At 42.3% G+C, this 142,762-nt stretch overlaps 5 protein-coding genes across 7 annotated transcripts; 2 read left to right on the top strand and 3 right to left on the bottom strand.

Moving 5' to 3' along the window:
• Window positions 1-5,055: 5,055 nt before the first annotated feature.
• Dync1li2 (dynein cytoplasmic 1 light intermediate chain 2) lies at window positions 5,056-29,571 on the bottom strand. The gene is made up of 13 exons (XM_042700702.1): window positions 29,382-29,571; window positions 29,185-29,258; window positions 26,163-26,279; window positions 22,493-22,723; window positions 17,996-18,165; window positions 15,986-16,079; window positions 14,825-14,960; window positions 12,486-12,597; window positions 11,439-11,498; window positions 10,721-10,762; window positions 10,239-10,356; window positions 9,338-9,454; window positions 5,056-7,969 (listed from the first exon to the last, which is right to left on the bottom strand). Exons 1-13 carry the CDS (start codon window positions 29,486-29,488, stop codon window positions 7,869-7,871), a joined length of 1,479 nt encoding a protein of 492 aa, XP_042556636.1. The 5' UTR covers window positions 29,489-29,571; the 3' UTR covers window positions 5,056-7,868.
• A 6,158-nt stretch (window positions 29,572-35,729) lies between these two features.
• On the bottom strand, window positions 35,730-65,366 carry Terb1 (telomere repeat binding bouquet formation protein 1). 3 transcript variants are annotated; one of them, XM_042700755.1, is made up of 16 exons: window positions 65,328-65,366; window positions 61,934-62,044; window positions 61,633-61,761; window positions 59,334-59,465; window positions 57,545-57,605; window positions 57,339-57,454; window positions 56,979-57,101; window positions 54,063-54,215; window positions 51,065-51,196; window positions 50,028-50,153; window positions 48,453-48,613; window positions 44,673-44,995; window positions 41,620-41,684; window positions 40,975-41,070; window positions 37,080-37,229; window positions 35,730-36,502 (listed from the first exon to the last, which is right to left on the bottom strand). In XM_042700755.1, the coding sequence occupies exons 1-16, from the start codon at window positions 65,356-65,358 to the stop codon at window positions 36,423-36,425; spliced, it is 1,989 nt and encodes a 662-aa protein (XP_042556689.1). In that variant the 5' UTR covers window positions 65,359-65,366; the 3' UTR covers window positions 35,730-36,422. The 3 variants fall into 3 exon arrangements, with proteins under 3 accessions (XP_042556689.1, XP_042556690.1, XP_042556691.1); XM_042700756.1 differs by lacking the exon at window positions 40,975-41,070; XM_042700757.1 differs by lacking the exons at window positions 35,730-36,502; window positions 40,975-41,070; window positions 41,620-41,684 and having other exon boundaries at window positions 37,116-37,229.
• Window positions 65,367-69,828: 4,462 nt separating this feature from the next.
• Nae1 (NEDD8 activating enzyme E1 subunit 1) lies at window positions 69,829-99,088 on the bottom strand. The gene is made up of 20 exons (XM_042700758.1): window positions 98,996-99,088; window positions 93,790-93,893; window positions 93,605-93,665; window positions 91,383-91,413; window positions 89,238-89,309; window positions 88,941-89,020; window positions 87,892-88,001; window positions 85,893-86,002; window positions 83,755-83,817; window positions 83,323-83,386; window positions 82,923-83,014; window positions 81,005-81,064; window positions 80,778-80,911; window positions 78,792-78,867; window positions 78,272-78,311; window positions 75,450-75,536; window positions 75,030-75,122; window positions 73,188-73,302; window positions 73,048-73,097; window positions 69,829-70,068 (listed from the first exon to the last, which is right to left on the bottom strand). The coding sequence occupies exons 1-20, from the start codon at window positions 99,046-99,048 to the stop codon at window positions 69,959-69,961; spliced, it is 1,605 nt and encodes a 534-aa protein (XP_042556692.1). The 5' UTR covers window positions 99,049-99,088; the 3' UTR covers window positions 69,829-69,958.
• Window positions 99,089-105,839: 6,751 nt separating this feature from the next.
• On the top strand, window positions 105,840-114,798 carry Ca7 (carbonic anhydrase 7). Its single transcript, XM_042700759.1, has 7 exons — window positions 105,840-105,948; window positions 108,623-108,820; window positions 111,574-111,692; window positions 112,307-112,402; window positions 112,506-112,568; window positions 113,069-113,224; window positions 114,088-114,798. Exons 1-7 carry the CDS (start codon window positions 105,909-105,911, stop codon window positions 114,208-114,210), a joined length of 795 nt encoding a protein of 264 aa, XP_042556693.1. The 5' UTR covers window positions 105,840-105,908; the 3' UTR covers window positions 114,211-114,798.
• A 13,670-nt stretch (window positions 114,799-128,468) lies between these two features.
• Window positions 128,469-134,964, top strand: Pdp2 (pyruvate dehyrogenase phosphatase catalytic subunit 2). Its single transcript, XM_042700760.1, has 2 exons — window positions 128,469-128,592; window positions 131,682-134,964. Exon 2 carries the CDS (start codon window positions 131,729-131,731, stop codon window positions 133,313-133,315), a length of 1,587 nt encoding a protein of 528 aa, XP_042556694.1. The 5' UTR covers window positions 128,469-128,592; window positions 131,682-131,728; the 3' UTR covers window positions 133,316-134,964.
• Window positions 134,965-142,762: the final 7,798 nt, after the last annotated feature.

Genomic DNA, 142,762 nt, shown 5'->3' with positions numbered 1-142,762 from the left:
CAAGGTTGTGGCTATATGTTAGTTTTCCTTTCCTGTCAGAGCAAATGCAAGCTCAGTTGAGTTTCTGAAATAACTTTTGGTTCCAAGTGCAGGGAGATAGGTGGAAGCATGGCTCAGCAGTAAAGCACCAGCCCAACAAATGAAGCCTTGACTTCAAATGCTAGTACCACCAAAAGAACCTACCAAGTGCTGGAGGAACCCCCTGGCAGATCAGCTAGATTGATGCTGGTTTGGCGAGGTTTCCCATGAGGCCCCAATGTTGGCTTTAGTGTTTGCTTCTCTTTCCTCTGTGCCTAGAAGGGTGCTACCCATCCAGCATGATGGCAGAAAACTGCCCTTTTCAGACAAAAACTACAGAGATGTCCAGTCATATCCAATTTACTGACTTAAGAGATGGTCTAAAGCAATGGCAGTCAAGAGGGAGATGATGGAAGAGGAAGTATGGCTCGAGTGGTAGAGCCCAAGCCCTGAGTGAAAAAAGCCAAGGGAGAGCATGAGGCCCTGAATTCAAGCCTTGGAACTTGAGACTTTGTGTGTGTGTGTGTATGTGTGTTACACAAAATTACTTAAAAATATAAAAAGCTTAAAAATAAAAAGGGAAAGGTCATGGGGCAGGAGAGAATGGTCACAAGTTACTTTCACTAGAGTCCAAATTCTGAGAAGAGAAACAGACCTTTTTGGAGCTGCAGAAGCCTGCACACAAAATGTTTTCAAAGGCGTTCTGTGAAATCTAAAGATGTCCACAGCCAGCCAAAACTAGATGGAAACCCTTACACTTGGGGCTGCTGAAGAGTAACACCAAGTTACCCATGGAACAACAAAAAATAAGTACTTTAACCCTTTAACCTTGAGTGCTGTGAACAGGTTCCTCCCAGAAGACACCTAGTTGTGACTTTTACAAATGGGTAGAGGGCTGTCAAAGGCAAGGCTGTCACTTGGGGGAGCCTATGCCATGAGATTTTGTTCCTGTATCCTCTCAGGGCCCGTTGAGAGAGAAGACACTCTCAAAGCAGAACCACCTCCTCAACTAGAACCTTTGAAATAGCTTTGCAACATGCCTGTTTCTGTACCCAAAATACAATACTGTTTAGGGCCCTAGACAGACTCAAGTTTAATTCCAGGCTAGCATTGGTTAGAAGAATCTCAGTAAGTCCAAAATGGATTCACCATAAAATGGTGCCAACTATTTCAAATATCAAGGACAGATGTTACATGACACAGGCGTAACATGACACAGGCTGCTGACAGATGCACCAAAGCCTCCCATCCTTTAAAATAAATTACTGCCTTAGAAAGGAAGAGTTTTAAATTGTTGAATTCTTCCCAAAACAAAAACTTAACATGCGTCACAATGTGTTTGCTTTTTCTAGAACTTGAGACCTTTATAGATGCCGATAGAGTGGGTGACAAGGGGAGGCTGGCAGAATGTTGGAAGAGCCTGATGACTTCTTTAGGCTCCTGCATTATATAGGTTCCATGAACTGTTACAGAAAACTCTGCACAGGACATCTTACTGTCTGTGTCACTTACCTTGATAAAACCTACCAAGACGGAACACAAAGTTAAATACTGACAGTACTGGAAAAAACTATAACTACTCACATAGGCATTTCTTACCCAAGGTGAGAAACATTCAGTCAAGCTCCTGTGTGACCTGTCTGCCTAAGCATGTGTGCCCAACACACAGCCCCAAGTCTCCACTGCTCTGTACTTCCCAATTCCTGGTCTTGCAAACCTTTGCTATCTCAGCAAAGCTTGCCTCTTTCTCCTTCAAGGCCTGAGATTCACCCATCGGAGCATGGGGAAACATCTGGCCCTGGTGTGCAGTGAGTCAGGGTGGTACACTTGGTCATCCTTAGCGGGTACATGTGGGAGGGAGGCCGTGTGGGTGGGGGGAGGGGTAGCTTCTTCCTTCTGATCTCAGTACCACTGTTGAAGGCTTGTTACTTCAGTCTGAATACACCACTTGTGCCTCCCTGGCAGCCAGAGCTTCGAGACAGACTGCACTTTGTATCCTGCTGGCTAGCTGCAGCCGTTGAAGGAATGCAATACCTATATGTTCTGCTTCCAGAACCCAGTGCTCTGTGGTGGCATCCTGTAGAAAATGTACCAAGAACCACCATGGTGATCATTCATAAGACAGCCATCCCCCTCAACTCTTTTCCTTAGAGGTGAAATATTTAAACTACAACCTGAAATTACACATACTCCCACACACATCAGGATAGGGAGGGCTTGGGGTTGCTTAGGAATTGTTTTCAGGAACAATCACACCATATGCCTAGCACATGTATACCTCTTCTAATGTTTGTGACAGAAATTTCATTCCCACCTTACAAGGATGGGGAGAGCAGGCCTAAGATGGGTAAAGTTGCCCAGCTTTGTCTCGTTTTGTTTCTTGCTCAATTTCTCATGTGTATGAATTGTACTTGCTTATTGGAAAGTAGTGAAAAAATGCACCAGGATTGGAATCCATTAGAACTCATGTCCTCCCAACATTAAGCCGCCTCCTTCCAAACCAGGACTCTAGCAGTGAGTGAGCGAGCACAGGGCCCCTAAAGCAGATGAACAGGCAGACCCAGGCCTCCAGCCTGCACACACCAAGGGATAGTTGTAGTGGTCAAGGTCTGTGTCAAGGCTCTGTATGCCATGTAAGAGGAAGTTCTATGTAGAAGCAGCAAGCATCTCAGCTTACTGTTCCCAAAGTAAAGTGACTATAATTCTTCCTCTTCATATAGGCCCATTGGAAATACTTTACACTCCCTGCCTTTTTGTTGTCTGTGTAGCAGGTGTGGAGCATCCACTCATGTCAACCAGGGGAAGAGGTAGAACATGTGGCTGTGGGACCACAGATGAGAAAGCTTTCAGTAACTGCATTTCACCATCAACTGAGCACAGGCCATAGCAGAACACGGTGATAGACAATGGCCACACCTTGGACCAGGCTGCCAACTGCCCCTGTTCTCATCTAGAAACTAATACAGAGAGCAGTACTCGTGTAGAGTTGTGGGGGAAAAAGTGTATGAAATGTTTGGAATGATCGGTATGCAACAACTATTTACTATTACAATGTTACTATTGGGTTATTGATATCATCATCAAATCAAATAGTTCTCTAAGGCAGATTGCTAGAGATCACAGGAATACCAACTCAATCAAGGAATTAATCCAACCCCAATATGGAGAACAACCCAATGTGATTGGAATGCCGACTATCTCACAGAATGTAGCATTCTTCTCTACCCCTAAAAAATTGTCTTAACCAGAATCAAATTATGGAGACACTAACAAAATTCCAGAACATGGAGCTTTCTATACAATAACTCCCCTGGAATTGGATACATTTAGGGGTGTTTTACTTATGTTTTGGTGGTGGTGCTAGAGATTGAACTCGGTCCTGTCCTTGTCTAAAACTTATTTTAAATTATTTAAGGGAAAGTCTGTATGTATGAGTATCTATTGAGACAGGCAGAAAAAGGGAAGAGATGAAAGCATAAAGCATATGTAACAAAAAGAAATTGATAGATCTAAGATGTAAAGAGCTACGAGTGGTTCAATACATTCCATTTAGGCTTACAATTTTTCAAATAACAAGTTGAAAAAATTTCCATGAGTGCAATAGTCAGAAATGAAATTCAAGCCGAGCGCTGGTGGCTCACAGGCACAATCTCCGGAGGCTGAGGATTGCAGTTCAAAGCCAGCCCAGGCAGGAACATCCATGAGACTCTTATCTCCAATTAACCTTCAGAAGACTGGAAGTGGCGCTGTGGCTTAAGCCTTGAGCTGAAGAAGTCAGGAGCAGTGCCCAGGCCCAGAGTTCAAGCCCCACAACCCACAAAAAAGGAAATTCATGTTGGGTGCCAGTTGCTCATGCCTGTAATCCTAACTACTCAGGAGGCTGAGATCTGGGCAGGACACATCTCCGATTAACAGCAAAATAACAAACTGGAAATACGGCTCAAGTAGTGACATGTCAGCTGTGATCAAAAAGCAAGAGAGCATGAGGCAGTGAGTTCAAGCGCTAATACTCATAACACACACACACAGAAAAGGCTTTTTTTTTTTTTTTGGTCCGTCGTGGGGCTTGGCCACTATCCCTCGGCTCCACTTCCAGAAAAGGCAGTTTTCTTTAACAGGTTTTACATAGTACATCCTAAGTGAATAAAGCTGAGTATGGTGATGTATTATCTGTAATCCCAGCAGTCACAAGGTTGAGACAAGAGGATCAAGAGTTTCATGTTAGCCTGGGCTTATGTCTTGTATGAAAAAAGTTAAAAATAAAAATAAACAATAAGCAAGTAAAAAGTATTATATTGTTCTGAAATTTCTTTTTTTTTGGGGGGGGGGAGGGGTCCGATTGTGAGGCCTGAACTCTGGATCTGGGTGTTGTCCCTCAGCTCTTCAGCTCAAGGCTAGCACTCTACCACTTGAGCCACAGTGCCATTTCCGGCTTTTTTTTTTTTTTTTTTGCTTATGTGGTGCTGAGGAATCGAACCCAGGGCCTCATGGGTGCAAAGCAAGAGCTCTACCACTGAGCCACCTTCCCAGCCCATTGTTCTGAAATTTCTCCAGGTGAGACTCACTCAGCTCAACTCAGACAGTGAAAACTTTGTCCAAAAAACAAGGAAACACAGGCAAACGCACAAACTCAATAGCATTCTACACACAGCCTGAATTAAGTGCAGCTTTAAAACTGGAGAGAGAGGCTAGGAGAAAAAAGGAATGGAAGACTACTAGTCATAATAGAGAATGTACATATGTGAAAAAGGAAATAGGCAACTTGATGACTGGTAAGGGGAGGGCTAGGTAGGAGGGAAAGAGGGACAGGAGTGACCAACCACGAGTCATTGTGCACATGAGTGGACATGTTAGATTGCAACTCCCTTGTACAATTATTTGAAGGCAAAAATAAATAATAATAAATGTGTTCCTTTATCAGACTCCAATCATTTCAAGTAAGAGGTATACATTTTTAGTACATGACCAGATACTCCCTATGATCAACAGACAATGAATATCCAGAGGGACAATTTATCAAAATGAAAGTCACCAAAATTTGTAAGCAGTCTGGATTCATGTTTATTGAAGCCAGTAATTAGAGACATCTTTTTTGTTTTTTTTTCCAGCACTAGAAAGCAATTCCACATGACTGCATACTATGCCCGAGAGAGCCACACCCCTTGGACTAAGGCTGGTGGGGAATCATCTGCAGTCCTAATTTCAAGTTAAAAACACCAATGAACTTAGCATAGAGACAACAGTGAACTTCACTTACAGAATCAACATTGTTAAGGTCATGATGTACAGAGCAGTCACCTTCAACTTCATTAAACTAATAAAACACAATGTCTTTAGTTTAAATACTGACTTTCAAATGCCAATCAAACAAGTGCAAACAAAAACAAAATAACTTAGCAGCAAAACTGTTGCATTTTTAGGAGAGACCAATTCATGGCCCTTACTTGGGCCACTTCTTCAAGGCTGGGCTTATTTTCTTTTGATTTTTCTATTTTAAAGACAAACAGCAGATGTAACCACTATAATGTGGATAAATAGTAACAAAATTTTCTTTAACAGTCTACCATACAAATGTATTCTGCAAATAAAACAAATTTTACTTAAAAAAGTAAAGGCTGTTCATTATTTGGCCTTTGGTTCCAATGCTTGAAAGTCTCTAAAATAACAAAAATTATTTCCCCTTCTCCCTCCCCCTCACCCCAAAAAAGAACCTGGAAGTTCCCAAAGGCTGGTTGACTTTGGCAACCACTGAGCACATGACATTATGTGTCAGTTTCTTCTGACACCAGAAGCATCTACCTGTCATGAGAATAAAAGTAATCTCCAAGAAACCTCCCTTTGTAAGACTGTGTCTTAGCACTTCATCAGTTCTAGTACATTTTATATTGACACAAAAAGTGCTTATCAGTACGAAGGATAAAAAACAAAATTTTGCATTAAAATTTTAAACCATACTGTATTGCCTTAGGTATGTGACTTTCCAAGAATCCCTTCTTTGTGAGTTCATTCATTTTGCTCCTGGTTCAATGAAAGGATTAAGTGATCCCACCTACTGTATTAGACACAAACCATCTGGCATCCACTGGCCACATCACCACAACTTCACTCCGCAGTTTACTGTCACCATTACCTAAGTAACCCAGTAACTGAAAGTTCAACACATTTTGAGAAAAAAATAACTGAAAAAGGAAAAAAAAAATAATGTATTTCAACAATAAATCTGGCACAAGAAACATTTTTTTTTGTTGTTAGAAAGGTAAATAAATACTCAGCTTTCTCATTAACAGTGTTCAGACCTTTATAGAAGCAATGCAAGCAAGACAGTTTAGGAGTCTTGTTATATAACATGTAAGTTATGCCCAGTACTAAATTAGTGGTCATTGGGATCTGGTATGCAGAAGGAAGGACACTAGGGAGGTTATGCTGGGACGTGGTACAACAAACAGTCATATAAAAAAGTAAACTCCACATAACTGAACTGTGGTTTTTTTCCCCTTGGTTTGACAACGTATGTTTTATACATTAAATTCAGGGTAGTGTTTGCATTTACATGCTCTGTGTCATGTATATAAAAGTGCCATTTTGAATCCACAGAAGTCATTCCCAGAGTGGTGGTGTGACATGACATGAATATGCCCTAAATGGGAGATGCCTGAAACTCATTTCCCTAAGGAAAAAAAAGCTGTATCTTAGGAAAACATAGAAGAAGTCTATCACTTTCATTTTCAATATAAACCATCACACTTACTTGTCTACCTGACAGCACTGATCAGACCAGGGAGCTAGGACACAACCCTTTTGCATCGGTGGAACTCCTTGAGGGTTTCCACAGACTGTAAGGCAGGGATTGGTACAAGCCAATTAACCAGAATGTAATGACGCCAACTTTCTGTAGCACATTGCACCATGGTAAAATGAGAGGTTCATTACGCATTTTCTATCAGTAGGCCAGCCTGTGGTCATAATAATAATAATAATAATAATAGTAATAAAAATTTAACTTAAAAAAACAAAGCAGGAGCTATTTAGACAACACAAAGCAAACTAATTTTGTATCTGTTGACGTTGAACATAGCCCACAGCAACTGCCTGCCCCAGACTGCACACCTGTGGGCCAGCCTCTCCCCAAGGACGTGGCCTGGGCCAAGTAGGGGTGTCTCAGCAGCCATCTTCCCCATTCAGGTTGGCTCCGCTTGACTCAGGCATCCCATTAATACACTCTCCAAAAGTTAGGCTTGCATTCAGAACAAGTCTAAATCCCATTTTGCTTAGTGCTTAGTTTGGAAATGCTTCTAATTTTGTCTTAACAATGATTATTCAACTTCTATCGAAGACAGTACTTCTTAACATCCCGCCCATCTCCTCTTTCCTCACCTGCCTCAACGTTCAGCTTCCCTACCATCACCTCTCTCACTCTTCCTCAAAAATCTTCTCTTGCCTGGACTTTCTGCTACATAATCTGCTTCCCAAGAACAAGGGAATTTACTAACCGGCAACCTGGTCAAACCACTATCCGATCAATGATTTTCCTGGTTTGTTTGCTCCACCCTCAGAGAAATTGGGCCCCTTTCTCTGCTCTGCTTAAGAAGCCCAGCTGAGCTTGCTTCTCATGAGAGCCACATGCCCAAGAGTACAAGGGTCATCCTTAACAAAGGGTCTGACATGTGCCCTTCCTAAATGTGCATTTCACAGTTGGACAAGCCAATGAAGTTTTTGTTTTGTTTTTTAAAATTCATCTCCCCTACCCCAAAAAACTGATAGCATGTGCCATATCAGAAAAATTCTGGTCTTAGCAGATCAATATACATAGTTATTTGGTCATTTGACATTTTTTTTTTTTTTAAGGAGGATCAAGCTTCATTTTCTGTTGAAGAGTTTGTTACCATGGAGTCTGGTTTTCGAGTCATTCTATCCAGTTCTTCCTGAACATTTGACAACACAGTCTTTTGTCCTTAAAAAAAAAAGGGGGAGGGGGAGGGAGCAAAGCAGCAATGTGAGAGAAGAATTAAAAAAGAAATAGTTAAAACCATAGGCTTCTGTAATCATCTATAATGATAGTAATCTAAAAAATAAAAAGTTTTTTTTTTTTCCTCCTAGGATCTCAAGATAGATCCCGACTTAGTCCTTCTCACTGCAAATGTCATAGGTCTGTGCTTCCTCAACTACACAACTATCTTGGTAGGGCACGGGGATGCCTTTGTGCCAAACAAAAGGGCCTGTCTGCAAACCCTCTCATTCTCCTCATCCTCCAGTCCCAGCCCTATGCACTCTCACCATCTCCCTGGAGGTGTTCATGAGTTTCAGACATGCAGCAAACACTTTCTCTGGCTGAAACAGACAGGTGTTCAGGTTTTGTTTCTAATTACAACTTCAGACTGACTCGTAGAAATAACGTTTTCAGTAAGAGGAGACCAAAGCCAGATCATTAGGTCCTGCACAGAGTTGGGAATCCTATTTCTCTGTTGGCAAACACTAACAGGAAGTAGAAAATGACTCCTATTTCTAGTAAGAGAATAATACTAGGACACCACCAGGCGATCAAATCAGACTTTATGTCTTTAAGAATGTGGTTGCTACTAGAGCTCAAGTTGTCTTGTAAGGTGATTTCCTAAGAGCCTCATCTACTCAAGAAATAGCAATTAGGGAAAACACTGTATTACCATACCTTATAGCCAATGGAACACTAAAAACAAAGCTACTGCTTACCTAGCATGCACAGGGCCATGGGTTTGGTCCCTAGCACTATAAAAATAAAACTTCTTCCAGCTTCCTAAGAAAATGTGCAATTCCTAAGGAACTTGTTCCTTTTGTTTCAGAGGCTTCCACAACAGACTTGGCCCACCAGCCACCATGGAAGGACAGGTGGGTGAACTGCCATAGAGTGTAACAAGCAAGGAGTTCATGGAGGAGGAGAGAATGCTCTCCAATGACAGTACAAAATCCCTTTAAAGCATCACATAAAATTAAGTAGGATAAATAAAATGTCAATGGTATACTCTAGACCATGACTTCTAGTGGAGAGAGTTTCCAAACCATTACCACATGTATGACTTCAGCCATACCTTGACTTACCCAAAAGCCTGAATGTACATTAAGTCCCACTTTAAATGTGCCAAGGAAAACCTGCATGGTTATAAGGCAACCCCACGGAAAGCGCAGTACACTGCTCAGTCTAAAGTGCAGATCTGCTTCCTTTCGTAGTTGTTCAGAACACTGAGCGTCTGCAGGTCAGATGAAGGCACGCACTCCTGTCTGCCTCCCCATTTTCTTAGCACTGCTCAGTCATGAGGGTCCTAAGTCTCTGAAGGCCCCTCTGTACCTGACTTCTTGGCTGTGCTCTGCACCCCACCAGCACCAGGGCTTCCAGGAGAGCCTGTTTTCTTACTCAACAGACTATTGAAGAAGCTGGCCAACACTCCTTCACTTGCTGCATTATCTAAGGAAACAGTAAGGAAAAAAAAGACATCATCCAAACTGGACTACTTAAAACAAGTACTTCTCATCCTGGAATTAGCTGTTTGTGGCTTTCACCTTTCTAGGTTACCCATTACAACACTCATTTACTATGATTCCTTCCACATCACCATGCTGAGGCTTGTGAATGTAGTGACACTATTAGTTGGAAACACATTTACAACATTTCCCACCTAACAAGGCATAAATAATCAGTACTCCACACTGCCTCCAAGTATTTGGGGCAAGGTTTTTCAAAGCTGTACAAGCCCTCCACACTCACAGCCCATATGAAAAGCTCATCTGCTAAGATGAAGATGCTCAAATTTTGTTTTGATGATGTTACTGCAGCCAGTATTCTTGATAATCCAATACGGTGCTGGTATAACCACTGCTTAAATAATTTAGCTTAATAAGAGCTATGGCAGAGAAAAATGTTCTCCTAATTTGTAAATAGTAATAATATAAACTAAAGAGTCAAGATACACATTTTAAGATAACTTTCTATTTCATATTCTTTTCTCAAGAATCTGAACTTCTATACCAAGTAAGTACATGGGCCACCAATTCCAATGTAGTAACGGGCTCTGGTGTGGTCTCTGCCAGCAGAATCTCTTCCTCTGGGAAAAGGTAGTTAGTAAGCAGTCCATTCCTTTTCTTTGGGAAAGGGAATAGACCCAGCTTTTCTAGATCTCCACTGAAAGACCCAGCCGCTCCTGAAGGGCTCAGGCCTAGGACTAAATTCTGCCCCTGAACAACATACATACTTTTGATGTTTGGGTCCGGCTTCTTTACTGACGTGCCTGGGGAGGCACTGGGGACACTGGCTGGCCCACCCCGGCCCTGTGTTCTCGGAGAGCCAGAGGGTCCTCTTGCAGGGGATTCCTAAGTCCAAAACCAGCCCAGGTCACACAAACACACATAAAAAATAACAGAAATAAAAATTCAAAAAATGAAGACATACTAATGCAAGATATATTCCAAGTCTAGGGTACAAGATTGGGAACATGCTATTAGCTCAGTTCCTTTCTAGACCTCAGTTTCTCCTAAAAGAAGAACTGACAAGGGAACAAAGCAGCTTATTTTATGCAGATGTAGTCTTTCATCAAACATTTCTTGAGATTCTATTAGGTTCCTGGCCATGGGCCTTCAGGGAAACCAACTACCTTTGAAATAGGAAAGCCCACACAAATATAGGCTAAAACAAGTGATGGCATACGTTTGACCCTGTTTGACGTATGGTACTCACGGAGGCTCTCGTGGGTGTGGCAGGCTGCTTGGCAAGGAGTGACTGCAAAGAGAGGGACAAACTGACCATTAACCAAGGCCTGCAGAGATCTGAGTTCTGGAAAAAGAATCTTACTCCTAATACTCCACTAGAGGGTGCCATTAACAACCAAGCTTCATTTTATACTATAAATGCAAAATATTCTTACTCTAGTAGTTTGATATATGGTGAAAAAGATACTCCATGTTTAAAGCTAAGGAAACAAACAGGGCACAGAAAGGAGGAAGAGTTGGGGAGGGGAGGGAACTGTCAAAACTTCCCATAATGAGTCTATAAACTCATGACATAAATAGTCTGGAAGAGAGAAATTTTAAGACTGGGTTTGTATTGAGAAGTGACAGCTTGGGAAAGATACTCTCCTCACTGACAAAACAAGTACTACCTGCTTACATGCACTGGACTATGTGAAATTACAGCAGTGAGGCCAGGTCATCAGAAACCTGAAATTTCTAGTGTAAGGGCACTTAAAAAGATCCGAAGTCTATCCTTGAAGGAACATGGGCAAAGTAGACAGGCAAGTATCTAAAGAGAGGCAGGTGCTTTAATCCTACCAGTTCTAGGAAAAGCTTGTAAAGCTTCAAGCTCTCTGAGTCCCCACATGCAGACAGCCCCAACCCCACTGGGAACTGGCATTCCATGCATGAGGAGGCTTCTGTTTCAATCCCACTGGTCATCTTACCTGTTGCTTCATTAGGAACACCTGCTCATCTTCTGCTGCCAACTCTTTGTCATGGACCAGCTGTGAAGTAACACACACACACTTGTGGCCACAGTCCAAGAAGACTCCCAAGCTACTATATGCTCCAAGGAGATTCTTTGGGCCTGCATACAGTTCTAGGGACTTGTTCTTGAGAGTGTGGTTATATTTTTCTAGCCTAGCGCAGACCATCTCCCAAAACTTATTATGGCATGCAGCCAACTGAAACTTTAAAATCTGACAGGTCCTCAATAACATCTCTCAGATCAATCTGCAGGAGATCCTAGAGAGAGGGGATCTAACAAATCCAAAAATGATGACAGCACTGTAGACTATGGTAGATGCTACATGGCTCCATGTAAGAATGCCAGAACTCATACTCCTCACCCTGTGCTAGACGTCACTTAAAGTCTAAAAAAAAAAAAGACCCTTGGATAATTTTTTTTTCAAAGTAAATAATGTAAGATCTAGTATAAGCAAACAAGTTTAAGGCCCTGAGTTCAGACCCTACCACTAAAGTGAAAGACCTAGTTCTTTACAGGTTTCCATTAGGGGAAAACAAACAAACAAACAAACAACACCTAAAGTAGGTGGCACTATAAGCTACATGGGAAGCCAAGAATGGGAGGACTACAGGGTTTAAGAGGCCAGCCTGGGTAGAAAATTCTTGAACTCTATGCTTTTCAACCAAGAGCTAGTGTGGTGGCATGCACCTGTCATTCTAAATTATGTGGGAGGCTGAGATTGGGAGGCTCAAGGTTCCAGGCCAGCCAGAGCAGAAAGCTCACAAGACATCAACTCAACAGAAAGAAGGTAGGTATGATGGTGAGTGCCTGTCATCCCAGCTACATACAAAGGGAAGCCTAAAGTAGGCTGTTCACAGTGCAGAGGCACCTACTCAGGAAGCAAGACTAAATCTCAAAAATAATCTGCACAAAAAAAGAGCTGAGAGCCTGGCTCAAAAGGTAGAGCCATGAGGCAAGCATGAGGCCTTGTACTCCTCCCAGTATTACTCCTCACCCAATATACCTTTCTCACTGGAGGTTTCACAATGAAGTCTTCATATGTATCTTCTGGCTTCACAGTTGTGAAGTTTTCATGCAAAATAGCTATTTTCTTTTCATTGTCCCAGCCTGCAGGTCTAAAGGCAAAAAAGGAGATTAACTTGCTTTTTCTGAGACTAACCTTCCAATACACTTAGTCTACTTCAGATTGGAAAGGATTCCTGGGTCAGGTTCTTTCTCAGAGATCTAGTATGTATCTGTTGGAATGGATCACCACTTTGGCACATAAGCAAATGCTAGCTCCATTTATTAGCATAATAAGTCTTATTTCATATAGAGCTCAGGGACTTCTAGGGCCCTAAGGAGTCAGTATGAGACTATATGCTGCCCTGTTGGAAGTGTTCAGTTTCCTCGCACAACTCCACTTACAAAAGCCAGAGCACAATGGAGTTCTGTTTTGAGAGGAACAAGAAGAACAACACCAAGGACAGAACTTGGGAGGGGCCTGCTACTGTTTGGCCTTGGCCTGGGGGTTCCCTTCTTGTGGACTGTCTCTGAGAACTCTTCAAACAACAGTTATCTTATGTATTGGTTCATTAATTCTTTTAGCGTGGGAGAAAGATGTGTCCTGGAGTGAAGGGCACACCATAGATACAAGGAGGCCTATAGGCTCCTATAGGGGTGCTTGAGGATTCAACATCTACTAATGTTCAGCTAGTGTTCAACTTGATTCCCTTAAAGCTAGCAATTGTACACAATTGTGGCACACTTTTGAACTCAAGATCCTTAGAAAGATAGTAACTGACTGTTGTCACAAGTCTTTCACATACAACTTCCAGTCCACAGCTCCAAAGACAATAGGGTAGCTAGGCGCCAGTGGCTCCCACCTGTAATCCTAGCTACTCAGGAGGCTGAGATCTGAGGATCAAGGTTCAAAGTCAGCCCGTGCAGGAAAGTCCATGAGACTCTATCTCCAATTAACCGTCAGAAAACTGGAAGTGGTACTGTGGCTCAAGTGGTAGAGTGCTCACCTTGAGCTGAGGAGCTCAGGGACAAAGCATAGGCCCAGAGTTCAAGCCTCACGACTGACAAAAAACAAACAAACAAACAAAAACCCCAAAACACAAAAACCACAAGTGGTACTGTGGCTCAAAAGGCTCAGCGACAGTAGCCTGGAGTTCAAGCCCCACAACAACAAAAAAAGAAAACAGGGTGTACAACCAGCATGCTTCCCCCAAATGGCCTGATGTATCATCCTCATGTAGGCAACTACTAAAAGACCCAAAGGTACAAAGGACAGGGCATCACTGAGATACTGCCATAAGTCTTGATGCCCTCAGAATCCCAAAGATGCTTTTCCATTCCAGATAAGCCTTAAATTCAACCAGGTGCTCTGCTCCTTCTGCTCTTCAAAATCCCACTGATGTGAGCAGTAAATGATTTCAAAAGCACAGTACTCACTGAGCTTGTGCACCTGGCTGCTTGCTTGCCTGCCCTGGGTGATTCTCCAAAGCAGGTATGAGTTGCCTGAGGGAAGCTCTTCTCTAATCTGCCAAAGGTAACCTATTCTGTTTCAGTGGGGGGTGGAGGGGTCTCATATTTCTAACTTCTCAGACTTCCCCATCTCACTCTTTAGGTCTGCCTGAGATCCAAGCATCTTTCAGTATCACATTCTTTGTCGTTTCTATTGCTTTTACTCTTTTTGCTCTCTGGGTCTCTGTAGCAGAGACCACATCTCATTCAGTTCTGTGTTCCCAACAGAATACCTGAGTACCTCAGGTGAGCTGAGTATGGCTTGCTGAATAGAGAAATGTAATGGTGAAGTACTCTCCCAGACCAGCGTCATCACTTATTTATGCATTCAGCAACATGATTCTCTAGAAAGAGAAACCAATGCGAGAAAACAGGTATCCAAAGTCTCTGACAGGACAATCAACTGAAGTGGCTTCCTAAATGTGAAATGCCACTAATAAAAGTATTTAGAACAGCCAAAACCCATATTGACTGGAATGGCAGGAGGATGCTTGGCATCATTGTGTAGAGCGGCCAGAAGAAACACAAGATCCCCAAAATGAAATCTGTTGTACTTCAAAACTCTCCCAGCCAGTACTTCACCAGTTGCTATTAAGTGCCCAACAGCTTGCTACTATTTTAAAACTTGCTCTCAATGACCATGCCACCCATTCTGACAGGCAGAATATTCTTCAATCCAGAAGCAGAGAGAAAGCTGTGTTATCTCCTCTGAGGTCCAGCTGAGCTGAGCCCCATGGGAGCAGGAGAACTGACAGCACAAAGCAGACAGAAGGTTCACTGGGAAGGGCAAGACACAAATAGTAAATGTACTTTGTAAAAAGAAGAACTCACATAAAAACGGCATCCTTCTCCACAACTAAGGCCGGTGTGGTAAAGTGGAAACCATATGTTTTATGAACAATGTACTTATACAACAAGTCGAGGTTTTTCTCTTCCTTCACTGAGGTGTAAATCAAGGCAGCTCCATCTAATCGATCTGTTTAAGGAAAACCAATCAACTGCCAAAGACAAAATCAATCCATCATATACAAGTACCATTCTTAAATATTATTAAGAGGTCAATATAATTTTTAATGAATATGAGTAACAAAGTATCAAAAATTTAAAAACTAAAGCTAGGCACAGATGGCTGGCTCATGCCTGGAATCCTAGCTACTCAGGAGGCTGAGATCTGATGATCCAAGTCGAAAGCCAACACAGACAGGAAAGTCTATGAGACTCTTATTTCCAGTGAACTACCAAAGAGCCAGAAGTAGACTCAGTTTGCAGAGCATCACCCTTGTGAAAGAAGCTAAGAGGCAGTCTCCAGGCTTGAGTCCAAGCCCCAGTACCAGCACACCTAAAAACTTAAAAAGGCAATGAACCAAGTCAAAAAAGCATAGAAGTATACTGTTAGTAGGCCATACAGTTGTTGGCTTATTAACACATAAACTATGGTCCTGATCCCTTAGGCTCTTCCTAAGAAGCAACATTAGTGGTTCTGGAGAAAGCTGGGAAGTATTCTCAGCCTATCAGGGCTGAGGAGTCTTTCCCAGCCTCACAGTGAACAGGTTTGTGCCAAGTAAAGGGCCTATCTCCTACTATGTTGTGGAAATATGGTACCAACTGCTGTTGGATTTAAAAAAAAAAACAAGATTGAAGAGACTATTGACACAGTATCTCTCTCATGGGTAGCACAAAGGGGAGGGGGACATCTATAGCACTAAACCAAGAGTCAAATTGGTAACTAAACCTTTCTGAATAAAAGTGAAGGCTAAAAAGATTTCTGAGCATGATAAAACTGGCAATAAAATTATGTCACCACTTTTTAGTATAAACACTTCTTAGTATACGTAGACATATACTAAATAGTGACCAAAGATAAAGGTAAGTTAATAAGCCTTAAGTTCCAGCAAACAATTTCTCCCTGGAAGACTATACTCTGGGTTTGAAGGGACTTTGAAGAGGCCTCATTTGGAGCGAAGCCATGCCCCTACGCCCAACAATGGATACACTGGAGGCAGAACCTCCGTAGGTGCGACTGGATGAAGTCCAAGTGCTCATCCCGATAATCATGCTCCTTCTCCAGGATACTCACTGCATCACACTGCAGAGACAAAACAGAGAGCAGTCATCTTTCTATTTCTCTGCCTGCTTCAGAAATAAAAGTAACTCCAAAGAAGAAAGCCATTGGCAAAGTTGCAAATATTAGAGAAAAATAAAACATGTATTTCTTTCATCCCACCCCTCAATTTCTTTATTATAAAGTGCAGATATAAAATGCCTGATCACCTAAGTTGTTGTGTCCAACAAGGTTGCATTGGATTAGTCCACTGTACACGGCTGTGCATGGCACTCAAGTGCTTGTCAAGAATAGGACGAGAGCCGGGCCCTGGTGGCTTGTGCCTGTAATCCTAGCTACTCAGGAGGCTGAGATCTGAGGATCACGGTTCAAAGCCAGCCCGGGCAGGAAAGTCCGTGAGACTCTTATCTCCAATAAAGCACTCAAAAACCTGAAGTGGCGCTGTGGCTCAAGCAGTAGAGCGCTGGCCTTGAGCTGAAGAGCACAGGGACAGCGCCCAGGCCCAGAGTTCAAGCCCCACGACTGACCAAAAAAAAAAAGAATAGGACAAGAGATGGCATTGCCCATAATTAGGTTAGGTAATAGGGTGACTCTCAATAGGAAAGAGTACTTTTGAAGCCCAATGTTGTTTTGATTTTTGTGCCAGTCCTCAGAGACTGGGCACTAACTCTAAGCTTTTTTGCTTAAGGTTAGTGCTCTGCACTTAATTAGGAATAAGAGTCTCATGGACCTTCCTGCCAGAAGTGGCTTTTGAATTGCTATCTTTAGATCTCAGCCTCTTGAGTAGTTGGGATCACAGGCAGGAGTCGCCAGCACCAGGTGCCCAATATGTTTGTTTTTTTGCTAGTCCTGGGGCTTGAACTTAGGGCCTGGTTGCTGTCCCTGAGCTTTTTCACTCAAGGCTAGCACTCTAATACTTTGAGCCACAGCATCATTTCCAGTTTTTCAGCAGTTAACTGGAAGTAAGAGTTGTATGGACTTTTTTGCCAGGCTGGCTTTGAACTGTGATTATAAAATCTCAGCTTCCTGAGTAGGATTACAGGTATGAGTTACCAATGCCAGCTCCAGTGTGTTTTGTTTTGTTCACCTAAGTTGCTGTGTCCAACAAGGTTGCATTGGATTAGTCCACTGTACATGGCTGTGCATGGCACTCAAGCGCTTGCCAAGAACAGGACGGTCATAGGCTTGAACTAAGGGCCTGGGCGCTATCTCTGAGCTTTTTCACTCAAAGCTAATGCTCTACCACTTTAAGCCTCAGTGCCAGTTCTGGTTTTCTGATGGTTAACTGGAGGTAAGTCTCACAAACTTTCCTACCCAGGCTGGCTTCGAATCATGATCCTCAGATCTCAGCCTCCTGAGTAGCTAGAATTACAGGCATGAGCCACCAGTGCCTGGCTTTCCAAAAAAATTTTTTTTGCCAGTCCTGGGGATTGAACTCAGGGCCTGAATACTGTCCCTGAGCTTCTTTTGCTCAAGACTAACACTCTACCCCTTGAGCCACAGTACCACTTTCAATTGAACCCAGGGCTCATGCTTGCTAGGCAAGCACTCTACCACTAAGCCACCTTCTCAGCCCATCCAAAATGTTTTTAAAGCTCCTTTTTTCCTTATGTAAGATACACACTTAATTGTTCAATTCTGACTATTTTTTCACCACTGGTTTAGACCAGATGAAGTGACTGAAGAAAACTGCTTTTAGTTGAGTTTGTCAAGTCAAAGGTACACCACAGAGATCAACCCAGGTTACAAATGAACCAACATCACGTTTCCAACAGTAGTAGCAAGAAACAATTTGGTCTATCATGAACTTACTCACTCTACTTTAGTAAATACCAAATAAGACCAATCCTCCCTTGGGAGGAAACCTTATCTCAGATATTCTTTCAGATGGTGATTGTTCACTACCAAACCCAGCCAAACTTACAATTCCTTGGACACACCTTTGTGCACACCACCAACACTGGGATCCCCAGGTTATGAGTCAGCACATTGTCACCCAGAGGCAAGGCAACATTTTCTTCTTCCGAGCCTGAGTTCAGAGGCCCTCTTCTCTGTGGGGAACCCTGACAACCTTCTTCAGGCTCAATGTAGTCTTGAAAGTCTTTCATAACTACCGGGAAAAGAAAAAAATATATACACATATAAATAAAAATACATATTAGCTTCAAAAAACTGAAAAAGGTACCAAACAAGCACAAAACATAAGCAGTCTTGTGTGACAAGCTTCCTAGTCACCGATGACTGTAGTTAGGGATCTGGGGAAGGTGGTACTGCAGAGGTTTAGCCCAACTGTGCTCCCTTAGCATTAGAGCAGTAAGTATTAGAAAGAGGTCCCAAGCTGTCTACCTTGCTGCTGCTGTTTATCTTTTCCTCCCACCTCACCAACCATCCACTGGATCCACAGTCCTAAGACTCCACAGGCTCCTATAAACCAAAGAAGCCCTAGACATGAATCAGGCAAGCCTAATCTCCAAATAAGTATCACTTTCTGGCAGCCCTAGCGGTTGCTCTCCCTCTCACTCAGATAGTTCCTGCAGCCAAAGAGCTATCATATCCTGGACCACTGAGAAATCTAACTTAGAAAGGCTGGCCAAGGACTAGCTTTCCAAATTCAGCAGGCTAGAGTCTAGTTAGATAATGACCCTTCACTTAAGAGTCTATTAATCTGGAAACCAGGAGTCCCCTGAGGAAGACAGTCAACTACTTTATTGAAAGTAGCCTACACCAGCACCAACAAAGGAACTCCTTCAACAGACAAGCACAAGACTACCATTCCAAACATCTCAGACAAAGGATGGTAAAAGCAGAGGCCCCCAGAAGGGTAACCTGAGTCAAGAAATACAGACATGTTTCAAGCATTTGCTTGAGGTTCTCCAACGTTTTCTCTTGTCTTCCTCATCCTATTTGAACAGAACCCTACTAAAAAAATACAGCCACACAGACTAAAGACTACATTTCCCATCCTCCTTAAGAGACAGCTGGCATTGTACCCTTCAACGCTTACTTCCTCTTTATCATCCTGCAGCCTAGAACTTAGATGTAAGGCTACAGCTCTGTTGCTGCTGTAAGAGAACCACACCCAACAAATGACAGAGCAATAAACACAAAGGAGCCACAGTCTCTGAGATGCCTTCCCAGTTTCAAACTAACTACCTATAGATTTCATTTTCAGGAGAAATGAAACTCAGATTCATTTAAGACACCTCTGTCTTTGATTTTGTGTTGCATGCAGCAGAATCTAGTCCTAAGTGACACAGATATCAGTGACTAAGATTACAAAATAAATTCAGTATCTCATGTCATAAGCTGCCCAAGAGCAGCTTGACATGAGATGTTGAATTTGTGCTGTATGCTATATCCCCAATAGTTAGAACAGTTCGAGAACTTCTGGTGTATGTGTTTGTGTGCATGCGTGCATGCATGTATATACACACACACTGGTCCTGGTGCTTGAAACTCAGGGCCTGGGTGCTGTCCCTGAGGCTTTTGTGCTCAAGGCTACCACTTGAGTCACAGCTCACTTCTGGCTTTTTTACTTGAAGGTAGGGCTGGCTTCAAACAACAATCCTCAAATCTCAGTTCCTCAGTAGCTAGAATTACAGGCATGAGCCACCAGCATCTGGCTCAATTTTGCTCTTTTCAATACTTTAACAATCTTTCCAAGGCTATCACTCTAAGTACAAACAGAGATAAAGTCTCCAGTGTATTAGCTCACTAGTCTGGACATGAAACTATGTGTAGCTCAGAACTATTCTGAGTCCTCTTTAAGGTCTCTATTTCAGAGGAAAAAGAAGTATTATGTAGAAAGGTCAGTGGTTGAACAAAGATGAGGTGAACTGCATAACAATCACTGTAGCTCACAAGAGAGACTCAGGAACCACATAGGCCATAACCTAAACAATGAGATGTTAAATGCCCTGTTTTAGCTCATGTGGGACAGACCTGTATAGGACAGAAAGACATAACAGTAGGTCATTTAATTTGAAAAGCATATCAAAATTTCAGAACCCTTCTGCCAGTAAGTGTGCCATGCCCCAGAACCCTCAGCAGTTCACTAAAGGGGGTGAGGTCATCCTATGGAACTAAGCCAGAACCCGCCCAGCCTGGCCTGGCCAAGATGATTGCTGCTTATACTGCTGCTCTATTCCCTATCCCTCCCATTTTCTTGGCAAAGGGACAGAAGCTGATGTAACTTCACAGAAGCAAGGGAAAGGAAAAACAAGCTTCTGAATCACAGTAAAAAAAAAACCAACAATAACAACAAACCACTTCCAAGAAAACTTCCTTTGACAATTGTTTCCAAAAGGACTAAGATTATCTTTAGTCTTAATATAGCTTCTCACCGAATAACCTATTCCCCCAAGTGGCCTTCCTATTTCTGACTATAATCATATTTGCTGGACTCCAAAATGAAGGAAGGAGCTGAAAGCTTCACCTTTTTTCTTTAAACACCATCTGTCTGAGGGTTTGAACTCAGGGCCTTGCACTTGCTCATATGCTTGTTCAAGTGGTACTCTACCAACTTCAGCCACTCCTCCAGCTGGGCTTTCTGATGTACTTGGAGTCTTTTAGACTTTTCTGCCTGGGCTGACTATGAACTCTGATCCTCCAATTCTCAGACTGATTAGCCAGGATTTTAGGTATAAGTCACTGATAGCTGGCAAGAGCCATCTTTTTGAGGATTTCCATTAAACCTGCCAATGGTGAAAGTGGAGGAGGTGTAATTCAGGAGGTAGAGCACCAGCTTTGAGTGAGAAAACAAAAAATAAGCCATGTGAGAGCAGAGGACCAAGCTCAAGCCCGATTACTAGTACAATAAATAAATGAACTAATGAACTAGTGCTTTAAAAAAAAATTTCCAACACGAGGAGACATGAGGCCTTCATGGAATTCTGGGGATTATAAAATGCTCCCAAAGATGGGTGCTGGTCCCCAGCTGGTAGCACTATTGAGAAGTGAGTGGATTTTGAGGGTGCTAACCTCATCAATGAACTAATCCACCAGCCTGCTCTTACCTGAATGGCTATTAGGAGGTCAGACCTACCTGAAAGAAGCAAGTCACTCGGGGGGGGGGGGGGGGACATGCCTTTAAGGGATGAATCATCTTCAGATGCTGCCTACTCTCTTGCTACTTCCTGGTTGCCATGAGTGGAGCAGCTTTCTTCTACCATGCCCTTCTACCAAGATGCAATAACTCACCCAAGGTCCAAAACCTAACAAGTGGGCACAGCCTGAAACTAAGCAAAAATAAACTTTTCCTATTTTTTTTTTTTTTGTCAGTCATGGGGCTTGAACTCTGGTCCTGAACACTGACTCCGCTCTTTGGCTCAAGGCTAGTGCTCTACCACTTAAGCCACTGCCATCACTTCCGTTTCTTGAGTGGTTTATTGGAGATAAGAGTCTCACACTTTCCTGCCTGGGCTGGCTTTGAACCCTGATCCTCAGATCTCAGCCTCCTGAGTAGCTAGGATGACAGGCAGGAGCCACCGGTACCCGGCTACTTTTTTTTTTTCCAATGATATTGGAGACTGAGCTCAGGGTCTCACACTTGCTAGGCAGGCGCTCTACCACTTGAGCCAACCTGTCAGCCTTTTTGCATAGGCTAATTTCAAGATACGGTCTCACTTTATGCCTGGGCAGACATAAACTGAACCTCCTACTTGCACTTTCCCAAATTACTGGGAACAACAGGCACTTCTCACTATGCCCAGCCAGTGTGTTGCTCCTGAAGCTGGATAAGTACACACTTTGCTCAGCAAAGTTGAAATGGGGGGGGGGGGATCTCATGAATTATTTTTGCCTCAATTCTTGATCCCCTCATCTCTGACTCCACAGTGCCTTTCTACCTTTAAATTGTTTCTCTCAGGTATTTTGTCACAACAATAACAAGCTGCAGAGACTACAACAAACCCCTACATCCTGATGCTAACTAACTCAGCAGACAGAAAATGACAGAAAAGTCTGGAGACTCACAGAACAGATCACCTCTTAGGAAGTGAGAGACCTTTCACATTAAAACAGAACTAATGAGAATAAAGAGTATTGATTAATTTTCAATAACTATGAAACCTGAGATAACACTGCTTTGAAAACTTTTTGCAACTCTGAAATACTGAAAAATAAATTACAAACTCTATACAAAGGGAAGCCTCTTTTTTTTGTTTTTGGTCAGTTGTGGGGCCTGAACTCTGGGCCTGGGCGCTATCCCTCAGCTCTTCAGCTCAAGGCTAGCACTTTGAGCAACAGCACCACTTCCAGGTTTTTCTACTTATGTGGTGCTAAAGAATTGAACCCAGGGCCTCATGCATGCAAAGCAAGCACTCTACCACTGAGCCACCTTCCCAGCCCAAGAGAAGCCTCTTGACTAAAAAGGAAGGAAGCTCCAACTCTCCAGAGAGATTAGTGAACTTTCCAATTAAAAAAACTGTTTCACTCACACTTCCTTTCCAGCTCCCTCATTTCTTCTGGTGGAATTTTCATTTTATCAATGTGCTCACGTAAAACACTAGCCCACTTCTGTAAAGATTCCATCACAGTCCAAGGCCTAGACATGTCTGCAACAAAAATAACCAGCGTCTCCGGCAAAGATTCAGCAGAAACTGCAAACTTCAGCAGGCCTTTGTGGTATAGATCGCCATCCAAAATCCACACATTGCAGCGTGTATGATCTGAGAAAAGAAATGAATCTCTGTTACCACCCAACAATGGCCACTAGAACAGCCACCAGAACAGCAATAGGAACATTATGGATTCCACACAGTATGTATGTACAAATCGTAGCCCAAAAGACCCAAATGGTCACTAGACAGCAATCCTAGGTCCTGGTGCCTGATGAACTCCTCTAGATCTAAAAGTTTTAACTACTATAATACAAGAAGCTTCTACAACTAAGTTTTAAGCAGTATCTAAGGAACAGAGTAACACTTTAAATAAACCATTGGTCTTACATGCCAACAATCTATGAAGCAGTGAGCAGTGCTAAAATGCCTGTGGGTAACTAAGACCTTATTGTGTCACACACCATGAAGGAGCCCAAGGAACAGGAACCTTTGTATTTAAATGTCAAGATAAAATCATTACTTACATAAATTGAGATACTAATTGCTGGTTGCCTGGTATTAGGATTATAGTTATGCTTATTACAATAACATGGTTTTATGTTCTAGTCATGTTCTAGTCTTTCAGTCATACTCATGGAAAGACTCATAGATGAAATGATTGAATGTCTAAAATTTGCTTCAAAATAATCCAGTGTGAAGTAAAGGAAAAGGGTGAAAATGTAGTTGAAATAAAATAGACCAAGAGATAGGCACAGTGGAGGATGCCTATAATCCCAGCACTTGGGTGGGTGAAATAGGAGAATGGAGAGTTTGAAGCCAGCCTGGGCTATGTAGTAACACCTTGACTTTAAAGAAAAAAAGGGCTAAGAGCTAGTATTTGTTGAAGCCAGGTGGTATGATATACATGGTGGCTCATGCGAGTCTCTCTGACATTTTGTGTGTCTTTTACTTCCTACAATAATAAAACGTTAAGGCATATACTTGGTAAATTTAAAGAAGCATGTATTACAAAATCATATGTAGGATGTGAGGGCCATCTGGCTGTGACATCTGTCACCCCACTGATGGCCAGGGTTGATTCGACTGCTCTGGCTGGTGAGGCGGGTGTCCCCTTCCTTCCTCACCGATCCATGTGTATCCCTCCCGAAGCTGCGCGCTTGGTCCAAGAGGACCACCATCCCTAATAGAGGAGGACCAGTCTTCTGTCAAGGGTATACAAGTAGTTGGCACTCCCCTGCTAGAACCTCTAAACAAGCTCTCAAGGTCCAAAATCATATGTAGATGACTGAACTATAGAAGATAATTGTTCCCAGTTGATAGGGTGATTTTAGGAATTTAAGACAGCCTCCTCAAGAACTATTATTTATAAACATATCTTGAGAGAGAACATGTTATCAAGAATATTAATCATTTCATTATCTTTACAATAAATTCCAACATACTTTTAAAACCTATCATATATTGGCTAACTTTTTGATATAATCAATTCATTAATACTCTATAAATGCATATTCATGACTTTAACAGCATAAGATATCTAAAATCCAGTTATATTTTCAAGCTGTAAAATAGTTTAGTAGTCTTGGTTTGGGCTTCTGTAAATTTCTTCAAAAATATCACTCAAGAGGTGGGTGCTGGTGGCTCATGCCTGTAATCCTCAGGCTGAGATCTGAGGATCATGGTTTAAAGCCAGCCCACCAGGAAAGTCCGTGAGACTCTTATCTCCAACTAACCACTAGAAAACTGGAAGTGGCGCTGTGTCTCAAGTGCCTTAGCCTTGAGCTGAAGAGCTGAGGGACAGCTCCCAGGCCAAGAGTTTTCAAGTCCCATGGCCAACAACACCCCCCCTCCCCCCAAAAAAAAGGCACAAGATAAAAAGGTATGAAAGCTATGATCCTCATACCTGACTCATGTCTCTTCTGTCAGTTTACAAAACAGACACCATCATCCATTCTACACATGAAAAAACTAAAGTGCAGGGTAGTTAATTAATTAATTAAATCAGTTGTTGACTAAAGGAGTGGCTTTCTGAACCAGTTCTGTCTGGGTCCAAAGCCCAAAAGCCCACTTCTTTCCACAATAACCATGATGCCTACAGAGACAGGAAGTAAGACACCATAATGCAATGCAAATATGAGGTCTTCAAGGTCTGGCTCAGTAGACTGAGTTCCCAGGTTCCACAAGCACAGACTCTAATGGACCTAAATGGGCTTTTTTATGCCTGATTTTCTGACACAGGACATTCAGCATCAGGTCTTTCTCCTGCCTTTTCAAGTCATTCAGGAAATGTTTAGCAATACAAAGTCAGGAGAAAGAAGCAGGTTAAAATCCCTTAAGTTGGGCTGGGATGTAGCTCAGTGGCAAAGCACTTGCCTAGCAAGCGCAACGTCCTGGGTTCAATCCCCAGTACCAAAAAAAAAAAACTCCCTTAAGCTCTAAAATGAATATGTTAATCAGCATTAATACCAGTTTCCAAGCTAAACAGCTCTTATAGATGTTCTAGAAAGAACCTTGATTAAGCTTCTTCAATTTAGCAATAAGGAAATGGGGTATCCATGGGGTAGGATTAACTCTCCTTCACATAATAACTCTCACATCATGACCCTCAGTATTTAAGTGTGCTAAGGCAAATATAAATAATAGTTTAAGCAATATATTTTCATCTTATGCTAAAAAGATAACTTTTACATACACAAAAGACCTAAACACCAATCATTTTAGTCATTAAAAGCTACAAAGCCTAACAGATTATAAGGAAGCATTACAGAGTAGTTGTAACTGAAATTCATTATTACATCCTTCTCGAAAAATTATTTCAAAATTATATCTAATCCTTTATTAATCTTGCTTTTAATCATCCTGCCATACACAAATGGTAGAAACACTAACTTATTCACAGGGGAACACTATCATTGCTGGAGTCTCTATTCTGTCCACCAGAAAGAAAACAGAATATGCACATTGCTAATCAGTTACACAGACTCAAGAAACCGTCCCGTGAATGCTTAAAATGGTTATATTGTAAATTATATCAATTTCAGATTCTTCAGTAGAACCAGGTGGAGTAGCAATGGTGGATGACAATCCATAGAACTCCAAACCTTCAGAAATCCTTTTTATTGCCTTTATGTAAATGTGAAACATTACCCTTAGTAGCTTTTTCTTTTCTTTTCTTTTTTTACAGAGGTCGTGGGGCCTGAACTCAAGGCTACTCTATCACTTAAGTCACAGCACCACTTCAGGCCTTTTCTGCTTATGTGGTGCTAGGAATCGAACCCAGGGCCTCATGCATGCAAGGCAAGCACTCTACCACTGAGCCACCTTCCCAGCCCTAGTATCTTTTTCTAAGTAGGGACTAGTCACAGCAGTGGCAAACCTCCCATTCCTCATTTCTGCCAACATGTTCTATAAAACAAAGTGAATAAAGTCTGCAAACCACAAATATTTCACAAATATTCCCTTTGGCTTGAAGCTAATGTTGAGAAGGTCTGGACACCTAGGAATCAAAGGACTGCATCCACCTCTTACTACAGATCAATCCACTCACCATCTCGGTCCTCATCATGGACACTGAGGTATAGATACTCTAGGCCTCTTCCTTTTTTTCCATGTTCTGCTCCTTGTAGTTTAGTCATAAGAGTTGTTTTACCAGAACCATCTTCACCTATAAATGTTGACAAGAAAACAAAGATATACTGTTTATTCTGAATAAGGATAACACCCAAAGAACAATTAAGAATCTCAGGCAAACTCAGGTGCTGGTGGCTCATGCCTGTAATCCTAGCTACTCAGGATGCTGAGATGTGAGATTCGTGGTTCAAAGCCAGCTGAGCAAGAAAGTTCGTGAAGACTCATCTCCATTAACCACCAAAGAGCTATAGAGGAGTGGCTCAAGTGGTAGAGCATTAGCTTTGAGCAATAAGCTCAGGGACAGTGCCCAGTCCTTGTGTTCAAGCCCAGGAACAGCAACACAACAAAACAGCACACACACACATAAAAAGGACCAAAAAACAAAACAAGCCAATCTCATGCAAAGCCCACTTGCCGAGGCCTCATTCACTCTCATAAGCAAAGCAGACTTTGCTTTCAAAGTGACTAATCGTGGCACCGGTGGCTCATGCCTACAATCCCAGCTACTCAGGAGGCTAAGATGTAAGGGCTGGGGTTCAAAGTCAGCCTAGGCAGGAAAGTCTGTGAGACTATCAGCAAACAGTTGTAAGTGGAACTGTGGCTCAAGTAGTGCCAGCCTTCAGTGAAAAAACTAAGGTACAGTGCCCAGGCCCCAATACTGGTATGTGTGCATGCATGCGTATGTGCGCGTGTGCAAATGTATGCACTCACACTCACACACACAGTGACTAGAGGTTGAGGGTAGACAAAGATAGAATTTTCAAGATCTAAATGACATTTTTTTTTGGGGGGGGGGGGGTCATAGGGCCTGAACTCTAGACTTGGGCGCTGTCCCTCAGCTCTTCAGCTCAAGGCTAGCACTCTACCACTTGAGCCACAGCACCACTTCTGGCTTTTTCTGCTTATGTGATGCTGAGGAATTGAACTCAGGGCCTCATGCATGCAAGGCAAGCACTCTACCACTGAGCTACCTTCCCAGCCCCCATTTTTTTTTTTTAAAGTTAGTATTTTCTTTCCCTTTTTTTTTTTTTTTTGGTCCTAGACTGGGACTTGAACTCAGTATCTGAGGTTTGCTTTTGCTCATTGACTGGCATTCTACGACCTGAACCATGCCTCCAACCCCTAAAATAACATTCTTTTACAGCTATCATACATCTTAAGAGAAGAAATATGGCAAGCCCACTGGCTCTACCTATAATTTCTACAACAAGCATTTGGAGAGGTGAGAGTAAAAGGTAGGTTTCAACAAAATAAAACTTTACCATAAGAAATCTTTCAAATGCAATTAACCTCAGTCTAAAAACTCTGAACTAAAAGTTTAATCGTGTTCCACGATCAGAAAGAACAGATGTTATTCAACTTTGATTTTAGGACATCACTTTCGCAAGCATTCTGAAGGCTAGGAAACTGAGGACAACAGTTATCTAAGCAAAACTCTTAAATGTAATCTCAGTAACTGCCAAACACTTCATCATCATCTTCTAACCAACTACTTCCCCCTCCACCAAACAATGACAAAAAAATAAAAAATAAAAATCTCCAAACATCAAGGAGAGCTACTGCCAACAAACATCTCTAAGCATTACTAGAATTATCAAAGACCTCATCGCTATCCACCGGGATACCTTACCTTCCTGAGGTCCTCCATATTCTGCCTAGAGGATAAAGAGCACTGTCAGTCTGACTTTAGTCCCTCCCTGCTCTGAGCCACCCAATACTCCATAGCCAGAGGTATCTTTCCGAAACAGTAATCTAGAATGCTTTTTATGTTTCTGGTGGTACTGGGGTTGAACCCAGGGCCTCAAACTGCTAGATAAGTCTTCTACCACTTGAGCCATGATCCCACCCTAATTGCTTTATTTTTATTTTTCAGGTAGAGTCTTGGTTTTGCTTATGGCTGACCTCACACCACTGATCCTTCTATTTTCCTTCTTGAGATAGGGTCTTGGTGTTGTTTTTGTTGTTGTTGTTGTTTTTCCTTTTTTTTTTCTTTACAGGCTTCAAAGAGCCACGGTTCCACCTCTGCCTCCAAGCCGCTACAATCACAGGTATAAACCACCACACCCAGCTCATATCTAGAAATCCTGCTAGACAACCTACAGAGTGATCACCATCAGAGGAGGACCTCAAATCCTAGAAGCTACCAAGGCAGTATTCCCATAAAGCCTAGAGGTGTTAGTAGTATGATAAAAGGTCTGTGAAAATTTGCAACCTTCAGGACAGAGCCTTAACTCTTCAGCCTTTCACTGCGTGCCTCCCAACTTACCTTCATGAGCATCTACCGCAAGAAGCTTCTAACAAGTTTAACAAGTAAACTCCTGAGTCCAAATCCCTCTTTCAGCAGCACTATGCTCTCTCACAACAATCTCCCCCTGGAGATGGCGAAGTGCAATCACCAACACCCTTGTCTCGGCTAGACTGTGTAGTGTCTACACACTGGGCTGACCCAGTGCCCAGCCCACAGAAGACGGGTTTGTTTTGCGAATGCAACCAAACTTCTCTGCTTGTCTGAGGAAGTTGAGGCAGGATAGGTTAAGACACATGATCCAGAGGTGAAGGCAGTTGATCTAACCCCTAACAGTAGGGCAGGAAAGTCCTCCGGACTGCCTCCCCCAAGCCGAGTCTCTAAAACCCTCCGAGAATGCACTGCTCCCAGCCCTCCTCCGCCTGCCTTCTCCTCCCAGCCACCTCCCTTCTTCGCGTCCTCCATTGACAGAAGCCACCGGCTGCGACGTCGCGGCCAAGTGACTCAAGGCATGTGCCAACACCCCATCACCGAGCACCACCGAGCTCTCCGGGAGGGCGGCAGCCCACCGTCCGGAGTGGTGGGTCTGCGACGCCCCGGCTGCCCTGCCAGGGGCCGGGACGTCCTCTCGCACCGGCGGGCGCAAGGCCGGGGAGCAGAGCCGCCTCGCCCATCCCAGCGCCCCGTCGCCTACCGAAGACCAGGATGTTCTTGCCGGACGGCAGCTTGGACCTGGAGCGGGTGGACACTTCGCTTAAGATAGAAGACCTGCGGCGACAATGGTGAGAGCGGTCACCCAGGGCCCAACGCGGCCCAGCCCGCAACCAACATCCCGTCAGTCTGCCCCCCGCCCGGCCCGGCCCCCCGCCGCGGCCCGGCCCGCAGCCGCACCAGAGGCTCTGGCCCTCCTCCTCCTCGCTGGTCAGGTCGCTGGTGGCGGCCACCGCGGGCCCGTTGGGACCCAGCAGCAGCTTCTTCTCCACCCCCACCGGCGCCATCTTGCCAACTGCAGCCACAAAGAGGGCCCTCCCCCGGGCTGGCCGAGGACCCGCGAGGACCCCGCGTCGGGCGGCCCCCTAGCCGGGCCGCTTCCGCGCCTCCCACAGCCCACCCCCACCGGAGGCCGCGCCGCCCCACGCGTCCAGGAGGGCCGGCGACGTCCGAGGGCTCCTGCGGGACTCGAGGCCGGCGCGACAGCGGGCGGGCGGTACGCACGGTCAGGCGGCCGCCGGGACAGCCTTGCACCGGGAGGCGGGAGCGGGCTCCGCCCGACTGCGGGCTCGCGAGCGGCCTCTCGCGGCCGACGGGCGCAGCGCCGAGCCGCGCCCCACTCCTTCAGTCTTGGGACGGAGGCGGTACGTCCGTGCTGCAGGAGAACCTTGCAGAGTTTTAATTATGATAACTGCAACCTGAAAGATGACCACGTACAACAACAAGAACTGTCGTGATTGTGTCCAAAAACCCTGCCTGGGCCTGGCAGAGAAGCTGACCCCCACCAGGGCCAGCTCAAGGAATGGGGGGCGGAGGGGAGGGTAGTGTGGACACATTTTAAAGACAGACAGGATATGTCCAGTGGTCAGTGATTATGCTCATAAGAGGACATTACACTCTTCTGTCGAAACATAAACAAGCGAGCCGGGCGCCGGTGGCTCACGCCTGTAATCCTACTCAGGAGGCTGAGATCTGAGGATCATGGTTCAAAGCCAGCCCAGGCAGGAAAGTCCGTGAGACTCTGATCTCCAATAAACCACTAGAAAACTCTAGCGCTGTACTCAAGCGCTAGAGTGCTAGCCTTGAGCTGAAGAGCGCAGGGATAGCGCCCAAGCCCAGAGTTCAAGCCCCATGGACGGACAAAAAAAAAAAAAGAAACATAAAGAAGCTAGGGCCATTCACATGAAGGATAAAGGATGAAGAGGAACAGGAAGTGGAAATGATGCAAACTTTCACAAAGGTAAAGGAAAGAAACAAACAAAAAAAGTGAATCTTGACTACAGAATAGGGAAATATTAGAAGCAAATTCAGAGTTAGCTTTTAGAAGAAACATTTAATTAGTAAAATGTCAAACATTTAGTGGGCCAGAACTTCAACAGCTTGGGAAATGGTAGAATACCTTTCTGAGTTGTGTTGAGAACTTTGAAATTGGTCAAAAGTATCAAAATCTAAATGTCTTACATACTATTCATTGGACTATGGTGAGAAATGTTTGAAGGCTCCTATCTTTTTTCTTAAGTTCTAAGCTCTTTAAACCTAAGAATAATAGAATATTCCTAAATATTTACCTTATAGAGAAATTTTATATAACTTGTACATAAAAATATTTGCTGCTAGCTATTCAAGAGATTGAAATATGAGAACCACAGTTCAAAGCCAGTCTGGGCAGGAAAGTCCATGAGACTTTCATGTCCAATTTACTACTAAAATAACCAGAAGTGGAGCTATGGCTCAAGTGGCAGAGCACTAGCCTTATGCAAAACAGCTCAGGGGCAGTGCTCAGGTCCTGAGTTCAAGCCAGGACTGGCAACAACAAAAAAATAGTGTTATAATAAGTTATTGTAATAATTTGGAGAGTTGCAGTACCACAAAAATTGTTTAAGACTATCTCTGGGCTTGGAAGGTGGTTTAGTGGTAGAATGCTTGCCTAGCATTCATGAAACCCTAGGTTCAATTCTTCAGTACCACATAAGCAGAAAAAGCCAGAAGTGGAGCTGTGGCTCAAGTGGCAGAATGCTAGCCTTGAGCAAAACCAGCTCAGGCCCTGAGTTCAAGCCCCAGGACTGGCAAAAACAACAACAGCAAAAAACCAAAAAACTATCTCTGAAAGCCTGAGATCATGTGGTAGAGGCCAGCCTGAGTTTTGTAGTGAGTTCTGGGCCAGCCTGAGTTACTGAGGTGAGAGACTGTCTCAAAAGAAAAGCAAAAACCAAAACAATACAATAATAACAAAAACCCTATTTCTAAGACTTCTTGTCACATGAGGGCTTAGAAGAATATTTTCTATCTTTTAAGGTTCTGTATTTCTAGTTCAAACTAAAAATCAAGTCTTGGCTATACACTTGATGTGTTTGATCAGGTTGTGGTATTTGTGAGCAAGATCCACAGCTGTCCGTCCCTTCTGAAAGGGGAAAGACCACAAAATTGAATTCCAATGATTTCCCATTTTCTTAACTCCATGGAAAAGGTAATTTACTTCTTCTTCGGTAAAGTTCTTACGAATTCTTCTTTTTTCTGTAATTAACGAGAGAATTATACAATGCATTAGTATTTGTTGAAAATAGTCTTTTTGAGGCCTAAATAACTACAAAACTTATTCTACACATAGAAACTAGAGAAATTTTTGTGTCTAGTACATATATTATAGTCAAATCTATTTCAATGAAAAATAAACCTGAGTACCTACTAGTAAGTTAGGTGCTACTGCTAATGGCTTATTCAATAGTTGTAATTTATAGCTGGGCACCAATGGCTCACTCAGGAGGCTGAGATCTGAGGATCATGGCTTAAAGCCAGCTCAGGCAGAAAAGTCCCCATGAGACTCATTTCCAATTAACCACTCAAAACCCAGAAGTGGAAAGATAGCCCAAAGTGGTAGAGTGCTAGCTTTGAGCAAACAGCTGCTCAGGGACAGCACTCAGGCCTTGGGTTCAAGCCCCATGACGGATTTTTTTGTTGTTGTTTAAGGTGTAATTTAATCTATTATACTAATACCTGAACATCTTTAAATCAAGAAACAAGTTGATAAATGTAACGTTCCTGTGGGGATGATGAACAAACAGCTTACCTATCTTAAAGATACAGTCTTCCCAAAGGGCTCCATACTTGACAGAAAAAGAATACCAATACTTGGTACTTTAAATATAGGTTTGGTTAACATTTTTAAGAACAAGGATCTTTTGAAATTTGCTTTTAAAAACACATTCATTTCCTATATGGGTGTTCAGCTTGTTCAAAACTAAAAAAAAATGGTTGTATGATGGTTAATGAAGTTTTTTTTGTTTTTTGTTTTGTCATGGGGCTTGAGTCTGGGCTTAGGCGCTGTCCTTGTGCTCTTCAGCTCAAGAGGGGCGCTCTACTGCTTGAGTCACAGTGCCACGTCCAGTTTTCTAGTAGTTTATTGGAGATAAGGGTCTCATGGACTTTCCTGCCTGGGCTGGCTTTGAACCATGATCCTCAGATCTCAGCTTCCTGAGTAGCCAGGATTACAGGCGAGAGCCACTGGCGCCCGGCTTAATGAAGTTTTTTATTACCTGCTTTTAAGGGACAATTTCTAGTGTACAAAGAATACATGGATGGTAAATAATTCTTTTCCTCTCATCTTTACTAGAAAAATAGGTTTCTCTGTTGGAGGAGATATTTTTAAGCTTTTTTTTATTCATTGTTTACTCATGGAATCATTGTAGGTAGATGAGGCTACTCTTTTCTAAGGATCATCCTTAGAAAATCTTCTCAGCTGAACTTACCAGGCTAAGAAAGCAGTGTAACTAATGTCTTATTATTAATTGCATTAGTTATAATGCAGGCTTCATGAGAGCAGGAACTTTTGTACAAGTCTGTTCACCACTGCATCCCAAATGGCTAGAATAGTATTTGAGACATAGTAGATGATCATTAAATGCTAAGAGAAAAAAACTATTAATAAAACTATCTCAAAATTTATCAAAGAAATTATTCCCTCCTTTGGAGAGATTACATAGAGGAATATTCACATTTTACTTATCCAAGAAATAGTTTTTAGCTTCTCTTGCTAAATGATTTTAACTCCTTGTAATCCGGGCTATTAAGTGATACTTTTTTTTTGTCAGTTGTGGGGCCTGAACTCTGGGCCCACGCACTGTCCCTGAGCTCTTCAGCTGAAGGTGAGCACTCTACCACTTGAGCCACAGTGCCACTCCTGGCTTTTTCCGCTTATGTGGTGCTAAGGAATCAAACCCAGGGCCTCATACATGCAAAGCAAGTACTCTACCACTGAGCCACCTTTCCAACCCTAAGTGATAACTTTTGGGATAAAAGAGGACCCTCTTCTATTGAGGCTGCCACCTCCCTGACTCCTAGTAAACTCTCAAAGGTTTCTATACTGAATAACTAGGCAGCCAGGTGGAAGCAAACGGCTCTGTACTTCAAGACGCCCCTCTCCAGCTTCATTAGTATTCCTTATAATATTGACTTTGTGTTAGGGGAGCAAGAAAAAACTGGCAAGAGGGCTTACTTCCCGAAACTCTTACTTTTCAGACCCTCTCAAGATAACGAATCATCCTTAAAGAAGGCCTTGGGAAAATGTTTAATGCTTCCACAGTATAGTGGTCTGTCCTAAAAAATAATAGGGGTAAATTTCAGTGCAAACTATACTTTAATGAAGAGTAGTGAAATGTCCTGATAAAAAGGGGAAATTTTAAAAAAAATTAAAAAAAGGGGGAAATTTACCCAAATGAGGAAATGAGAAGGCAAAATGCCAAACTGTCTTGCTTTGAAATACATAAGACAAACCAAATTAATACGTTCTCAGGATGCCTCGTAAATTCTAAAAAAGCAGGTCCAATTATTAGTGGATGGTTCTATATGAGCTAAGTATCAGTTAACAGTATTTAGGATCACTGTATAATTAACGTATAACAAAATTATGCCCGTTCGTGAGGTTCTAGAGATGGTTTTATCTAAGTAAAGGGATTATAGAATATTTTTAGTTGTTACATCTTTGTTTTGAAGACATGTTGAAAATTTCTTTTTTTTTTCGTTGTTGTTTTTTTGGTCTGGTCGTGGGGCCTGAACTCTGGGCCTGGGCGCTGTCCCTCAGCTCTTCAGCTCAAGGCTAGTGCTCTACCACTTGAGCCACAGTGCCACTTCCAGCTTTTTTTTTTTCTGCTTATGTGGTGCTGAGGAATCGAACCCAGGGCCTCATGCATGCAAGGCAAGCGCTCTACCACTGAGCCACCTTCCCAGCCCATGTTTAAAATTTCTGTAATTTGGTGTCAAGTCCTGTGAAGAACACAACCTCTTTTCTTTCTTCTTTCTTTCTTTGCTTCTTTCTTTTTCTTTTTTTTTTTCTTTCTATCAGTCATGGGGCTTGAACACAGGCTTGATGCTGTCCCTCAGCTCTTCAGCTCAAGGCTAGCACTCTACCACTTGAGCCATAGCACCACTTCTGGTTTTCTGGTGGTTTATTGGAGTAAGAGTCTCACAGACTTTCCTGCCTGGACTGGCTTTGAATTGTGATCCTCAGATCTCAGCCTCCTGAGTAGCAAGAAACCAATTTCTAAGTACAACATATCTCTGTGGAACAAAATACCCAGGTTTTCTACAGAAAAAAAATCTTGTTTCCATTTCCTGCAGTTCACTTCAAGAATTATTATATGATTAGAAGCACACAGGTATTGTGCCTTTGTGTCTCTCTCCTAAAAGTATCCTTCTCTGGTCTAACTGTGTGAATGCCTATAGTCCTGCATAATTTATCATATCCTAGTGTATTTTAGATCTAGTTTTTGCATATGAAATATGTACCATTTGTGTCTCTGAGCTTGGCAAATTAAAAAAAACAAAAACAAAAACAGGCTCTTGCCTGTAATCCTAACCACTCACTCAAGAGGCTAGGAGCTTGAGGATTGTGGTTAAAAGCCAGTCTAAGCAGAAAAAGATGAGATTCTGTGTCCAAAATAACCAGCAAAAGAAGGGCAGGGTTTAGCTAGGTGCTGGTGGCTCACAGCTGTAAGCCTAGCTACTCAGGAGGCTGAGATCTGAGGATCATGGTTTAAAACCAGCCCAGGAGTGGATGAGACTCTCATGTACAGTTAACTACCAGAAAACAGGAAGTGGTGTTGTGGCTCAAGTTCGTAGAGTGCTAGCCTTGACCTGAAAAGATGAGGGACAGTACCCAGGTGCAGAGTTCAAGCCCCACAACTGACCCCCATTACCACCAAAAAACTGACAGAGCTAGAAGTATGGCTCAGGTGGTAGAGTGCCTGCTGAGAAAGTACAAGGTATTGAGTTCAAACCCCAATACCACCTTAAAAAAAACAAGCTCTTCCACAGTGATACTGTACTTACTTTATAGATAGAATTTTTAACCTAGAAAAAAGACTTAAGTCTGAAGTTCCTTTCAAGGTTTTGGCAGTGAAAATAGCCATAGAAGTGTCATGTGAAGCAAAATGTTTCCTGGATGAATTCAGTTCAAATAGCTCTGTGATAAATATCAGAGTAGCTCTACTGATGGTATTCATTTATTTTTATTGTAAAGGTGATGTACAGAGGGGTTATAGTTACATAAGTAAGGTAATGAGAACATTTGTTTTCTAAATGTTACCTCCTCCTTCATTTTCTCCCATTTGATGTTACTCATTTCTGATGACTCTGACAAGTAATGTACTCAATTGTTTATTCCTACTCCTGTAGTTAGTATTAACTTCAGATGATTAGAAGAAAATGTTAAGGTTCTCAAACTCTCTGATAAATCTGGAATGGTGATAAGCCTGAAGTCTTAACCCTACAGTTAAATTAAAATTTCAATAAGTTATTTAAGAAGCACTTTTTTGCTTCAATTTTGACTGTTTGACACATTGGAGTTATGATCAAAAGTCTCTCTGGAGTACTTGTACATGGAAAATTTGTTCTGAAAATATGAATTGATCCAGACAATACAATGAGGGTTTCTAGAAAAAGCTTGTAATGAATCTAAGTTATGCTATTTCTAACTTATAAGAATTAGAGGCAACAACTTTTATAAGACACCTAACACATAGTAGGTACTTAATAAAGGTAGTTTTCCTCCTGCTGCTTTCCAGATGGCAGACAGCAAGTGAACAAACAAATGGGAGATGCCTCTTTTCTTAGGAAATATAATCTTCATTAGAGCCAAGGGTTATCACAGAAAGAGCTATTGATGGTGAGAACTAAAAACAAGTACATCTTTTTTAGAAGTCTGTGATATTTAAGCTGACTTAAAAATTAAATATGTTCATTTATTTTTCCAGGGATAGCAGATTTGCTACTGAGTTGTTGTCTTCTACATGGGGTCAGCAGAATTTCTGAAAAATATGGAATACATTTAGCAGAATTAGAGTACCAATCTGAAGAACTCATAAGTATATGAATTCTATTAGTATGGTTATTTCCTCTCCCCAACCCTTCTAGTAGGAATAATTAGATTGAGAAGAAATTTTAAGCCATCAGAAACTAAATCTTCTAATCTTCTCCCAGGTACATCATAAATTACCAGTTGCTAAGAAATGTTTTCTTTTCTTTCTTTCTTTTTTTCTTTATGGTCATGGGGCTTGAACTCTGGGCCTGGGCACTGTCTCTCAGCTCTTTAGCTCAAGCCTAGCACTCTACCTCTTGAGCCACAATGCCACTTCCAGTTTTCTAAGTGGTTTATAGGAGGTTAAGAGTCTCATGGACTTTCCTGCCTAGGCTGGCTTTGAACCATAATCCTCAGATTGCAGGCTCCTGAGTGGCTAGGATTACAGGCGTGAGCCACTGACGCCTAGCAAAATGTTTTCTTTTCAACATTATTTTATCCTTAAATTTTTAAATATACTTAATATCTTAATGATGGCTTAGAAGGCATAATTGTAATTACAGTCTTAAAGCTATGGAATTAATTACTTTTGTTACAGATAAATGATTTCCTTAGTTCACTTTTATATCTGTCTTCAGCTTCCACAATGACTTTGTGTCGATCACATTGGTATGGACAAGCACGCAAGAGCTTGCTAAAATTTCGACTATTTAGAGGTTTTCCTACTGATATGCAACCTAAAAGAAAACAAAATAATGTGATGTATAGATGTCAATAATGCACTTATAAATCTATGAAAGCAGTTATCTATATGATGGTAACTTAAGTAAAATCAGAAACTTATAAATACTTTAAGAAATCTATGTATGCTAATAAAAAATCTTAAAAAACCCAAAACATGACAAAATAAAAACATACATGCATATCAGTGAAATAAGTGTTGGGATAGAAGTATGAACAGTTATAGCAACATAGAAAAAGAGCAACCAAACCAGGTTTGGTGGTACACGTCTGTAATCTCAACTACCCAGGCAGCTGCAGCAGTAGGATAGTAAATGCAAGGTCAGCCTGGGCAATTTAGCCAAACATCATCTCAAAAATAAAATTAGCTGAGTTTGGTGGTACACATCTGTAATCCAAGCACAAGGGAGTCAGGAAGTCTAGGATACAAATGAGACAAGGACACAGGATGACCCATTGCAACAATGATACTCACGAGAAACTATGTTGGCAATGAACTTTACAACTTGGGGGGGGGAAGAGGGGGAAGGTGACAGAGGGAAGGGATAGTAGGAAAAAAACGAAGGAGGGGTAACAATGTTTGACAAGAAATGTACTCATTACCTTACTCATGTAACTGTAACCTCTCTGTACAGCATCTTTACAATAAAGTAATTTATTTTTTAAAAGGCAGGTGCTATTGGTGCATACATAAAATCCTAATGACTCAGAAGGCTAAGATCTGAGGATCCTGGTTTGAAGACAGTTTAGGCAGAAAAGTCTATGAGATATTCATCTCCAATTAACTAGCAAAAAGCCAGAAGTACAGATGTGGCTCAAATAGTAGGATGCCAGCTTTGAGAGAAAAAGCAAGCAAGAAGGCAAGGCCTTGAGTTCAAGCTTCAGTACTGGCATGCCTACACACATACACACATTCACTCTTTCATAATAGTAATAAATTATTTGATTTAACTACTGTTTTTGTCTTTTCTTCTTTAGTACTGGGGATTGAACCCAGGACATTGCACTTGATAGGCAAGTGCTTTGCCACTGAGCTACATCCCAGCCCTAAATACATTTTAAAAAATTAAAAAGGGGGCTGGGAAGGTGGCTCAGTGGTAGAGCGCTTGCCTTGCATGCAATGAGGCCTTGGGTTCGATTCCTCAGCACCACATAAAGAAAAAAGCTGGACGTGGCGCTGTGGCTCAAGTGGTAGAGCGCTAGCCTTGAGCTGAAGAGCTGAGGGACGGCGCCCAGCCCCAGAGTTCAGGCCCCACAACCAGATCCAAAAAAATAAAATAAAATAAAAAAGGTATGAAGTATATTCCAATGTGTTTTCCTAACACATTGAAAGTTCCCGGGTTCAGGGCTGGAAGGTGGCTCAGTGGTAGAGCGCTTGCCTTGCATGCTCGAGGCCCTGGGTTCGATTCCTCAGCACCACATAAGCAAAAAGAAAAAAGCCGGAAGTGGTGCTGTGGCTCAAGTGGTAGAGCGCTAGCCTTGAGCTGAAGAGCTGAGGGACAGTGCCCAGGCCCAGAGTTCAGGCCCCATGACCGGAAAAAAAAAAAAAAGAAAGTTCCTGGGTTCAATCCCCAATACAACAAAAGGAAAGGGAAAAGGAAAGAGAGCTCAAGGGTACAGATCAGTGGTAGAGCATTTAACTAGTAAACATAGGGGCATTGAGTTTAACCTCAGTACCACTAGAAAAAAGAAAAAGAGGTAAAGTTGGTCTAGTTCTATTAAGGGAAAATATTGAAAAGAAGTGATCTATATGTAAGTTCAGTTCTTGTTTTGTTTGTTGGTCATGGGGCTTGAACTCAGGGTCTGGGCACTGTCCCTGAGCTAGCACTAAATCACTTGAGCCACAGCTCCACTTCTGGCTTTTTGGTGGTAATCATATCTAGATGATATATCATATTCAAGCTTAATGATTTTTCTGCAGGATTCCCCATAGGTAGATAGCATTGTGTGCTTCTCACTATATTGTATTAAGAGGCAGATAATGTCTGTCTTCTCTCCCTCATTCTGTTCTCTCTCTCTCTCTCTCTCTCTTTTGATTGTTTGAGACACACATACACAGTGTTGATATATTGGTGATGGTCTTGAGTACTGTCCCTGAGCTTTTTTTTTTTCTTTCTTTCTTTTTTTCCATCAAGGCTAGCATTCTAACCATTTGAGCCACAGCTTTACTTCTAGCTTTTTGGTAGTTAATTGGAGATAAGAATCTCACAGACTTTCCTGCCCAACCTGGCTTCAAACTGCAATCCTCAGATCTCAGTATCCTGAGCTAGGATTACAAATATGAACCACCAGAACCCAGCTCGTTTTATTTTGTTTAGACAGGATCTCCTACTGTAGCCTAAGTCGGCTCAAATGCATGTGGCCCGTTAGGCTCTGTGACTGGTCTGGAACTCCTGATCCTAACTTTATTCCCACAAAGGTAGACTACAGGCATTTACCACCACACCTGACTGGATCTTTCTTTCTTTCTTTCTTCCTTTCTTTTTTCCTTCCTTCCTTCTTCCCTCCCTCCCTCCCTTCTTCCCTTCCTTCCTCTCTCTCTCTTCCTTCTCTACCCCCTCCCCTCTGTCGGTTGTGAATGCAGGACCTGGGCACTATTCCTGAGCCTCTTTGTGATCAAGGCTAGCACTCTACCACTTGAGCCACAGCACCAAAAAAGAAGCTTCAAGTATCCTTTAATATTAAAAATTTAGAGAATGGGAAAAAAAGCACCAGGTTTCCAGGAGTTAAGAAGGGAATGAATGCATTGAAAAAGAAGGAACAAGACAGGAATCTGGTAGTAAAAGGTAGAAAGGAGAGTGTAAGAATCCTTGATTCAATAGCAAATCACGAAGCAGTTTTTCCCAGTATGGGACTTGAACTTAGGGCCTCAGGTTCTCACTTGGCTTTTTCAATTAAGTCCAATGAGCACTCCACTGTTGGAGCCACACATCCAGTCCCGATCATTCATTTTTTTAAATGAGGAAATATGAACATAGTTTAAGTTGAAACAAAAGGAATTAGTAGATAAAAATAAGCTTTTGTAATTATTAAATTGAAAGACAAGATATGATTTAGATTATGACTTGACATTAACTTTAGAATAATAGAAGAAATCTCTTCATCCAATATAAAAAAAATGACATTTGAACTAAACATAGAATACCTGAATTTTTTCCATAGAGCAGAGTGCAGTAGTAAGCATGAACAAAGAGGAAATACTAAGGTGTGAAGGAACAGAAACTATGGAATAATTACTGGATTACAGAAAAAAAAAGGTAACAGGACACTAGAACATTAATATGTCAATATAAATATAAAATAGGTATTATATAATATCTATAATATTTAGAGCATAATCCAGAATATACACCTGTCTCTTTTCTCTGCAACACATAAAATGTTTATCTCAATAAAATTAAATTTGTAGACGATGAGTTGTGACAAAAGACAAGAGTAAAAAATTGAAGTGGTGAGTATAAACAAACACTGGATCTCAGCCTGGTACAGAAAAGGAATATTAATTTGAACGATTTCATGCTCTACATTCTAATTTCTTCAAAGGAAATGAAACTTAATTTATAAAAGTAGAGCTATTATAAAATCTAGTTAACTAATATAAAAAGCTTTAATTATGTTTGTTTCTTTGATGGTCCTAGAGTTTAAACTAAGGGCCTGATGCTTGTTAGGCAAGCACTCCTTGAGCCACACCCCCAGCCCTTAAAATTTTAATTATAAAATAATTGTACTAAAAATATTTACCTGAGCACCTATACTTCAATATTTTGGTACAACTGTCAGCTGCTTGAAAACTGAGAACTTCTTTATTTATTATGTCTGAGCATAATGTAAATGGATCTGAAAAAATTGTAAAATGCAAGACTTTTGATTAATAAAAAGGCCCTTGACATTCACAAGATTTCTGAAATCTCAGTACTTTCATGAGTTTTAATTCAGTATTATACATTCAATCATCCTAGTGGATAAACAAAAATATTCTGGTTATCAGTGAAAGGTGAGTGAAGCATTTACACCAAAATGAGAATTAAATATGACTTACACTTTACAGGATGATATACCAATGTCCATTTTTTTTTTTTATGTGTGTGGGCTAGTCCTGGGTGTGGAACTCAGGGCCCGGGTACTGTCCCTGAATTTCTTTTGCTCAAGGCTAATGCTCTACCACTTGAGCCACAGCTCTATTTCCACCTTGTTTGGCAGTTTATTGGAGATAAGGATCTCATGGACTTTCCTGCCCTAATGGCCTTGACCCATAATCTCCAGATCTCAGCCTCCTGAGTAGCTAGGATTATAGGTATGAGCCACTGGCACCTAGCCACTGTACATTTTTAATTGTATCAGTCATCTGTTCTTGGAAAACAAAGATGAAACATTTAAAAATCATACCTGTTACTGGCGAATGCTGCTTTTTATTTCTAACAACATGAGTTGGATATTTAAAAACACGGTCACTAAAAGAAAAGAAGTACCAGATTAGCTGAAGTAAAGACATTGTCTTGTGTGTGTATGCAGCGGTTTGACACTGAGTTTATGGCATGCAGAAGGACCTACTAAAATCTACTGTGGTCCCCAAGAGTCCATATATTAAAAATTCCTGTTCCCCAGGCCTGTAGGAGGTGGTATCTTGCAGTTCTTTAGGTCACTGATATATGCTCTTGAAGGGGATTATCCATCCCCCACCATTCTGAACTAGCCATGAGCCAAAAAAAACCTATAAGCTGAAATAAAACCAATCTATCTTCCTCCCTTCATCCCTCCTCCCTCCATGCCTCCCTTGTAACAGTTGCAACCAGGTTTCTAGAACTAGAATTAGACAGTTCTCCAGACAGTAATAATATTGATGCCCAGAGAAATATGGAAGAAAAGGATTATAAAAAGAATAACAGGGGCTGGGATGTGGCTTAGTAGTATAGTGCTTGATAAGCATTCATGAAGCCCTGGGTTCAATTCTTCAGTACCACATGCAGAAAAAGCCAGAAATGGTGATGTGGCTTAAGTGATAGAGTGCTAGCCTTAAGCAAAAGAAGCTCAGGGACAGTGCCTAGGTTCTGAGTTCAAGTCCAAGGACTGGCAAAAAAAAAAAAAAGAATGACAGAGCTGTGGACTGGTGGTTCACATCTGTAATTCTGCTTCTCAGGAGGCTGAGATCTAAGGATCATGGTTCAAATCCAGCTTGGACATTCCCAGTGAGATTCTTATCTCCAATTAATCACCAGATAATCAGAAGTGGAGCTGTAGCTCAAAACTGTAGAGTGCTAACCTTGAGCAAAAGAGCTCAGAAACGGGCTGGGAAGGTGGCTCAGTGGTAGAGCGCTTGCCTTGCATGCCTGAGGCCCTGGGTTTGATTCCTCAGCACCACATAAGCAAAAAGAAAAAAGCTGTAAGTGGCGCTGTGGCTCAAGTGGTAGAGTGCTAGCCTTGAGCCTTGAGCTGAGGGACAGCGCCCAGGCCCAGAGTTCAGGCCCCATGACTGGACCCCCCCCCCAAAAAAATAATATAAAATAAAAAGAGCTCAGAAACAGGGCCTAGGACCCAAGTTCAAGCCCTATGACTGACAACAACAATAACATAATAACAACAACAGAGAGCCTCAGTTGGTAAATCATTTATCTGATAGTGTGAGAAACAGTTCAATTCCAAATACTGCACTAAATAAGTAATTATAATAAAAAAGAAGAAAGGAGGAAGGAATGAGGGAAGAAACAACAAAATCAGTGGGACAAAGAACACGGGACAGGATAACAAACATTGTATGTCTGATGAATACAACGAATACAACGTTTATGAAACAATATTAGTTTTGACTATAGTGTCATAATAACAGGCAATATAGAAAAGGCAATATCCTGAAAATTAGAAAAGGATTGCTAGAGCTATCTGTGTACATATTCATAAAGGTACTATTGAGGAGGGAAAAGTATTTAAAATGTATTAATATTAATAACATAGCTGAGGTAAAAGAAGGATATGGTACAAATCTTGGGAAGAGAACAAAAAGCCTGAGCCAAAGAACATATCTCATAGCTAGGCAATTCCACACCCCCAAGAGAGCAAATTAAGATGAGCATCAAATGCCCGTCGTTCACACCTGTAATCCTAGCTACTGTGGAGGCTGAGATCTGAGAATCGCAGTTCAGAGCCAGCCCAGGCAGGAAAACCTGAGACTCTTATCTCCAATTAATCACCAGAAAATTGGAAGAGGCATTGTGGCTCAAGAGGTAGAGTGCTAACCTTGAGCTGAAGAGCTGAGGGACAGTGCCTAGGCCCAGAGTTCAAGCCCCACAACTGAAAAAAAAAAAAAAAAAAAGAACATCAAGAAGTCTTAAGTCAGGCATCTGTAGCTCATGTCTGTAATTCTAGCTACTCAGAAGGCTGAGGTTTGAAGCCAGCCAGCACAGAAAAGTTTATGAGATTCCCATCTCCAAAATAACCAGCAAAAACCTGAGCTGGAGTCATTGCACAAGTGGTAGAGTACTAGTCAAGCAAGCATAAGGCCCTGAGTTCAAACTCTATTACTGATCTCTCCCCTCCCCCTCAAAAAAGGAAGTCTTGAAAATGTCTGTGGTAAGAGTATAAGCTCAAATATATAGTGCTTGTTTTGCAAGCACCAGATGTGAATTCAATCCCTAGTACCACATAGAAAAGGTCTTGAAAAGAAAAAAAGGAGTGATGATTGTACAACCCATCTTCCTGATACCTAGATTATTCTACCCAGAATACAGCTTCCTTTTCACAGCAACTATTAGAACATACACAAGAAAGGGTTAAAAAAAAAGTTACAACACAGGCTGGACCTGAGAAAGAACAGTATAGGAGATGAAATGCAGGGAACAAAAGAACAAACCACCACAGCCGATTCCCTTTTTCATTAAATTTACAAGCATAGTTAAGCTCACACCTACAATCCTAGCTATTCAGGAGGCTGAGAGTAGGATTGTGGTTTGAGACAAGCCCAAGCAGAAAAGTTCATGAGACCCTATCTCAAAAGTAAACTGCAAAAAAATAGGGCTGAAGGAGTGAATCAAGTGGTAGAAAATGCCAGCCTAGCAAGCATTAATTTAAACTCTAGTACCACAAAAAAATTACAAATTGGGTTTTGCCATATTTGCTAACAGATTATCAATTCTTAACTTTATTACTTCAGGTAGAAGGGTTCTGTTTTCTTTTTTGAGCATACTTTCTAAAATTCAATTATGATTATGCAACTCAATTCAAAATCTTCAATGCTCCCCATATCCTGTGAGCTAAAACCCCAAATTCTAGACATGACATGCAAGGCCTTAGAAGAAGTGGGACTTACCTCCTTATCCTAATTTCTCTGGAAATATTTCCTACGTTAGCCTTCTCTCACTTTATCATTTCTGTATTCCTATTGCTTAAGAATATAGCATATTGTAGCACACAATAAATGCTTACTGGATAAAATTATTGAACTATACCTTGATTTATAAACAAAATTCTTTTTGTCAAAAGTTGTTTTCTCATGTAAACCTTGATTGCAGCTGGAACTGACTTTACGTAAAGTCATCTTTTGTCCACTAAATGGATGTGTACTCTTTAACAGAGTCTTCACTCGGTTATCAGTGGTACAAGCCTTAGATGTGACATCAACAGATGGAGAACTCTGAAACGGTCCAGGCTGGTTTTTATTCTTATCTTCTTCTGCTTTGGCATCTCCAGTACTACCTGAATGGAGGTGTTTCAGTATGTTCTCCTTGTTCATAAATGGCATATTCTCATAGCTTCTTCTTTGAATTTCTTCCTATAATGTAAAAATGGCAAATAAATGATTCCAATATAATCCATTTCTTCACAACCCACTTTATATTTCCTTTAAACAATGAAGAAAAATATTAAAGCTGTCAATAAAATATTAGTGATAAAAGGATAGTTTGTATTAAGAAGACAACGTAAATTTATTCAATAAATGGTCCTAGGACAATTAAGGAAACCATATAGAAAAAATAATGTAGCTTTTTCACAGTGTACACACAAATAAGGCCAAGATATACCAGATATTTAGATTGTTAAGAATGAAATTATAAGTTGGTGTCTCATGCCTGTAATCCTAGGAGGCTGAAATTGGAGGACTGTGGTTTGAAGCCAGCTAGAGTAGTGAAGTCCATAAAATTCTAATCTCCAGTTAATCACCAAAAAGCCAGATGTGGAGTTATGGCTCAAGTGGTAGAATGCTACTCTTAAGCAAAAAAGCTCAGGAACAGTGCTTAGGGCTTGAGTTCAAACCCCAGAACCAGCACATACACAAAAAAAAGAAAGAAAGAAAAAGAAATTATGTTTTAAAAGAAACCATGATATTTTAATGTTCTCAGCCTCTTCAGGTACTACACTAAAATCACTAAATCATAAAAGAATAAAATATATTGAAACATAAATTTTTTATTTTTTATATTTTTATTATAATGATGATGAACAGGAGGGTTACAGTTATATATGTAAGGTAAAGAGTACATTTCTTTTTTAAGCCAGGTGCTGGTAGCTCACACCTATAATGAGAGTCTACCAGACTCTCATCTCCAATTAATCACCAAAAAGCCAGAAATGAAGCCATGGCTCAAGTGGTAGAATGCTAGCCCTGAGGGGGGGGTGGGAAGGGGAAGCTCAGGGACTGCTCCCAGGCCCTGAGTTCAAGCCTCAGGATCTACATAAAATTTTTTTTGAAAGTTTTCTTTTAGACCAAGAACAATGCAGGGTGGACTCAGTAAAAAAAGAGCAAGAAGCAAAATCAACAGAAATCAAAACACCAGGAAATACATATATACCATATATTGGGCCACAGGGTAATTTTTTTTCCAGTACTGGAGTTTGAACTCAGGGCTTTTCTAGTCCATAGAATAAAAGTCCTTTTTTAAACTTTATTATAGGAGTTTAAACTCACAAAGGGTAAAAAATATTTGACAGGTACCTCACTGTGAAATTTCAAAACATAAGATTATATAAACTTAAGCCAGGTGCTAGTGGCTCACGCCTATAATTCTAGCTACTCAGGAAGATAAGATCTGAGGATCAGTGTTCAAAGCCAGCCTGCGCAGGAAAGTCCATGAAACTCCTATCTCCAATAACTGCCAGAAAACTAAGTGTTGTTGTGGCTCAAAGTGGTAGAATGCTAACCTTGAGCAAAAAAGCTCAGGTACAGCACTCAGGCCCTGAGTTCAAGCTTCAAGACTGACAAAAAAAAGGGGGGTGGGGATTATGTAAGTTTCCAAGGAGAGAAAATAGGTTAATAGCAGGGAATTAAAATGGGTTTATACCTCAAGAATAACATTGGAATCTACAATACTATGGACTAATACCTTCAGCATAATGAGGGCAGGTGATTTTCTAATTAGTCAAACCATCAACCACTTTCAGATTTGCAAGTCCCTCCCTTCCTCCCTCCCTCCCTTCCTAGTGTTGGTATTGGTTCACCCTTTGCTTGGCTTTTTCATTCAAGGTTAGAGCTTTACCACTTGAGTCATTCCTCCATGTTCAGCATTTTGCTGGGCAATTGGAGGTAAGAATCTTGAGGATTTTTTGGCGGGGCTAGCTTTGAACCACAATTCCCAGGTATCAATCTCCTGGGTAGTCAGGGCTACAAGTGTGATACACCAGCAGTTTTGTAAGGTCTTTATACCTCTTAAATTTGTTATCTTGATTATATCAAAAGACCACATAAATTGGGCATTATGGCTCATACTTGTGAATCCAGCTACCTGGGAGGCAAAGATCCAGAGGATCACAGTTCAAGCTAGCCTGGGTAAAAAGTTGGTAAGACCCTGTTTCAACATACAAGCTAGACATTGCAGTATGTGTCTGTAATTCTAGCTATGTGGGAAGCATAGATAGAAGCATGGTCTTAGGACTGTGCCTGGGCAAAAATTGTGCAACTTTATGCAAGAAAAGTAATGTAAAGGCAAAAACAAAACAAGCAAAATAAACAAAACACCCAAACCCACCACATCAAATGATAATCTATACCACCTGTTTTACATAATTATACTGTGATATTTGCACAGTGATCAGTTTATCTGATGATTTCTCATGAATATATCTCTCATCATTAAATTGACTACATAAGCAAGAGAGTATGAACATACCTATATGCCTCTGCTGTGTGTGTGTGTGTGTGTGTGTGTGTGCGCACGCGCGCGCGCGCGCACGCACATGTGTGCAGAGAGAGAGAGAGAGACTAGGGGAAGAAATTATCAGATTGCTTTTTCCTTGAACTACTATACAGTAAGATGTTAGATCTCACAGACATTTCTGCCCAGGCTGGCTTTCAACTGCAATCTTCAGATCTCAACCTCCTAAGCAGGTAGGATTACAGGTTTGATGACTGGTGCCCAGTTAATTTCTGCTTAAAAAATCCATTTTAGGGGCTGGGAAGGTGGCTCAGTGGTAGAGCGCTTGCCTTGCATGCATGAGGCCCTGGGTTTGATTCCTCAGCACCACATAAGCAGAAATAAGCCAGAAGTAGAGATGTGGCTCAAAGTAGTAGAGTGCTAGCCTTGAGCTGAAGAGCTGAGGGACAGCACCTAGACAGAGTTCAGGCCTCATGACCAACAACAAAAAAAAAAATCCATTTTAATAGCATATATGACTATACAAAGTGGTTTAATTGTGAGAATTCCATAGATACATACGGAGTACTTTGAACAAGTTCACTTCGGCTATTATATACCACTTCTCTCACTTTTTCAAACTGTTTGGCTGTTTCATTATTCTATCTTCAGACATTCTGCGTGTGTGTGTGTGTGTGTGCGCGCGCGCATGTGTGTGTGTGTGTGTGTGTGTGTGAGAGAGAGAGAGAGAGAGAGAGTGAGTGAGTGTGTATATTGGGGCTTGAATTCAGGGCCTCACATTCTCACTTGGCTTTTTTTTCTCTAGGCTAGTACTCTACCACTTGAGCTACAGCTGCACTTCTGGCTTTTTGGTACTTATTTGTAGATAAAGAATAACATATACTTTCCTGCCTAGGCTGACTTCAAGCCACGATCCTTAGATCTCATCCTCCTGAATAACTAGGATTACAGGTGTGAGCCACTGCAGCCTGGCTGATATTCTACCTTTTTAAAAATACCTGTTTTTTCCTATGTCCACCACTGATCTGTCAAGTATTACTACTAAATTTTACATTAAAAATGTAGGAAAAATATTTTTACTCTTCAACCTCTACTAAAAAGACTTAAAAACATATATTCTGTTAAAACAAAAAAGCTAACCTCATTTTCTTCTCTTTCAAGCTGTTCTATTTTGCGCAGAATTTCCTTTGCTGTTTTCCAGTACTCTTCAAGATTCTTTTCTTTCGCATTTGTGTCCTTTAATTGTTTTGCTTCATTTTCATCAAAAGAATATCCTCGTACATTTAGCGATAACTTCTCAGCTTTGAAATGTAGAGGAAATAGTAAGTTTATCTATTATGAGAGATATCATTGTCATATCCTTAAGAACATCCTCATGTGCCACCCTTCCCATTTTTTAAATTTTGTCTATTCATACCTTAACTGGTATGCTTAGTGCTTAGCAAGGTTCCAGGACTCAAATATTGTTATAAATTAGACTCAACTTTTCAGAGTTATGGGCAAAACAGCAATATGACAATGTTATTCTTTGCACACAACCACCCTCATATATATCAACACTTGTCTTAAAACAGGGTTTTCCCCTTGGTGTTGGGTATTAAACCAGGGTCCCCCACATGCAAAGAAATGAGCTCTACTACTGAGCTACATTTCCAGTCTCCTAGGATAGGCTTTAAAAAAAATCATACTGGAGTTTAAACTCAGGGACTACAACTTTAGCCATACTTCTAGAAGTAGCTGTTTTTAAAGTGTCCATGCCCGGTGCTGGTGGCTCACACCTGTAATCCTAGCTACTCAGGAGGCTGAGATCTGAGGATCGCGGTTCAAAGCCAGCCCAGGCCAGAAAGACTGTGAGACTCCTATCTCCAATAAACCACCAGAAAACCGGAAGTGGCGCTGTAGCTCAAGTGGTAGAGTGCTAGCCTTGAGCTGAAGAGCGTTCAAGCCTCACGACTGACCAAAAAAAAAAAGACAAAAAAACAAGTGTCCATAAATAGTTCTGTCCTATCATCTTTTTTTGGTGTGTGTGGGGGGGTCCAGTCATGGGGCCTGAACTCTGGGCCTGGGCACTGTCCCTCAGCTCTTCAGCTCAAGGCTAGCACTCTACCACTTGAGCCACAGCGCCACTTCCGGCTTTTTTCTTTTTGCTTATGTGGTACTGAGAAATCGAACCCAGGGCCTCATGCATGCAAGGGAAGCACTCTACCACTGAGCCACCTTCCCAGCCCCACGTTCTATAATCTTTTAAATCCTTTTTCCAATATACGATGGCCACAAGTTTTCTTCCACTAAGACAAAAATTCTTATCATAGCTACTGTTCACTGTGCTCCAGACACAATGTGGTAGCAGAGATAGAGAGCAAAAGTTAGGGAGACCCTATCTCAAAAACAAGCAGGATTTTATAGGGTATGCCTGTAATTTCAGTACTTGGGAAGCAAAGGCAGAAGTTTTCAGGTTCTTTCTAAAGGTGTCCTGACCAAAAGCTAATATTCCTAAATGACAAACAAACTGAAAGCAAAATGTCTAGCAGTTATGACTCAAGCAGTAGAGCACTTGCTTAACAAATGTGAGGCACTGAATTCAATCCAATATCATTAAGGAAAAAAAGCATCCCCCAAACCCTGGAGATTAAAACAGCTTGGTTTATTAGAGAAAATATCCCCCCCTTTACAAATATTGGTTTGTATTTCTCTTAAGGGTACTTGTAAACTTACTAGTTTTTCTGCAGTTGTGAAGCACAAATGTGGCAGCCTTGTGTAGTTCCTCATTCTGAGAATCAGTTAAGGCTTGTATCATGAGTGGAAGCCCATTGTTTTTAAAAAGGTCATACTGATTTTCCTCTGGAAGATATGTAAGAAATTAAAATAGAAGGTAATTATTATATCATAAACTATATATATTAGGTCATAATTCTACTTTGTGAAAATTATGCATTGTTCAAACATTTTAAAGGAAAAGAAAATATAATTTCAAAAGTATTTTCAACTTAGGAAATAATCTACTTATACAATATACCTAAGGCATATAAGTGATCATTTCTGAACTGCAACCACAGAGTATCATATGCATACAGAGTAAAAAAAAACTGACCTTACTTAGTTTTTAAAAAATATAAGGTAGATCCAAAATTACACAGAGAAGGAGCTGAAATGAGGGAGAAGAGAGAAAAGCAAGACAGTAAAGAGAGAAGAGTGGAAAAGTGAGAAGGGGGATAAAGAAGGAGATTGAACACAGAGTGAGAAAAGGGGATGGTTAGAAAGGAGGAGCAGACTGAAGAAAGAGTGAAAGAAAGTAGGAGGGGAAAGAAAGGAAGAATGGAAGGGAGAAAGGAAGAAAGAGAGAGAGGGAATGGGGAAGGGGAGGGGCAGGAAGACTATTAGGTAGTTAGAATCTTTGGTTGGATTGCAGCAAGCAACATAAAGAACTGGACTGAAAAGTAAAGATAGGAAAAGAGGAGCACAGGGAGGTGGCTATTGGGTTCATTTTGTTGAAAAGTTTGAGAGACAGAGGCTTAAATTAGAAGAGTAGCAGAAGCACTGGAAAGGAAGGTACAAGAAGGTGAAAGAGAAATAGAACCACAATTTGCATACAAATTGTAGAGGAGAATGAGGAGCTAAAATAATTAGTTAAGTCCTAGATGACCAGGATAAAATTACTATTTTAAGTCTTTCATATGACTGATAGGGGAAGAAATTAAAATGCTTCCACTCCCATGCTTTAAAAAAACATATTAAATAAATCCAGTACTTACCACAATCCTCAGTGCAATGCCCAAGAGTAAGTATGATGCTAAATTTTTCTTCTAAATCAAGACTTTCATGAGACAGTAATGCCAGAAGTCTTGAAACTATGTGGTATTTGGATACTATTACCCTAAAAGTAGCTATTAGTACAAAACAGATAAGAAGAATAGTAAGTATAAATTTAAAACTTATAAATATACCTATGTTTTTGGAGCTTATTCAGGAAGAACAGCAAATGTCTATATAATGTCTAATACATGTATCATGCAACATCTAACATATATGTGTTAATATAAATTCATAATAAGATATTAACTTATAATTGCCCTCATTACCCCTTCTAAAGCAACTTTTTGAAGTATGATTTCTTTTAGTAGTTCTGTTTTCTTGTTTTGTTTTTTGCTGGTCCTAGGGCTTGAACTCAAGGCCTGGGCGCTGTCCCTGAGCTGCTTTTGCTCAAGGCTAGCACTCACCACTTGAGCCACAGCGCCACTTCCAGCTTTTTCTGTTTATATAGTACTGAAGAATGGAACCCAAGGCTTCATGCATGGAAGGCAAGCACTCCACTACTGAGCCACATTCCCAGCCCCTTTTAGTAGTTCTGTAATGCTACCTTCCTAAAAATTAAATATATCTAGTCTCACCTTCTATATCTCTACATTGGTCAGTAAAGACATTCTTAAATAACCAAATCCTGCCTCATATTATTATTATTATTATTATTATTTTGGTCTGTCGTGGAGCTTGAACTCTGGGCTTGGGCGCTGTCTCTGCGCTCTTCAGCTCAAGGAAAGTGCTCTACTGCTTGAGCCACAGCACCACTTCCAGTTTTCTAGTGATTTATTGGAGATAAGAGTCTCACGGACTTTCCTGCCTGGGCTGGCTTTGAATCGTGATCCTCAGATCTCAGCCTCTTGAGTAGTTAGGATTATAGGCATGCGCCACCAGTGCCTAGCTTCATATTATTGTTTAACTGACCATAATTTGACACTAATGATGCAATAAAGCACAGGTGAAACTATGCTGAGATGTAACAAAACTCAAGAAGTCCACTAGTTTACATTATAGATCTCATGGGGCTTTTAATAGAGTTAATATAGAGTCTAAAATATTGGTGTCAACAATAATGTTGTAAATTTCTCAAGAAATTGGATCTTAATCATTTTTATATCCTTGGAGCTCAGCGTATAGCAAGCACTCAAAAATTGCCTTTTTAAAATTTTTCTTCCATAGAGCCAGGTGCTGGTGGCTCAGGCCTGTAATCCTAGCTACAAAGAAGGCTGAGATCTGAGGAGTGCAGTTTGAAGACAGCCCAGGCAAGGAAAGTTGGTCAGATTCTTATCTCCAGTTAATCACCAGAAAACTGGAAGTAGAGCTATAGCTCAAAGTGGTAGAGCACTAACTGTGGGTAGAAAAACTCAGGAACAGTACTCAGGCCCCGAGTTCAAGCACCACTACCAGAAAAAAAAAAATGTTTTCTTCAATACTAGGGATTAGACTCCAGACCTTAATGCTTGCTAGGCAAGTACTTTACTAATTGAGCCATGCCTCCAGTAATAACTGCCTTTTTTTTTTGGTGCCAGGCTTCAATTCAGGATCTGGGCACTGTTCCTGAGCTGTTTTTGCTCAAGGCTAATGGTCTACCATTTTGAGCCACAGCTCTACTTCTGGCTTTTTGGTGGTTAATTGGAGATAAGGGTCTCACAGACTTTCTTGCCCAGCTGGCTTCAAACAATAATCCTCAGATCTCAGCCTCCTGAGTAGCTAGGATTACAGATGTGTACCATTAGTGCTCAAGCCAATAACTACTTTGTAAAAATCTATTTTCAGTTATTTGTGAATGATAACAGATTCCTTTTACAAGGATTTATGGGCTATCATTTTTCAGTACAAATGAGAGCCCATCATGTGTTTTGAATTTGGGGATAGACTTCACACTTATTTTTAAAAAGCATACTTTCTTTATTCAACTTTTATTTCATTTTATTTATTTATTTTTTGGGTCCAGTCGTGGGGCCTGAACTCTGGGCCTGGGCGCTGTCCCTCAGCTCTCCAGCTCACAGCGCCACTTCTGGCTTTTTTCTTTTTGCTTATGTGGTGCTGAGGAATTGAACCCAGAACCTTAGGCATGCAAGGCAAGCGCTCTACCACTGAGCCACCTTCCCAGCCCCATCAACTTTTAAAAAGTTTGTAAATTGGGTATTCCACATTCTATCTCAATAATGTCCTTTGATTTCTCATATAAAACTTTTAGGTTAATGCTGCTTTTTAAGTGAATTAAAAGTTTAGAGCCAGGCACCGGGGGCTCACGCCTGTAATCCTAGCTACTCAGGAGGCTGAGATCTGAGGATCATGGTTCAAAGCCAGCCCTGGCAGAAAAGTGCTTGAGACTCTTATCTCCAATAAACCACTCGAAAACCAGAAGTGGCGCTGTGGCTCAAGCGATAGAGCGCTCACCTTGAGCTGAAGAGCACAGGGACAGTGCCCAAGCCCCACAACCAACAAAAAAAAAAGTTAGAATTACAGGATCTTAGTTTTTCTTATTTCTTTTACAATCCTGTAATATATATATGTCCATTTTATTTATTTTCATTAGCATACATCAGCGTGGGGGGGATTTCATTTGGACATTTCCACTTATACGCAATATATTCCAGTCAATCCCACTACCTCTATTATTCTTCATTAGTCTCTTCATAAAATAATTCAATAGGTTTCATTGTTCTATTTTTAAACACGTAAGCCATCTACCTTGACCATATTCATCCAGGTCTGATTTTCATTCTAGTATTAGACTTGATATTAGAAGACCTAGATATGAGTCCTTAGGGAAGCCTTAATGTCCATAAGAAAGTGAAGAACCAGAATAGATCATTTCTAAGATCTTTTTCTACTTGTACAAACTGGAAATCATATCAAATTTAATCTACAATATCAAAACTCATCGTGCTAAATTCAACAAAATTCAATTGTAGAAATCTTACTAAGTATAAGCATTTAACTCACGATTATCAGCAATACATGCATCCATTGTTTTTGTCACCACCACTGCAAGCTTAGCATTGGAAACAGTTTTGTATGAGTCAGATTCCAGGTGCACAAGAACTTGAGACAATACCTCCAATCCACCCACAGACACAAAGTATTTCTGAACATATGCTTTAGGAATAAAGCAGAACTGTTAGTATCTCAAGACAGGTATATGGTTTCATTCAATTAATTTCTATCAAATATAACAATAACTTATTTTTCTGAAATATTTACTAAAATCCCAAAACTAAAGAATTGTTTTAAAAAATTAGGATACCCTAAAAGAAGCAAAAATTGGGAGGATCATGGTTCAAGGCCAGTGTGGGCTCTTCTCCCCCTGCCTCTCCAAAAAAACTGAAATCCCAACACAACAGAAGAAGCTGAATATGGTGATGCATACCTGTAATCTTAACTATGCAGGAGGCATTATTGGTAGGAAAATCACAGTCTCAGGCCTCCCTGGGCAAAAATCCAAGACCCAAATTAAAAACACTAAAGCAAAAAATGATAGCATACTTGGCTCCAGTGGTAGAATGCCTACCTAGTGAGTAAGTCCTGAGTACTAGAACAAAAATTCCAATCTTTATCAGTGAATATACACAATCACAGGGGTATATTAATTAAGCGCTTCCCTTTTTACATAATACAACTTACACGTATAGTACAAAACAGTCTTCTTGTGTTTGGAAATCTCTTTTATTTATTGATAACTGATGTATTTTCTAAGTAATATTACTAGTCTGTTTTATATTAAGTGATTATTTCAGTAGAGCTATAACAAATATAGTCTCAGGAGGGAGGATGGGGCATACTTGTAATTAAAAAGCAGAAGTAGGAGAATTTTGAGCATTTTCTTTTTATGCTTTTGTCTAAAAAATTTCAAATTATTTTTGCACATTGCATGAGATATATACAAATATTATGTATATTTTGAGTTAAGAACTGTATTTTGTATTTATTATTTTTTACCATCACAGGTTAAAAAGACTTTTCTTTTTCTTTTTTTGGGTTCGGTCATGGGGCCTGAACTCGGCCTGGGCACTGTCCCTCAGCTCTTCAGCTCAAAGCTAGTGCTCTACCACTTGAGCCACAGCGCCACTTCTGGCTTTTTTCTTTTTGCTTATGTGGTGCTGAGGAATCGAACCCAGGGCCTCTGGCATGCAATGCAAGCGCTTTACCACTGAGCCGCCTTCCCAGCCCAAAAAGACTTTTCTTTCACAGAATTGCCATCACCATTGTAAAAAAATTAAAGATCCTAAACTGGGAATCAGTGGCAATAATTCTAGCTACTCAGGAAGCTGAGATCTAAGTATCACAGTTCAAAGCCAGCCTGGATAGGAAAGCCCATGAGATCCTTAACTTCAATTAAAGAGCTGGAAGTGGAACTGTGGCTCAAATGGTATAGTACCAGCCTTGAGCACGAAAGCTCAGGGAAGAGTGCCCAGACCTTGAGTTCAAGCCCCAGAACCACCCCCTTCCCCCAATACACACACAAATAAAAAATCAATAACCCTAATTTTTTTCTAATGTTAATCCAATCGTGCATTCCTGGGATATATGCTACTTGGTCAGAAGTTATTATTCTGTTGTTTGATTTGTTAATATTTTGTTAAAGACTTTTACATGGGTATAAGGCTGACTTTATAGAACGTGTTGTAAAGTGTTCCTTCTACTTCTATTTCCAAGATTAATTTACACAGGTTCATTTTTCTTCTGAAATATGTGGTAGAATTCACCAAAAAAATCATCAGAGACTGAAATTCCCCTTGATGTTAAGAATTTAAATTTTGAATTCTATTTACTAATCAAGTTATCCATTTCTTTTGTGTGATCTTTAGTAGTTTGTATATTTCAGGGAATTTATTCAAAGTTGTCAAATTACATGGCCTACATCCTTTTAGTATATGTCAATATCTATAGCAATGTCATCTTGTTATAGTGATATTTGTAATTTGAGCCTTTAATTACAAGGTATTTGGATTTTCTACATTTTTTTGTATTTGTTAATTTGTAATTTAATTCAGTTGTTTCCCAAGTGTATTTTTTTTATGGGTTTCTAGTTTTGTTATCTCATTACTTTGTTTTATGAGTGAATCTAGGAAGATTAAAAATGAAGCCAGACTAGTGGCTTACACCTGTATTTCCAGCTACTCAGGAGGTTGAGATCTGAGAATACTAGTTCAAAGCCAGCCCAGGCAGGACTGTCTATGAGACTCTTATCTCCAATTAACCACCAGAAAACCAGAAGTGGGTCTGTGTCTCAAAGTGCTAAAGCACTAGTCATGAGCAAAAAGAGCTCAGAGACAGTGCCCAGGTCTGGAGTTCAAGCCCTACAACTGAAGAAAAAAATACAAAAGATGCTGCAGATTGGACATAGTGGTGTACCCCTATAACCTCAGCACTTTGTAAGCATGAGAATAATGAGGGTTTTTTTGGGGAGGGGGTTGTTGGTCATGGGATCTCAGCTCTTCAGCTCAAGGCTAGCGCTCTACCACTTGAGCCATAGCACCACTTCCAGCTTTTTCTGCTTATGTGGTGCTGAGGAATCGAAGCCAGGGCCTTATGTATGCAAGGCAAGCACTCTACCACTGAGCCACTTTCCCAGCCTGAGAATACAGTTTGAGGCCAACTTGGGCTACATAGAAACTTTGAGACTAGTTTGGTATATACAGAGGTCTTGTCTCAAAACAAAACATTCTGCTACTACTATCTTCCCAATATTCTCTAAACAATATTGACTTCTAAATTTTTCTTATTGTCAAGAACCTAAAGGTACCCAAAATGACCCAAATTACTAGAATAAAACTTATTAGTCAATGAAATAATCCAACCATTTTTGTTATGCTTTGAAATGTTTCTTCACATGGCTTAGAGAACACACTACATACTTACTATTATTTGCTAGCGTAAGTCCAATAAATGAGCAGAGGGGGCGAATTATCTCAGGTTTCATGCAAGATATTAGCCAATCATTAGCATATGGAAAAAGTGAACAGCAAAATGTTTGATTCTCATCTGAAATGAGCAGTCAATCATGTTTTAATTTAATATTAGAAAATAACAATTGTCATTTATCTTTATATTTATTTTTTAATTAAATTTTATTTTATTGTAAGGGTGATGTCAGAAGGGTTACAGTTACATAAGTAAGGTAATGAGTACATTTCTTGTTGAACATTGTTACCCCCGCCCTTGTTTTCTCCCACTTTCCCTCCACCCCATATCTTTATATTTAAATAATTAAATAATTACCATTTTGAGGATTGTTGACACAGGCACATAGAGCACTACACACTGAAGACCACAACTGATAATTCTGGAAAACCTTATTATCTAACAAATTCAACTCATGTTTTGAAAGAATTGTCCTATTAGGTTAAAAAGGAAGCAAATTAAGATAAATATATTAAGGTCATAAGCAATGCCCAATTAACAACAAGAAATTTATATTTGCTTACCTGAACAATTCTGACAGAACAGTAATACAACCTGTTTCTCTCACAAGTGTTTGTCCACATCCTTAAAAAAAAAGCCTATGTTACATGAATATAATTTCTATTAGAAATGATTTTAAAGAAATGTAAAACATTTATGTTCTATTTCAATAACTATCTAGCTTTTAAGCTGCTTTAATGTAGTAAAGGCTACAACACAAAATTATAGTAAATAAAAATCTATAATCAAGATTATTATGGAAAAATAACTTCGTTTGCTTAAAAGATTGACAATATTCAAATTTCATCTAAAAATTACAAAACACTTTTGGTTTATCTTAGGGGAGGTTTTGTTTTTCGTGTGTGTGCTACGCTTGAACTCTCTAGGGCTTTGAGCTTGCACTTAGTTTTTTTCTGTTCAAAACTGGCACTCTACCACTTGAGCCACAACTCCACTTCTATCTTTTGCTGGTTAATTGGAAGTAAGATTCTCTTGGCTATGTCTGCCTGGCTGGCTTTGGACCTTGATTCTCAGATCTTAGCCTCCTACGTAGCTAGGCTTACAGGAGTGAGCCACTGGGACCTGGCTAAAACTTACATTTAAATCATGGTTCTCTGGTGTAATATGAAAAAGTGTTTCATATTGTAGTACAATAAATTAATTCAACCTTTTTATTTATTTTTATTTTTGTTGGTCATAGGGCCTCAACTCTGGGCCTGGGTGCTGTCCCTTAGCTCTTCAGCTCAAGGCTAGGGCTCTACCACTTGAGACAGCTCTACTTCCAGCTTTTTCTGCTTATGTGGTGCTGAGAAATCGAAGCCAGGGCCTCATGCATGCAAGGCAAGTACTCTACCACTGAGCTACCTTCCTAGCCTTCAACCTTTTTAATTTTTCCAAAAGAGGAAGAAGTAAATCTAGAAGTATTTTAAGTACCTAACAATTAGAATTAAATTCAAAAATAATCTTGACCTCAGCAGTAGATACATGTGACTATTCTATACTATATTTCTACCTTTTTTTTTTAAATCTTTTTCTTTTTTTGACAGTCCTGGGGCTTGAACTTAGAACTCTGGTCATGGGCAGTGTCCCTGAGCTGCTTATGCTCAAGGCTAGCACTCTACCAATTAAGCCACAGCACCACTTCCAGCCTTTTCTGTTTATGTGGTACTAAAGAACAGAACCTTCATGCATGCTAGGGAAGCACTCTACCACTAAGCCACATTCCCAGCCCTATTTCCAACTTTTCTGTGAATGTAAAACTTATCCCCAAATAAAAACCAGTACTGCCTAATACACAGTAAACTCTTTAAGTAGGCAATTCAGTAAAAAGTCAACCAAATGAATTCATTCCAATGCTCCTTTAGTAGTACAACTTACTTTACTCTTTTTAAAATTATGTATTAATATATAAAATGATTAACATATACTTTCCTTAAAGTTAGTATTTATTAAAAATCAATCAGGTTAAAAAATGATACTAGCCAGGTGCCGGCAGCTCATGCCTGCAATCCTAGCTACTCAGGAGGCTGAGATATGAAGATTGCGATTCAAAACAAGCCCAGGCAGGAAAGTCTGTGAAACTCATCACTAATAAACTACTCAGAAAAAGACAGTAGTAGTACTGTGCCTCAAGTGGTAAAGCACTGGCCTTGAGCCAGTGGCTAGAAGCTCAGGATAGCACCCAGGCTCTGAATTTAAGCCCCAAGACCAGCAAAAAGAAAAAAAAGATACTAATATAAGGACTAGAATGATAAATAACTACTCAATTTATTATTTTAAATGTTTTAAACATTCATGAGAGAATTTACTTACTATTATTTGAAACCAGGACCAAAATAACATAGACAGACATTCTTTTTAAATTTGTGTTTGAATCATCATTAGATAAGAACAAAATTAAGTCTTCAAATAAATCTGAAGTACACAAAGTTTGCTGGCTGTAAACTGAAATATAAAATTTAATTTCAATTCAATAGTATATAACAATTATAAAATATGTGAACAAAATATAAATTATTATTGCAATATTACTCAATATTATTACAATATATTACAACATTATTATTACAATATTATTAAACAGTTCTCATTTGACACTTATTAGAAATTCTGACAAAATTTCTGATAAGTTGATATGTGCTTAAGTAGCAGACCAATGCAGCAGTAGACAGAGCCACAGTCTCTAATCAAAAGTGTTACACTAGAATTTATAATAAAAACCTAAGTAAATAAAAACTTAGACAAGGAAATTTAAGAATAAAACAAAATAAGAAAAACAATTTAAGAAAATTCAGAAATATGCTTTGAAAAACAAATGGACAAAATGTATAATATTTCTTCTGAGACTTTTCTAGGGACTAAAGTCTTTTCAAAATTCAACAATGAGCCTGGGCACTGGTGGCTCATGCCTGTAATCCTAGTAATCAGAGGCTAAGATCTGAGGATTATGTTTTAAAGTTAGCTTGGGGAAGGAAACTCCATGAGATTCCAATCAACTACCAAAAAAGCTGGAAATGGAGCTATGGCTCAAGTGGTAGTGCATTAGCCTTGAGAACAAAAACTCAAGGACAGTATCCAACAATCCTTCCAATCTCAACCTTGACAACCATCCCAGCCTGGATAACAGGAACACAAACACTGCACTCATCTACTGATTGAGACTTTTTGCCCAGGCTGTCTTTGAAGCATAACACTTCCTGATCTCTGCCCCCAAGCAGCTAGGATTATAGGTGTGAGTCCTCTCTCCCTTTCTCCCCTCCTTCACCTCTTTGGTGTATGTTGGTCCTGGGTTTGGATTCAGGACTTGGCCTGAACTTTTTGCTCAGGGCTAGCGCTCTACCACTTGAACCACAGCTGTACTTCTGGCATTTTTTTGGTGGTTAATTAGAATAACTGTCTCACAGACTTTCCCACTGGGATTAGCTTCAAGCCACATCCACAGATCTAGGATTACAATTGGAAGCCACCAGCTCTCAGCTCCCTGATTTCTTTTTAGATGCTCATAAAATAAGCAGAATTAAAAAAAACTATTTGGAATCTTGGGGTGTAGCTCAGTGATAAGAACAAGTGCTTAGCATTCCTAAGGCCCTGGGTTCAATCCTTAGCATCGTAAAATAAAATTGGACATAGTAATACAATCAGCATTTTGCCAAGTGCCTAGAACCAGCTAGAAAACTATCTCAAAGGTAAGGACTAAAAAAAATCCATCCTTATATCCTCAATGTCTAGCACAGAACTTGGGGCTGGTTCTTAATAGCTGATAAGAAATTATTAATGAGGTTGGGAATGTGGCTTAGTAGTAGAGTGCTTGCCTAGCATGCATGAATCCCGATGTACAATTCCTCAGTACCACATAAAAACAGAAAATGCTGGAAGTGGTGCTATGGCTCAAGTGGTAGAGTCCCTGAGCAAAAGCAGCTCAGGGACAGTACGCAGGGCCTGAGTTCAAGCCCCAGGACTGGCAAAAAAAAATTATTAATGAAAATATAAAAATATAAGGCTGGTTTGACAAATTAAATGGTTGATATTCAATCTTATTATTTAAGGTGTGCATATATATAGATAGATATAGATATAGATATAGATGGCAGGAAAATATTCTTGTCAACATGAATTTCTGTGCCCAAAGCATTTAACGTGGTTGTTTGTGGATTATCTTCATCTTTTGATTTAAGTACCCACATAAAACTATTCAAACATGGAAATAATTTAATTCTAAAACAACAGTAGTTATATTAACTTATTAACTATTAATACTAGTTATTACTATTGTTTTGGGTGTACTGGGATTTGAACTCAAGACTGTCAGGTGATATTCTACCATTATAGTCAGGCCCCCAGCCCTTTTTGCCCTGACAATTTTTTGAACTAGGGTACTTTATTTGCCCAGGCCAGCCCAGACCATGATCCTCCTATTGTTGATACCTGCTGTACCTGGGATAATAGGTACACACTGCTATATACAGGTTTTTCCGTTGAGAGGAGTCATAAACATTTTGCTCAGGCTGATCTCAAACTTTGATCCTCCTGCATCTTTACTATGACATTCTAAAACTATTTTCAAGTACAGAATAACACAATACTGAAGAATAAATAAGACTTATTATTTTACCATTTTCTTCTGCAAGAGCACCTAATGTAAATAATGCTGCTTCTTTAACCATACTATGTTCACTTGACTTTGCAAGGTTTTTTACAAATATCAGACCACCAATTTCCCGAAAATAAACACCTGCATCACCTGTAGGATGTATAGACAAAACAAGGCATATTTGATTATTATTTTGTTATGGATTTAAAAACTCAAATAGAGAATTAATATAGCACATAAAGTGAGAAGAACAATGCATATTTGATATATCACAGTACTAAAGAACTAGAATTATAAATAAAAGTTCATTATCATGTCTTACTGTTTTGCTGACAAATTGAATGAATAGTAACTAAAGCTTCCTTCTGTGAAATAGAATTGTCCATTTGATATTTCAGACACTCCAATAATAAATCCAGGTCAGTTTTCATTTCTGGAGAAAAAACATACAATAAACAAGATTTTTTCAATAATAAATGTTTATTTCTTTTTCCAATGTTAATTTCTAGTTACATATCTTTGGAATTGTTATTAATATCTTATTATTGTTCTCAAATAGACTTAAAAAAATTTGGTGCACTGGGGCTAGAACTCAGGGTCTGGGCCTGTCCTTGAGCTGTTTCACTCAAAGCTAGCACTCATCACTTCAGCAACAGCTCCACTTCTGGCTTTTTGGTGGAGATAAAAAGTCTCATAGGCTTTCCTGCCTGGGCTGGCTTTGAAACACATTCCTTAACTATAGTCCTGAGAAGCTAGGATTACAAGTGTGAGTCACCGGCACCTGGTATAATGATTGATTTTTAAAATAGTAAAACATATTACTTTCATGATCTGATGAACAACAAAGATATATCTTAAAAAAAGATGTTCTTTAAATAAAACTTAAATTTCTTATAGTACTTTGTTTTTTTCTTTTCCATGAAAAGAAGAAAATACAAATATTCATTTTGTATATGTGTTGGTACTGTGTTTGAACTCAGGACCTGAGCACTGCCTCTTAGTTTTTCCACTCAAGGTTGGTGCTCTACCATTTGAGCTATGGCACCATTTCTGGCTTTTTGATAGTTAACTAGAGAGTCTCACAGATATTCCAGTCTGGGCTGGCTTTGAACCTCCATTCTTGGACCTCAACCTTCTTGAGCAGCTAGGATTACAGGTATGAGCCACTGGCACCCAAGTTACAAATATTCTTCTTAAGTGAACATACAATGGCTTAAGTACATACCATTTAAAGGAAATAAAAATGAAGGTGTGAGGTGCTACTACAACAGTAATTAGGGACAATTTCATAATACTTGTGTGAGAAAAGAAGGGTCTAAAATCAGTAACTTCAGCTTCTTCCTTAAGAAACTAGAAAAAATAAAAAAAAGCAAATTAAGCCCAAAGTAAGGAAAGAAGGAAAGTTATAAAGAAATTGTAAGGAAAGCTGAAATCAGTAAAATAGAAAAACAGTGGACAGCAAGGTGCTAGTGGCTCACACTTGTAATCCTAGCCACTCAAGAGGCTGAGATCTGACGATAGTAGTTCAATGCCAGCCCAGGTAGGAAAGTCCATGAGATTCTTACCTCCAATTAACCACAAAAAAACTTAGTGTCACTGTGACTCAAAGTGGTAGAGTGCCAGCCTTGAGCAAAAAAGCTCAGGGAACTGGGTGCCCATGGCTCATGCCTGTAATCCTAGCTACTCAGGAGGCTGAGATCTGAGGACCGCAGTTCAAAGCCAGCCCGGGCAGGAAAGCCCAGGAAACTCTTATCTCCAATAAACCACCAGAAAACCGGAAGTGGCGTTGTAGCTCAAGTGGTAGAGCGCTAGCCTTGAGCTGAAGAGCTGAGGGACAGCTCCCAAGCCCAGAGTTCAAGCCCCACGACAAGGACAGTACCTAGGTCATGAAGTCAAGCCTCACAACCAATCAAAAAAAGAAAAGAAAGAAAAACAATGGATCAACTTATTTGAAAAGATATTTGATAGTTCTGTAACCAAACTGATTATATAAAAAAGAATATGCAAACTATCAGTATTAGAAATTAGAGAGAAGGAATCACCACAGATCCTACGGATACGTTAAAGGTAGTGTTTATGCATGTCATACCTATAGATCAATGATTTACGTGACATAAAGAAATTGTTGGAAAGATACACATCACCAAGTTCCCTCCAAAAGAAATGATAACTGACTGGTAATATAGCTAGGAAAGAAGCTTAAGTCATAGTTTAAAACCTTTCCTTTCCATTAAAGCTAGGCACCAGTGGCTTATACTGGTAATCCTAGTTACTCAGAAGACTGAGATCTGAAGATACCAGTTTAAAGCCAGCCCATGCAGAAAAATCCAAGAGACATTTTTGTGTGTGTGTGTGTATGTGTGTGTCTGCATGTATGTATGTGCCCACATATGCTGGTAGTGAGGCTTGAAATCAGGCCTGGGCACTCTCCCTGAGCTTTTGTGCTCAAGGCCAGTGCTGTATCACTTGAGCAACAGCTTCTCTTTCAGCAATTTGGTGGTTGATAGGAGATAAGAGTCTCATGCACTTTTCTGCTCCAGTTGTCTTCAAACTGCAGTCCTCAGATCATAGCCTCCTAAGTAGCTAGGAATACAGGCATGAGCTACCCGCACCTAGCTCAATTGTTGGTGTGTTTTTTTTGGTGGTGGTTGTTGTTGTTTTTTTGTTGTTGTTGTTTTGTTTTGTTTTATTTTGTTTTGTTTTTGAGACAGGATCTTGCTGTAGCCTAGCTGGCCTCAAGCTCAAGATTCTAGTGGGTCCCAAACTGGAGCACCTGGAATTATAGATGTACATCATTGTACACACCTCCCAGCTTCCTAATTCATTCTACAACAAAACCAGTAGGAATAAAACTACAAACCAATATCCCTTGTGAACATACACACAAAATGTCTAAACAATTTTAGCAAAACGCATACAATAATATTTATTTTCCTTCTTCGCAGCACTGGGCTGCCACATTTGCTAGGCAGGCACTCTACCACTTTCCATGCTCCAGCCCTTTATTGTTTTAGCCATTTTTTAGACAAGATCTCACTTTTTTTTGTAAGGGAGCTGTTTTGGCCCAGAGGCTGGAAGACTATGATTCTCCTACCTATGACCTCCTGTGTCACTAGGATCACTAGGATCATAGGGCTTGTATTGAGATGGAGTCTCATTAATTTTTGTTCAGGCTGAACTCAGACCATGACCTGTTCAACTCTTCCCCAAATAATGAGATTACAACACAAACCACTAAACATAGTCTTTTTTTTTTTTCTTTTTGGTCAGTTGTGGGTCTTGAACTTTGAGCCTGGGTGCTGTCCTTGAGCTCTTCAGCTCAAGGATAGCACTCTACCACTTGAGTCACAGTGCCACTTCCAGTGTTCTGGGGGTTTACTGGAGATAAGAATCTCATGGACTTTCCTGCCTGGGCTGGCTTTGAATTGCAATCCTCAGATCTCAACCTCCTCAGTAACTAGGATTACAGGCATGAGCCATTGGCATCCATCTTTTGTATCCAGTATCTTATGGTATTCTTACTATCAGCATGTCTTTTCTCATGTCAGTTTTCTAAAGCCAGGTGACAGGTACAGAACAGGTGTTCAATATTCACATAAACTACTAAATGATTCATTCATCCCTTGGATTTTAAATATTTTAAATTAAAAAATTTAAATATATTTCTCAAATATATCATAAACTCATTTTGTATATATGATCCATGAATTTCTCACCTTGCATTTTCTTTGTGTCCTCATTTTCCATTTTTGTTGGTATTTTTCTTTATATTTCATCTATAAAATAAAGAATTGTGAAAATTGCTTTCACAATTCAAATTAATTTTTAATAATGTCAAAATGCAAAGGCAAAGGAGGAAAAAAAAATAGCTTTCCAGAAGGCAGAAGACCAGGGATTAAATCTGCAACTTATTAGTGTGACACTAGATAGGTTGCTTCAATTCTCTGAGGCTGCATTTCCTCAAATGTGAAATATTACTGATGTTCCCACTTCATGTTGTTCCAAGAATTAAATAGGAAAGCACATACACCTAGATTTCTAAGGAACTATAGACATCTAACTTATTTATTTATTCATTTCTGTGCCAGTCTTGGAGCTTGAACTCAGCGCTTGGGCACTGTCCCTGGTCTTCACTGCTCAAGGCTGGCACTCTACCACTTGAGCCACAGCTCCACTTCCATCTTTTCTAGTAGTTAATAGTTTCCAGGGCTTTCCTGCCAGGGATGGCTTCAAACTGTGATTCTCAGATCTCAGCTTCTTGAGTTGCTAGGATTACAGGTATGCACCACTCACTCAGGTTCAACCAATTTTATCAAACAAGTAACTGGTTGAATCTAATTGACCCTTCTCAGATCTGTGGTATTTTCTCTCCTGAGAATCTTCATTTCAGTCTCAAATTAGACACTTCTCCAAGTGTTTGAGGTTTAAAACCAGACATAGGCTTAAGTTCTCTATAGCCCAATTTCTCTCCATAAGCTAAAGTTCAATGATAATTTAAAAAAAAAAAGTCTATTCCTGGGCACTGGTGGAACTGCCACTGTTAATTAGCTGACAGGGGACTCCAGCTCAGAATCATACATGGCAGAAAAATGTTCTCTAAAAAGAGAGGCAAGGAGAAAAGTACTAAACATAAAAATATAAATACTAAACAAAATTATAGACAATGTGCCCAGGGTACTGGGAATCGGTTCAGTGACAGACATCCCTAATACCTGCAAGAAAGGCAGGCAAATTCTGCCCTGCTGCCTCAGTTTCCACACCACCACCAAAGCCAGGCTCACCCAAAGAGCTGAAAGGACTCCTTTGGCCAAACATGGATGGTCCTGCAGACTCTGCTGGGGCCGCAGTTCTCAAGTGGGAGCTGGTTAGAGGTGTGAGTCAGGGTGACTCCTCGGCAAACTATCAGCCCACTTCACCAGACCTTGGGCTCGACCTTGAACACGTGGTCCTGCCCTCCTTCTGAGAAACAAACCATCTCTGGATCTTGCCCGTACCTCCTCGCCCCCAGTCTCTAACTCTCTCTCTCTCTCTCTCACACACACACACACAATCATGTGGGAAGCAGCTGGGCATGCAGACTTCAGACCATTACGAAGTGCCAAAGCTTCCTCCCTCCCCCCTCCCCCCATCCCCCTTTCCCCGCTCCAGAAGTTATGGCGGCCGCGGCTGGGCCTGGTGACCGCTAGGTAGGCCCAGTCCCCGCAGCTCAACCATCCCCTCCTCGGTTGGTAGAGTTCGGTAGGTTCTGCAGCCTTGAGGCACCCTAGCCGCTAAGAGGATACACAGGCCAAGGGAAGCAGCCAGCCGAGCTCCCAGGTGGGCTGAGGCGAGGCTGCGGGCATGGCCTTTACCCTTGAGCTGAGGAGGACCAGTTGCTACCAGCCTGCTCTCCCTCGAAGCCTGACTGGGCTTCCCAGCTCTGCAAGCAGACTCACTTCCGCGGGCGGGACTTCCGGTCCAAACGCCCTTCCCTCTGGTGATCAGTCAGTATCCATTTGTGATGGCGCTTGGGGGGTTGAGGACGAGTAACCAGGCGTGCAGGTGGGAGGAGTTTGGTTGGAAGAAAGCCCCAACTGGAAGGGGATATACCCTCCTCTTACTGACTTGGTGTTTAGGGCTTCTTGGCTCCAGAGTTAGCGAGCCCCGTGGCTGTGATGACTGCGCATGTGCAGCCCCGGCAAGCCCATCAGGCAGGCCTCCTCTTTCCACTTCCTAGTATCCAGGAATTCTTTCTTTGCCTTGAGCATCCCGTTTTGCCCTGCCGAGTGACCTCAGCTCAACCTAGGCACACTTCCCTCTCTAGACCACAGGTCTGGTAGTACTTCAGGGTCTCAAATGAGGTCAATGCCACATCTTACCTATAGGGTCCTGTCCTACTTCCTTTCTAACAAAATCCACTCCACCACAGGGTTGAGAGGTAGTGCCTGCAGTGGGAAAGGTCAGTTGATATGAACAGCTAACCAAGGCCTTGACCATTGGGGTTTTAGGAAACCAGATCCCTGTGAAGCACCAACGTTGGCAAAGTCATTCAGGTGGTTCTAGCCTCAAGAAAGTGACTCTAGTCAGTTTAGGGACCTTGAAGTACTAAGAGTCATTTTAACACCTCCTCAGCCATATAAAAAGTCAGAAACTAGGCTTCTGGATTCCAAGTCAAGATTCTCACACTAACATGCTAGTAGTCACTGTTAGTTAAAAGTGATTATTAACACTATTATTTTGGTTTTCTGTGACAGGGTCTATCATGTATTTCAGGCTGGCCTGGAATTCAAAACCCTCCTGCCTCAGAATCCTAAGTGCTAGGATAACAAGCATCTCCTATTACACAAGGTTCAAAATAACTTTATATTTGGTGCCAGTCCTGGGGCTTGAACTCAGGGCCTGGGCACTGTCCCTGAGCTTCTTTTGCTCAAGGCTAGCACTCTATCACTTGAACCACAGTGCCACTTCAGACCTTTTCTGTTTATGTGGTACTGAGGAATCAAACCCAGGGCTTCATGCATGCTAGGCAAGCACTCTTACCAGTAAGATATGAAATTTAGCCAGGTGCTCGTGACTAACACCTGTGATCCTTGCTACTCAGGAGGCTGAGATCTGAGGATCATGGTTCAAAGCCAGCCCGGGCAGGAAAGCCCATGAAACTCTTCTCTCCAATAAACCACCAAAAAACCTGAAGTGGTGCTGTGGCTCAAGTGGTAGAGTGCTAGTCTTGAGCTGAATTGTTAAGGGACAGTGCCTAGGCCCAGAGTTCAAGCCCCACCACCACCAACAAAAAAGAGATGTAGAGCTGGGCAGTGGTGGCTCACATCTGTAATCCTAGCTACTCAGGAGGTTGAGATCTGAGGATCACCATTCAAAGTCCTGGCAGGAAAATTCAGGTAATTCTTATCAACCAGAAATAGTGCTGAGGCTCAAAGTGGTAGGGCACTAGCCTTAAGCAGAAGAGCTCAGGGATAGTGTCCAGGCCCTGAGTTCAAGCGCCACAACCAACAACAACAGAAAAAAAAAAAAAAAGGAAGAAAGAAAAAAAAGAAAAAAAGAGAAAGGATTATATGTAAACAGGAACTCTTGACTGTCATTTCAGCTACTTGGCAGAGATAGGGAAGATCACAGTTTGACACTACCTTGTGCAAAAAGTTAGCATACCAATCAACATCAATCAAAAAGTTAACATATCAATCAATCAAACTGAGCATGGTGGCACAGAGTTGTGGCCCCAGCAACATGGAATAGGTAGTATAATTATAGTCCGAGGCCAGCCAGAACAAATAGCAATACCCTACCTAAAAAGAACCTAAAAGCAAATAGCGCTGAAAGCATGGGTCCAGTAGTGGAGTGTCTGCTTAACAAATGACTGTTCAAAGTCAGGACCATAAAAAAAAGTAATATGGACAAGATGACCCTATAAAACTTTTAATAACATAAAAGTATAGGCATCAAAACCTGTACTATTACTTTGATTACAATGACACTATATACAAGGTGATAGCTTTGTTTTCTAATAAAACTAACTACATCCTGGGCAGGGGATGTGGCTTAGTGGTAGGGTACTTGCCTAGCATGCATGAAGCCCTGGGTTCAATTCTTCAGTACCAAACAAATAGAAAAAGCAAGAAGTAGCCGGGTTCCAGTGGCTCATGCCTATAATCCTAGCTACTCAGGAGGCTGAGATCTGAGGACCTGGGTTCAAAGCCAGCCTGGGCAGGAAAGTCGATGAGATTCTTATCTCCAATAAACCACTCAAAAACCGGAAGTGGTGCTGTGGTAGAGCACTCTCCTTGAGCTGAAGAGCTCAGGAATAGCGCCCAAGCCAGAGTTCAAGCCCCACAAATGACCCCCCCTCCCAAAAAAAAAGCCAGAAGTGGCTCTGTGGCTCAAGTGGTAGAGTGCTAGTTTTGAACAAAAGCAGCCCAGGGACAGTGCTCAGGCCCTGAGTTCAAGTCCCAGGACTAGCCAAAAACAAAAAAAAAAAAACCTACATCCTGAAATGTCTCTTTTTAAATCTGTTTTAACAAATAATACTAGTCTTAAATTGTCTACAGCTAGAGTCCATATGTGGTTTATATTCACTACTTAAAAAAACTAAAACTATTTCTAATGAAACATGCATTTTATGATAAGTGAAGTAGCAAAGCATCATGAATGAACTGAATTTCATGAGTAGCTTTATTCTTAGGAAGATGATTCCTTTCTCTCTCTGTTCCAAAGAGTAAGACCACATTACAAATGAGAAAAACGTTTATTGAGGAAACAATTTAACAGCTCTCCTTCAGCAGAACTGTACAGTGTAGAGCGTGATCTGGAAGCAATTAAAGTTTCAATCATTACCACACTGCACAGGGTGCTTATTCTATAACTGGAAAGTTGCTGAAGTTTGGGACATGCCACTATAAATATAAGTATTATTAAAAATTACAAACTGCTTGGTGATTATTTTGATAACCTCTTGAGCAGCAGCTCCTGCAAAAAGAAAACATTTGAAAAGAGTAAATTTCAAGAGTTAAATAAAACTCAATTCCATAAAGCAAAAGCAAAGATATTTAAAAGAAATGCAAAACAGAGCTCACTAAGTCTTATTGAAACAAAAAAAGTACATTTTTTTTTGTGGGGGAGGGAGGATTAAATTTAGAGACTCCTACTTCCTAGGCAGGCACTCAGCCACTTGAGCCATGCCTCTAGCCCTTTTTTTTGCATTGGTTATTGTTGAAGTAGAGTTTTGCTTTCTGACAGTGCTGGCTTAAGCTGCAATCCTCCCACTTGTCCTTCCCTGAGTTGCTGGGGATGACGTAGCACTCTACCCAACCATTGTGTTTCCTCTGTAGCTAGGTTAACAATAATCATGTTTCAGTACCAAGTATACAATAGGGAACAAAGGCAAAAAGATCTGATTCTTGCTCTCATACATCTTACATTTTAGCAGCAGAAGAAAGAGATAATTTACAGATAAATAAAATGTATAGTATGTCAAAAGACCCTAAGTGCTAAGGAGAAAAAGTAAGGAGAGACATATGAGCCCAAAAGAAGGGCACAGTTTTAAGTAGGAAAGCCAGGGATGACCCATGACAGCATTTAAAGTAACCCTGAAGGAAGTGAGGTGATAAAATGGCAGTATTCAAAATGATTACAAAGGAATTGGCTCAAGTGGTAGAATGTCAGCCTTGAGTGAAAAAGCCAAGGGACAGACAGCGTGAGGCCCTAAGTTCAAGCCTCAGTATGGCAAAAATAAATATATAAACAAAAAAACACAAATGATTATAAAATACACAGAAGTTAAATTTTTAAAAAGAAATGAAAAGCTAGGCACTGATAGCTCACGCTTGTAATCCTAGCTACTCAGGAAGCTGAGATCTGAGGATTGTAGTTCAGGGTAAGAATGTCCATGAGACCCCCCCCCCCCCCCACATCCTGGGTCCTCATTGTCCTTGAGCCTCTTTGTGCTCAAGGAAAGTGCTCTACCACTTGAGCCACAGCACCACTTCCAGCTTTTTCTGATTAATCAAGATAAGAGTTTCAAAGACTGAGAACTGAGATCCTCAGATCTCAGCCTCCTGAGTAGCTAGGCATGAGCCATCAGTACCTGGCCCATGAGACTCTTATCTTCAATTAACCACCGGTAAGCTGGAAATGTAGCTGTGGCTCAAAATGGTACAGCACTAGCCTTGAGCAAAAGAGCTCATAGCACCCAGGCCCTGAGTTCAAGCCCCATAACCAACAAAACAAACAAAACCCCCACAGAAATAGAAAATCTTCAGATTCAGGCTTTAATTTGGGTTTGCTAGAAGTTTCTTCAAGCTTATCAATTATTTGCATCTTGACTACTTTAAATATTAAACTTGGATCTGCCTTCAAAGTATTAATTATCCAGAAGGAATATGTCACAAGCAAATAACTTAGGTTGTAAGAGATCATACTAGGAGAGTAAAGGGATTTTTTGGAGGGTATTATGGACTGAATACTCATGTTCCCTTCCCAATGAATATGCTGAAATCTTAATCCAACAACAGAATGGTATTAGGAGGTGGGCTTCTGGAAGGTAATTAAATCAAGAGGTTGTGAAGTCTTCATGAACCCATTAGTGCTCTTATAAAGGAAATACTAGAGGTTCTCTTGTGAGACATGGTGGACATCCTGATCTCAGACTCCAAGGACTGTGAGTAATTTCTATAGTTTGTAAGGTACTATGGTACTATGATACAGTAGCCTGAACTGACTCAAGAGTAGGCAGGAAGTCAAGGAGAAGAGAGAAGAGATAAGAGGAGTTTTTAGGGTGGAGGGGGAGAGGCATTTCTGAATTGGTCCTTGAAAAAGCTAAATTTTGGACATGCAGATAAGATTTTTTTTTAAGGCTAATGGGCCCAAAGGAGCAAAGATCTAGGAGCGAAGAACTAAAAGGCATGTCCCAGAAGAAAAAACAAGTTTATTGGATCTTTAATGTCAAGCTCCTAAGGACTCTAGATTAATTCTGAGGGAATTGGGGCAGGAGAAAGTGAGAGTGACACTGAGTGGTATAGAGGTTCAGTAAGAGACATGACCAAAACTATGATTTAGAAGGATTCAGTGATTCTTTAAGAGCTCTAGACGAATGGCAATGGGAGAGACAGAAGGTAGGAAGACCAGTATATGGTGGGTTACAGAATAATCTAAACTTCACTGACTTCTCTAATTAGAAGAGTGAAGAAAACAAAAACTTGGCCAGATGCCAGGGCTCATGCCTAGAATCCCAGGTAATCAGGAGGCTGGACCTGAGGATCACCATTTGAAACCAACACAGGCAGGAAATTTTGTGAGACTCTTATCTCCACTAAATCTACCAAAAAACCCTGCTTCAGCAGAGTGATAAAACTCTAGCCTTGAGCAAAAGAAGCTCAGGGACAGCACCCAGGACCAAAATTCAAGCCCCAGAATTGGCACCTCCAAAAAAGAAAAGAAAACTACTTATTAAAGTATTAACTGGCTGGGCACCAGTAGTTCATGTCTAGAATCCTAGCTATATAGGAGGCTAAGATCTGAGGGTTGCAGTTCAAAGCCAGTTTTTCTGGGAAGGTGGCTTACTGGTAGAGTGTTTGCCTAGCATTCATGAAGCCCTGGGTTTGATTCCTAAGCGCCACATAAACAGAAAAAGCTGGAAGTGGCACTGTGGCTCAAATAGTAGAGTGTTAGCCTTGAGCAAAAGAAGCTCAAGGACAGTGCCTAAGCCTTGAGTTCAAGCCTCAAGACTGGCAAAAAAAAAAAAGCTGGCCTGGGCAGGAAAAGTCTGTAGTGCTGTAGCTCAAGTAGAGTGCTAGCTAGCCTTGCAGGGAAAAAAAAAAAAAGCTCAGGGACAGCACCCAGACCCTGAGTTAAAACCCAGGCCCAGCATATCAGCAATAAAATAAATAAACAAACAAATAAATAACAGTACATGAACCAACAGATAAGTCTCTCATCTATGGAACTCACCCCCCAAGAATGCAGCAATGGTGTGTGGTTCAGCAGCTCCATATCGGCAACTACAGGAAAGGATAGGAACATAAACTTACATTAGCCTTACAGCAGACAGGGTACTATATTATCTTCTAGAAGTCTTGAAGAATACTCACAATTCATGAATGTAATCATCCTTTACCATTACAGATAACCCATATTCCTGAAGGAAGCTAGTGAGACAGGACTTCAACTTTCCTATATCTTCTTCAATCTGATAGCTATATATCCCTGAAAAAAAGTAAATATATGTTAACTTTCATTAAAATAAATATGTAATTCAAAATTAATGGCTAATTCCTTTACTTAGTCTAGCTTCACACAATCTAGTCAAATGGTAAGGTCTGAAACTAAAGAACAAAAACAACACAGTATAAAACCAACATTTGCACATACTATTTATAGATAGCATAAATCTTAAAAGATCTATAGTTGCTCAGAACATTTTTATTGTTGATCATTTTAATTATAAATGATAATTAAGTGATAAAATTAACTGTTTATTTTCTTCTATGACAAAAAAGACTAAAAATTATTAGAAACTAAAATTCAGTAAGTCTTTGTCCAGTAAGTCTTTGTTTTCTTCCCAGTGTCCAAAAGAGTAATAGATCTGGCACAAAGTTCATGCTGAACAATTATTTGATAAAAGAACTGAATAAAAATGTCCTATTTATACCTTCCATTTAAAAAAGTAATCTTTATTATCCATTTCTAGGTGTGTAAATGATACTGAGACATGAAGCTATAATATACAATATTTACTGTACTCTGGCAGATGCTGGACAGTTCTTTAAATTTGTTCATTTATTCAATCCTATGAAGTTGGTATTATTCTCATGATGTAAAGATGAAAAAATTAAGACACAGATATGTGTGTGTGTGTTAGCTCATAAAAGTTGAAGAAGGCTTTTTTAAAAAAATATTTTGTGTTTATATTTTTTTCTCTGTACTTGGGATCAAACCTAGGTTCCTCATAAGTGCTAGTCAAGCATTCTACCACTACACTATAATCCAGATCCCCTAAAATTCTTAATAATTAATAATGCCACCAAAGGTAAGCTACTATTATTACTAATAAAGAAATATAACAATATTTAGGTAATATATTTTTAAAAAATCAAGCTAGGAGCACTGATTTTTACCTATAATCCTAGCTATTAGGGAGGCTGAGATTGGAAGGATGTGGGTTCAAGGCAAGCCTAGGCAAAAAATGTTCAAAAGGCTCTACCTCAACCAATAAAATTATCAACAACAAAATTTTTTGAGCAATTGTAGATCTTTAAGATTATGCTAATTCTACAAATATCACATTTGTAAACTCTCTGTAGTTTGGCAGGTTATTACTTAAATTATTCAGACAACAAAAAATATTAAACAAAGAAATCCAGGAATCTTCATTTTAGAGTTCAGAAGTCACTGGAATACTTCTCATAGTTTTCCTGTTTCACTACATAAAACTCAGCATGAGCCAGGCACTGGTGGCTCACACCAGTTATCCTAGCCACTATGAGGCTGAGATCTGAGGATCTCTGTTCAAAGCCAGCCTGGGCATTAAAGTCCATGAAACTCTTCTCTCCAATTAACCACCAGGAACTGGAAGCGAAGCTGTGGCTTAAGTGGTAGAGTGCTAGTTTTGAGCACAAAAAACTCAGGCCCTGAGTACAAACCCCAATGACCAAAAATAAAAACAAAACTCAGCATGAATTGAGAAGTAAACTATGGAAATCAGAAAAAAAAGGTTTCTGTATGTTTTCAACCAACATTCTTCTCTAATAGTTTAGAATCAAACACTATTTGCAAATAGTAATACTTAAAGGACACAATAGTTCCCCTTGGGTAAATGAGGTACAGTTTGTTTACAATGTGACATTCAAGTAACGCTGTACTATCCAGAGAACACTAAGGTCCCATTTCAAGTGTTTATTGACGATTTTACTTTATCAACTTTCTAATTTTACCTGGATATCTACCATGTTGTTTATAAAATCTATCAACAGCCCGTAACATTAAGTACAATACTATCTCATTATCTGGATTGTCCATGTTGGAAACTGAAAGAAAAAAAAGAGTATATTTTACATGATTTGCAACATACAAATAATAATGCCCTAACCCTGAATCTAAGTTTCAGGACACAAAACAGTATTTCCTCAAAAATAGATATTTTGTGACAATAAAGTAGAAAATGGTAAGTAATAATAAAATATGGGAAAATACATTTACCTAAATATGACTTTGTGTTTAAGTTTAATATCCATATTATTACTTGGGTTTATAGAAAAAATGGAATATGTTTACACTATTTAAAAAATCATCACCATATACTCTTTTATACATGAAATACATTTTTTAGCCTAGCATCAGATTATTATACTTACTAATTTCGTCCTTGTTAATTGTATCCACACTATATTCTTCAGATAAGGATCGGCATCTTACAACTCGAAGAAATGCAGAATTGCTGCCTGCACATAGGAAAGACTTAATGGAAATAATGGTTGTGACAGGTGAATATTCTGAATTACAGGCTACTTTAATAGGAAATTTTGTATGTCCCCTTCACAAACATGGGAATATGAAGAAAAGCCTTCCAATAGGTGCTAATGGATAGTAGAGAAGGTAGTAGAATACAAGTCATCATAAATTCATATCCTTAGGACAGCAATTCAGCACTGAGTAAGAAGGTGGCAACACTTCTCTGAGCCCATTCTTAATTTGTAAAATGAGGATAATACTGTTTAGAGAGTTGTTCTATGGATCAAATGTGACAACTACATAAAGTAAATTCCTAGCACAATGCCCGATATAGCTCAATTACTACTATTATTATTGACAAATAGTCTTAAAAGAAAACTCACATAATGTTCTTTTGGTAAGCTTTTTTCTTCATGCTGCTCCTGGGGCTTGAACTCTGGGTGCTGTCTCTGAGCTTTTTTGCTCAAAGCTAGTATTCTATCACTTGAGCCATAGCCCCACTACCCGCTTTTTTGGTGGTTAATCGGAGATAAGAATTTCACAAGAGGGCTGGGAAGGTGGCTCAGTGGTAGAGCGCTTGCCTTGCAAGCCTGAGGCCCTGGGTTCGATTCCTCAGCACCATATAAGCAAAAAGAAAAAAGCCGGAAGTGGCGCTGTGGCTCAAGTGGTAGAGCGCTAGCCTTGAGCTGAAGAGCTGAGGGACAGCGCCCAGGCCCAGAGTTCAGGCCCCACAACCGGACCCAAAAAAAAAAAAAAAAAAAGAATTTCACAAGAGTTTTATGCCCAGGCTGGCTCCAAACATGACCCTCAGATCTCAGTCTCATAAGTAGTTAGGATTACAAGCATGAGGCAGTAGTAGTACCTGGCTTGGAAGACTTTTCTTTTTTTTTTTATAAAAAGACAACTCTGAACTAGATGTTGGCTCACAACTATAATCTTAGCTATTGGAGAATCAGGTTCGAGGCCAACCCGGGGTAAAATTTAGGGAGACTACATCTCAATAAATAAGCCAGATGTGGTAGCACATGTTGTAATCCAGGATAAACAGGAAATGTAGGTAGGAGGATCAGTCTGAAGCTAGCTCTGGGGCAAAAAGCATGAAACCCTATTTGAAAAATAATGAAAGCAGGGCTGGGAAGGTGGCTCAGTGGTAGAGCGCTTGCCTTGCATGCATGAGGCCCTGGGTTCGATTCCTCAGCACCACATAAGCAGAAAAAGCCGGAAGTGGTACTGTGGCTCAAGTGGTAGAGCACTAGCCTTGAGCTGAAGAGCTGAGGGACAGCACTCAGTCCCAGAGTTCAGACCCCACGACCAGACGCGCCCCCCCCCCCCCCAAAAAAAAAGTACGCCCAGGCCCAGAGTTCAAGCTCTACAACTGACAAAAAAAAAAAAAAAAAAAGGCTTTGAAAAATAATGAAAGCCAAAAATGACTGTGGGGCTTGGTTCAAGAGATATAATAGGCCTGGTGCGGTGGTTCATGCCTGCAATCTCAGCTACTCAAGAAGCTCAGATCTGAGGATCATGGTTCAAAACCAGTCAGCAGGAAGTCCATGAGACTCTTATCTCCAATTAACCAGCAGAAAACCAAAGTGGAGCTGTGGTTCAAAGTGGTAGAGCACTAGCCTTGAGCGAAAGATCTCAGGGACAGTGCCCAGGCCCAGAGGTTCAAGTCTCATGACTGACACCCCTCCCCACCCCCACCCCCACCCCCGCCAAAAAAAGAGGTAGAACATTTGCTATGTAAATGTGAGGCCCTCAATTAAACCCCAATATTGCCAAGACAGTTTTTAAAAGAAATTTCCTATTATAGCAATTTTCAAACATACATCAAAATAGCTTTTAATCCAGTATCATAAAATTCAATAAAACAAATGCTAATACAAATACAAGGCACAAGATTAGTGAAACAAAACATTAAAATGAACCGACACAGGCACTGAGAAAAAGTCATAAATCTATGTAAAGGAGGGCGAACGTGCAAAATATAAACTTCTTTAGGAAATATGGGCAGGATATATAGGAACAGCATGTAAAACAGATTTTTATTATTTTGCAACTGACTCTTAAAATGCTTTTGACCTACTAAAAAATTATAGAGAAGATCCCAGAATGCCTGGCCTCCTGAAACTAGAAGGCAAATTCTTAATTCTATTATAGTTCTTTAACACAGATCAAAATAAGTATTTAAACCAAATACTGTCAATATACATATGAATGAGGACACCCAAGATCTTTAGGAAAAATATCCCTTAAAATTATTAAGCCACAAATAATTCTGTATTAAATGATAATTTTCAATTAAACTATGACTTTTTAACATTACTATAGATAGATTCTACATATAACTCAGTATTAAAATTTTCTCTCCATTTACTTATTTTTGATATGTCAATTTGTGGAGGAAGGGAGTCAATACTCAGATCCTAACTCAGCACTCGGTGTTTTCCTTCCTCTCTATTTACTATAAGAGGAAAAAAACATCTAGATAACAATGATGTATATCTATACCATTGAAAAATTAAAAGTTGTGCCATTTAACACTCTTGGAATGGGTTAGGAATGAGACTTGGTGGTAGAGTGCTTGACTAGCATGTATGAGGCCCTGAGTTCGATTCCTTCGTACCACATAAACTAAATGAATTTTAAAAAGAGAACAACTCTTGGGAACATTTCCTGTAGCACATTCTATCAAGCAAAGTAAGGAAATTAATTTAAAGGAACTTACAAAGTAATTTTAATTCTTTTTCTGAAATGGACTCTGGTGCCTGTAAAGAGATAAATGCAGGGTTTGCTCCTGTACAAAAGAAACAATGAACAAAGGGTGCAGCACAAAGCTAATAGCTATGCAATGGGGAGGCTCTCTAGAAGAGCTGGTAGAGCACTTCAAAAATACCTGTTTGTGTGTAAAACAGGGAGACTGTTTAGGGGTGGGAAACAGCAAGAGGGGTGGGGAACGATGAAAGAAGAGTGTAAAGAACAATAGGATTGAAGTATTTCATACACATGTGTGAAAAGGCGTAATGACACCTGTTAAAAATTCCTTTGTTTATACAATTAATACATACTATAAACAAAACACCTGTTTTCTTATAACAGGAGTTCGCAGTAGGTAGGTAAGTGAGCACTCACCCTCAAGATGGCACATCCCCCCGCCCCTCCGCCTCCTCTCTCTAACCTCTTTCTGCCAAGTTTCCCCCAGGCCTGTGGAGAGATGCACTGTCAGGCAAGTATTCCCAGTGACTTGCCTGGCCAATGGACTGCAGCAGTTTAGCAACATGATTACCCACAGCAGCAGCATCTTTCTTTGCTTTTTCACGGTAACTGGGAAGGAACAATAAAAAGTACAATGAACAATTTTTTTTTTAATTGTGAAAATATTGTACAGAGGGGTTACAATTACATGGGCAAGATAGTCAGTACATTTCTTATCAAGCATTGTAGCCTCCTCCTTTGTTTACCCTTCCCATCCTCCCTCCCCCCCCAATCCTCCCCCCCACAGTGAACAATTTTTAAATTTAGCAAAATTTAAATGATCAATTTTAAGCAAACAAAAATATTGTTCATGAGAAAACACTGGGTCTAGGAACATACAAAATGAAAGGTAGCAGAAAAATGCTGCTAGTGGCACTTCTTGGTGTTGAAGGATCTTTCCAGTGTTGGTAACAGACTTGTGGCCCACTAAAACCCACTGTAATCAACAACACCCAACTTAAGCCCACCTTCTTACGGGATCTATGACCCAGGTTTCTGAGAGAGGATCTGAGAAAATGTGTTATCGAAGAACATGACTTAACCTCCCTGAAGTCAAGTCCATAGAAAGTTAAATACTTCAAAACTGTCCAGCCACAAATCCATGCAAAACTTTTCTTTTAGTATATTTACATTTCACCTTCTAAAAATCATTGGTGTTGAGCTGACTACCTCCTATATAAGGTCCTATTTCTTTCTATCCTCAATTGACTTTTTGAGTGTTTATTATTTAGTTATTCATTCAATCATTCATTTATGCAGTTCTGAGGCTTCAACTCAGGGCCTATGTACTCTCTGTTAGCTTTTTCACTTAAGGCTGGTGCTCTACCACTTGAGCCACAGCTCCATTTCCTGCCTTTTGGTGGTTAATTGGAGATAAGAGTCTTATGGACTTTACTGCCTCAACTGGCTCTGTATCTCAATCCTCAAATCTCAGCTTCTTCAGTAGCTAGAATTACAGGGATGAGCCACCAACATCCAGCTAGTTTTGATGACCAAAACTCTTAGAGTAGGACACAAAGCAAGACTGTTAGACAATGACTATGATCTCTGTGTGACAATATTTAGCCATGGTAGAAACCATGAGAACAGTCCTGGATTCACCAACAGCAGGCCTGGATTCATCAACACGGTGTAGCAACTACACAAAGATAACATCCATAGAGACCTATTACTTCAGTAGTCCATCTGGGTCAGGCCTGAATAACAAATGTCTATGTATAGTTAGGAACTCCTAAGTTAAATCGTGAAGGATTAATGACAAAAAAGTAATCAAAATCAAAGACTACATAGTTCAGAGACTTAGAGTCATAATTACGTGTAAAGACTCTGCAGCTGGGTTTACCAGCTGTCTGACCCTTAATAAATTACTTTTTCTAAAAGGAATCGTTTTTTCATTTGTAAAATGGGACAGTAATAGCATCCCGCCTAAAGTGGCTGTGAACTGTATTTATATATTAATGCACAGAATAGTATACAGCACAGAGTAAGTGATCAAATGTCAGGTTTTATCTTGATATGTGAAAGGAAAAAGAAAATCTACCTCCAGGGGGTACATGAGAACACTCTGTACTTTCCACTCAGTTTAAAAAAGAAACAAAACTTTCTGGGGCTGGGAATGTGGCTTAGTGGTAGAGTATTTATCTAGCATACATGAAGCCCGGGGTTCGATTCCTCAGTACCACATACAAAAAAAAAAAAAAAAAGCCAGAAATGGTGCTGTGGCTCAGGGGTAGAGTGCTAGCCTTGAGCAAAAGAAGCTCAGGGACAGTGCCCAGGCCTATAGTCCATGCCTCATGACTGGCAAAAAAACCAAACAAACAAAAAAAACTTTCTACAAAATAAATGTACTAAGGAAAAAACCAAAACCTGTCCATTCAATTCTTTTGCTTATTTTTAAGTAATAAAGTTAGACTTTCATTCACATCTGATGAAATGTTTATCTTTAATGTGTTGTACATGGTTTGAAAATAGTGACTTACACATTCTGCAGTTTTATATATTTGCCTGAATCTGCTATCATATCAGGAATTGTGCCTCGAACAGGTAAATTTCCTTGACCCTCTTTGGCCACAAATTCCTTTAAGGCACGAGCTAAAATCCAAAATTGTGGAGTCTAAAAAAAAAAAGAAAAAATTACCATTAAGTGGTGATGTTTTATTTTGACCAAAGGTTAAACAGTATTATTTTTACTTTTTGTTATTGTTACCTGTTTAGTGATATTTATGCAATGGTCATCATTAAATATATCTTCAATACTTCTTGGTATCTAATGAAGGAACATGAAACATTTACTTAGTATTCAAAGAATTTTCTCATCTTTACTTTCAGTGCTATTTTGTCAAAAAATATCTTTGAAGTATCAAAGTACATTGAAATACCAACTTCTGATTTGTTCAGTTTTATTTATAATCAGAATCTGAAAGTTGATAGGGAAAGACAATGTTACAAAATGAAAATGTTACAAAAGGAGCACAAACAAGCCATTTTATAGTTACATCTGAAGAACAAAGACTAAAGGTATTATTACTAAGCCAGTTTTCCATGAAATTCTTAACTGGAGCTGTTCACAGAAAACCATTCTGACAAAAACTGAATAATTGTGCTATTTTTACTGCTATCAAGATCATCATACATTAATAAAAACCATATAAATAGAAGGCTTTGATTCAGCTATTGTGTGGAAAAGAGAAAGTCTTCAGTGATATAAAACCTATTCTTCCTACTTTTACCCTTAGTCCCTTGTATTCTGTTTTCCTTATGAGACAAGAAAGAGAAAGCAAATGATGGCATCGTCCACTGTCCAAAAAAAAAAATGTACTCATTACCTGACTTATGAAACAGTAACCCCCCTGTATAACACCTTAATAACAGCAATCAAATTATATTACAAAAAAAGAAAAAGAAACAGCAGATCATTCTACTTCCCTGCTCAGAACTCTTCCATGGCCTGAAGTGTTGTCATGAACTGGATCTACCTGCTTCTCTAAACTCAACTCTGCTTAAATGCACCTCTTTGAGTCTCCCTGGCCCCACCTTACATTACCTTCTGCACACAGACCTCCTCTCCTCATCATGTTCTACCCTTAGTTCTAATTTTGTTCCTATCAACTGACATATTTTATCTGTTTACTTAGTTTACTAGAAACATATTCGTTTTTTTTGGGTGTGTCGTGGGGCTTGAACTCTGGGCTTGGGCACAGTCTGTCCCTGTGCTCTTCAGCTCAAGGCTAGAGCTCTACCACTTGAGCCACAGCGTCACTTCTGGAGATGAGTCTCATGGACTTTCTTGCCCAGGCTGGCTTTGAACCGCAATCCTCAATCTCAGCCTCCTGAGTAGTTAGGATTACAGGTGCCCGACTTATTAGAAATATATTGTTAACTGAAATAAATTTTATAGTCACAAAATTCAGATCTTACACGTATAAGCAAACTCGTCTTCAACAAGTTTGCAGTAACAGTTTAAGTGCTTTCCTAATACAAAAAACAATATTTTTGCATTTTAATTTATAAAAAAAATCCTAACAGCATAGCAGGTGTATTATTTCAAAATTCCTCAAAAACTTTACTCGCAGCCAGGTACCTGTGGCTCACACATGTTATCCCAGCTACTCAGCAGGCTGAGATCTGAGGATCACAGTTTGAAGCCAGCCTGGGAACAAAAGTCCAGAAGACTCTTATCTGTAATTTACCACCAAAAAGCTAGAAATGGAGCTGTGGCTCAAGTGCAGGGACAGTGCCCAGGCCCTAAGTCCAGGTCCTGGACCAGCACCAAACCCCGCCCCCCCCCCCCTCCAATCCTCACTTGCCAGACTTCAACAACAAAACCATAACAGAACAAAAACCATCTGAGTTATGCGCTATTTAAATTTTTTAAAAATTAATCAATATTTATTTATTTAGAGACAGGATCCCAAGATTTCCTGAGTGCAGGGATTACAGGCATGATGCACCACACTGGCCTGTAATTTTTATTTTTTTGTCAGTAATAAGTATTTTCTGTTTTATATATTGACTTCTAAGTCTGTATTTAGGAAATATTAACCTATTTTGTTACAAATAACTTTCATATCTGAGGACTTCAGAAAACATCTTTCTTACATGAATCTCTCAGCAAATCATAATACCTGAGTTGTATTTAGTGCTGTGTTCACATTTTTAATAGCTTCTTCAAAATTCTCTTCATCTTCTGGAGCTCCATTCTCATTCTTTAGAATTCCTAATAAGATAGGGAATAGTTAACAAGCAATAGTCCTTTTCTTTTTTCTACTTCATTCCTCCCCAACAGTATAGAAACATAGATTCTGAAGGGAGGATCAGAAGTCAGAACTTTAAGAAAAAATAGTTTATCATTATCCTTCTTAAAACTATACAAGGTATGGTTTTTTCACCTCCTCAGAGGAAATATAAAATAAAACCTCATGCTCATAACATGATATAGATACTAAGAGAAATCCAATAAAACCATTTGCTTCAAGGAATTTGCTTCTCAAACTTTATACAATACTTAATCACAACACATATTACCTTGTCTAATCAAATCTCTGAAGTCTTCTTTTTCTTTATATGTTTTAGGAATTCGTCCATTTGTCTAAAGTAGTTAAAAATTAAAGTTATAAAAACTCAAAATAAGGAATTGAGTCCAAAGCTTCTCCTACTTCCCATATAGGATCTCATGGTCAAAACATAAGCCTCTGTGAAATCAGAGGCTTGCTTTTAGAAAACAGAAAGTGCAGGCCATTTCTTTGCATTCATTTCCCACTGCTAGTTTCAGGTGAAATCTACTCAAATTTCAGTTTGTTAATAAACATATCAGAACTAAAAGAAAAACAGCTTTTCTTTGCCCTACACATACCCCTTCAGAAAATAATTTCCCATTCTCTTGCATGAAAACCTTTATAATAAAAATACAGGTGCACATAGAATTTTTTGTAAAAAAAAAAAAAAAAAAGGACATACTTCACTATACCACTGTGCTAAATATTTAGCTATGATCACAATCCATGGAGTATGGCTATGGTCCTGAAAACGAGAGACAAAACAAAGAAAGTATCAGTTAACATTAATTCTTCACTTTTCAACACATTCAATAATATGATCATCTCCTAATAAATATGGACTGATGAAGTTTTATTAACTAAGTTGATAAAAATGACTTTAATAGTATTTTTAGAGTAGTATCTAATATTTTTTTTAAATTTTGTTAAGATGACATACAGAGAAGTTACAGTAACATAAGTCAGGTAATGAGTACATTTCCTTTTGAATAATGTCACCCCCTCCTCATTTTTTCTGGGTTTTTCCCCTCTCAGCTTCCCTCCTCTCTTAGTAGACAATTTAATCTTGATGTTTCAGATATGTACTACTTTGCATTTTCTCAGCCAGAAAACAGTCTCAGAAACACTATCCAAAATACAGCTCAAATCTCAATTCCAGATACCAACTGTACACTAAGAAAAGACAATCTTCTGTTATTTAATAGACCAAATGAACACCGACCTTTTTTTTTTTTTTTTGTCAGTCATGGGCTTTAACGCAAGGCCTGGGTGCTATCCTTGAGCTTTTCTGCTCAAGGCTAGAGCTCTACCACTTTGACCCACAGTTCCATTTTCTGTTTTAGAGTGGTTAATTGGAGATAAGAGTATCACAGGGACTTTTCTGCCCAGACTAGCTTTGAACCATGATCCTCAAATCTCAGCTTTCTGAGTAGTTAGGATTATAGGTTGAGCTACCAGCACCTGGTGAACACCTACTTTTTAATTAATATCAAAGTACAAACAAAATATATGTTCTTTATATAGTCTGGTATAAACATTAGATGTATAATGAAATTTACAGTTGCCTTAGTAATTTTCATTCTTCTTTTTGTTTCTGAGTCCATGTCCCACTACATAACCAAGTTTAGCCTTGAATTTGCTATGTAATCTAGGCAAACCTTGAATTCTGAGTCATACTGCCTCAGCCTCCTAAGTGCTAAGGTTTAAGGAATACACTATCATACACTCAGCTGCTTTGGTAGTTTTCAAACACTAAAAGTAAGTTTCTAGAGGATCAATTTTTTACAAACATCCACCACAAATTCAATTTGTGTGTGTGTGTGTGTGTATGTGTGTATGGGTTTTTGTTTGTTTTTATTGAAAGAGAATGGGAATTCAGACAAAATCTCACTTTATAGACTAGGCTGGCCTGAAACTCCAGATCCTCCTCCAGCTCTTCAGTGCTAGGATTATAGGCACATGTCATCATATACAGGTCAAATTCAAACTATTCAAATGTACTTTAAAAGGTACATTTGCCTGTTTAGAAACAGGGCCATGAAAAAGGCTTCTGGAATACATTAATGCTCAATTTCTTCACCTGGCTATTGAATACACAAAGAAGTTTAGTTTATGTACTTTTGTTCAATTAAAAAGTCCTTAAGTTTGTGGGAAATTTAATTTCTTTTTTTTTTGGGGGGGGGGGGGGTCTGGTCGTGGGGCCTGAACTCTGAGCTTGGGCACTGTCCCTCAGTTCTTCAGCTCAAGGCTAGCGCTCTACCACTTGAGCCACAGCACCACTTCTGGCTTTTTTCCTTTTGCTTAAGTGGTGCTGAAGAATCGAACCCAGGGCCTCAGGCATGCAAGGCAAGCGCTCTACCACTGAGCCACCTTCCCAGACCTGAAATTTAATTTCTTGAAAACAGATAAGGGGCTGGGAGTATTGCTTATACTCTCCGGAGATAGAGTTTCTGCCTAGTAGATAGGAAGCCCTTAGTTCAAAGCCCAGTACCATCACCACCAAAAAAAAAAAAAAAAGGTAAAATGTTATCATGTGATCTGGATGACTGACAGGAATATGGGGATTTACAGTTATTTTCTCACATTGGTACAATTAAAAAAAAAACCTTGGGTTAAAAACACACATTTGTATCAGATGAGGTGGCACATGTCTGAATCTCAGCGCTTGGGAAACTGAAGCAGTAGGATCAGGAGTCCAAGGCCAGTCTGTTTGGGTTATATTCTGAATCTGAGGCCATCCTGGGCTACACAGTTAGACATCTCAAAAAGGAAATAACGAAATATTGAAAAATCTCTCTAGAAAAGGTCACACATACCAACCTTTTTTTCCATATGTTCCAAATCATAAGACTGAAAATGTTCTTTCAGCTCAGGAAATGGCTTATCCAGTCGTAGATCTTCTAATGCATTATCTGGATGAGATTCTATCACTGTAAAATAAGTCACCCCAAAAGATAAACTTAATTCTTTAATAATACTGAAGCAATACACTGCATTTTAGGAACTCAGGAAATCTATAATACTTAAATAGCCACAAGTGCCTTCAGATTTTTTCCATTATGTTAAAGTATAAAATTTATATATAGATGAATCTTAAATGGACCAAAGGGATTTTGCTTGTTTGCTTTATGAAACAGAGTCTAGCTATATAGCTCAAGATGACCTTGAATTCTAAATCCTGGAACAACCTTCTAAGTGCTACGATTACAAGTGTACATCACTACATTTGGCTCATTTAAGTTTAATAAAAATAAAATCAAGATCCACTTAGAAGACAATTTGTTGGGGCTGGGAAGGTGGCTCAGTGGTAGAGCGCTTGCCTTGCATGCTTGATGCCCTGGGTTCGATTCCTCAGCATCACATAAGCAAAAAGAAAAAAGCCGGAAGTGGCGCTGTGGCTCAAGTGGTAGAGCGCTAGCTTTGAGCTGAAGAGCTGAGGGACAGCGTCCAGGCCCACGACTGGACCAAAAAAAAAAAAAAAAAAGAAGACAATTTGTTTTCATAATTGAGAAGCTCAAAACTGACAAAATACATCTGCACATGACAACTGATAACCTACCTTCCTCTTGTGATCATCAAGAGTAGAAAGCATCACTGTGTACCTAGATTTTTTTTCCTTAGAAACCCAAGGGCCATCCAGTATGCTTCCTTTGCCCCCAACATCAATTTTCCCCCCACTTCCTGACCTAACCACTCTCCATGTACATTATAAAACAATACATGGTCCCAGTGAACATTTAGAACAAGGTACAATTTTGTCACTTTCTAGCTACATGACCCTCTCTGTGCCTCAGTACCACCTGTGAAAGGCAGATATATATCTACCTGATGCAGGCTTTATAAAGAGTTAATGAAATAATATAAACACAGCTAGCAATATTTACCCTCACTATTATCTGCCTCCTCTTCCCATATTCCCTATACCTATAAAATCTTCCCTAAGGAGGGGGCTCTTACTCTTTTTCCTTTACCTAGACCACTGGAAATCTACTAACATTAACCCTACCTCCAATCTTTGCCCCTTCAAGTCCATTTATTCTCCACTCAACTTCAGAATAATCCATCTAAAATAAAAATTCATTCTGTCATTCTCCCACATAAACCTCTTAAATAGCCCATCACTACCTACCAGAAACTTAACCCAACCTAGCTGCCAATACAGACATCATTCCTTGGTGATTTGTTAATGTTAATGACCACCCTACACTAACAGAGCACCTGGCTCCGAGCTGGCACAGAAGGAAAACACTTCCTTAAGTAAATAAAGACCATAGTACTTATGAAATTCTACCAGTAAGATTTTACAGGTAAAAAGTTATCCCTTTATTACTCCTGAGCTGATGCAGGTCTGCCTATGAATGACACTATTTCCTTTAGAATAGCAGCTGGGTAAATGGCTTGCTTGCTGAGTCAAACTACATATGAACTAAGGAGTACAAGGATCTGTATGAGAAAGATAAAGGAATGGAGATGGAAATATTGGTATGTATCAGGGTGACCCACATTACCCTCTTGTAGTAACTACACAGGACTTATGTTGGCTAGAAAAGAAAAGAATCTAAGTATTTGCATGATTGCTGGGTCTAACAAGATAGAGAAGGAAAAAAAAAGGATGATGACATATCTGTTATATTTCTGCCTTATATTTTTCTATAATGCTATGTAAGAAAACAATAGACTAAACTATTTTGAGTCTATTGCTACTTTGAGTCTGTAATAAATATATGTAGCTACATATTTACTTTATAATCCAAAACTGACTTCCTAAAATTACAGCTAAAGCAATGAATAGAAAGTCCCAAATGTGCAACAATTCTACCTGGATGTTCTTTTATAATGATCCTCATATAACCAACCAGTCCATATGTCCTACAGACCAAAAGAGGGATTTGGGAATTCCAGAGGACATCTGCTAAATGTAGTAATGTACTATAAAAGAAAGTAAAATAAGAACATAAGCAAATGCATACAGGCCAAACAAAACATGCCAAACATGAAAATATGCCTTAAAACAGAGCAACATTCTTACTAATAAATGCAAAGATATACCCACTGTACTTATATAAACAGGTCAAGGATAAAGTGAAAAGCGAACAATTTCACAAGGCAGTCTTAAAAAAGACATTACCTTTTGGGGATAAAAAAGGATACCGAACCCTAGTCCTATTGTATTAGGAAGAATGTTGTTTAAAATTTTTGATTTTTTAAAAATCATTTTTAAAAAACATTAAAAAATCATTTCCACAAGAGAAAAATATTTACAAAACACATGTGTACACTTCCAGGTAACTCCTATAGTCAATCCTAACTAGGTTTTCCCCCTATTTTATTAGCACCATTCATTTGTGCATGGGGGTTTGTTTCATTCTGACATGTCCATATATGCATACAATGTACTTTGGTCAGACTCAGCCCCCCCCCAGTCACTCTCCCCATCCCCCTTCTTCCCTCCTAGGCCAATCTCAACAAGACCATATTCACTCTCCTTCACCCTCTCTGTTCACCCTTCCCCCTCCTACTAGTATCCACATCCTGGATAGGACCTGTTTTATATTCCTGTTGCTCATTTTTTAAGTGTATGTTAATTGTTCAAAGGTGTTCCACTATGGTATTTCACACATGCATATAGAGTATTTAAATCAGATTGATTAACCAATGTTTACCTTAATTGCTATAAATCTATCCACAAAAAATTCAAGTACCAGTATTTTTTTCTTCCTCATCTTTTCAGTACTAATACAAGAGCTTCCCACTAAAATTTTCTAAGGAATCTTAAAAAAAATTTAAACCTATCTTTATAGTGAGACTAAAAGCATGCAAATCAAGTAAGATGAAAAAAAATTTAAATATGTGAACAACAAAATTTACCTTTCAGGAAGCTGAGTTGCAACCACAACAGTAAACCTACAGAAAAATGAAGGATCATTGTCTAGAAGGTTTTCTGGACTCTATATTGGACAAGAGGGGGAAAAAAATCCACAAGTTCACAATCATATTAAACATGGCAGAAACAGTTAAGCTATTTTAGAATTTTTAAAAAGGCAACAAATTCAATTCCAACTAAGTAAAAATGATACAAAGATCCAAAATTCTAAGTTTCTAGGCCTTTGAATTATTACAAAATTTTATTTCATCATAGAATAGTAATGTATATATGTATTATACCTCTTCCACAAAACTTCCAGAGACATCATTATTTAGTTCTTGTAAGAATTCCATTGCAGCTTGAGCTCGGTTCTTTTGAAAAACAAAGCATTTGACTTGATTAGAAAATATGGCTACTATCTAATCCAAAAATTTGCAGATCAGAAAAACTCACTATGAAACTATCCAAACTTCATGCATAGGTAAGACAACTCTATACCCCCACAGTTTTTAAACTGAGGCTCAATCACAATGTTACTTTATGTTTTTGCCAGTCCTGGGGCTTGACCTCAAGGCCTGGGCACTGTCCCTGAGCTTCTTTTACTCAAGGCTAGCACACTACCACTTGAGCCACAGCACCACTTCTGCCTTCTTCTGTATCTGTGGTACTGAGGAATTGAACCCAGAGCTTCATGCATGCTAGGCAAACACTCTACTACTAAACCACATTCCTAGCCCTCACAATGTTACTTTAAAGAGAGCAAAACCATCATTACCAGAGTTCTGTAATAACCACACTATTTGCTCTAATTTTTCTTTAGGCAAATGTATAAAAAATCCTGGGAAATAGACAGGGATATCCTGAACCAAATTCAGACCCACTCTAACCACCTATAATCTTGTATAAAAACCGTCAATCATTAAAAGCAATTGTCACTTCCATTCATAATATTTTAGTAAGTTCACTAACATGGTTTTGTTACAACCTTCTTCTTTATCAGATAAGGTCTCTCTGTGTTGTCAAGACTGTCATGGAACTTGCGATCTCCCAGCCTCAGTCTCTAGGGTGTTAATTTATAGGCATGAGCCATGACACCATGTTTGTTTTTTCTTTCTTTCTGTGCTAGGGATTGAACCCAGAGCCTTATACACATTATGTAAACTCTACTGCTGATCTACATCCCAAGCCCCAAGTACTTTATCTGAAAAATATAAATAAAGAATTTTCTGGATTAAGTTCAATTAAACATGTTAACCAGAATATTCCATCCTCTTAACATAATGTTTCTCAAGACTAGTATAAGATAGTGTGAAATCATAGACAGTTCTAAATTCTTTTTATTTTGTTTGTTTATGTTTTGGTGCTACTCCTGGGGCTTCAACTTAGGGCCTCAGTGCTATCCCTGAGCATTTTTGCTCAGTTAAGATTAGCATTCTACCACCTGAGTCACAGCTCCACTTCTGGCTTTTTTGGTGCTTAATTGGAGATAACAATATAAAATATAAACGAACTTTCCTGTCTGGGATGACTTAGAACTACAATCCTCAGATCTCAACCTGAGTAGCTAGGATTATAGGCATAAGCCACCAGTACCAGCCTAAATTCTTAAACTACCAATTGTATGAAGATTTATTTTATTGGAAAAATAAGCTAATTTGAGCTGAAAAGGTGGCTCAAGCATCTGTCTAGCAAGCATGAAGCCCTGAAAAAGAAGAAAAAAGAACAATGAGAAAGTGGCACTGTGGCTCAAGCAGTAGAGTGCTCACCTTGAGCTGAAGAGCAAAGGGACAGCGCCCAAGCCCAGAGTTCAAGCCCCATGACCAACCAAAAAAAAAAAAAAAAAAAAGAATGTTTAACCGCTCACATCACCCTTGCATGCTTATAACAATGCTTTGAGGGAACACTATAAAACACAGTATTTATTTTTTCACTTTTTAGAGGTCTTGGAGATAAGTTGCATTAATTCACTCGTTTCCTTCTTGCTATCTGCTAAAAGCTTGCATTTTGCATATCAGCATTAGAATAAGATTTAGAAAATCTATAATTTTTCTGGCCCATCACTATATTAACTGCAGCTTAACCTTACAGCATTCCAACTTTTGTTTCAAGGTAGAAACCTTTACTTGATATTTAAAGTTCAAGATCAACAACATGAGTAATCTGTAGACATGAAGGCATCGTTCTTGTGGAGGTTTTTCTTTTTCATCCAAACACCTCAAATTCTATTTTATAAATTTGTTGATTTTCCTGTTATGTTTTATTTAATACATGGACTTAATAAAATAACAGTAATAAAATAACAGTAACAAAAAAAGAACAATGAGGAAACTTTCTTTTTCAAAGAATAATCTCTTTTAAATTCAAATCTTTTTGGGTAATCAAGATACAGTGGCATTATTAGATGCGTACGCACAAACATATTCTTAAACAAACTGATTGTTTACCTTGCCAATACTGCTTCTTTGAAGGAAAAAACTAAAATGGAAGGAATGTAAAAAAAAAAAGGAAAGTTTATGTGGTAGAAAGGAAAAATTGTTTGTTATAACATGATACAGTGTTCATAGTATTAAACAAACTCTACTTTAATAGATTATATGTGCCTTCGCTAGTAAATCAATGCTTCCCAAGATAAGCACCACAGAATGCAAATTTCATTACATGCTAAGATGCTCTAAGAGAAAGGGTTCCAAGCTTAAAAAAAAAAAATCAAACCTGTGCAAACACCTTATGACATAGTTTCTTTTTGGAAAATTATATAATAATACATAATATACATTATATACACAATACTAAAGTTTTATAGTAAAGATATTTTAACTACATTTGACCCATTTCCCAAATTCATTTGACCATAGAACCTATTGGCCCATTAAACAGCTATTAAAATTGCCTAGAACCAGCATTCTGCAGACCACCATTGGGAAATGCTGTAGTGAAACAGTGCCTTTTGTAAGAAACTAAAAAAAAAAAAAAAATTATTCAAGGTCCTCCCACACATACTCCAGTCATGTCCCAAGGCACAGATACAAGGCTGCTGACCAGAGTCAGGTGCTATTTTGTGGCACAAGCACCTCGCTCTATAAGAAGAAGAAAACAACAGGAGTTGTTTGGGTGTCCGTGTGTGTCTGTTTGTATTAAACTTGTTCAACCACTTTGGAAGGTGGTATGGAGGCTCCTCAAAAGACTCCACATAGAGTTTCCCTATGACCCAGCAATCCCACTTTTGGGCATTTAACCCAAATGATCACAAACAAGACCATACGAAAACTACCAGCACAACTACATTTATTGCAGCATTATTTACCATAGCTAAGATATGGAACCAACCCAGATGCCCCTCAGTAGATGAATGGATCAAGAAAACGTGGTATATATACACAATGGAATTCTATGCCTCCATCAGAAAGAATGACATTGCCCCATTTGTTAAGAAATTATACTAAGTGAAGTAAGCCAGGCCCAAAGAAACATATGCCCCATGGTTTCCCTTATTTGTAATAACTAGTATATGTCTGAGACAAGCCGAAAAGGTCAGATATGTTGATGTTACGTGAAATTAACCCTAAGATAAGTATTCAAATGTTTTTTACCTTCATACGATTGTTTCTAACATATTTATAAGATGATTTCTTTGTTGCTTTGTATGTCCCTCCCCCACAATATAAACCCTGCTTTCACTGTATTTGATGTTGGTATAATTTGCAGAGGGGAAGGGAAAAAACAAATCGTTTTAATAGGGATACAGGTGGACCCATTGCAACAATGAGATGTACAAGTCATTATGTCAAAAAACGAACTTCACAACTTTGGCCAGGTAGGGGTGGGGTGGGGGTGGGGGATATGGGAGGGGCGGGATATGTGAAGAGATAGGAAGGGGAAACAAAGGAGGAAGCAACAATGCTTGGTAAGAAATGTACTCATTATCTTGTCCATGTAATTGTAACTCCTCTGTATGGTATTTTCATAATAAAAAATTTAAAAAAAAAGAGATACTAATGAAAAACTGCACTTTGAACAACAGTAATTTGTACTAATCATAGAAAAAAAGCATCAAAGCTACAGATGAATTAAATTCTGGTTTTCCTTGTATTTACTTGTTGTTTTTATTGACAAAGACAATGAAACACCAGACTCCAAATTATTTAAAAGGTAAATCTAAAATCTAACTGCAGATGCTCAGAAAAATCTAAATAGGACAATTTGTAAAGAATTTATAAAATAGCATTTCTATAAGCATAGTATAATATAGTGAGAGGTATATATACTTGGAATAAGCTTAGAATATACTACCAACCAAAGATAATATTTGTATTTTTCTTATAATCCCCCACTACATTTATTGTTATTATAACAGCTAAGAATCAGTACAATGGACTAGAAAGTACTCAGATTTTACAAATAAGAAATGAGTATTCCTTTATACAAGTAACAATAGAGTGTGATGAGTACCTTCTGTAGACACGTGCTAGCATTTTACCTGTTATTAACACACTTCCTCTTCTTCATTATCCTAAACAGATAATTTCCACCATTGATTCAAGTCATCCTGATTAAAGAGCTAAGTTAAAATTCGGGCCTCATTCTTTTTTTTTTTTTTCCAGGCCTCATTCTTTTGTGACAGTGTACTGCCTTCTTTAACATATACATATTTGAAAACAGAACGTACTTGTTTCCAGCATCTTCTCCGCTGACCTGATTCCTATCAATAATTGTAAATGATCCAATACCTGGGAGACAAAAACAGTAAGTCAAGACTATATAGAGACAGACAGAAAGACACATATAGATATAGACATATAGATCAGAAGCTTAAAGAAGTCAAACTAGAATGCAACCACCAAACTATATTACCTGGTAGAACCAAGTTTTTAAGAATTTCAGTTCCTGTAGCTGTTGCATTTATTAAGCAAACATGAGCAGATTCCAAAGCCGCTTGACCATGGTCACCCCACAACCTGTAAGACAAGACAAATTGAACATTTTCAAATCCTTACAAAAATTTAACCTTCTTGAATGATCATCTTTGATCTTTAAGGTATTCTCTTTGATCTTTAAATTATTCTTGCATAGAATAACTCACAGAATAACTTTAGAAAACATGTAAGACAGAACCTGATATTATTGTGGTAATCATATGGAGGAATAACCAAAGACTGAAACAAATTATACTTTGCATAGTTTTGACAGAATCAAGTCAGAGCTAGAAACTTGGTCTCCCAGTTTCCTGTCCATTACTTTTTTTTTTGCTGGCCCTTGGGCTTGAACTCAGGGCCTAGGCTCTGCCCCTGAGCCTTTCTGTGTTCAAAGATAGTGCTCTACCACTTACTTGCGCCACAGCACCACTTCGGTCTTTTTTTTCTGTTTATGTGGTACTGAGGAATCGAACCCAGGGCTTCATGCACACTATGCAAACACTATCACTAAGCCACATTCCCAGCCCCTGTCCATTATTCTTAACTTCAGAATACAACGTGCATAGACATACTCACCAATATTAAAAAAGCCAGGTCCATAAACATACTCATCAATACTTTTTTAGCCAGGAATGGAGGTAGCATATGTCTAGAGTCCTAGATATTCAGAAAGCTTACACAAGATCCCTTGAGCCAAGTTCAGAACCAGCCTGGGAAACATACTAAGACCCTCATTTCTTAAAAATAAATAAATAAATAAAGAGTTGAGTGCTGGTGGCTTATGCCTGTTAACCTAGCTAGTCAGGAGGCTGAGATCTAGGACTGAGGTTCAAAACAAACCCAGGCCAGAATCCTTGAGACTCTTGTCTCCAATTAATATGCAAAACTCCAGAAGTGAGGTTTGGCTCAAGTGACAGAACATCAGCCTTGAGCAGAAAAAACAAGCAAGAAAGAAAGGACCTCAGTTCAAACTGGCACATATAAAAGATTTTTTTCAAATTATTTTAATTTAATTTTATTATATAGATGCTGTACAGAGCGGTTACAGTTACATGAGTAAGGCAATGAGTACATTACTTGTCGATCATTGTTACCCCCTTTGCTGTTTTGTCCTACTATCCCTTCCCTCCCCCACTTCCATTACTCCCCCCCCCCCCCCAACCTCCTGCCCCAAAGTTGTAATGTTCCTTTCCAAAATACTGTCTTGTGGGTATCACTGCAATGGGACATCCTGTGTCCTTGTTTCACCATTTTTTTATTCCCCTTCCCCTCCCCAGATTAGACAAATGTATATACAAGATGCAGGGTACCAAAATCAAGTATAGTAACAACATGGGATATACCACAGGGCAAAAAACATACAAAGGAAACAAAAAAAAAATCACATAGTACATTTAAAACAACAACAACAAAGACAGACCTCTTTTGTCTATATCTTGGGGTTCATTTCACTTAGCATCACCTTACATGGTCATATGTACATAGCTTTTGAGCTTTTCAGATCATCTGATAAGATTATCCTATAGTTATACTAATTATTGCAAATAAGGGAAACCATAAGACCTAAATTTCTTTGGGACTGGCTTACTTCACTTAACATGATTTTTTTTCCAAGTCTTTTCATTTCCTAACATATAAAAGAATTTTTCTTTTTTTTGTCGGTTGTGGGGCTTGAACTCTGGGCCTAGACACTGTCCTTCAGCTCTTCAGCTCAAGGCTAGCACTCTACAGACACTTGAGCCACAGTGCTATTTCTGGCTTTTTTTGCTTATGTGGTGCTGAAGAATAGAACCCAGGGCCTCATGCATGCAAGGCAAGCACTCTACCACGGAGCCACCTTCCCAGCCCTATAAAAGAATTTTTTAAAAATAGAAAAATTAAATGAAAGCAAATAAAATAGAATAAATAAAATATGTCTAAGTGGTTTCATTTCTTTGAAAGTATATATAGTCAGTGCATTTAAGAGCTTTAGATAGAAGTTATCACTGTCGATCTGCAAGAATAAGCAAAAGCTATACCAAGGACACTGAAAAGTTCTATACGGACTTCTACAGAAGTGCTTGAAAATATACCTAATGAACATCCTAATATCCTGATTAACAGATGTAGTATACTTTAACAAAAATAGAGATGGAATGAGAATTACAAATGTATGTTATATCCTGATTCACATCAGCATATCATTAACCATACAAGCTACACAATCACACACCATTTCTGGGGCAACCTGCTTACCTTCACCAAAACAAACAAAAAAAACCCTACTGATTAATTTTTTCTTGTCAGTATAGGAATTATATTAGAAAGTGCTATAGCCAGATAAGTTCTAGACTTGGAAAGACTTTGATGTGCCTTCTCAATCCAATTTAAAGCAGATTTGGTATAAGGCACATCACAACCAACTACTTCATTTGTCTTCTTTTGAACATCTATCTTTTACTTAAAGCTGCATAAAGGCCCAGACCATGCTACCTTACTACCATGTTCAGAATCTCAGTGTCTGGCACAAGGCCTTGCCCAAGATAGATCACTAACCAGCTGTCAAATGAGTAGAGGCATAGTCTAGAAGAACCAGATGGACTGGAAACATCTTTTTCCCATTAAAGTAGGGCAGAGTTATATTTAGCTGATAAAAGTTTGTGTACTTGGAGAATGAGCCTAAGAATACTGGTACATCTCTAGATAATGTATTTCAAGATAGGAGTCAAGCAAGAAAGCAATACTCTCTACTCTTTTGTTGGCCTAATAGCCAAGGCTTTAATGACTGCTACCTGGCCACACAACTTGGCTTGATTTCCTCTGACACTTTCTTTTTTTTTTTTTTAATTTAATTTAATTTTATTTGTGAACATACTGTACAGAGGAGTTACAGTTACATGGGAAGGATAATGCGTACATTTCTTACCAAGCATTGCAGCCTTCTCCTTTGTTTACCCTTCACATCCCTTCCCAGCCTCCCCCCTCCCCCCCTAATCCCAATCCTTCTCCTCCCCCCCCCCCCCCACCAACGTTGTAAAGCTCGTTTTGGACATGACAACTTGTACTTCTCATTGTTGCAACAGGTCCACCTGTATCCTTAAACAACTGGTTTTTCCCCATCTCCTCCACAAGTTATACTGACATCAAATATAGTGAAAGCAGGGGTTATACTGTGGGGGAGGGACTCCTCTGACACTTTCAAGCTACCAGTTCTCTTTGTGAAAGGTTAAGTTAGTACCCTAAGCAACTTTTCTTTTCTTTTTTTGTCGGTTGTGGGGCTTGAACTCTGGGCTTGGGCGCTGTCCCTGCGCTCTTCAGCTCAAGGAGAACGCTCTACCACTTAAGCCACAGTGCCACTTCCTGTTTTCTAGTGGCTTATTGGAGAGAGTCTCACGGACTTTCGTTGCCCCGGCTGGCTTTGAACCGTGATCCTCAGATCTCAGCCTCCCGAGTAGCTAGGATTACAGGAGTGAGCCACCGGCGCCCGGCTCCTAAGCAATTTTTCTGTTGCTTAGTAAAAATGTCTTCTCTGTTTGGCAGTTTTAAATAAACTCCAGGAACTTATACATTATTTGACAAAGGATGTCACTTGATTTCTTTGCCCAGAAGCTTGAAAACAGCAATGTAAATGAGTATCAGCCCTCAAAAAGTCAGAGGATCTGAGTTTAAAACATGTGGCATGGTGGTACACACCTACAATTCCAGGTACTGGAGAGGCCAAGGTAGGAAAATCAAGGTTTGAGGCCTACCCTAGACCGAAGCCAGACTCTATCTGAAAAATAAATTAAAGCAAAAAGGTCTGGGAACATGCATGCCTCAATTGACAAAGTGCTTGCCTAGCAAGGGTAAGGCCCTGAGTTCAAACTCCAGTAATTGCCAAACAAAAAAAACAAAACGAAATGAAATGTGGAGCTTTGGGTAAATTACTTAACTTCTCCAAGACTGTTTCCCCACCTGTAATGCACAGGAATGTCTGCCATCCAGGTATTCTCAGAACTAAGTACCCAACATAGCCTAGATTAGCACTAGACTAAAGGGGCAAATGGAAGATCAGTCCTTAAGGACATGTAACTTCTCTTGGCTTGGCAGCCAGCTGACCCAGCACATAAAAGATGTTCAAAGGAATGGGGAACAAAAGGGAGGAGTAACAGAGGATTGATCTGGTGGTTTAGATCTACTCTATTAAGGCAGCCACTAACTGTAAGTGGCAACTGAGCACTAGAACTGAGGCTAGCCTTAATTAAGAGTTGCTAGCCAGGTACAAGAGACTCAGCCCTGTAATCCTAGCTACTCAAAGGAAGCTGAGATCCAGAGGATAAAAGATTCCAAAGCCAAAATAGGCAGAAAAGCTGATCTCTAAAACAACCAGCAAAAAAGTGTGGCTCAAGTGGTAAAGCAAAAGCTTAGTGTGCCTGTATTCACTGCACAAAAACTGTGCTAAGACAGTATGAAAAAGTCAACAATCTCCAAATTCAAGCAACCTTTTTCTATTGATTACGTTCATATGATTAATATTTTGAACATTAGGTTAAATAAACTACGTTAGAAAAACAGGTTTCATATTTCTTCTCAAATATTTTTGGGGGATGGGATGCCTCTTTTGGAAGGGTCTCATTAGGTATCCCGGGGCTGGCCTGGAATGCGCAATCCTCCTGCCTCAGCCTCCCAAGTGTTGAGTTTCAGGACGCGTGCACCACCCACATCCAGCTTCGTTTTCACTTTTTCTTTTTGAAGGTGGCTGCTACGCCAGGTGTAATTACCTACGTGTGTGGCTCGCAGAAGAGTAGCCTTACAGTTCCATTGGACAGCGCTGGCTTAGGAACAATACTGGACCCTCGGGGCCGCTGTCTGTGGCCGGGATGGGGTCCTCGAGATCTCCCACCCCCACCCCATCCTGTATAACCAAGGGTCCGAATGCAGCCAGAAGGGTCTGGAAGGGACCCTGAGAACCGCGCCCCTCGTGGGAAGGGGAGGGGGATCCTCGGCCCTTGCAGAGCACTGTGGCCCGGGGCCGGAGCTCGCAGTGCCGTACGGCGCGGGACGGCCCGGCCAGGCCCGGAGAGAGGCCTGAGGGAGGCCCGCCACGCCGCCCGCGCGCTTAGGCCCATCCCGAGCGCGGGGCGGCTTGCTGTCCCACCCGCCTGGCTTGGGGAGCCCCGGCTCACCTCAGCTGCCGGTCGTACTTCTGTTCCTTCAGCAGCTTGCCGGGCTGCGCCATGGCCGCGCCCGCCGCGCGAACACCCAGCCTCCGCGTAGCGCCGCCACAGGATCCACGAGCGCGCAGGCGCACTGAACGCCCCTTACCTTCCTGCGATCGCCTGCAGGGGGCGCCGCCGCCGCTCTGCGCACGCGTCATCCAGATGCCCGGTGGGCACCGCTGGCAGCTGGAAACCCGGCTGAAATTCGTGGTCCTCATTTGCCTGTATTTCCCCGACGTCCCTACATACGCTCTGTCCGTGCAACTGGTGTCAGGAACTTCGGACTTTAGAATCAGACAGATTTGGATTTTAGCCCTCTACTGCTCTTGAGAATTGCTCTTTCCTGTTCAAATCCTGTTTGCTTACCTGCGCAATGCGGGGGGATACCTTCAGAGGGAGTTTTAGAACCTTAAATGCAAATGTAAATACACAAAGCCAGGCTTAAAAAAAAAACATTGTGTGAATAATAGCTTTCATTTTAATGACCGCTGTTGTTCAACCATTTCTTCCATCCTGTCTTGTCGCAGCCTACATACACCTGAGAGCTTGATTTAAACCCACAAAGCTCCAGCCTGCAAGCACCATAAGTTAGGCGCTGTTCTTGGAGAGTTCACAGTCTTGTGAGCAGAGGGCTTTCCAGTGCAGCCCTCCTATAGAGGAAAGCTGGGATGCTGGGGTGCACAGAGAAACCCCAACACCTCCTCCAGGAATGTCATGTGTGATGTGGAGCTGGCACTGTGCTTTAAGCAGAGGGAACAGCAAGTGTCATCTCTAGGAGGCAAAGTAGGGCTGTGGGGCTAGTTTGCTCAGGTGGCAGATGAGAAACATTAGGGACTGGACTGTGAGGACCATGAACATAGAAAGGAAGAAGACAAAGTTGCATGCCAGTGCTCTAAGTGTGTGCAGGTGCACTGAATACACTGAACAGAACATCCAGGTCCCTTATGGCTGTTTTGTAGGGAAAGATGCCAAGGGAAAAAAAATTACTCAATGAGGAAGGGAAAGCAGAGTGGGGACTTGAGGCCCAATGACCAGCAGGGAGATCGATAAGGATTCTTTCCTCTCTGCCCAGACTTACAGGCAGCTTCAGGTTAATAATTGTCTGGAATAAAGTACAAATGAGCACAGATTTGTACCACAATCCCTCTAGGATGGAAGAGAGTGGAAGGAGTATTGGGAACAGTTTGACAGTAATAAGGCAGTGATGATAAATTTACTTCCTCTAGCCAAGGTCTCCAGGACTGGAGTGGGGACCCACCCTCCTACCACTTCCCTGGCCCTACCAAGCCAACACCTATGAAACCCAACTCACGGGAGACAGAGGTATGAGGGGTTCCCAGGACATCATGTGTTTGTGGTGTCATATTTCCTTCTGCACTTGGACAAGTGATACATAAGGGATAATATAAAATACCCAGGGAATGTAGAGAGGTCAAAAGGTGATGGGTGAAAGTTCACTGCTTAGCCTCTTGTGTTCATAGCAATAGGAGACTGCCAAAAAGGAAACATAATCAAATGTGTTTGGGGGGAAAATGCCTATGAAATACCTGATTTTGAAAAAGCTTATGTTGCCTGGGTCTGTTAAATGATACTTCAATGTATACCTTTCCTAGAAGACAAAGTACCACAAGCTGAGTGGCTTAAAACAAGAGAAGTCTGGAATCAGAGGCAGGGTTATGGTTCTGAAACCTACAGGAGGGAATCCTTTGCCTCTCCCTACTTGTGCTAGTTTGCCAGCAATCTCACCCTCCCCTTGTATCTCTGCCAGTGTCTCTTCTCTTCTTTGAAGGACAATGTACATTGGATCAGGATCCACTTAATTACTTCATCTTATAACCTGATTATATCTACAAAGGCTCTGTTTCCAAATAAGATTACTTTCTACTTCCTTCCATCTTAGAGGGATTGTGGGTAGGGATCTGTGCTCATTTCTATTTTATTTTAGGCAAAAGTAGTAAGGGAAGGGAGTTAGAAGTTCAACAATATTTGCCTGGAAAGATGCCAATACTAGAGCTATAGAGACTGATCAGACAAAATTCTGCCACCACTGATGTGTATTTCCTGTTGTGGAGTGCAACAAACCATAGCTATCAGACCAGGAAGTCATGGCTTAGTTCATTTAAGCCATTTGATATTCAAAGTGTCATCTGAACCAGCAGTATCATTGGGAAATGATCATTCTAATGCACAATCACAGATCTGCTGCATTGGAAACCCTAGAGTGAGGCCTAGAAAAGCATTTAACAGAACTACCAGGTGATTCTGATGACTTAAGAACTACTGGGCTAAGCCAACCACCTTGCTACCCATCCTCCTACTGCACAAGCAGGAAAAGCAAACCTCTAACTACAGCACTCCTTCTGTTTGCTGAGCACTTACTTATATATCAGGCAGGATCTTGACATTTATTACTTCTTGTTCTCACATCTGTTTCATACAGTAGATACTGCTGCTTACCCTGTTTTAAACACAGACAGTAGAGCCATGGAAAGAGGGAAATACCAAAAAATAATGGGGTTAGAACTAAGTATCCCAGGGGCTGGGAAGGTGGCTCAGTGGTAGAGTGCTTGCCTTGCATGCACGGAACCCTGGGTTTGATTACTCAGCACCACATAAGCAGAAAAAGCCAGAAGTGGTGCTGGAGCTCAATTGGTAGAGCACTAGCCTTGAACTGAAGAGCTGAGGGACAGCGCCCAGGCCCAGAGTTCAGGCCCATGACCAACAAAAGAAAGAAAGAAAGAAAGAAAGAAAGAAAGAAAGAAAGAAAGAAAGAAAGAAAGAAAGAAAGAAAGAAAGAAAGAAAGAAAGAAAGAAAGAAGGGAAGGAAGGAAGGAAGGAAGGAAGGAAGAAGGAGAGAAAGAAAGAAGGAAAGAAAGAAAGAAAGATTGATTCCAACAGATTTGCCTGGTCTATTATTTTATCCATTCCAGTTGGTATCAGCCAAAGGAGACTGGATCTATGGACTCCTGAGAAGTTTGAAGCAGCTTATATTCTGTGTGAGAGCAACCAAGAAAATGAGTCCAGATACCTTACAGGGCTTGGTTAGTAGTCCTTTCTACCTATCCTTGACCATCCTAGCTCTTCTCCCCTTGGTGCTCATTGGGTTTCTTGACTTTTTTCCTAACCCATAAGCACTGTGAGACATCACCAGGTCTATAACATTCACAACTGGGTCACCTATGTCTGGCCTAGCACTTGACTTGTAATAAGTCTTCAATAAATGCTTGCTGAACAAAACAATAAATTTCTCAAATACTTCTTGCATCTTTCTTACACTTGAAAATGTTACTTGGCAAAGTACATATCATCTAATTTAGTAATCTACTTCTAGTGATTTATCCCAAGGAAATCACCAGACACATGACAAGATATATAAATAAGGAGGCTCACTGCAGGGCTATTTCCAATAGTGAAAACAGATATAATGCATATGCCAGAGCAATGTGCTAAGTTCTCCAAGGCTGCTCAAGCAACCTTACCTCAGGCAATAGGTAAAAAAACAAACATTCTAGCCACAAAACTATCTATATAATCCTGATTGTTTATTCATACATAACAGAAAAATCTAACAGAGTGGTCCCTAAACTGTTGACAGTGGTGATCCTTGGTAGAAACAGTACAGTAATTTAAATTTTTCTGTATGTGTTGACATTTTCATTCTTACTAATTTTCTACAAATAGACATGACTGCTATAATTGAAAAGGCAATGTTTGAAAGGATTTTTTTTTTTTTTTGCCAGCTGTGGGGGCTGAACTCTGGGCCTGGGTGCTGTCCCTCAGCTCTTCAGTTCAAGGCTAGTGCCCTACCACTTGAGCCACAGCACCACTTATGGCTTTTTTCTGCTTATGTGGTGCTGAGGAATCGAACCCAGGGCCTCAGGCATGCAAAGCAAGCACTCTACCACTGAGCCAACTTCCCAGCCCCCGTTTGTTTTGTTTTTGTTTATGTGTGCTGGTCCTGGGGCTTGCACTTCCGGCCTAGGTGCTCTCCCTGAGCTTTTTTTTGCTCAAGGCTAGCACCCTACCACTTGAGCCAAAGCCTTTTTGGTACTTAATTGGAAATAAGAATCTCCCAGGCTTTCTCACCTGAGATGGCTTCAAACTGTGATCTTCAGATCTTAGCCTTTTGAGTAGCTAGGATTATAGGTATGACTCACTTGTGCCCAGCTAGCCAACTTCTTTTTAAACAGGGATTCTAACCTGGCCAATAGGCTCTCTATATAACAAGCAGTGAGAAGAGACATGATTCTGCCTGTTCGTGTAGCTTTGAACATCTGCTGTTTCAGTGGGTGTGAACAGGGATCCCCATGGGGTAGGCAGGGCAGAAACAATCTCCTCATCACCTTGTGATATTGTGCTCAGAATATGGGAAGTGAGTTCTGGCCAAGGTTATTTGATAAGTGAAGCATAGCTTTGCAAACTGCTCAGGCTCTCCTCCCCCTGCCCTTTATTATAGTTCCCACACCCCCATCATCCCCCATAAATAGTGAAAAACAGGAGCTTTGATACCAGTGAGACTAAAGAGTAAATTCTCAAGCAGAGAAATCAATTCAGCTTTCAAGAGAGCATGTAATTGAAACTGGAAGCATTTGTATGGGGGCATAGGCTCCTCCAAGTTGACCTGAGTGGGCTGCTAGGGCAACTGGAGCTTCACCTGATGGGTAGATGTCATTCCACTCTTCTTATCTGCCTGAGTTCCCAGCACTAGAAGGAAATTGTTGAAGACAGGCTATAAGCAGGAAAGAACAGGAAGGATTTTTATTTGGATGTTAAAAAGGTAACCAACAATATATTCTTTTAATCCTTTCAGAAAGTACACCATTCAGCACACCATTCCTCCTGTATCCACCCTTCCAGACTCTGGGCTCCTCCCTGGAAGTACGACATTCTCTCTAGCTTCTCTTCAGAGAAGACTTGCATACATACACAAATAAGAAGCAAATTTGAAATCTACTTCCTAAATACTGTCAAATGAGGGTCCTAGGCTTTCATCCTTCCTCTGTTCATCCTTCCTCTCCCCGGGGAGATTTCTGAATGAAAGCTAGTTCTGATGAAGCTGAATGCAAAGCTATACAAAGAATTCCAATTTGATTTTTTAAAGTACTATAAATAAATATGGCAAAGACTTGGGTTGCTGGGAGGGCAAAGTGGGTCAATGGAACTTGTGACATCCCTAGATGCTGAAGGCTATTGCAACTCTCCCAAGAGAAAGGTGGCTGACTAACTCAGAGAGATAGACTGTAGGCTTTCCCCCAAACCATGCCTTTGTATTGCTACTTTGTAGATGGCTGTTTCCAGACCTGGAGCCTCGAAGATGTTGGATTCTATGTCATTTGCTGCTCTTGAGGACTGCACTCCCTGCATCTATGTCATGGGTCATCTGCCATTACTACCTGAAGGTTAGATTTGTATTGAAGTTTCTTTGTATTCCTGGGCCAGAGAGAGGCTTCTGTGCAGGCCTGGAAAGTTGCTGACTAGTGGTCAATTTCCTCTATCCAGAGAACCAGAAGAGGGAAGCTGAGCAACAGAAAGTTACAGACTCTTTCTTCCAATGGCTCTTCAACTCCTGTTGGATACAAGGCTCTGGTGGGTGGAGGTGGGGTCATTTGTCAATCCTTCCTTCCATTCACTGTTAGTTTTCCCCAAAATGCCTGCTGAGTCTTAGGCAGACACAAGCCCCATATCCTTGGCACAAAGCCACATGCTTTGAGAATCAGGTGAATCAGACTGGGCTGGCAGACAGAGGGCATACCAGGAGGAGGGCACAGCAAGGACCAGGGCTGGTGGGATAGAAACCAGTGGGCAGTCACACAGTAGGCTGAGTGCAGAGTAGAAAGCCGGAGCTCCCAGCAGGTGCTTTGAAGGTCATGGGAGGAAAGGGGGCAAAGGGTAGGCAGAGTCCCTGAAGGAGGGAGGAAGCAGAGAAGGTAAAAGGAAAGTGGAAGGCAAGGCCTCAAGGCCTGGCTTCTGAGGGAAGCCAGCCATTGTCTATGGGCTTGTTTGTCCCCAAGGTCATTGGTTGAGGCCATTCCTCCCCACCCCTACTTTGGGATCTGGTTGGCTCCATTTGGGCCAAGGGTTTGGGTTTCCAGTTCTGTACCCCATGTACCCCAGGGCTCCTAGTTCCTTATATCCACAGGACTCCCATGCTCCAGCACCAAGGGGATGTGGTAAAGTAACCAGCTTACGTGGGGTGAGACAACTACAACAGAATCTCTCATCCCTCGGCAAAATGACCTTGGGGAAGTTACTTCACATCCTTGGGCCTCAGTCTCCTGTTAAACAGAACCAATGTAATAATCATTCCATGTCATAGAGTTGGCTGAGGTTTGTGTTATAGGAAGGATGTAAAGCTTGGTCTATTACTGTGAACCTTGTCTGGCCATCAGGCAAAGCTCCATTCTGGACGCTCCAGTTTGCAGTATAACAAGGACATCCCCACGCCTGTCCCCCAGGACCCGGGTCCAGATGTCAGTGGTGGCATGTTTCAGGAGCAAGCTTGGGTAGGAAATGAAATGTGGAGAAGCCTTGCAGTGCGCTGCATGGCTGGTCGGCTGGTCTCTTGGACCCCGTGTCCGTACAAGTGCAGGGGGACGCAGGGAGAGAGGTAGGGAGAAGGGGGGCAGTTTACCTCCTCCTGACCTCTCATTTGGACTATAGGGGATCAGCGGGCCCGCGGGAGGGCGGGCGGGGGGAGGGGAGGGCCGGCCTCTCTCCCTGCTAGGGGGTGGGGGGCGGGTCCCCGGGGAACCGCTCCTCCCGCCCGCAGCCGCTTTAAGAGGCTGCTCCGCGGCAGGGAGCGGGCCCAGAGCCGCAGCCCGATCGAGCGGACCGAGCCCAGCCGGCAGGTACACGACTGCCTGCCGGGGACAGCAGCGGCATGACCGGCCACCACGGCTGGGGCTATGGCCAGGACGACGGTAGGCGCAGCCCCCCCCCCCCCCTCCCCGCTGGCTCTCACCCAGCTGGACTGGCTCGGATCTGCACTCGGGGGTTGGGTTTCCCGAGCCCACGCTCCAGGACCGACCCGGATCCCTCTCTCCATCCAGATCCCAGAATCCGGCCCACAAGCCGGGTTTCCCCGGTTCGGCTTCCCTTGCGCCCTGCGCAAAGTCCGCGCTGCGCCCCGGCGGGCCCGACCGCCCGCGCCCCGTCAGTGATGGAGCGGGCTGAGCGCGTCCCACCGCCGCCTCCGCGCAGCCCGGCCCCGCCGCGCTCGCCCAGATCCGTCCCCGCACTCGTTCCGCACCCGCTCGCCCCGGCGCGCACCGCGCGCCGCGCGGGGAGGTGGCCCGGGGAGGCGGCGGGGGGCGGCCGCGGCGGAGCGCGGTGCGCCGGGGGTCTGTGCCGGGATAGCGCGCGCGGCGGGAACCTCCTGGGAGCTGAGCTCCGCGTGGGCAAGGGCGCAGTGTCCCCAGGAGAGAGTTTCCCTGCCCAAGTGTCCGAGCTGCGGTGCTCGGCTGGTACGTGAGCAAAGGGGGCACTTGGGGACGCACGCCTGTCTAGGCGACTATGCACCCAAGCGGGATGTTGGGGCACGTACTGTGTAGGAGCAGCAGCTCCTTGATCTGATGGGGAAGATAGATCTTCCATCCTGCCTCAGTTTCCTTAGCATGCAGTGAAAGGAAGAAGAGACGGAAAGTGTGCTAGACGGTTTGAGTGTGGGTCTGGGACAGGTCAGTTCCCTTTCAGGATATTTCTTAAACCCAGCAGGGATGGGGATAGGAGAAGGGCTTTTCTATTTCTCTGTGATGGATGTTGAACACCCGAGATTCAGACGAGGCAGGAGGAGGTGGGGAGAGGAGCGAGTACTTAGGTACCAAGTACTTCCTGCCCCACTTCTTCTGGAGAGACTGTCACTTTATGAGAGTGGGTGGGAGTCCTGGGCTACATACAGTCTGGGGCCCAGGAAGTTACAGTGGGCCAGAGGTAGTTGGGAAGTACTGCACGAGTGCATGGCTCCCTCTGGACCCCAAAGACAAATAAGCATATTTTGTAAGGGAATCCCTAGATCTGGCCAAGTGGGAGCAGCTGGACTGACAGTCAGATAAAGGCCAGCAGAGATGGAGAGGGAGAAAAGAAGGGCCAGACTGACAGAGCCCAGGGACTATCATTCCCTCCCTGGCAGGACTGGAGGTAGCTTTTGGATGCTTTCTCCTCCCCACGCCGGCCGAGGCTGCCCTCAGCTTCTAGCCATTCCTGTTGGTCCTGTCCACCAGCTTTGAGCCTCCAGCATCCTGAAGGGTATGCCCTATGGCCCTATTACCCTCAAGCGGCTGTGTCTCATCCAGTCAGCCCTGGGCCGGTCCAGTCTAGGGGCAATACGGGAGGGAAAGACAGAGGACAGAGGTGCCAGCATGAGGCAGAGCTCACAGGACTTCAAAAATAACCCAAAGGGGCTGGGCCACGATTCTGAGTCATCCATTGGGGACATGGCTCTGTCTCTGTCGGCACCTGCTGCTGTTTTCTCGGGAAAACTTAAGAAGCCAAAAAGGGGGAGAAGCACCAGCCGGCAGTAGCTCTAAAAATAGGCTGCATCTCAGGATGTTCCCCAGGGAGATGCTGAGCCTTTACACTGCAGATGGAGCCTCTGGGAGGCAGGTGGTGGGCGCCCGTGGGTGTGTGTGCAGGTGTGTGTGTGTATGGGGGTGTATGCATGGGCATGTGTTCTGCCGTGATCCCTTGATGCAAACTTGGGTTTCCAATAGGAGATGTTTATGTGAGAAAATGTGTATGTGTGGGTCAGATATAGTTAGCAGGGCTGTGTGTGTGTGTAGACACATGCATATTTAGGACTTGGTGAGTGCAGGTCAGTGTACATATGAACATACTCAGTATTGGGGCTTGAACTCAGGACCTAGGTGCTTTGCTCTTAGCTTTCCTCACTCAAGGCTAGCACCCTACTATCTGAGCCACAGTTCTATTTCCTGATTTTTACTAATTAATTGGAGATGAGAGTACCATGGAATTTCCTGCCCAAGCTGTGTTCTAAACTATCTATCCTAAAATCTCGCCTCCTGAGTACCTAGGATTATAGACGTGAGCCATGATGCTTGGCTCTTGCTTTGTGTTTATACCAGTGCATGTGTATGCATGTGTACATATTTGTGAGTAGCTTCAGTTCCTTTATCTGTGACATGGGCATCAAACTACTTTCCATTTTACAAGATGTCTATGAGGGGCAAATAAGTATGTGTTATAGGCATTTTTGTTGTTATCACATTTTGTTGTTACTAAGTTGCTCAAGGTACAGAAAGAGGTTAAATTCCTGTCAGGGTCATATAAGAGATTTTAGATGTCCATAGGCTTCCCTGCATGTGTGCTGGGAAGGGGGGTGGGGTGGGAGGGTCTGGGGGAAGAGGAACTCACTATCCAGAACAGCCTTTGAGCCTATAGTTGTGTTACATGCCCTTCCATGCAATTCCTCTCTGGGCTTCCTATCAGCACTAGGAGATGAGTTTTACTGAAGTCATTTCCCACACACAGCATTTTCCACATCCCAGTATTGCTGGGATTAGAACTCAGTGTGACTCTTTGGGCATGTGACCATGCCCAAGGGGATAGCTTGAGTCCTTGTCTCCTCTCTACTTGCAGGCCCCTCACATTGGCACAAACTGTACCCCATTGCCCAGGGAGACCGCCAATCCCCCATCAATATCATATCTAGCCAGGCCGTGTACTCGCCCAACCTGCAGCCACTGGAACTTTCCTACGAGGCCTGCACGTCCCTCAGCATTTCCAACAATGGCCATTCTGTCCAGGTAGACTTCAATGACTGTGACGACAGAACGGGTAAGTGACTGCTGCCAAAGCCTGGCCCTGCCCCCCATCACCCAGGGTCCTTACCCTATATTGGGTGGGCTCCACTTCTCACCAGCTACCAAGCCTGAGGCCTAACCTTGAGTCTCCTTGTATATAATATGAAAGGAATAAGGTTGACTTTCTACAGTCAGAGAGAGACAATAAAAAATGAAGTGTTACCAAAGGCAGATCCTCCAGATATGCTAATTCCCTTCCTGCCCTTCAAATGGCCTTTGTTTTTCCTCCCTGCCCAGTGTGGCTGGCTGGTGGCATAGGAAAAGCTCTCTTGCTCTTGGTGTCTGTTCTGGTTCTACAAGGAGAAAAGAGGGCTGAGACTTCTGTGTCAGACTCTCACATGGTGTATTTGGTCTTCTCAAAAACCCACCTTTCAGATGGGCTAATGGAGGTTCTATGGGCTAGGGAAGGCCGTGGACTAGCTCAAATATCTCCCTCATCTTGACCGCTAGGTCTCTACTCTCTTGGGCCACAGAGGGTCCATGGGAACTCATACAATCTCCTTCCAAAGCCTCTTTAGAACTGGAGTTAGTGTTAAGAACTCTCATGATAAATTCTTTTTTTTTGCCAGTCCTGGGGCTTGAACTCAAGGCCTAGACACTGTCCTTGAGCTTCTTCTTGTTCAAGGCTAGTGCTCTACCACTTGAGCCATAGTGTCATTTCTGGCTTTTTCTGTTTATGTGGTACTGAGGAATCGAACCCAGGGCTTCATGCATGCTAGGCAAGCACTCTACCACTGAGCCACATTCCCAGCCTCTCATGATAAATTCTTAAGCAGAAGCTTTTTAGTGAAGGAATTTTGTCCATACAGCAGGCTGTGGGGGTGTGGAATGGGGTGAGAAGAGAAAGTGCTAGTGTTTCTTATGTAAGGAAGTGTCCAGTTTTTTGCTCTCCACTGCCCCCTCTACATACACAATAAAAAATACTCAGGAGTACCTAACTGTGAAATAGAAAAATCCTAATGTAGAGATGAGGAGCAAAGAAAGCTAGACTTTTAGTAAGGAGAGTGGTCTCAGTTGCTTAGATGCCTGGTAGGCTAGGATAAAAGGGAAAGAACAACTATCATTCTTTCTGCAAAAGAGAGGACATCTAGCAGATCCTCTCAAAAGACATATAAAACATTTCCTGTACTAGATGCTGGTGGTTCATGCCTCTAAACCTAGCTACACAGGAAGCTGAGATCTGAGGAGCTCAGTTCAGAGCTAGCTCAGACCTGAAAATTTGTGAAACTCCTATTTCCAATTAACTCCCAAAAAGCCAGAAGGAAGTCTGTGACTCGATCAGTCTGGGAGCCAGTAGAAAGAGGCAAATGAATGTGGTTCTGCATAGTTGCTCTGGAAGTCAGACGGCCTGCAGATCACCAAACACATAGTGAATTCACAGTGAATGGTTGTGCATACCTGTAATCCCAGCTACTTGGGAGCCTGAAGAAGGAGGACCACCAGTTTAAGGTAAAGTTAGTGAGGCCCCCTCAGACCAAAGGGCTGAAGACATAGTTCAAGCAGTTGCCTAACTTATATGAGGACCTGGGTTTGATTCCTCCCAAATTAAACAACATAACCCCACAGGGACTAGCAGGGCACTCTGTGGTCAGAGGGAAGGAGGAGACAAGCCTAAGGGGTCAGAGGGTATTTCCTCTCTGAAACACCAACCAGCGTGTGGGTTCCTAGAAGAAACAAACTCAGAGAAATGGATCAGGATATTCCCTTCCCCAGGGTGCGGCAGCCTGACTAGGGTCCTACCTACAGTCATAGGCCCAGAGAGGGCCCTCTTTGTGGCCCAGACAGGCCCTGCTTCTTACATAAGGAAAGACAACAAAAAGTGATCTCCACACTGTGTTGTCCTCCTCCTCCTTGAGGGCCTGTAGGGTGCAAGGCTCTGCCTTGGTCAGTTTCTATGGAGGGCCCAGTGGAGCTCTGACCTGGGGCCGTCACCTGATCCAAAGGCTCACATTCAGCCCTGACTGGGCCACTCCAGTGCAAGATCTCTTTCAGCTGGAAATTCTATCAGTCCCCAGAAGCCTTGTGTGTGGCCCCAGCTCACCAGGCTATCTAGGTGAGAAACTCACAAAGCTAACATAAATGAGACCCTCCAAAGAAGCTATTTGTGCAAGGGTTGGCCCCGAATTCACTTGGGCCTGGCTGGCAGAAAAGATAGGGACTCTCAAGAGCTCACCTGCTCTGGAACATTCATGTTCTAGGGAGACAGGGTGGTCTGAAGATTAGGAACTAAGTCTCTGTCTATAGGAGATACCAGTTCATAATGTAGCTCAGTGCCTTGCTGTGTGGCTAAGAGCAAATGCGTTTCCCTCTCAGTGCCTGTTTCTTCCTTTATAAAATAGGGATTAATAACAGATTCTGTCTCTTGTGGACTGCTGGGTGGACTATACAAAGTCATCCACCTTCAGCCTGCTCAGGGTTCCAGCTGTGGGAGGCGGCCTGTTGTTATTGCTACCAGGGCTTCTGCAGGGAATTGGGCAGGAGGAGGAGGATGGCCCAATGGAGAGCTGTACTTCATCAGTCCCAGAAGCCTCTGCCACCTGCAGGCTGGGAGACTTTCTACACTGTCCTAGACGGTGGACTGTGGAAGCTGGTGGGACTGGCCCATGCTCTGTCAACCCACTGAATTTTCCACATGAAAAATGTAGTTCCTTCCTGGGCTGCTGCCCAGGTCCTGGCACTGCCATCGGACAGGCTATGCATCCTTCCACACATCCCTTTTGCCCACAGCAGTGTCTGGGGGCCCCCTGAAGGGGCCCTACCGGCTCAAGCAGTTTCATTTCCACTGGGGCAAGAGACGTGATGTGGGCTCGGAGCACACGGTGGATGGCAAGTCATTTCCAAGCGAGGTAAGGAACCCTCCCCGTATCCCTCTGCTGCCTCGGGAAGGAGCGCAGACCTGTGGGCAGAGGCTCCAGGTCATCCAGGGAGGGGCTTGGAAGAGCATGAGGAGGCCAGGGGGCCTTCACTCTGTCCTGGACTGTGCATCCAGGAGTTTCTGGAAGGGCCTATTCCGTTCCCTCTCACATACCCTGCTTGGCAACCCTTCAGGAGCTGAGTCTGCAGTCAAGGCCTGGCCTTGCCTGGCCTCCTGTTCCTTTTCCCTCTTTCTTTACTGAGCTGCACGTGACACATCCTTTGCCCACACCTGGCTTCTTCATGCCTTCAAGGTTTTCCCTATGCTGTTCCCTTTGCCTGGAATGCCTTTCCCCAGGCATCTGCTTACTCTTGGGACTCAGCTGCAGGTTCCCCCTCCCACCTTCTCCTACTGGAGAGCCATCAGTGTCACAGCTAGTTCACTGCAGAGCAGAGCCAGAGCCAGATTCCTCTATGGGTTCCTAGAGGCTCTAAAACAGAGTTGGACCCAGATCAGGACATGCTACCTGTGGCTATCAAGGGGGGCTCCCCTAGGTCCCCCCCCCAGGATCTTGAGTCCGGGCCTGCCCCATTCTTGACCTCCCAGCTACATCTGGTTCACTGGAATGCCAAGAAATACAGCACCTTTGGTGAGGCGGCCTCGGCCCCCGATGGCCTGGCTGTGGTCGGGGTCTTCCTAGAGGTGAGTGGTGGGTATCCCTGGGGCCCAGAAGGACAAGGGAGGTCTGGAAAAGCCCTTGTTCAAGATTCAGGGTGCTGGGCTCACACTAGCATCTCCCTGACAGACAGGGGATGAGCACCCCAGCATGAACCGTCTAACAGATGCACTCTACATGGTTCGGTTTAAGGTAAGTCCAAGGGTCCCTGCATCTCCCCACCTCCCCAATCTCCAATGCAGAGCAGCTCAGTGGGAAAGGAGGAAGAGGATAACTCACAGAATGAGCCCATTCACTTCTCCGAGTTGGTAATAACCCTAGTTGAGACCCACAGTGAACATCAGCCCTGCAGGGCCATGCCACAGTCCCTCAGGTACCCAGCATGCAACAGGGCAGAGCATGGATAGGATTCACCACATACGTTGTTCCACCGAGCAGTGAGAAAGGCAGCCAAAGAGAAGAGAACACACACGGTGACCAGAGTACCCTCTGCACCACAGCTTTACATATTAACACACAGTTGCAGAGGGCTCAGCCTAGGCTAGGAAGGTATGGCACCTGGGGTCATGTCATTTGCCTATAAATTTGCATCAGTGAACCAAGAAGAAACTTAAATCCCACTGGTGGTCATGGGTGCTCGACTGGTCCTAGCAGGAAGTCTGTACTGATATTTGTGTCCACATCCTGTCCAGGGCACCAAAGCGCAGTTCAGCTGCTTCAACCCGAAGAGTCTCCTGCCTGTCAGCCGGCAGTATTGGACCTACCCAGGCTCCCTGACCACACCCCCTCTCAGTGAGAGTGTCACCTGGATTGTGCTCCGAGAGCCCATCAGCATCTCTGAGAAGCAGGTGAGTCTACCCATGCCCCAAGTGGAGGGGTCCAGTGAGTTAGCAACCCACAGTCTGGGCCCCCCCATCAAGGCTCCCATCTTTAGCATACCCCCTGCCATATTAGAGATTAAACTCAGGGCCTTCTGCTAATCAGATGCTCTTATCACTTGAGCTATGGCCCAGACCTTTTGTTTTTCATTTGCTTTTTGGCTAGGATCTCTGACTATTATCCAGGCAGGCCTCAGACTGAGAACTTCCTATTTCAGATTCTTGCATAGCTAGAATTACAGGCATGTACCATCACCTCTGGCTACATTTTTTCTTCTTTTTTTTTTGCCTGTCCTAAGGCTTGACCTCAAAGCCATGAGCTTCTTTTGCTCCAGGCTAGCATTCTACCACTTGAGCCATAGTGCCACTTCTGGCCTTTTTCTATTTATGTGGTACTGAGGAATCGAACCCAAGGCTTCATGTATGCTAGGCAAGTACTCTACCACTAAGCCACATTCCCAGTCTTTGGCTACATTTTTAGTCATGTGGGCAATGAGGGCCCAGACACAGGAGGGAAGGGAACAGCCTGGATCCTGGGATCGGCCCCTGCCGTATTGCCCTCAGAATGCTTCCTTTGCCTAAATACTTTAACTACACTACACAGGGCTGGAACTAGAACCAGGTGAAGCAGCTCCAGGTTCACAGACCCTTTAGGGAAGGAGTAATTGACTAAAATCTGGGTCTCAAGAAGAGAAAAAGTGGGAGTAATGAGGCCCCGGGTCAGATAGAAAGAAGGGTAGAACTGGCTGGACAGGGGTTTACCAGATGATAAATCTGGCTTCCTAGAGATCCAGTGCAGCGTCTTCCCTGAGCATCTTTTCTGTCTTCTCAAGATGGAGAAGTTCCGGAGCTTGCTTTTCACCTCAGAGGATGATGAGAGGATCCACATGGTGAACAACTTCCGGCCACCACAGCCACTGAAGGGCCGTGTGGTCAAAGCCTCCTTCCGGGCCTGACCTGCTCACCTGCCCAGCTGGCCACAAGGGCACCATCTTCCCAAGGGCTTCCATGTCAGCAGACACCAAACCATCTGAGGCTCTCTGCCTGGGGGGGTCCTGTGCTCCCCCGCTTCTTCAGCTGCCCACCCTCAAGGGTTCTTGTTGGGATCCTCAATGGGGAGGTACTGTTCAGCTGCCCTGGGTGGGGGGAAAGCAGAAGAATAGGAGCCACACAGGGTCCAAGCTTGGGGCTGCTGCTGCTCTCCAAGACCCAAAGCCACCTGGGAACCATCTCTTGTCTTCCCCCACTGGCAGTGGCAGCGGCCCCACCCTGAGCTCACACTGTGATGGATGAGACCGAGCTCCTGGGATAGGCAGCTGGCACTGCCAGAGAGACTCAAGCAATAATCCAAGGCAGGCTGAGCTGCCTCTCGGCATTACCTCCTCCTCAGGCCTCTGCCACCTCACTGCCAGGCCACTCAAATAGCCCCTGGCTGCTGCAGGTGACATGGCCTTCTCCCTCCAGCCACATGCTGCCAGGGGCAGGTCCTGGCTGCAGCTTATATACTATCTCCCTGAATCCCAACCCAGCCACCAAAGCCATCTACATGACAATCCATCCATGTGTTAATAAATAAATTCATTTATCCATGCAACAAATAGCAGCTGAGTGTCTATGCTTTGTCTAGTACTGTTCTGGGGTTCGAGGTGGAGGGCTGCTGTTGCTGGCAGTAGGTCCAGCACACTTGGTAGGAGCTGAGGACTGGAGGGGGAAGGGGAGATGAAGTCATAGGCTAAGGGAGCATTCTTCTCTTTGGGAGAAGAATGAAATTCCAGCTAGTATTCCAAGACCAGAACAACAGAGGGAAAGGTAGATGTGAAGCTCAGAGGTAAAATCTTGGTGTGATTGTGAGGCTGAAAAGGATCAGTGGAGCCGGGCGCCGGTGGCTCACGCCTGTAATCCTAGCTACTCAGGAGGCTGAGATCTGAGAATCGCGGTTCAAAGCCAGCCCGGGCAGGAGAGACCATGAGACTCCTATCTCCAATAAACCACCAGAAAACCGGAAGTGGCGCTATAGCTCAAGTGGTAGAGCGCTCGCCTTGAGCTGAAGAGCTGAGGGACAGCGCTCAGGCCCAGAGTTCAAGCCCCATGACCGACAAAAAAAAAAAAAAAAAAAAAGGATCAGTGGGCCCAAAGCCTTGTAATAGGGCCTGGGACTATCTCCTGTGCTAATGGTGAGCCATGGAAGGTAAGAGCAGGGCTAAGCTGGTAGATGGTAAGATCCTTGATGGCTGGTGGCTAGGAATGCAAGGGCAGAGGGGTGGGGGAAGCAAGGAGTAGGGGAGAGAGGTTTGGAGATGCAGCTAAGAGAAAGATAGAGAATATCTAGCTGTGTCCTTGGGCCTCATGGGCTGGGAACCTTAAAAGGAACTAACCACATTGGACCTAGCATTTCCCAGTCCCAGAAGGAAACTTTAATCTAGTCCCACATTCTGTAATTTATACAACCCTGAGAGTGAGTGCCTCCTTAAATTTTCATCCAAGTACCTGGCTGGCCTCTTCCCTAGTCAAGCTACCTATTGGGTTTCAAAACCCGGATAGGACAGGGACAGGAGGCAGTGAGAAGAACAAGGAAGGAGAGGGGACAGCAATGTGCAAGTTTTGTGGTGGTAGGAAGGGATATCTGGGGGGGGGGGGGGAGGGCAGATGGGCAGAAGTGTGTCTGAACACCCTTGGGAAGGAGGCTGATGTCAGGGCTGGCAGGGCTGATGAGACGTGAAACCACTTATTAGGGCTGTAACTCCTGTCATCCTGTCACTGTCACTATGCCAGAAGGGTACTCCCAAGGCTTAGGGTTTCTCTAGGCCTTAGGCCTCTAGCTTTGCCCTTCTGGATGGTAGAGGGGTGAGATGTGCTCTGTTGATTCTTTAACCCTGTCACTCTCATGCTCCAGGCAAACCAGTGGGAGTGGGAGGTGGGAGGGGGCAGGAGAGCTAAGACCCCTCAGCAAAGGCTGCTCCGACAAAGATGACACAGAGCCAAGCATAACTTTGCCTGTGATTTCACAGCTCCCTTCTCCCTCCAGGCTTCTGGAACATGCAAAGGGAGTGGCAGGTTTCTGGAGGACAGACTGGTGGGGGAGGGAGGCCAGAAGAAATGCTAGCAATGTAAACTTCCAAAGGCCAGCAAAGGGCCTCGGGCAGATGTCCAGATGTCCCTGTGATCCAAGAACTGTCATGACTCCCATTTTACAGATTGGGAGAATGAGGCACAGATTGGTTATGGAGGTGAAGAGCAGGAATTGAACCAAATCGGCTTGACTGCTCTCCTGCTCTCTAACCAGAACATCTGGCCCCTTAGGAGGAGAGAGGGCATTGGCGGTGGCCACCTAGGGGGTCGGTGCTTCTGGGTATGCCAGGGACTTTACCCAGCCCCTCCTAAAGATGGTGGCACCGCAGACCTGGCACTGAAGAGGACTTGGAAAATGGGAGTGATTTTATAATTATCCTGAGATGGCCAAAGAAAGTCTCACTCCCTAAGTTCTTTCCTTTAATTCACTTCTTAAATTTGAAACTATTTTAAAACCCAAAGTGGCCTCCTTATGTTCTAATCACAGCCCAAGATTTGACCCTATTCTACCCAAAGGGGTTGTCCCTGCTGGATCCCAAATACCTCCAGCAAGCCTGGCCTCTAAGAACCAGGATTGAAGGACTGGCTGCCTTGTGCCCAGAATGTGTTTGCTTGTCCCCAAGATGCTCTTTCCTGTGCATTTGGTGGTAGCCCTGGGCCAGAGGCACAGGCATAGAACCTCCTGAAAGCCAGGTTGGTGACAACAAAGCAAAGGTCCCTAAGGAGCTTCCACTCAGAGGACCTGCTCTCATCTCTGTGATTTGACAGCCTGAAGGCTTCTTCCTATGGACACTCACTCCCTGGGTGCTTATGGAGGAGGCTGCTGCAGAGTCTCTGCCTTGGGAGACCACAGCTGATTGCCATGTTACAGCTGTAGTTGGGGAAGAAGGTGAGACCATAATACTTTTCTGAACATGTCCATCCCTTTTGGGCTCTTTTCTGTCAGATAGCGAAGATACACATTGCAGGACATGTTACTCAAGACTTCTGAAGTGTATTTCTTCCTCTGAAAAATGGAAATGAATTCCACCTATGGTTTAAACTTTCCCAATAACTGTAAAAAAATGAAATAGGAGCTGGAGCATAATATCACACGCCTATAATCCCACCTACTAGGGAGGCTGAGGCAGAGGTATCTTGACTTCAAGTCCAGCCCAGGCTACATATCAAGACTCTCAGTCAAAAAGCCAGAAGAAAAAGAAACAAGTCAGTTTGGTACTGGTGGCTTGCGCCTATAATCTTAGCTGCTCAGGAGGCTGGGGTTACAGTTCAAAGCCAGCCTAGGCAGAAAAGTTGATCAATGCCCAGGTCCAGAGTTCAAGCCCCAGGACCAGGAAAAAAAAAAAAAGAAGTCTGGACTACTTGATGCCAGTTGGCTCCCGAGGCCTGGCCTTTTTCCTCCAGGAAATATTGCCATCCCTTCACTTCCCTCCAACTCTGCAGGACTTTGGCTATCCCATTAGGACAAAGGCCAAGACTGTGGGTAAGGAACTGACCACAGGAGGCTGTCAGGAAAGAGTCCTGCTGGGTTCAGAAGACTTGATTAGTCTGGGAGGGCTCCCTGGAGGAGAGGACCAGAGCAAAGTAGCTGGCATCCCAGGAAAGAGACAGAAGCTTCAGCTGCGGGGAGCTTGCACCAGACGGTGAGCCAGGAAGAACTAGCTGCCTCGTGCCCAGTACGTGTTCACTGAGATGGGTCACCAGCTGGGGTCTCCGGAGCTCTGGAGACTTCCAACACTGGGCAGAGGTTTACCTTTTCATGCAAAGACCATGAGAGGTCCAGGAGAGCTAAGCAGACATAAAGGCTCCCGGCTTGAAGGAAGCCACTCCTTCCAGAAGCTCAAGAAGCTCCAGACATCCCTTGGCCCACATCTCCCTCCCTTGTAATAGGGGACTTGACTGCAAATTCTGACAGATGCCAGCTTTGGCTGCCCCTGCAGGATGGATTCATGCCTGGGCCCTGGAAGTTTCCAGTTTGACAGTCTGAGTCTAATCTCAATCCCTCCAGCTGTATTCCAGCTGTTTTTGTTTTTTTTTTTCTCCAGGACTAAGGGAGGGTCAGCCAGTGCCTCCTTTGTTCCAACCCAGATGCACTCTGTGAGGAAGGCCTATGGGTACATCGTTAAACTTGGGGTTCTTTCTAGTTCTACAGAGAGAACCTCATGTATCCGAAATATCCCTTTGCTGTGGGCTGGGAAGGTGGCTCAGTGGTAGAGCGCTTGCCTTGCATGCCTGAGGTCCTGGGTTCAATACCTCAGCACCACATAAGCAAAAAGAAAAAAGAAAGAAAGAAAAAAGCCGTAAGTGGCGCTGTGGCTCAAGTGGTAGAACGCTAGCCTTGAGCTGAAGAGCTGAGGGACAACAGTACCCAGGCCCAGAGTTCAGGCTCACAACCTGACCCCCCTCCCCCCCAAAAAAGAAATAATCCCTTTGCTCCAAATAATTCTCTGTGTGACTGGGCTCTAGGTCTCAGTTTCCCAATTTGTCAAATATGTCAGTGGGAGGCTATAAAGCAGATTTTCTAGACAGAGACAAACTTAGAACTGAGCTGGAGGAAACAAACAGCTTGGGCCTTAGCTACCGCATACCCCTTTGAGCCTTTCCCCCAAACTAAAAAGGACCATGATGCTGGGGGAACTCATAGGCACTTATAACTGGAAGAACCACAGAGACCTCTAGACCTTCGGCCATCACTGAGAGAGGAGAGCTGGGCCTAATTTCCCACCAGCCTCATCCACTGGGGGCTCTGAGCTAGAGAAAATGGATTTATGGAAAATAAAGGCGGTCTATGTTTTTCATATATTCAGATCCGGGAACTATGACCCGATGGACAAGGTCTGCACTTTCAGAGAACTCAGTGCCTGGAAATCACGTCTCTCCTCCGATGACAAAGCTCTAATGGGGTTATTTCAGACAGGGGCAGGTGAGCTGAAAAGATATTCTGGGGACAGCCAAGGCTTTGAAGGTCTGGCCCCAACATTAAATCCAGAAGTCTGTGGTTTCTAGGGGGCAATGCAAAGGACCTGAAGGGGAGCTTCTCACCCCTTGGGTACAGAGCTATGCAAATGTCATTTGGTCCAGGCTAGTGGGTAGAGATTTTAGTGCCAACTTAACTGCTATAATTGGCACCTGTGGCAGTTCTGAAAACTCGTGGGGGACCCAGGTCAGGCATCAGAAGCCAATTTTATAGTCTCTGGGGCACCTGCCTCCAGCCGATTCCCCTGAGGTCAGAGGTCATGTTGGAATAATGTTCGAATGGTCCATCTGGGTTGTTCTAACAGGGGAGCAACCTTGCTCCATTTTATCTGAAAGCACAGAAGCTGAAATTCATGGTGAATTTTCGAAAACTCCAGTGAACGCATCCAAGGAGGGTAGATTGCTCTTTGTGTTTGCTATGGCTTGTCCTTATCAAAGAGTAGATTTGGGTTTTTTGGTTGTTTGGTTTGTTTTCTTTTGAGATGAACTCTCACTGTGTAGCCCAGATTGGCCTCCAACTCACAATCCTCCTTCCTCAGTCTCCTGAGTGCTGGGATTACAGGTGTGACCACCTCATTTTGTGGTGGCTTTTTGTTTTAGTTTGCATTTATTTGTTTGTTTGTTTTTGTTGCTACTAGAGTTTGAACTCACCTCAAACTTGCTTAGCTTGCTTCCAGCTGGCACTCTACTATTTGACCCAGGCCTCTAGCCCTGCTCTTTTTTGCTAGTTATTTTGGAGATGAGTCTCTCCAACTTCTGTGCCCTAGCTGGCTTAGAACCATGATCCTCTCAATCTGAGTAGCTAGAATTATAGGCATAAGCTACTAGTGCCCAGCTTACAATATAGTTTTTGTCCCCCATTTCCTGGAGTTCATTTCAATAAATATTATATGATCAGAGGCACATAGGTATTGCACCTTTGTGTTCCTCTTCTAAGAATATCCTCCTTTGGTCTCACTGTGAGTGAATTCATAGAACACTGCAGTGTTTAATAAATATGATATGCTTGCCAGTTTAGAAATACTGAGACCCAAGAACAATGAAGGTGTGATGCAATCTTCTGAAATTTCATGGCAAAATAGCACCCAGACAGAGGGATCTAAGTGTCCTTGGTTTTGGGAGGTGATTTTTTCCTAGATAGTGAAAACTCTCAATAAAATTCCAAACACAATCTTGGCTCTGTTTTCAGATGTTATCACAACATTCCCAAGGCTGAGTAATTTAGAAAGAAACAAACCTTATGTTAGCCAGCTGACAATTCCAAAGGTTGAAATGGTAACAATCTAGAACAGGTCTTGGTTCAGCTTCATAGTATAGAGCACCTGCTCCTTTGACTTACAGTAGAAAGTGGAAAGAGACACAGGCGGATATGTCAGAGAGCAAGGGAGTGCCAGGTGTGCTATTTTTTTTTTTTTTTTAAGGAACTGCTCTCAGCATAGCTCACCCCCACTGGCGGGAACTGCAATAATCTCCTCAGGATGAAGCCCAGTGACCTAATTCCCTCTAAAAGGTCCCCTCAGTTCTGGACACCTGTGCATTGAGAAATTAAGCTTCTTGTGGGCTTTGGTGGGGACAAACCATAGCAAAGCACAAAGTGCAATCTTCCCTCTCTAAATGTTGTTTGTGGTGACTGCATTCTTGAAAATTTGTTACAAAAAATTTGTTTTAACCTGTAAAAAAAAATAATAAATGGGACTGGGAATGTGCCTTAGTGGTAGAGTGCTTGCCTAGCATGCATGAAGCCCTGGGTTCCATTCCTCAATACCACATACACAGAAAAAGCTGGAAATGATGCTGTGGTTCAAGTGGTAGAGTGTTAGCCTTGAGCAAAAAGAAGCTCAGAGACAGTGCCCAGGCTCTGAGTTCAAGCCCCAAGATTGGCAAACAAGCAAACAAACAAAAAACCCAAACCAAAGATTAAAAACAAAAATAATAAATGTACCTCCTGTTTCCAAATAAAATGGAGCAAGATCACACGTTTAAATGCTGACCAACAAGCAGCTGGGACATCTGAGCATCAAGAGGACTCAGACAATCCTTTGTCATGTGACACTAGCATGGAGGACTCCCACCTGCCAGCATCTCCCCAATCAGCGACAACCTCCCACCTCCAGATTCCCCAAAAGCTCTCTGCCATGGGGGATGCAGGGAAACCATGACTGGGAGAAGCACTAGAGAAGAGTGACAGGGTAGAGGCCCGTAGGAGGGATGAGGTGACACTACCACTGTGGACTGTGTCAGTTCCTAGTGGGAAGTAAGTCGCCCTCCTCCACTTTGCTCTCAGGTACTCAGGCATTCCTGTAGTGTTTGTGCCCCCTAGTGGCCGTATGTAAAACTGCAATATAGTCTCTTCCTCTATTTTAGCCAATCATCTACCTGAGTTGAGTGTGACTGTGTTGGCCCTCAGGTTACTATTTGTCAAACCAGCTTTGCTGTTGTTTGTGCTGTTGTTTCTTTGGAACCTTAAGATCTTGTTTCCTCAGCTGATGAGACTCCTGCACTGGGCAGAGCTGACAGCTGGCCAGTGCCATCTGGGGAAAGGTCATGTATGGAGCAGAGGCAATGCCCCTCTTCTCCTCCCTTCCTCAAAGGCTCCGAGGATAGAGGACACCAGTCCAGGTAGAGGAAAAGCAGGGGAGAAGATAAGGAGGTAGTTTCATAGAACTCAAGGTTAGTGTGAGAAAATTTGATTGAGTTTGACCCAGTCCTCACATAGCCTGGGGATGGGGATGTCCTGATTACAGTCTCAGATCCTAGTTCTTTAGACAGAAATAACACTAGAGCCAGGGAAAGGAGGGCAGCTCCACCCTGACACCCACATACTTCCCTTACCCTCAATTTGCTGGCACAGCTTGGGGAGGGTGTCTGCCCCTACAACTTTTATGGGAATGGCTGTCTCATTCAACAGATAGAGGAAAGGGGTCATGTATCTAGTTCTGGTCACCACCACATGACACAGGATGCTCTTGCCAGAGGGGGCTGTTGTCTCTTGGAAAAGCAGCTGTGGTCAGGGGTCAGGGGCTTGGGCACTTTGTACATCAGCCTCAAGACCATAGGATCATTCTGTTCCTTGGCAGAGAGGAAAAATTACTGTCGGATTTTTTGGTCTTTCACTAAGAAGTGGGTTCAGGGACGTGATTTGTAGTATTTGATTGTTGCTATTGACTGATGAAAGAAAGTTAAAATATATTTGAAATCCATCAGCCTTGCATTTCTTACTGGGACCAGACTCACACACTGTTAGCACCCAGGAGGTGAAGACTTTATTTGAGCTGCAGGGTTTACCTCAGATGACAAGCAAAAACACATCATGAGATGGGGTTGCCTTCCCATTACCAGTGTTCCTATCTCCCTGGCTTTGAGGTGACCAAACTGGGGCCACCAGAGAACTAAATGTGGATAAAGAAGCTTCCAGAATGGCTGGGCTGGGAATGAAAGAGCAAGGCCCAGACCCTTCTCAGACACAAACTTAAAGTTAGAACTCTGGGGGAACTTGATGAAGTCAGTTCCAGATTCTGGACTTGGCTTTCTATTTCAAAGAATGGACATACATGGGTTCTATCAGGTGAGACTAGCTTTCAGAGCTGGTAGCTCCGCAGGAAACATTTGGAAATGCTGCAATCAAGTGGGCTGGTTTCTTTTTTCTGCAGGATTTTTTGGAGCTTCTATTATGCCACTGTATATGGTGAATTGCTTCCAGGCATAGAGAATGGGCTGTGGGCCTTTCTTCTCAGGACAGTTTAGTGGGATCTTGCTTCACACACCCTTTCAGGAAAACATAGAAGCAAAGGAGTGGTGGCTACTCTCAAGTCCTGTCCAGCCCTAGTCCAAGGACTAGAGATGGAGCAGGCAACCAAGGTCATAAATCCTTCCCTTGACCCACAGTCCAAGACCTTTGTCTCCATGCTATTTTCTCTCCAGGAGTGTTCTGGCTTCCCGAAGGCCTCCAGATTACCGCTAAAGCCTATCTTATCAGGAGAACTGTCCCTGGTGTCCCCAATCTGCAAGAGCAGTAATTCCAGTCCCCACTTCCAAGGCTGGTCACTTTTCTGAGCTGCCTTGGATGCCTGGGAAAGTAGACTGCACTCCTGCTGGGGAGGGGGGCAGAGGAGGCAATACGGGGAGGTCCCTGATGATTAAATACACGATGCATGTTTTAAAAGTGAAGAAATAAACAGGGAAGCCAGCAGTTGGGAGGATTGTGGTTTGAGGCGAGCCCAGGCAAAAATGTTAAGGAGACTCCATTTCAACTAATATGCCAGGCATAGTCTTAAGCATGTATGGTTCCAGGCGGTAAGAGTGCCTCCCTGAGCAATTGAGGGAGCACGGGGAAGGGACGGAGGGAGTAAAAGTTACGCCGGTTTCATGACCCAGAGTTGTTCACTGCTGGCCTTTGTGCCCTACTAAACTTTTCTCCTCAGGCAAACAGGCCTAGTGGGGGAGTGGAACACAAAAATAAAGCATTGCTCCGACTATTGACAGAACACTCTCTTTTCTTTACACTGAACGATCTGCCTAGGCCTGTCCAACCCCACGCTCCATCCACATCCTGACAGATGAGGGGTGTGGGTGGGATGCTCAGGCCCCAGGTGAAGAGGGTGCTGACACCCTGGCTGCTCGCCGATCCTTCTCTTGGTCCGGCGTTGTGCACGAGTTCATTCCCGCCAGGGCTTCCCAGAATGGGTGGGGAGACATTTACCAGACTCTCGCGGTTTCCTGGAGAGCCACTGTTTCATTAGGTGGCACCGGCGGCGACTCCAAGACCAACCTAGCTGACACCGCGGTTTTCCTGGGCGGGAGCCTCCCTGGCACGAGCTGGCCCGGCAGCACCCCCTGTCGGCCACCTTCCGCAGCTGCAGGTTGGCGCACAGCGAGGAGCGTGCTCCTGCAGGGCTGTGAGGCACCTCTTTACACACCAAGGCTGCTTTTCTGCTCCTTTTCCAAACCTACTTTCACGGAAGGATATGAGTCATTTGCGAGTTGGAGTGTAAATGGCAACCACAGAGCCCACACAAAAGTGCCTTCCTTCCAACTAGTTTTACATAGGCTCAGAGAAGTTGATTGGCCCAGGATCACCTCCATGTGATGGAAAGTTCTGGGCCTTCCAGTGAATGAGGCTTGAATGGGATGAATGTGTGATGGGGGTGGTATGGGGTGTGATTTTTGCTGCCACAGTCCAGATCAACACAGCTGTGCCCTGTAGTAGGTCAAAGAGGTTGCTGTGTATTTGAAAAAGCCTCACAGAAGTTCAGAAACTCAGATCATATTTCCCCGAAAGACCTGCTTGGGGTTCAAAGTCAGCCTGGGCAGGAAAATCTGTGAAACTCTTATCTCCAATTACCCAGCAAAAAGCCAGAAGTGGAGCTATGGATCCAAGTGATAAGAGAGCCAGTCTTGAGTGAGAAAGCTAATGGACAGTAGCCATGCTCTGAGTTCAAGTTCCAGTACCATTACTACTATTACTACTACTACCACCACCACCAAAAAGGAGAACATTGGCTCCGTCCTCTAGAATATTAGAGCACAACCACTTTGGAATACAATCATCTGTATGTATGTCTCCTGGCAATCCATTGACAGGGTGCTCTGAAAACGGAGCGCAGACAGACTTGCATTTCCTCAACATACCCAGAACTTTTTTTTTATTTTTTGGCAGTACTGAGATGTGAACTCAAGGCTGTGCACTTGCTAGGCCAGTACTCTTATCACTTGAGCCACACCTCTAGCCCCCAAGCTTTTGCTACTAGCACAGCATCAATGCTTGATAATACACCTTGAACCTGAGGCTCTGCAGGGAATGGTAGCCCTTCCCTCAGAAGGAAGGGGGCCATGTGTGAGTGTGTGTGTGTGCACTCATGTATGTGCATAGATGCATGCACATTCAATATCAGAGAGGATGATGTTAGGAAAAGTCATCTGGTTGGCTAAAAGGTAATAAGTTACTTGATTTGGACTGGCACAGGCCCCTGGGGGCAATTGTCTCCAGGCACAGATGAACTCAGATTAGTGTCCTAGGCAGCAAGGATCGCAGAGAACCTCTGCAAAGACAAACTCTTCTGCTTATTGGCAAATAACAAATTTTCCCAGATTACCAGGCAAGAAGTTGCAGTTTTTTTTTTTTTTTTTTTTGGGTCTGGTCCTAGAGCCTGAACTTTGGGCCTGGGTGCTGTCCCTCAGCTCTTCAGCTCAAGGAGAGTGCTCTACCACTTGAGCCACAGTGCCACTTCTGGCCTTTTTTTTCTGCTTATGTGGTGCTGAGGAATCGAACCCAGGGCCTCATGTATGCAAGGCAAGTGCTCTACCACTGAGCTACCTTCCCAGCCTGAAGTTGCAGTTTTGAGAGACAGAAACTGGCTGCTACCATCTCAGGTTCTCCTGCCACAACCGTGTCCTCAAATCAGCTTTCCTGACATTCCATGGAAAATCTTGTCTGCATAGCTAAGGAAGCTGGAGACTTTGTTAGAATCACCAAAGAAATACATCTTACCTCAATCACTTCTTCACTTGTTAAAGTATGCTTTGCCAATTTCTGCCAGGTGGAGTAATATATGGCTATTGTTGAAATGCAAAATATTCAACTTTGCCTCTTTTGGATAACTTGAAGGTAATGGGATGAGTGGATTAAAGATATCCCCCACGGGCTGGGAATGTGGTTTAGTGGTAGAGTGCTTGCCTAGCATGTATGAATCCCTAGGTTCAATTCCTCAGTACCCCATTCACAGAAAAAGCTGGAAGTGGTGCTGTTGCTCAAGTGGTAGAGTGATAGCTTTGAGCAAAAGAAACTCAGGGATAGTGCCTAGGCCCTGAGTTCAAGCCCCAGGACTGGCCAAAAAAAAAAAAAAGATATGCCCCAATTTACATTCTCATCTGCTGAGATGAAATTACCACCCCCCTCAACATTAGAAATCTGCATCCTATTTTAATATTTTTCAGGTTGATTGACAAGAATCAACTATTCATTTTTATTTATTTATTATTTTTATTTCTTATTGGTTGTGGGGTTTGAACTCCGAGCTTGGGTGCTGTCCCTAAGCCACTTTGTGCTCAAGGCTAGTGTTCTACCACTTGAGCCACAGTGCCACTTCCAGGTTTTTGAATGATTAATTGTAGATAAAGAGTCTCTGGGCGACTTTTCTGCAGCTGGCTTTGAACTGTGATCCTCAGATCTCAGCCTCCTCTGTAGCTAGGATTACAGATGTGCCTCCAAAAATGCCAATTGAACTGTATTTTCCCTTTCCCAAAGGAAGGTAAGTACTTGCTTTTATTCATTTCTTTTTATTTTTTGTGCCAGTACTCTGGCTTGAACTCAGAGACTAGTACTTTCCCTTGGTTTTTCTCGCCAGACTGGTGATAGACCCCTTAAACCACACTTCTACTTCTGGCTTTATACTAGTTAATTGGAGATAGAATCTCATAGACTTTTCTGCCTGAGTTTGCATTGAATCAAGATTTTCAGATTTCAGCCTTCTGAGTAGGTCGGATTACAGGCCTGAGCCACCAGCACCCAGCCTTCATTTATTTCTTATAAGCCCTTGGGAAAGGAAGCCTTGAGAGACAGATCATATTCAGGAGGGGCTGGAGATGATGTGTAGAGTGAATAAGCTGTTGTAGCTGTTAAGAGAGAAAATTCCAGAGCACCATATCCTCACAGGTGCATTTTTACTTTGGAAGCAGGGGGGGGGGGTGGGGGGGGGTGGGTTGTATGTGGTGATGTACAGAAACTCTATAGTTCCAGAACTTAGAATGATGTGATTTTTTTTTCTCAGGAACATGGTAGAGACCATCTGTGTGTCTCTAGGAGTCTTCCCAGGGCCTGCCATGTTGTAGACACTCCCGAACACCTGCAAATTGAACAGTTAAACTCTCTTGCTTCTTGTTGTAAAGCATCACCCTCTATCACCTCAAGTGAGTTATTGGCACCAAAACAACAAAAGGGTGTGTTTCTCAGCTCTCACACCTATTTATTTAGTACTAGGAGTTATTCTTTATATGGATCGGAACCAACCCCCTCAATGTTCTAGAAGTGAGAATATTACAAATCCTGATTTAGAACTTCCAGAAAAGACTAAGGGTGAGCAACAGTATAAATACCATCCAGGGCAAGGCTGACAAGCCTTTTACTGTACTGCAGGCACATCCTTGGAAACAGGGTGGCTAAGGTCTCCAGGTAAGGTAGTGTCTTCCTTTTAGGAGACCCCATTTTCAGGGCTTGCTGTAAGTGGCCTCTTCTGATGATCTTTCCTTTTTCTGTGCCTCCAAAGAACTCTGTTTGACCTACCAGTTAGAAGAGTTCTACTAGAATGGCAAATTAGGGAGGAGGTGAGGATTGGACTCTCATAATGTTAAGATCAGGGACTAAAGGAAGGTCTGATACTCTTAGTTCTCTATCTTGTGAGAGTTTATCTTATCTGGGAGTTCAACGCAGTGATTAATTAGTAGGCAGGCAAGGCAGACCTTTCTGCAGGAATCTAAGTTTTAGCAGGGTCATTCTGGTTGCTCTGTAGGAGTAGATTGGTTTAGGACCAATTCAGAACTGGCAGTGAGGCGATCAAACGAGGGATTAGGAAGAGGAAGAGGGACATTGGACGCCAGTGGATGCTCGAGGAGTGTTTTAAGAGGAGGAGAACGCCCGAGGCAAATGGGAGCATCAAGATAACCTTCAGTTCTGTCTTGGGTCTCTAAGCAGCTAGTGGAGCCATTGAGGGCTTCAAGAGGAGAAGATCGGGTTTGGCGAGAAAATGAGGTCAAGATAAGTTATGCTTGAGACACTCCCGGGGCCCCAAGGACAACTGTCCTGGTGTCTGGATGTACTAAATTGTGGGATTTAGAAGTAAGGCCTGGAGAGCTCGACGTAGGAATGGAGTTTTGAAGAATTGAAGAGGCCTCCAAGTTCGATGTGCAGAGGGGGAGGGCAGAGCGGAAATCTCGGAATGGTTGGAGGGCGTCAGGCACGTGATTGTGGGTCCGGTGACCAGACGCTTTAATACTATCAGAATTAGGGCGGGTAAGTGAGGGGTGGTGCTTGGTCCCTGCCTGCCTTGCCTTGCGGCCTTTCCTCTTGTCCTCTTCATCTATTGGGTAACATTGCTGTCCTTCGAGGACACGCCTTCGCAGGCCAACCAATCAGAAGTGGCGGGAGGGCACTTTCTTCAGGAGCTGGTTCCCGACTCTCAGCCTGTTCAGGGAAGTAGGACCCGGGAGTAGTAGCCCGCCGCCTCTGCGTTGTGCGCAGGCGCTGAGTCGAGGGCCAGGGACCGGGTGCCAAGCTGGTGAGAAGGGGACGGAGGTCCCAGGTAAGCAAGGGGATGGGTGAACGATGGGACGTGGATTCCTCCTCCACTACCGGGCTCCCGGGGCCCCTAGCTCTTTCCGGCGCGCGCACCCGCTCAGGTGATGGGGCGGAGGGGAGCTGCGGAGCGGAGGGGAGGGGAGGTGAGTTGGAGGGCGGGACCAGTTCGGGGCCGGTCACGGTCACGCCACTCGCGCGCGCGCGCCGCAGTCACAGTCACGCCACTCGCGCGTGCGCGCCACGTGGGTCCGGGGTCGGGCGGGGGCGCGCTGCGGAGCGGCGGGGACGCGCTTTAGCCGCGCAGCACCCGGTGGGTTCGGCGTCCGTCTTCTCCCGCGGGAAGCCGAGGCGCAGAGACTCCTCCCCGGTGGGTTGACTCGGGAGTACCTCTCTGGGCCCTGGCCGCTGGGGGCTGCAGGGAGGTCGGGTTTTCTGGGCCACAGAACCCGCTCACTTATCTTCGAGGTTGTGGGCCCCGAGACTCGAACTGGAGACCAGTTTTCTTTAGGGAACCGAGATGGTTTGAGAGGTCGCCGCGCATCATCGCCTGCCATCGCTGCCAGGCCCAGGAGTGTCCCGAGCCCTCTGTGTCCCGGACTGACCTCATGGGTCAGGAGGGTGGGTGGAGAGGGGACGATCCTCAACGTTGGGTGCTCTCCAGAGTCCAGAGAGTAACTTGGGCAGGGCAGGGCAGGATGCGTAAATGAAATCTCCCAAACACGAAGGAAATGAGCCTTCCCTCCCCAGAGAATGGGTTTCCCTGCTTTCCCCAGGAAAAATAGGAGAGATGGGCGAAGGTACCAGGAAACTTTCATTTATGCCTTTATGGAAACAGATGTGAAACTTTGGGAAATTAATGAGTTAATACCCTTTGACCTACTGGCTGATTCCTCCTTTGGAAAATATGCAGAATAAAATCTAAGTGAGGAAAAGGTTACCGCACAAGGCTATGTAGTTTGGTGTTTTGGTCTCTCGGGTGTTGTTTCATTTCTTTGGTGGTACCAGGGTTCAAACTCAAGGCTTTGCAGCTGCCAGCCATGTTCTCTATCCCTTGGATTATGCCCCTAGGCCCGCCCCCCCTCCCTTTTTGTTTTTCCTAGCTTATGGCCTGGACTGCAATCCTCCCATTTATGCTTTCCTAGTAATTGAGATGAAAGGCTCCCAGTATTGTGCCTAGCGTTTTATTGGTTGGGATAGGGGAGGGGGGTCTCACAGATTTTTTTGCCCTGTTAGCCTCAAATGATGATCCAGCAGCTAGGCTCTGTGCAGTTGGGTATTTAAAAAATACATTAAAGCTGGGGGCTAGTGGATCACACCTGTAAAACTAGCTGCTCAGGAGGCTGAGATCTGAGGATCATGATTCAAAGTCAGATATCCAGGGCAGGAAAGTTCAGCAAGAGACTCACTGTCTCTCCCCCCACCCTCTCTCTCTTTTAAACCAGTCCTGGGGCTTGAATCCAGGGCCTGGGCACTGTTCCTGAGCTTCTTTTGCTAAAGGCTAGCCCTTTACCACTTGAGCCACCACACCACTTCCAGCTTTTTTTGTGTGTATGTGGTACTGAGGAATCAAACCCAGGGCTTCATGCATGCTAGGCAAGCACGTTACCACTGAGCCACATTCCCAGCCCTCAGTGAGACTCTTATCTCCAATTACACCACCAAATAAGTAGAAAGTAGAGATATGACTCATATGGAAAAGCACTAGCCTTGTGGGAAAAAGCTAAGAGCATCCAGGCTCTGAGTTCAGGCCCCAAATATCTGCACATAAACAAATAAATAAAATAGTAGGTTAGTGGAAACAACCTCCAAATTTTCAGCAATAGTGAACAGATAAGTAAAGTGTGATTACTTATGCCAAAATGGTATATAGTGTGTCCATTAAATAAAAAAAATTACTAACAGGAATGCAGGATTCAAAGATACCACATAAAAAAATATGTTCAGAACTACTTGATGAGTATCTACTTAATGACAAAAACAATAAGTACCTTTTTTTTGAAGGAAAGGTTGTGTGTGTGTGTGTATGTGTGTGTGTTTGTGTGTGCATGAATGTTGGTTGTGGGGCTTCACTCTGGGCCTGGGTGCTGTCCCTGAGCTCTTCAGCTCAAGGTGAGTGCTCTACCACTTGAGCACTTGAGCCACAGTGCCACTTCCACTTGCTGTTTTCTGGTGGTTTATTGGAGATAAGAGTTTCACTTTCCTGCCTTGGCTGGCTTTGAACCGCAGTCCTCAGATCTCAGCCTCCTGAGTAGGTAGGATTATAAGTATGAACCACCAGCACCCAGCAGGTCATATTTTAATAAACCATTCTTAGACTACTAATATTCAAATTCCACTAGTGAATAATGGGAGTTCAGACTAATGAAGCAGTGTTCTGATGCTAGACAGCTAGGGTCACACTCATGTGCCTTTAGGCATCGAACATGCCACATTTAACCAGTACTGGGAACCAGGGCTGGATACTGGAGAGCATGTGATAAGGCAGCTACAGTTCCTTAATTCATGCTGTGTACAGATTAGCAGGGAAACGGATATCTAAACGAGCATTTCTAGTCTGCTAGAGGGATTGTGACACAGAAACTGGCCACTAGGCTCTGGCATAAGAAAGGATTTTGGAAGGAGAGTAACAAGAACCATAGGCCACAAAGGAGGAGGCTGCAATGCTTGGTAAGAAATGTACGCATTATCCTGCCCATGTAATTGTAACCCCTCTGTACAGTATGTTCACAAATAAAATAAAATTAAATTAAAAAAAAAAAAGAACCATAGGCCACTTGGGAGGAAGGAACAATACCATCAGTGGCTCTATACAAGTAGAATATAGGGGCTGGGAAGGTGGCTCAGTGGTAGAGTGCTTGCCTTGCATGCATGAGGCCCTGGGTTTGATTCCTCAGCACCACATAAGCAGAAAAAGCTGGAAATGGCGCTTTGGCTCAAGTGGTAGGGCGCTAGCCTTGAGCCGAAATGCTGAGGGACAGTGCTCAGGCCCTGAGTTCAGGCCCCATGACCAACAACAACAACAAAAAAAACAAAAAATAAAAAAATAAAAGTAGAATATATAAAAACCTGATTAACCTCTTCCTTATTTTGCAGGCTTAAAAACAAAAACAAAAACCTCTACTTGCTGGGCTAGTTTCAGAATGTCAAGTACTGTGTCTTGGGTCTTTCATTCTGCCAGGAACCGAATTGCCACTTTACAAGGGGGCAGACGCTTATATTCAAGGAGTGTCACAAATGGGAATCAATTGAAATGGAGACTCCTTTGCCAAGCAACTCCTTCTCTGAAAAGCAGATCCCTTTGTAATACCTTCCCTCTACAAAAAGCCTACCGGCACACATCAACAGAGGAAGAGGATTTCCACCTGCAGCTCAGTCCCGAGCAGGTAAATGAAGTGCTTCGAGCTGGTGAGTCAGCCCACAAGATTGATTTGGTCAGTGGAGTCCCAAATTCCGTGCTGCATTTTGAGAGCAACCAGCTGGCTGCCAATTCCCCAGTGGAGGACCGGCAAGGTGTTGCTTCCTGTCTGCAGACCAATGGGCTCATGTTCGGCATCTTTGATGGACACGGTGGTCACGCGTGTGCGCAAGCAGTGAGTGAGAGACTCTTCTACTACATGGCAGTGTCCCTGATGTCCCACCAGACGTTGGAGCAGATGGAGGAAGCGATGGAGAATATGAAACCCCTGCTGCCAATCCTGCAGTGGCTCAAGCACCCAGGGGACAGTATCTACAAGGATGTCACATCAGTGCATCTGGACCACCTCCGTGTCTATTGGCAGGAACTGCTTGACCTGCACATGGAGATGGGGCTGAGCATTGAGGAAGCATTGATGCACTCCTTCCAGAGACTGGATTCTGACATCTCCCTGGAAGTTCAGGCCCCACTGGAAGATGAGGTGGCAAAGAACCTGTTACTCCAAGTGGCTTTCTCTGGGGCAACAGCTTGCATGGCCCATATCAATGGAGTTCACTTGCATGTGGCAAATGCTGGTGACTGCCGGGCCATCCTTGGCGTCCAAGAAGACAATGGCAGATGGACTTGTTTACCGCTCACTCGTGACCACAATGCCTGGAATCAGGCCGAACTGTCCCGACTTAAGAGGGAACACCCTGAGTCAGAGGACAGGACACTTATCATGGATGACAGACTACTGGGTGTCCTCATACCCTGCAGGGCCTTTGGCGATGTGCAGCTGAAGTGGAGTAAAGAACTACAACGCAGTGTCTTAGAGAGGGGCTTTGACACTGAGGCCCTCAACATCTACCAGTTCACCCCGCCCTACTATTATACTCCACCCTACCTGACTGCCAAGCCTGAGGTTACATACCACAGGCTGAGGCCTCAGGATAAGTTCCTCGTGCTGGCTTCAGATGGCCTATGGGACATGCTGGGCAACGAGGACGTGCTGAGACTTGTGGCGGGGCACCTATCCAAGGCGGATCACCACAAGCCAGACCTGGCCCAGCGACCCACCAACCTAGGGCTCATGCAGAGTCTGCTGCTGCAAAGAAAAGCCAGTGGGCTCCACACGGCTGACCAGAATGCAGCTACACATCTGATCAGACATGCCATTGGGAGCAACGAGTATGGGGAGATGGAGCCCGAGCGGCTGGCTGCAATGCTGACGTTGCCAGAAGACCTAGCCAGGATGTACAGGGATGATATCACTGTCACTGTGGTCTATTTTAACTCAGACTCAATTGATGCCTATTATAAGGGGGGTTAAGAGTCTCCTGTTCTATTGCCAAGGCTAAGGCTCATTAAAATATTTTCACGTGCTCTTAAATGAGCTAGTCAGACCTTTACTGTTCAACAAACACTCAGATGTACCTTGTTGAATAATTGACTAACATGAGAAGGAAAAAAGAGTCAGCCTAGATTTAAAAACATTAGCAATGATTTTATGTCCCTGCTGGTGCCAGTCAGAGCTTCTATGCAGAGAGAACACAGAGTAAAGACCATAGAATTGGCTTGTGCACAGTACTTAGATATTTTTAAACTATGTTATCCTGAGTGTTCAAAGGACAACATTTAATCATGATTCTGAAAATAAAGAACCCGAGGATCTTCTGAGATCTAATGGTAAAATCTTCAGGCTTGGTAATTCTGACTTCAGTCATATATTTTTAGGTTATGAAGTTTTTTTGTTTTTTGTTTCATTTTGTTTTTTTAAATCATTAAAGCCTAGATTTACAAAGTGCACTACAGGACACTTTTCTATGCAATATTTTAACATTTTAAAAATGATTATTCTTATGACGATATTCTGTAATACTTCATTCTAGTTCTGTTTTAGTTTATTTTAAAACAGCATCTTCAAACCAAGTAGGCCTACTGTAAGCACATTAGAGACTGTTTGTTTTGTTCTGCAGCTGACAGAGAGGGTCTAGACCTCTGGCCTAGCCTAATTAACTTATGCAGCAATTAGTCTCACTATGGAGTCCCAACCCTGAACCTTTGAGCCATACTAGGGGGCAATTTCTGTCAAATCCTAAACTTCTGTCTTTTATTAGTGTGACATCTGCCCCTTAACTTAGCCTCATAGTAGTTAGACCTTCTGGTTATGTATTTCAAACATTTATGTTAATTCCATCTGACATACTCCTTCGGCGTTGCCTGATTTCATCCTGTGTTTGATAGGAAGAGTTTTTTCACCTGTTCCCTTTTCAAACGGCTGCAGGAAAGAACACAATGCAGTCACATGGTAATTATGTCTGACATTTAAGGCAAGATGAGTTTATGTAGAGGTTTGGGTACTTGAGATTGGGGCCTGAATCTGGAGAGGTGAAAATAGGAAGGGCCTAAGGAGCAGCCAAGGCTGTCTGTCTGCTTCCTGTGAGGCAGTGGGGAGAAGGGAGGAGGGACACTTATCAGATGGGACACCTGCCCCTGACGGTTATAAATCGCCATTACGAATCCTCAGGAATTAGACCATATTTAGTATAGGAGTTGAGCAAAATAAAAACCTCGTGGTTTCCATGGGCAGCAGAGTTCTTTTGTATTTACTTAGAAATTAACCCACATGGATCCTTTTTGGGAGATAAATTTCCTCTTCTGGTGGGTGGCTGTAGTATTTAAATAACGGAAATGTGTATCTAAATGGAAACACAAATATTATTTTTAAAGTATTAATTCACAAAACCCGCATCAGAACTCTTCAGTGTGGTCCAACTAAGTTAGTTGATCCTTTGCCTTCTCTAGCCCCCTCATGGAAAAGAAAAGCAAATAACTAGGGTTAACATCCTCATTTTTGTCTGTGTCTCAGCTAACATTCTGCCAAGATTTGGACTATGTCTGTCTTGGGGACATGTCTCTGTATATTTTCTTTTTTTTTTTTTTTTGTAACTGTATTTTTTTTTTTGGTCTTTTTTGGTACTGGGGATCGAACCCAGGACGTTGCACTTGCTAGGCAAGCGCTTTGCCACTGAGCTACATCCCAGCCCTCTGTATATTTTCTACTTATCTCTAGTGATATGGCTTTATATGAGGAGATAAGCTCTTTGGGGGTACTTAAGACTTGGTTGTTTTTGTTTTTGTTGTTGTTGTTGCTTTTTTTTTAAATTCTGAAGTTATTATGGTTCCTTCTGGTCTCTAAGACATTAATGCAAAAATAAACGTGAATCACAGCCAGCTGTGATAATGTATGCCTGTAATCCTAGCTATTTAGGAAGCAGAGGCAGGAAGATCACAAGTTGGAGGCCAGGTAGGGGCAAAATTTTATCTCAAAACAAAAGAGTTATGTCTCAAGTGGTAGAGTACTTACCTAGCAAGCCATGGGCTCAATGTCCAGCACCATGAAAAAAAAAAAAAGAAAAAAAGAAAAGGTAAGAAAGTGAATCACTAGCAAATAGATTTGTTGCTCAGACCAAGGACTCTACTTGTCTAGCATTTTCTTTGCCCTTGTTTTTCCATGCAGCTAAACCCTAGAGCCTTACTGGCACACGTGGTGTCTGAATCCCACTTTAGAGCCTGGCAGAGATCATAAATATATCTGATTCAGTTATTTGTGAGGCAGTTGATAGAACACAGACTTCCACTTGTGTCTCTAAGCATGTCTGTGTTTTTTCTCTGCCTAATAGATTTCTTGAGTTTTAGCGGATATATTGAGAGAGAAGAAAGGCTGACTTATTGTCTGCCTCCCTCCCTTCTTTCCCCTCCCCCCAAGACCTCCCCCTCATACACATGCACTGTGAACTCTCAGCTCTTCCCTAAGCAAGCTCCAGGAACACGGCCTGGTTAAACTCCAGTGTGCTTTGTCTCCCTGGCCACAGTACTTGGCAGTGCCCTTTCTGAAGCCAATTGGCTTCTGCTTAAGGACACTGCTGGATAGGAGGCCAGTGGTGCTTGTCACTTCCTTCAAAACACTTGTATATATAGTACGTTTTATACAGAAATTCCAATTTTCAGGCTTTGAAATTTTAAATTTAAACAATGAGGTTGACCATTTACTATTTTAGATGTAATATGAAGCGAGTATGCTTTGGTGCTTAAAATTGAATATTTATGATTTTAGGTAAACGATAATCCTGGTATAATTTAGATATTTTATGTTTAAATAGTATATAGTGCTACTGATTTTTGGAAATTAGTCTATGGAGAAGGTGATAGTGCTAAATTTAAATTAGTATGCTTTATCAAATTACTGAGATTCAGTTTCTGAGATGTTTGTAACACTAAAGTTAGTTTATTATAATGAAATGTAAGCTTTGGATATTTTAATATATAAACATTGTTTCCCAGGAGTACATTTGGTCTTAAAACAACAGTACTAAGTACACTGGGCAAAACTCAGTTGAGATACAATTGAGTTGGTATCTTATAAATATTCGTGAAATACAAACAACTTAAACTTGAGTTAAGAAAGAGATTAATTATGTGGAACAACAAAAAAGTATTCAGAGTCAAGAGCTAGCTACTCAGGAGGCTGAGATCTGAGGATTGTGATTTGAAGCTAGCTCATGAAGAGAGTTCATGAGATTCTTTACTGAAAAGCTAGAAGTGGAGCTGTACTTAGAGGTAGAGTTCAAACCTTGAATGAAAAAGCTAAGAGCCTGTGCCCAGGCCCTGACTTCAAGCTCTAGTACTTGCACCAAATAGGAAAAAAAAGCATTTGGTGTGAATCTGGCTTGATTTGTGTCCATCAGCCCTGGGTGACCATTCTTCATCTAACAGCCCTAGGGGAGTGATAACTTCTCAGGTTAAACCAGAATATCTTGGAATGGGGCCATCTTCATTTCATCATAAAGTGGTTCTCATTGGCTTTTGACATGTGACTGTCATGGCAGAAAAGCTCAGCTGTTGCCTTGGATTTGTTGGGTGAAGGCTTGCGACATAAACTGTCAAATGCATGGCCTGAGATGAGCTGTGTTTGGGTTACTCTAGTCATCTCTTGAACCACCTGAGGCTTCGAACTTTCATTTTCCTGCTTCTGATGTCTAACTTACGTCCTGGAAAATACTGATCAACCAACCATGTTCTTTAGCAATCACTGGCATTTGTATTTTAAGCTGTTAATCATGTTTGTATTTGACACTGATTTCTTTGAACCCTAGAGATATTTAAGTTAAAGCTTGTAAATAAAAGAGGCAAAATGAACTTTGGTTTTCTTTGACTTGAATACTAATTTTTAAGCCATTAGGGTACTACATCACACTGCCTTTTCTTTCACAGTCTTTATCCAGCTAAAGATTTCTTGGCTATTTGAGTCAGCCCAAAGCTAGGTATGGTAGTTTCATGCTTGTGATTCCAGCACTTAAGAGGCTGAGCTGACAGGATCTGGAGTTGGAGGCCAGCTTGGACTATACAGTGAGATGATATTTCAAAAAAAAAAAAACCAAAACACACACACACACAAAAACAAAAAACAAAAATTCACCTAAAAGAGAAGCAGTCTGGTGCTCCCCAAATATTTGGTAGCTGCTGACACACAGGAAGTCCTTAGTTATGTGGAGACCTGAAAAGGAAGTGAAGACTTTGGTTTTGAGTGTCTACACGCTCAGGGCAAGATTTCCTGCAGTTTTATGACTTCACTTTGCTCTTCAAATCACTTGTAAATCCAGCTTTTTTGTGTTAACAGTAAGTGCACAACCAGCTTTGGGAAGATGGTTCACATAGCTACCTTGATGGAACTGAAGCTCACTCCATCCTACCCCACTGACTACACTGTACCTTATGCCTAGAGTGCTAGCTCTTGGAGTAAGGACTGCTCCAGGGGTTCCTTATCAGAATACAGATACAAGTAATCATTAATGCTTTAGTGTTTTTTGGGTTGACATAATTGTACATATTTATGAGGTTAATATATATGTTAATATATATGCTGTGTAAGGATCACACTGGGGCAATTTGTATAACAACATTTTATTGCTTTTTGTTTTGTTTTTGGTCAGTCGCAGGGCCTGAACTTTGGATCTGGGTGCTGTCTCTCAGCTCTTCAGCTCAAAGCTAGTACTCTACCACTTGAGCCACAGTGCCACTTCTGGCTTTTTCTGCTTATGTGGTGCTGAGGAATCGAACCCAGGGCTTTATGCATGCAAAGCAAGTACTATTGCTTTTTGAGCAGACTTGAGGAAGGGTGTATTGGGGGGTCTGATAAAAATAACAAGGAGCTGTTGTTCCCCTTTTTAACATGATGAAGCAGGTTTAGACTGAAAAAATTTAGAAGCCCAAGAGATCACAGTGGGGCTGGGATTTCAACCAAATTCAACGTATTATCTCAATACTGGGATGTCAGAAAGGAATAACAATCTTTTTGCAGTTTTGGCCCAGGCTGGAAGGTAGAGGAGGAAAGGTTGGCCATGCTGAAAGGAGGCTAGAAAACTTTATTTATTTATTTATTTTTTGCAGTCATGGAGCTTGAACTCTGGGCCTGTTCCTGAGCTCTTCAGCTCAAGGCTAGTGCTCAACCGCTTGAGCCACAGCACCACCTCCAATTTTCTTGTGGCTAATTGTAGATAAGAGTCTCCCAGACTTTCCTGCCTGGACTGGTTTTGAACCATGATCCTCAGATCTCAGCCTCTTGAGTAGCTAGGATTACAGGTGTGAGCTACCGGTGCTGGGCCTAGAAGACTTTTTTCTTGTCATTACTGAAACTAAAGTAAACTTTTGTTAACTCTTGATGTTGTTTTGGCTGTTAGGAGTCAGCTGAATTATACTCAACACATTTTCATGTTCTACCCATCATTTTGGAACATGATAAAAATAGAGGGAATTATAAAAGTTTAAAATTGAGCTGTTTGAGTTCTTTAACCAGAAAAGAAAGAGTGTGTGTGTGTGTGTGTGTGTGTGTGTGTGTGTGTGTGTGTAGTACTGGAACTTGAACTCTGTTTGAGTTCTTTAACCAGAAAAGAAAGAGTGTGTGTGTGTGTGTGTGTGTGTGTGTGTGTGTGTGTGTGTGTGTGTGTGTGTGTGTGTGTGTGTAGTACTGGAACTTGAACTCTGGGCCTAGACTTTATCCCTGTGCTAGTGTTAGTGCTAATGCTAGTGTTAAATGCTAGTGCTGCTGTTCTACCACTTGAACCACAGCTCTACTTACAACTTTTTACAGTTAACTGGAAATAAGAGTCTCATGGACTTTCTTGCCCAGGCTGGCTTTGAAACTCCATCCTCAGACTTCAGCTCCTGAGTAGCTAGGATTACAGGCATGAACCATCAGCACCTGGCTAATTATTTTCTGAGACAGGATCTCCCTATATAGCCCAGGTGGGGCCAGAGCTTGAGATCCTCCTGCCTTAGCCTTTCCAGCATTGCTGGAAAAAAAAAATGGCAGATTTAGGCTACACTTTTTAATCTCTAGAATTTTTATTCCATTTTACTTAATACTTTCAAATACCTTTAATTGTCCCCAGTCTGGTGACCCTCTGAACTGTACATAGGTGGCCAGCACTCCAAGTGGCTCCCTCTGGAATAGGTGACTTATTGGTGGGTCTAAGCCATTTTGGGCCTGACCAAGCACTCTTGATCTGGGAAATGAACTGGTTAGGGCAGCAAGGTGAAGAGTCCAGGGTTCCTCTTCTGACTTTTACTCTCAAGGAAATAAGCAGCGTAGGCCTAGGCTCTGTCCTTGAGCCTCTCTGTGCTCAAGTCTAGAGCTCTACCACTTGAGCCACAGCACCACTTCTGGCTTTTTCTGTGTATGTGGTACTGAGGAATCGAACCCAGGGTTTCATGAATGCTAGGCAAGCACTCTACCACGAAGCCACATTTCCAGCCCAACCTACACCTGTTCTTACCTCTTGGCAGCACAACCAGAGGAATGTGTGCCCCTTACAAACCTTGCATGGCCAGGGGCAGTCATGTGACGACCCATCTGGCTAGGGCTGAGAGGCTCTTGACACTGGCCATGTGGGGACTGGTAAGGGCCAGTCCAGGGAAGGAAGCCTGTGGATTGAAGCTCAGAATCCAGTCCAGTGTCCGGCCAGGGCTCCAGGGGAGGTTGGAGATGAGGAAGGCAGTGAGGGTGGAGGGAGTGGCTCGGTAGGCAATTAACCTCCAGGGATGAAAAATTGACTATGCCCTGGCCTCAGGAAAGGCCATGGGGTGTGGCTTGCTCTTTATCAGCCTGGAAGTGGAGTAGGGGTGGAGTAGAGTGTCCTGTCTCTACCTCCACCCACTTTCCTATGGGGTTACTGCCAGGTCTGTTGGCCTTTGTCCTTGTTAGTCTCCACCCCAATCCCCACAGCCTCAGTCTTGGCCCCTTGTTCTACCCAGGGACTCACAGGCTCATTGTGGAATGAGAGAAAGGACAGACCGAAGGACAGATAGAAGAGGAACAAGACAAAGAGAGGGAGACCAGAGAATTAGGAAGAAAACAGTAAGTGTGGGAAACAAAGAATCCTAGAGAGTTGGCTGAGAGGGTGGAGTGCCAGAAAATGAACACTTAGCTACAAAGGAATCACTACAGTGGAGCTTTGCTGACCCACCCTGGGGCTTAGGCATCCAGGGAAGGAGGAGCTGAGAGTCTTCTACCTGGTGTCCTGATGATTAAATCTTCAGTGTGATATGGTGGAATGTGAGAACCAGAGGCTGCCTCTAGATGTCACCATCTGGCCATGCAGGTGTCAGCTGCAGTTGGACTGGCAGGAGAATGTCTCTGGAGGCCCAGCCTGTATCTGAACAGGGTCTCCCTGAGACTACAGCCAGGAACAATCCTCAGGAAGCCTCATGGCATCTTTGGGGCTGGGAATAAGGAGGCAGAGGACCTCTGCATTGTGCTCACTCGGTCCTGTTTTGTGGGGAAGGGGTTTCTGGGTCCTACCTTGAACAATCTCCCCCAGGGAAACGGTTTTCCTCTGATCTATCCTCCCTATTTCATTCCCTGCAGTCTGTTCCCATTACCACTCTCATAGTAGCCCTGGGGTCCAGTCCCTCCTGCCCAACCTCCCAGCTCTCCAAATGGTCAAAACCACCTTTATCCTCCCCTGACTCCAAATGATAGCTACCTTCCAGGCAGTTCCACCAGCCAGACAGCCATCCAGTCTGACCATGTTACGCTTCTGCTTGGAACCCCTCCTGGCTCCCTATCACCCTTGGTGTGAGAGCTCAGACTTCTCTTTAGACTAGCCTCTGATCTCCTCTCCCCCAGCCCAGGTTTGTGGGTCCCATAGCTCATGTTCCTCGAATGTACCAAGCCTTTGGCCTTGCTGTTCCTCTAGCCGAAACACCTGTTGTGCTGTCCTTCATCTCTTGGCTTATTCAGCTTATTCGGATTGACTCTGCTGAAGTATCACTCACGCTGGAAGACTCTCTGATTTTCTAGGCCTTCTCTGGTCCCCATTGACACTGAGAACCCTATAACAGCTCCCTACATGTCTCCTGCCTGTTTTCTTAGCAGCATCAGGTGCCTTACTTGACTTGCCCAGGGGTCTCTAGGGATCAGCCCATGGCCTGACTTAAAGTAGGCATACAATATATGCATTGAAAATGTTGGGGAGGGGCAGGAAAGGGGGATAGCTCAGAGGTGGAGCATTTGCTTAGCGTGAGGAAAGACTTGGGTTCTATCTATAGCATTGAAATGAAAAGAAATAGCATAGAGCCAGGTGCTGGTGGCTCATATTTGTAATCTTAGCTACTCAGGAGGCTGAGATCTGAAGATTGCAGTTCAAAGCCAGCCCAGGCTTTGAACTCTTACCTCCATTTAACCACCAGACAACCAGAAATGGAGCTGTGGCTCACATAGTAAGAATCCTATTCTTGAGCAAAAAAGCTCAGGGACAGTGCTCAGGCCCCAAATTCAAGCCCCACAACCAGCAAAAGAAAGAAAAAGAAAAAAGAAAGAAATAGCATAGAATAGAATGACTAGAATAGACTAATAAAATGAATAAAATGAGATAATAAAGTAGAAGTTAGGGAGAGAGAAAAGAGGAAAGAAAGAGGTCTTGATGCCCCACAAGCTAGAATCTCCTCTTTGGAGTCAGGCTAGCCTCCATGTCACTCCTAGGAAGGTTTTAATGATGATGATACATTCCTTAATATTCTTTCCATCTAGCAGCAGAGTATAGTTCCCCTCCTCTTGAATCTGGGCTGACCTTAAGGACTTTCTGATTTCCAAGAGAATATAGCAAAAATAACATTGAGCCTGACCAAAGCTCAAGTGTGGAAAGGTCTTGGTAATTGGTGAATTTGATACATAGTTTATATGACTTTATTATATCATTTACTCTGGGGTATGTTGAAAATTCAATTTCATATTTATCTCAGCTCCTGGGAATGATTTTATAATCCCAAATGACATCCTCTCATCCTTGGCCCCCATCACCTTCTCTTGCTTCCAAAGAGTTAGAAAAACACCTTAATCCTTTTCTAACCTTAGTAAGTATGAGCCAACCTTGCCCACCTCACCTCCCACTTTTTCCTCCCTGAGCTTCAGCCACTGGATCTGAGTTCAGCCAGGGAAGGGAGATTGCAAAGGCTCCATTTATGATCTTTAATAAGCAGTGCCACATTTAAAAAATAATATACTCTGGATAGGTGCTGTGTTAAATACTTTACATATCTTATTTAATCTCCACCCAATCTTTTTTTTTTTTTTTTGGTCGTGGGGCTTGAACTCTGGGCTTAGAACTCTGTCCCTGCACTCTTCAGCTCAAGGTGAACGCTCTACCACTTGAACCACAGCACCACTTCTGGTTTTCTACTGGTTTATTGGAGATAAGAGTCTCACGGACTTTTCTGC

Source organism: Dipodomys spectabilis, unplaced genomic scaffold, assembly GCF_019054845.1.
Source record: "Dipodomys spectabilis isolate Male_0828 unplaced genomic scaffold, ASM1905484v1 ptg000273l, whole genome shotgun sequence".
Taxonomy (NCBI): Eukaryota; Metazoa; Chordata; class Mammalia; order Rodentia; family Heteromyidae; genus Dipodomys; species Dipodomys spectabilis.
The sequence above is the reverse complement of the archived record's forward strand: the minus strand, read 5'-3'. Positions and strand labels throughout refer to the sequence as shown.

Excerpts from the sequence above, each read along its gene's own strand:
- Dync1li2 (XM_042700702.1), bottom strand. The coding sequence starts at position 29,488 with ATGGCGCCGGTGGGGGTGGAGAAGAAGCTGCTGCTGGGTCCCAACGGG. Across the intron at positions 16,080-17,995 it reads TGTTGGTGGTGTGCACAAAG|TGTGATGCAGTGAGTATCCT; the intron begins GTGTGTCCAAGG and ends TTGTCTCTGCAG. Across the intron at positions 7,970-9,337 it reads GAGCACAGCCAAGAAGTCAG|GACAAAAGACTGTGTTGTCA; the intron begins GTACAGAGGGGC and ends TTTTTTTTTAAG.
- Terb1 (XM_042700755.1), bottom strand. The coding sequence starts at position 65,358 with ATGGAAAATGAGGACACAAAGAAAATGCAAG. Across the intron at positions 50,154-51,064 it reads GCATTGCACTGAGGATTGTG|AGGAAAATCAGTATGACCTT; the intron begins GTAAGTACTGGA and ends CATATCTTCCAG. Across the intron at positions 44,996-48,452 it reads TTGAAAGAGAAGAAAATGAG|GAAGAAATTCAAAGAAGAAG; the intron begins GTTAGCTTTTTT and ends TTTACATTATAG.
- Nae1 (XM_042700758.1), bottom strand. The coding sequence starts at position 99,048 with ATGGCGCAGCCCGGCAAGCTGCTGAAGGAACAGAAGTACGACCGGCAG. Across the intron at positions 83,818-85,892 it reads TGGAACATATGGAAAAAAAG|GACCATAGCCATACTCCATG; the intron begins GTTGGTATGTGT and ends TCTCGTTTTCAG. Across the intron at positions 75,537-78,271 it reads AAAAGAATTAAAATTACTTT|GCAGCAATTCTGCATTTCTT; the intron begins GTAAGTTCCTTT and ends TCCTATGTGCAG.
- Ca7 (XM_042700759.1), top strand. The coding sequence starts at position 105,909 with ATGACCGGCCACCACGGCTGGGGCTATGGCCAGGACGACG. Across the intron at positions 111,693-112,306 it reads GCAAGTCATTTCCAAGCGAG|CTACATCTGGTTCACTGGAA; the intron begins GTAAGGAACCCT and ends TTGACCTCCCAG. Across the intron at positions 113,225-114,087 it reads TCAGCATCTCTGAGAAGCAG|ATGGAGAAGTTCCGGAGCTT; the intron begins GTGAGTCTACCC and ends TGTCTTCTCAAG.
- Pdp2 (XM_042700760.1), top strand. The coding sequence starts at position 131,729 with ATGTCAAGTACTGTGTCTTGGGTCTTTCATTCTGCCAGGAACCGAATT.